The sequence below is a fragment of the Mya arenaria genome, chromosome 1, assembly GCF_026914265.1.
Source record: "Mya arenaria isolate MELC-2E11 chromosome 1, ASM2691426v1".
Lineage (NCBI taxonomy): Eukaryota > Metazoa > Mollusca > Bivalvia > Myida > Myidae > Mya > Mya arenaria.
Genome location: NC_069122.1, coordinates 807,053 through 923,387, shown reverse-complemented (window position 1 = coordinate 923,387; position 116,335 = coordinate 807,053). Strand labels below are relative to the sequence as shown.

Genomic DNA, 116,335 nt, shown 5'->3' with positions numbered 1-116,335 from the left:
TGAAATCAAATCATTCAATAGAATGTGCAATCTTTTATTTTTGTGTTTTTCGAAAAAGCAAAAGTTTGTGGGTTCTTAAATTTGTGTCTCTGAAGGATCGATATGCCCATGTTGATTATTGCTTGATCAGTAAATTTAAAGGTCATAAATAATATCAAGGATATAAAATAGTAAAGCCATTGAATGTCATTTAAGTGTTTTTTCAAACTATCAACAACTTAGGGTGTGTAATTAAATAACGTATTTAACATATTATCAAAGAAACAAAAACAAGTGGCGTTGCTTTAACGCTTGAGGTTAATAATCACCTTGTTTTACATGTGTACCTAAAACAGAGATTGTCTGCTTATACTGAAACTATTTTAATGGTGTACACTATATTCTTCTATCAGGTGGAAATGCGGACAAGGTCTCTATGGGATGAGGAAGATCTGTCTAACACACAGCCGATGTACATATCCAGGAGTCTCTCCATAGGAATTCCTGTCTGAAAAGATAAAGATACAGAACATGTCCTCAATGGCTATACTACAGGTAAATGGTCTTTTTTATGAAGACCTGTTCAATGTCACCATCTTTGGAGTCAGTGTTAATATATATATCATTCTAAGAATGAAATGAAAAGGGCATTTCCAAGAAATATAATTTTTAATAGACATGCATTTATGTTATCTCTTCTGTGCTCTTGAAGCATTAAGAGGTCACACTGTTCACATTTGTTATTTCTTTCTTTAAATCTGTAAGGAACATAATTTTGATATTTTATTTAGCGTTATTCAGAAAAATTTAACAAAAAATATACTTGAAAGTTGTTGATGTCATAATAAAATGCTGACGCTTGGTACACAAGTTTACATGACAATATCTTATTATTGATCATTTCCTATATCTCTTTTACAGTTACAGTGCTTACGAAAGTGTATGAACAACCAACATCCTCCTTACCTACCTGATAAGCCTCATTGTTATCCCTACAGAGGCTGTACCCATCTTCTACATGTACTGCTGAACCTGCTGCTGCATCACCAAGCACAAAATGGAAGAAAAGAAATGGACCCGAAACTTTCTGCGAAATACTGGTGGGATTAAAGCTTGTGTTATGAATATTTGAATGCACTTGCATGTTTTACTGCGCTGTTGAGGATACATTTCAGGTGTTATATCCAGGTGGATAAAATTACAAGCAGATATTTAAGGGCCAAGTTGGTGTATAAGTTATATTCTTTAAACCAGTAAAACATACTTGTTAGTGTTAAAGCATAAGGATTTTTTGGTGGTGTTAACTTAGAATTTAATATGACATATTTTTGACTTTTAACTTCATTAACTATTATTATTTAGGATTGGAATCAAATAATACAACTTGAATAACTTGAGCTGTACAGATGTTTTATATGTAATCATATTCTTTTAAAATGGTACCAATCATGTCTCTTAAAGGCCTAGTTTAAGCCTTCTATAAGTGACCCCCCCAAAAAAACACACAAAAAAACAAGCTTATATTTGTACACAACTTCTGTTGTTAATTGATCTTAATCTTATTGCCTAATCGGCTTATCAGATCTCCAATCTGAGTATCCTGTGGTGCAGTTTTTGATGTTTTATTATTAAAATGGACCCTAAATGGCCCTAAGCCAATAAACAAATACACAGGAAATTGGCCCCTACTTTGACACCAGTGCAATTAGCAGGAGATGCACAGCAGGGGATTATCATGTCAAACATTCCTTAAACTAGGCCTTTAAAAGGACGATTATTTTTGTTTTTCTGTCTTAAGTATACTTTGATAAATTTTAACCTACTAAACATTATTTTGATATGGCTATTTTGACCTAAAAGTTTTGATTTTTTTTATCCATTTTTTGGTTTATTCTGACACCCAGACGTATTTGACCATTATGTTGAAAGATAACACTAGGTCTTTAATGCTTAAATTGGCCGTAATTTCTCAAGCTACTTAAGTCCCTTATTAAAGGATTTAGCTAAGCTCACTTAATTGGTTTGGTATACCTTGTGAAATAATCCTTAAAGATTTCACAATAAGCCTAAAGCATGTATTTTTGGCTATTTGAAATATCCTTGTTAAGCCTGTTTACCATAATAAGTTTCCCTGGTGTGGACTAAGGACAAGTCCCCGCCCATAAATAATTTTTTTTTTACAACAATGGTCAGAATATTCTCTAGTATCATTGTAATACTATAAATAGCATTTTACTAAATTATGGCAAACAACTGTTATGCTTTTCATTATACTTGCATGGTTACTAATTATTCAAATGAAAAATGAGAAATAATGTGTATTGTAAGGTTCAAGGTTTTCTTCAAAATTCAATATTTTATTGCAACCTGTGAAGTGAATGATCATCCTAGATAAATGTCAAAAAACAAAAACAATCCACTTTCTTCCATCTTTTCTCATTGAGTATAAGGATTATATACTTACTAAGTTTTTTTTGCAAATTGTAGTTTGCCAAAATCAGACAATGGCCAAAGAAATAAGAACATTTATTTGTTTGCAAATAATTCTAAATATATTTTAAAGAGATACAACAATGTTATACACTATACCACAATATTCAAATTGTATACATTGTTTATAAATAATGAAGAAATAAATGGCCTAAAGAAATAAATCGCCTACGCCGCCTAGACAATTGTTAATAAATACATAATTTCAAAATAAAGTGACAAGTTCATGCTTATAAATCAAAGGGACAAACAAAAATACAAGGAATTAAGCAATGAACCATAAAATATAGAAGATGCACACAAATTCAAGGAATCTACATTAAAGGGACTCCACGCGTACTATGACCAGCCCAATTCCGTTCATATTCCCGATAATTACATCAAACCCGAAATTCATATATATATATATATATTTACACCAATAGTTCATTATTTCATTCAAGTATTGTTAAATTGTTCTTCTTTTTATTTAAGAAACCTTTTAGTAAGCCTTTCTTACACATTCTGTAAATGTAACGACCTTACTGTAACCATGAAACATCTTTATGCCGTCACAATAACGTGGGAAAAGATCAACCACATGGAATTACTTTTTAACGTAAAATTGAAACACTATGACAACAATACATTCAACATATCATAAATTAACACTTTCTATAGTGTTGATTTATTTAACATGACTTGCTGTGACAATTCAAACCATAACAAGACTAGGTTGGCGCCAGGAAAAAAAGAAGGAGTAGCCAAATTGAAATAGCTGAAGTCATTAATGGGGTGGGTGCGGGAGGGGTTGCCCCTCCCGTAGGAAGAAAAATTCAGTATATGTTGTGTAAATAGTGCAATTTCCTGTATTTTCAGCAATTTTAAGCATGGATTTCAAATAGAAAATTCTTTGTTTTAAGATATAAAATGGCAAAAAAACAACAGAAAATAATATAAATTTATTCTGCAAAGACAACAAATCAGCATGAATCAAAAGCAAGTACATAAATATCATAATACATATATACTAGAACACTATCACTATCACAATCAACACATCAGTTTTATTCTTCACATTCTTACTTAAAGAATGTGTTGATCTTCCTCTGTTTGGTGGATGCCCATGGGTCGAAGGCCTTGCAGAAGTTGAAGTCCTTCATGTGGTCAAGATCTGGTGTGTCAACTGTTATTGTCATTAGAGTATTTACACTGTCTGGGGTGAGTCTATTTCGGGGTTTGGTTTTAATTAAGTTATACTTGCTGAAACCTCTTTCACAGTCAGCAGTGGAGAGTGGCAGAGTGATGGCAATCTTCATGATCTTGCAGAGGTTAGGGTAAGATGCCACCAGTGTTTTGCTTGTGAGCACAGTCTCTGCCATGTTGGAGAATGTCATAGTCCGGTAGTTCTTGTCCATGTGGTGTTTGAATAAGGACCACTCACACTTGAGATGTTTCTCACTCACTGTCATTGGTGATTGTTGGTTGCTTGGGCCATAGTGCTTTCCCAGCTGGTGGATCTGTTGGTCTCCATAGGTGGCTAAGTCTGTGGAATTTTGTGGCAGATTCTCTGGGTTCAGCACTGCAAAGTTTGTGAGTACGCCATTGTCGGTGAACCTTACCTCTAGGTTTTCGATGACGTGATTGATATACGTGCTGCCGATGTTTTTACGGGCGTCTTTTTCCCAATTGGAACATTTGATGAAGTTCTTGTGGCCATCATCTCCAAAGTCAAACCCATTCTGGTACCCGTCAGGTAGGCTGGCCAGGAAATCCTTTAGGTATGGGCCAGGGGTTGTTGTCATCTCCTGAAGGGACCGCAGAGTGGCTTCCAGAGTGAAGGTCTGTTGGGTCAGGTTGACATCTGTCATCTGGAAGACCAAACTCAATGTACATAACTTCGACAGCACATCTCGAAGCATGTACGACGTTGCCAAGAACTTGTAGTTGCTGACAAAATTCAGCAAACCAACAGCCACTGGGTCACTGTCCTCAGCTACCTCCATCTCAAGGCACGTAAGGAGAGCGTCGTAGTTGATGATGACAGCATCAACAGCTCCTTCGAATGAGAGCCAGCGTGTATGGAATGTCTGCTTAAATTTTCTTTCGGCCATGTCATACACTTCCTGAATTTTTCTTAGCCTAGACTGATGTTTTGGTGAATAGTTGTAATATTTAAAAATGGTATTAATCATGGCCTGATATTTCACTAAATATTGCACTTTGTCTGCTGCTTGTCCGCTAGCCAGGGCCAGTCTATGTGCTATGCAATGGATGCTCAGAAGATGGGGATTTCTTCTTTTCAGGAGTGATGTTAAGCCTCCACGTACACCTGTCATCACGCTCGCACCGTCAGTAGTGATGCAGCACATGTTTTCAATGTTGACACCCCTTGACTCTAAAACTCTGCTTATCGTCTCACATAGTCCGACGGCATTACATTCATCCCCATTTATTTCCGATACTTCAAAGAATTTTGTTTCAGCCCTGCCACGTTTTGCATAACGCACATATACAACAAGAGTCTTTTCATTAGACACATCGGTAGACTCATCGTACGTCATGGCATACATGTCGCTGTCTCTTATATCGTCGATCAGCTGTTGTCGTACTACGTCCCTCATGGCTTCCTGCATCTCCTTCACGCTCTCGTGGTGCTCATATGGTAGGGTGTTGTCAGATTTCACCGCTGGCTGGAATTTGGAGACGTTGTGGTGGATGATTAACTTATTTAAATCGCTGATAGCGCTCGATGCATCGTTCCGTTTAGCCAGGTAGTAGAGATTCTGCATTATTCCCTCAACAAGATCACGCTCCTTCTCGGCGGCTCGAACTGCAGCAACATCCATGCTTCCACTGGCTTCCTGCGCGGCAACGGCAAACTTGTGGTCTGAAGTCAAGGCATGTTTACGAATGGCGTCGGCTTTCATCTTGTCGCATCCCGTGGTCCATACGTTCGCCCGACCGGCTCTTTCGCATGCTTTGCAGAACAGGAGTTGTAATGTTGAATCAAACCGGACAAACGGATATGTCTGCAACCAAGTTGACTTGAAGTTTCTGGCGTTGTTTCGTGTTGGTTTGTTCGGCGCTGCCAGTGATGGTGAGCTTTGGTTTGTTGGTAGAGGCGTAGTTGTGCTCGGCGCTGATACCACGGAGTCATCAACGGCAGAAGGGGTGCATAGTGTGGCGTCCTGAAAATACATGTGCATCATTTTGAATACTTATTTATTTAAAAAAACTTGACCTACATTACTATTGCCGAACGACAACACATCTTATTCTAAACAAATTTACTTTATAAAAACGCCATTGTAAAACGCGTCATACAATGAGTATTATTAGTGTACAAATTAAAGATGCACTCTTACTCCCAAACTAGATTTCCCACAATTAATAATAATAATGTGTAAATATTCCAAAGAATAAATGTCGAAAACAATGGTTCTTATAAAGGGTACCGAGTTTAATTTATGAAAGAAATGAGCATGAAACACGGTATTTCTACCTGATGAGACTATAGTAGACAACAGTATATCTTTTAGTATTCACCAAGCATTTAATATTTTTGCGCTTTCTGTTATTAAAAAAACAGTTACAAACGTGTTGTCAGTAATCAATGTACATGTGTATGTATTGCCTTTGAATAAGAGTGTCACTTTAATTAATCGTCGAACGAAAAAAAAACATGTACCTTTTGCGCATCAGCTTCCTTCTGTTTCTTTAGAGGAGTACAGAATGCAAACAGTGTTTGTTGACGACCAGAATCGCATTCTGCTTTTCTTTTCTTAAGATTTTTGTACATGTTGATCTCGTATTTTATCTTTGAATGTCAAAGACGAGGTATTTTTCATAACTATATACTGCGCACAGTATTGGCTTAATTGGCACTTACCTTTGAAAAAAAGCTATGATAACTCACTTAATTAGATACATACTATAAAATGAAAAACAACACCAATGTATTTAAAATAACACTTTATTGATGACATTATATATCAAAGACAACCCGCATATTCATTGAAAGTCGCGAAATTCCTATCAGAACAGGTTGATGAAAGTTGTTATGTGTCGACGTCAATCACGCACGTGGATTATTTTTACACCCAGGATATTCGTACAGCGATTGGCGATTGCATTCAAGCGACAGTGAAAGCTCCTCCTACCTACTATTTTTAGCAAGGGAATGCTCGCCACGTGATTTCAGTGGCGCGTGTTATTATTCTTTTCTGCAATTCACATGATGACCATGTGTTTATCGGATTAATAAATGGAAAGCATGCTGCAGTCATTGCACGCATGGCTAATTATGGCCTCGGGTTAAGATAATTATCAATGGAGGCCTGCTGGTTTACGTTGAAACCTGTGACATTGGGTCATAAAAGTGATGGAAATCATGAAAAAGCACGGTTTTGAACTAGATTTTAAGGAATCGCCAAAACTTGCGAACAATTGATTTTAATCGCCTTCTCGAATTTGTAATCGCCAATGGCGATTTTGGCGATCGATAACGCTAACATAGACAAGATAAACAATTTTCATGTATATTGTTATGCGATAAATTGCGATCCGACCATATCCGAAGATGTTGGGATCATCGGATGATATCTGAAATTGCCGAAAGGCAGTTCATTTAAGGAATGGAAGTTAAAGGTGTAAATAGTCTTTATAATCGGTCTCTGATGCTGAAATTAGCATTGAAGACCGTACAATTGTCATTCACCATTGTGTACTAGGAATTTACAGTTTTCTCGTTGTGACAAAGTTGCTTCGCCGGGTCTGCAGCAGTCGCCATTTTCAGCCAAAGTGATTGACCGTATTCAGCCGATTTGTTCAAAAGTATATTTGTTGTATATATACGTCTTAAGTTATTAATTGATTCCTGGCTGATCTTTGCAGTATTTAGTTCAAGAACACTTGTGCGTTGGTTTGGAGGGTACCTGGTTCATCGAGAGCTAAATCAGTTGGTATTTCAGGTCTGATAACCTATATTTCTTGTTCATTCAAGTTATCTACACATTCCTTGACATTTACAGGCACGTCTTCTTTATGAATATGAGCTTTATCAAAAGGCAAATTCATATGTCTACCAAACACTTGATATGGCGTTTCTGATTCTTAGCATAATTGCTGTTATGAGTTCAGCCAAATTGTTTTGGTTATACATACACTTCTAAGAGATGCTTTGAGGATGAAATAAAGATGTATGGTGCCTATTAATTTGAAATCTTTCACATACAGCAGATACTAATTTTGAAAGGAAGTTTGACCCTAGGTCTGCGACAATTATCCTAGGAGCTCCAAATCTACAAATGATCTCTTCAAACAAAATCTTTGCAACCTCAACAGATCCTGAGTCATCATTGGAAAACTTTCACACCAATTTGAAAATGAGTCTACTACTACTAGTTCATACTTGTACTTGTTTTTACTTGATGGAGGTAGTGGTCTTACTATATCAAGATGAATCCTGTATAAAATATTGATCGGGCATAATGATGTCCTTCCTTCTTTCAACAAGACTTTCAGGTAGTTCATTTCTCCCCATAGGCAAGTATTGGTTTTGAATCAGGACATTTCCACTGATCCGTTGACAAACAGATTTGCTCTTTGAACATGTTTGAGATATCTAAAAACTTAAAATCATCGTTGTCCATTGCAGCTTTTAAAGAATTTTCATCATAAAACAGCTCGGCTTGCAAATTTTTTGAATCTAGACAATTCACCTGTACTAAGTGATGGTCATTTTGTTTATTTTCAGGCACTAGTCTCTGCTTTATTGCTTCTACCAATGCTAAACATTCTTTTTCGTAAATTGGCCAATTGTGCTCATTTTTATGTTAAGTTCTACCTCCATATGAAATGAGTCTTTCTTTTTTTTTGCTGTCATCCTGACCTAATACATTACCTATAGCTGAACTCGAGGCATCAGTTGAAACAATGAATGGTTTGGCCAAATTAGCATGGGAGCTGAAGTAAGTGACACTTACTATTCCAGTGAAAAGATTTTTCAATTCATACATATGCTGAGCGATTTCTGCAAAGTTGAGAATGAGGTAGTAATTACATAATCCCATGAATTGTTAGACCTGCTTTTGGTTTTAAGGAACTGGAAATGTGTTTACAGAGTCAATTATTGATTGATGTTGCAACTATAAATTTGCTTCACGCAATCGGTCATATACAACCTGTTTATGTTCTAGATATTCTTGTACATTGGTAGAATGCATCAATCATCAACATAAACTAATGTAAAATTGAAGTTGATATCTCTAAGAATTGTGCACATAAGCTCTTGAAAAGCAACTGGCGCAGTACAAAGCGCATAAGGAAGTCTTAAATCCTAAATCAACATCATCAAATGTAGACAAAAGATAATTTTGTGGAACTGTTAGTGCGTTAAGTTTCCTGTAGTCAATTGCAAAACGGTATGCTCCTCTTTTGCAAAGAATGACAGGCGCAGCCCAGAATGAATCTGAAGGTTCTATGATATTATGTTTGAGCATATCATTGAATAGATTCTCAATTATTTTTTGTACAGTCCCTACTCTGCAAGGATACTGTCTGTGAGAATGTGCGTCTTCCGTATCTTATGAAGTATGTACTTAGTGCACCATAATTCTGATGTGTCCAATACAAACATATCTCTATTCCGGAAAATGAAATTCTTAAATTTTAATTTTTCCTCTTTAGTTACACAGAGGCCTTTTATAGAGTCAAGTGTATTTAGTTCAATGTCACCGGGCGTGGTTCTCGTCCCCAAACTATTACTCATTGATACGTAACTCCAAATACATTTTCCATATTTTATTCATATATATATTATAATACACTCCCTTAGTAGTGAGAGGTCTCTTAACCTTGTCTTTCTACTCCCTAACAAGAACTGATTAAAACTAACAATACAACATACAACTTCTCATTAGGCCACGCCCATATAATTATAAACCAACCATACAAAAGTACTTACCAAACTTTTCATACCAGCCCCTTGCTTTGATCTAAGTAGGACAACTGCTTACCAAGTTTCATTCAATTAATTATGGAAGATACAGTATGTCCAGTTATTAAGAACAAGACTAGCAGATGTCTGTAACTAATATTTCAAAGACTATGAATTACTTCTAGACCATAACATTATATAGTTATTAGTAAATATGTTTTCCACATGTGGACTTGTAGAGAAATCCTCATTCAATCAATTTGATAAATATATATAAATCAATTTTGAAATTTAAAATGATTAACTGTTTTATAACTCTATTATCTATAGATTAAATTTAACTATGCAAAAATTTATATACATTATACAGAAATATTGAGCTTGACAAGAGAAATATTTATAATCAATTTTGATAAACAGTTATAAACTGTTTTACAACTCTGTCAATGCTTTTCAAAATACAAACAAAGTGATGGAGAGGAATTACTGGTTTCACATGTTTGTATCAATTATGAACTAATAAACATGTATGCATACGACATTCAATAGCAAGTTACATATTGTACAGCATGAAATACAAATAATACACAAATGTACATATGATAATATATTTATAAGAAAGTTTTATGTATTTCATTGAAAATATATATGTATGTAACATTTCATCAGTGTCATTTCTGTAAATTCAAATGAGTCCAATTCATCTGTGACAATTCATCTGTTCTGCGCAACTTTAATATTTGCAACAGTATTTCATTCTGTAACTAGAATGTATTCACATATTTCATCACACAACATATAACATAAATATGTAAGTACAACCACAGTTTTGGTTGTAAGCTTAAAAGTGCCAACACAAATAATTTCAGAAGATCAATTTAAAATGATTGTGTTTTTACATATATACAAACACCAATGTCTTTTCATCTAGCAAGAACACACACTCTTTTAGACTGTCTTTGAACTTCAAACCATCTACTTCATTATAAGTCCTTTTTTATATTTACAAAAAATATACTCAATTATAATTAACCCAGTACCAGAGTCTGCAAGTTCAGAGAATCAATATACTTATAATAGTCAATTCATTAATGGACTTAACAATATAAGTTCTCATTACTTTTACTAATATCCATATAGCACATTTTTGCAATTATTTTCTTACACTTTCAATACCAAACATTTCCATGGTATTTATCTTAACAGACGTAAATAGTTTAAAGGGTCCCGCATGATGCATATAACACAGACAACAATTGTTGAACATACAATAAGGTTTTAATAAAAAATTGTAAATGCATATACTTTCCCATTCCCCCAAATAAGTTCATATGGTGACTTCTTATAGAATTTTAAATTTTCTGTATAATTGCACCTCAATAAGTAAAACCAAAGTTAAATATAACCAAAGTTAAATATTTAAAACAATGTCTCAGGTTAGCACTGTGGTAATTAAAGTACTATATTCATTTTTAGCTCGACTATTCGAAGAATAAGGAGAGCTATACTACTCACCCAAGCGTCACCCCTTGGTTAAGGTTTTGCCTGCAAGCACACATAGGTTAATATCTCAGCAACTGCTTGAGGTATTGCATTGAGACTTGATACAATGGTATTCAACCACCCAACCTAATTGAATAATCACTTAAAAATTCTGGTTAAAATTTTGCATATAACCACATTTATGTTAATATCTCCGCACATCATGTATTGCATTGAAATCTAATCTAACAGTGATCCATGCATGTTTCGCCAAAACTTTTCAATCCTTACACTGAAAAGCGGCGGAATAGTCGAGCGCGCTGTCTTTGTGACAGCTCTTGTTCTGTTTCAAACGAATTCATTCTGACTTAATATCTGTTGATAGATATGTTAATGGCATACACACTCCTATGCAGCCTTTTATCAATCAATATAAACTAATCTGGAAGACATATGTATATCAATACACTGGATACACATTTTACATTTGTGGGCGTTTTCGCACCTTTCCTGAGAATGTGTACTTAATATGAAAAGTCTTTAAGTTCATCCCCATATTGCCATTTTGTCCTGGTCTTACCATCATCTCTATATCTAACTTTATACACAAGACGGCCTTTGTGCTGTGCCGCTTTCAAAAACATTTCAAAATCCCAAACCAGTAATTCCTCTTCATCACTTTGAGCAACGTTGCTCTTTTGTTCTTGATTAACTTTCCTTGCATTTGATCGACTTGATCAATTCCTAAATGCTCTACATCCCTTCCCTCTAATTGTACTGGGACATTAGTGAGTCTTATATTGGGACTGTAGTAGGGTTTTAACCTATATGCATGTACTACATTCTTAATGGCCGAATGAGTTTCTAAATCTCTGAGCCTGTAGTTCACTTTCCCTATTTTTTCAGCAATATGAAATGGACCACTCTACGCTTTGCCAGCTTTGGTGATAGACCCGGCTGTGTTCTTGGATTGAAAAGCCAGACATTGTCATGTAATTGATATTCGGTCATTTTAGCATGCTTGTCAAAGTTTTTCTTGTATTTTGCTTGTGCCTTGGCAACATTTTCTTTTACAAGTTTTCTACATACTGTTTGTTTTTCAATAATTCGCCTTAAATGCACTTAACATGGGTAAAAGTTGAGAATTTTGAAAATCATGAAAAAAGCTGGGGGCCCCGGTCAGGTCCAGGGCGAAGCCTTTGCCAGGGGGCCGGAGGCCCCCGGAAGCTCCTTGAATATAGCCTTTTTAGTGGGTATGAAATGCCTTTTCCAGGCTTTAATTTTAAATAATGAGGAGTATTGGAATAAGGTTTTTCAGACAATATGACTATGAAAAAGTATACTGATATACATGTGACACTACATACTGAAGAATATCCTGCTTAAGCAAGCCAGTAATCATGATTTACTATGTATGTAATTTTTCACATTTTGGATATTTTCTTGTAAAAATGTTTGAAAAAAAATAATTTCAATAACAATTGTGATTCTAGATTTTTTTAACATGAAATTTAAAACAAAATCATATTTTGAACAACACAGTGCCATATTATCACAATTTTAACAGTTCTATACACTAAAATATATGCAGTCAATGGGAGTGACTCATTAGAAGTGACCTAAGTGCACTTTATTCTTTTCCATCTTTTGGAATAGCTGTAGTCCTGCTCATGCTTTCTTTTTCTGAGCCCAACGTTCTGCTTCTTCAGTACGCTGTTCTTCAGCCTAAGAAGTTTTTGTACTCCTTTGGCTTTCTTAGCCTTCAGTTGAAGCACAGACGCACTTAATTTTTCCTGCATTTGCTGTTTCAGCTCCTTTTTCTTCTGAAGATGAACTCTGTATGTGCTCTAAGTATGATGCAGGATCTCTTCCATCATAACACTAACTTTCAACGCTTTGTTATAGCTGTTGTTTGTAGCCTCGTCTAGGTTAATGAAACATACTTTGCCTTCATCTTGCCCTTCACTTTTTCTTTGAAGGTTCTGGCAACACCATGGGTGGTAATGTAAGTGACACTAGTTGCAGATAGTGTTGCCTTCTCCAAAACCTGCTTGTCTTGGGCAAGTATCCGAGCCAGGCTGAGAAGGTCTTCAGCTATTGTGAAGGACAAACAATGTTCACTCATGAAAGTGATGGTCAGAGCTCTGACGACTGCAACACGATCCTGCAATGATCCTGTTGCCTCAGTTGCCTTCGACGACTGGGGAGTATCTATGACAATAAAGACATACTTGTTCAATTTGTATATTTCTAAATAGAAAGTAGTCATATACATACATGTGAACTCTACCGGCGGTAGGTACAAATATACCGCTTTTGAAAGCCTTCTAACGCTCTACCGCTTTCCCGCCGAAATCTACCGTTATTAAAAGCTCTTCTAAAAAATCCCAAAATTAATATATCAAATTGGCCTTAAATTTTATTTTAAAAAACTCAAAATTAACCATGCTAAAATACCATATTAATCTGTCACTTTAAAGAACATGGTGCAATAAGCAACTTGTCAAATCCCTTCATACTTAGGCCGAGATCGTTGCTAAGTTACCGGTACGGTACAACATACCATTAATCATTCTTTGTTAATTGGCATCCTACTAATCAGCATTTTTGTAAATATCAAAGACATTATAAAACTGTCAAAACATCAAAGAAAAGAACATTACCATGGTGTTATTAATTATCTACAGTGTATAAAATATTACGACATTTTGGCGGGGAAATTTGACATATAGAGTTCTGCAGTCGTCTGCACTTACACTCCGACCTGTTTTGGCAGTCTGATTTGATTTTTTAGCAGCACTTCTGATAATAAACTTGTTTTTACAAGTCAGAGGTAATATTTCTTCTGTTTCTCAATCAAAAACACTGACACTTGACAAGTCTCAACCATTACGTATTTTCCGAAAATAAAAAAAATAGTAACAAATATCAAGTTTTTGTTTACAATGTTTCCATCATTGTTTTTGTCTGAAAATTTAAGAAATTGAAAAAATCTACCGCTTTTGAACACAAACTTACGCTATTGGGACCTAAATCCACCTCTCTGTCATTGCCAAAGTATACTCAGCAAGTTCGCGGCTATTTTTGTAAGGACCGCGTCTGCCATATATGGAAACTTGATTCCCCGCAATGACGTTAATCTTCCGATCGATTCGATTGGTCGAGCAGCAAGTCGTGTTTTCCCGCCTATTTCCGTGAAATATACGGCACAGCGTCGTTTTAAAATACCGCAGTGTTCGGATAAGACAATAATAACATAAGTTATCGCGGATCTATACGAACGTCGAAGCATCGAATAAGCGATGGCAAATATATTTCAAGGTCCCAGCTAAGCATAATGCTAGGTAGCAGTTCAGCCCAATTTGTTTGCTTTTGGTTGCAGAAGATTCTAAGTTTCTGCAGAATAACACTGTTCATACATTCAGCTGTAGAATTTGTAGGAGGATGATAACTACTGGTATTTATTTTGCTGATGTTGAAAATACTGCACAATTCTTTCATTAAATTTGAAACAAAATTGTCAACTCTGTCAGTCAAAATAGATGCTGGGCATCCATATCTACATATGATTTCATCATATAGCTTCCATGAAACCTTCATAGCTTCCATTGTCTTTAAAGGAAAAGCCTCACTCCATTTTGAGAATGAATCTACCACTAACAACAAATATTTATACCCCTCTTCCGTTTGTGGTAGAGGACCTAATATGTCAACATGGATTCTAGTCAAAATATCACCTATTGGCAATGGCTGTTTGGTGTCTCGAACCAACACTGGCTACGTTCACACCTAGTGCGGTATTTTCCTTGCCACTAGACCACATGAGTATTGTTACTGCACTCGCTTAGTAGTGAGAGGTCTCTTAACCTTGTCTATCTACTCCCTAACAAGAACTGATTAAAACTTACAATACAACATACAACTTCTCATTAGGCCACGCCCATATAATTATAAACCAACCATACAAAAATACTTACCAACTTTTCATACCAGCCCTTATGTAACTTTCTATTGTCCTGACCTTCAGACCAGAACTCATAAGACTCTTATTCACACCTTCATGTTATATGCTTTGATCTAAGTAGGACAACTGCTTACCAAGTTTCATTCAATTAATTATGGAAGATACAGTATGTCCAGTAATTAAGAACAAGACTAGCAGATGTCTGTAACTAATATTTCAAAGACTATGAATTACTTTTAGACCATAACACTATATAGTTATTAGTAAATATGTTTTCCACATGTGGACTTGTAGAGAAATCCTCATTCAATCAATTTGATAAAAATATAAATAATCAATTTTGATATTTAAAATGATTAACTGTTTTATAACTATGTGACATCAAGACATCAAGACCACCTGTGCTTTGGTTTGGAGGGTACCTGGTTCATAGACAGCCAAATCAGTCGATATTTCAAGTCTTTATTTTATAAATATTACTAGTGAATATATATGAAAACAATAATGAATGAATTGGCAGTTTCCGGTAAATGAACATTGATAATTTGTACTTATAGAATAGTTTATGATTAAAATCTACAAAATCTATATTAAAAAATTAAGTTAAAAATCTTTTATGATAAAACTCGCTTAGCATAGTTTGGAGGTAACAATAAGGGAATTTGTTCAAACATAAATGTGTTCATTAGCCAGAGTAACATGCCAGTATTGTGTTTAAATGATATGGTTTTCATCACCTGGTGTGTGTGGTACAAGCTCTTAGATCCCATCCATGTCTTGCATCAGTTTAAATATTGTTGTTTCTCTAAGGATGTGACAGAAGCTCTGCTTCAACAGCAGTATTACATCATTTTCTGCCTCCTGGTCAAACACATGCCAATATGTAGAACTTGAGCTGTAACTATTCACTTAAAGCTCAATATTAAGTTGTATATCGAAAGGGTGTGTACTCTTGCAGGTATGAAGTCCTCAGGCTCAGACTTCCTGTTTTCATATTTTAAATAATAATAACCAATGGGCAATAATAAGCAATGGGATTGGATATGAAGTTTGATCCGTCAGGTGTTAGGTGTGTTTTTTTTTTAAATCTGTCAGTTATATTTTCCTGATGGATGTTGTTAAGACTTGATTTTGTATTTTACAGTATATGTTGAAACTGACGCTTCAAATATATCGATGGAGTGTTAGCTTTTGAAATTCTGCATGAGATCAGTCATGATGCCAGACTTTTGATAAAACTAACGTCAGCAAAAAAAATATACGTTGCAGTTTGAAGCAATCCCTGCTGACTCGTAATCAAATTGTCTGTTATGGCCTCGGGACGAAATCATGTGCTTGTTCCTCATTGAAATTCTTGGGTTGGGGGGGGGGGGGGGTCGTATGTGTAATGTATTCTGCACAGTGTATAATAGTCACTGGGTCTCTTTTTGTCCCTTTTTATCACCTTACACCAAACACATTTTCCATTTTATAATCCTATAATTGTGAGAGGTATATGGTTTTGCCATGTTTCATTTAATTCGTAATGTGTAATTCAATTAATTATAGGAGATACGGTATGTCTGGTAATTATGCCCAAGCCCAGCAGATGTCTAACTAATATTTCAAAGACTATGGCATATCAATATATATAGTATCTATGATTTACAAATATGTCCTTGCAAACAAATGCTTAAGCTTTATATATCCTAATTCAAACTATTTGAGACAATCATTTTTGATATATTATGATCGGTTATATAACTCGGTGACACAATAAAATTGTTCTCCTTTTGCATAAACTAGCCACCAGATACCTGTTTCTCACAAAAGGAGCTTTCTTGTTCAAACAATTGTGCAGGAAAGTGTATGAGAGTCCCTTTACCCTGTAGTATGGAAACATCACAATTGCCAGCTGGTTCACAAATACCATGTTGAAGAATATACCTTCAAAGAGTGAATGTGTTATCTTTTAAACCTCCTCAGCTTTTTGGAACCTCGTTTTTAACTTACTTAGTGGCAGGTTCCTTCTTTTTTTAAGTGGCACTCCGGTGTCGTTCTCGATAATTGGGATCAGTGGCCACTTAAGGGAAGGCTACGCCGAGGCCTTGCTGTGGAGCATAACTGCAAATACATGGTACCGCTAAAAACTTGTCCTTGTCAGATGGCACGTCTCCACAATGCGAGCGTCGTTTCTTTATCTGGGTACCAGCATGCAGTTGTGGTTCGTATAAGCTGTCGGAATTTTTTGTTTTCATCTTAATAATCCAGTCCCTGATGCTAAAATCAGCCTTGAAGACCGTCAAACTGTCGCTCCATTGCCTCGATGTCTCGGTTCTTTAGGTTTGACAGTACTGAAGGCTTTGGTGCATTGTAAAACGTCAACATGGTCATCAAAACGCACGTGAAGTCGCACAGGAACAGGGACACGTTTTGTAGAAACTCCAGAGGGACGCGATCGAAGTACTCCGCCTCCTTAAATCTAAGGTAAATTTCAGGTGCCGTCATCTCTTGCAGATCGTCAAACCGTGTTTTCTTACCTGTATGTCCTTCTGGTTCGTCCCCTTACAGCCTACCATGTACTGTTTGATCTCGGTGTACCTCCGCATCGACATGTGCCTCCCACCAAAGGCATACTTCCAAAAGTTTTGAATGGAGAATGCGGCTCACCGTCCCCGCTTCGACATTCTTCCGTTAGTCGTCCATATTTACTTACTTCTACTAACCCACCTTTCTTGATGTCACCTGACGCAAGGAAACGGTTGACGTATAACTGTTCTTTTATGATTATAGAGTTGAGCTCGTTGTTTGTCATTCACATTGGTGTAGATGGATTTTGCAATTGTCTCGTTGTCACAAAGCTACTTCGCCAGGTTAGCAGCAATGGTCATTTTGGTCATTATTTTAATGTTACGGTTGTTCTTCTCTTTGATCTGGCATTTCCCCATACATTGCTAATTGCCAAAATATACGCCATCTTTGTTCATATGCTGCAACTTGGCTGTGTGAAATATGTCATTTGGCACCCAAATCTGAAGCAAATCTTATACATCATACAGGTTATTCACAAATCTGAGAGTAAATCTCGGGTATCGTTCAAACGAGCTGGTCTTTAACTACAGCATCCGAATCAGGCGCCACAATGCGGAGGGCGGCGTATGCGTTAGTGCCAGTAATCTTTTATTTTCGCTGTCCGTTATATTCAGATCAAAGTCGTAAACAGTGGTTTCATATTATAAACAATTAATGCATAAAACACATTTTACAACTAATGCCACTTTTTCTTCTTGTTTTTTTTTTTAATGATTAATGAGTTCCACATCATTCAAGACCATAAAAGTCAGGCTTTTTTCTTGCCCTTGAACCACGTCTTCACTGCTAATCTGGATCCAATTTTTATATATAGGTCTATAGATTGGTTTACCGAAAACTATGTTTTTTCTGTGTAGATTAAGCATTGGAAACAAAACAACAATAATGAAAGATTATGTCATCTTTAAATGAACAATCTAAACAATGTTGTCAAAGTTCACATCTTCATTTTGCACAAATTAAGATCACTGTTATGTCAAAATTTATATTCAAGTGCTGGTAGGTGGCGGCGGCTTCACATTGGGGTCATTTTTTAAGTCATTAGTCACTCTTAATTGGTCCTTATTTGCACGGCATGCTCTGGAAATACCACGTGCATTGCTCGTTTTGCAGTACCTGCTTTTGTGATCACACATTTGTTGAATTCACTGGATGACAACCCACATTCGGAACTGGCAAAAGCTGAATAAGACAAAAATAAGTTTTCTAACAAAATCACTTGATATGAATTTCAATACTGTAAGATAGTTATTTCTGGTCTATCGGGATCATTGAATATAGCTCAAATTTTGCCCAAAAGATAGCATTCTGCTTTAGCCGGTGCTCGAGGGATATTTTCATACTTTATTGTAGTTTGTGCTTATGAAGGATCTATCCTTTCAAATAGTTTCATAAACCATACCTTCCCTAAACTGAAACAATTATTTAGGTAACCATGGTCATATGGAGACACTATCAAACTGAAAGCTGAACATAATACCCAATACATCTTTAGTTGTTACTTACACTCTAAAGCCAAACAGATTTCCTTTTTATCGCCTTGTAGCTAAAATATCGTTTCATCTTACAGGTTGGTGTAGATTTTTTATCTTTGCCTTCAACTGGCCAATCCAACTTGAGGAAACTACCACTTTGGAGGTACTTCCACCAAATCTTTCAAACCCTGGTTTCTCATTGTCTAGGGGTATTCGTGTTCGTGTATAAGCCTGATCATTCTCTTGATCGCCTCCAGTTCTTGCGCAATCTTGCACACCTTAAAAATGAACGCAATGCAACACCCATTTAGCAATAAATACATTATTTATGCCTACTGACATATCATATGTCATTTTACGTTTCTTTTCAAGACATTTTCATATTTTATAGTGTATAAGCGGAAATATAATTTATTATAATTAATAATAAAAAAAGAAGGCTATCAATTGCATTCCAAGAAATCAATATGGACACTTTTAAACCAGTATATAAAGTGCACAAGATACCTATGCCTTTCACTCAATTTAAGTGTCTGTACTGCAATAACGCTAAAATTATTGAAATAGATACTCAGTACAACAAGATGGTGACTGAGTTACCAAATAAAGATCCTTGCATTAAGCAGGAGTCTTTAAGGGGCTAATTTCTGACCTGAACTTTCATTGCTTTGTTCTGTAGAGTCAAAAACAATTGGAAGATCAATTGAAAAAATAACGAGTAATATTAACCTTACATGGCTTCTTCATATTTTTTCGTTAGGTGACTGAGGTCAGACTTAAGAATGTTATTTTCTGCCATGCGGGCTTTATTTCTTTCATTCACAAGGATGCAATTATTGCAGTTATCCATGTTAGTGAACTGATATTTTGGGCATTCTTTAGATAGGGACATTTCTGGTTCAGACTGAGTCAATTTATCAATGCAGTGCATGTTAGAACTTGAGGACACATAAATATGATCCTTATGGGTGAATATGTGTTGGGCAAGTTGCGAGCTATAGAAGGAGCCCATGGGTTAGCAACATATTGTGGGTGTGGTAGTACATTCATTGTAAATTGGTCATTGGTGGAAGTTGAATCATTGGAGTCCATCATTTAAAGGTATCTTTGGTTAGGATGAGAGATGTTATTCATGGGGAACACATTAAACATTTGGGGCGCCAGTTTATTGATTAGTAATAAACCGATCAGAAGGTTGGGTGTTCATGCTCGACATGGAAGACGTAGTTTCACCTGGCAACACATTTACAGGAACTGGTAAAGGAGAGTTAAACTGGCCAGAGGAGTGGGTGTTCATGCTTATCATGCTAGTTCCACCTGACAACATGTTGACAGGAACTGGTACAGGAGAGTTAAACTGGCCAGAGGTTTGGGTGTTCATGCTCATCATGCTAGTTCCACCTGACAACATGTTGACAGGAACTGGTACAGGAGAGTTAAACTGGCCAGAGGTTTGGGTGTTCATGCTCATCATGCTAGTTCCACTTGACAACATATTGACAGGAACAGGTTCAGTAGAGTTAATCGCAGAGGTTTGGGTGTTCATGGGTGACATGCTAGTTTCACCTAACAACACATTGACAGGAAATGATACAGGAGAGTTAAACTGGTCACAGGGTTGGGTGTTCATGCGTGACATGCTTGTTCATGCGTGACAACACATTGACAGGTTATATACATGCATATTTTTGTTCATATCAAAAAAATTGAAAATGGTTCGAAACGTATTTTAGCGGAACAGTGATATAACACAATACTCTAGCTAATCATATCAACACAAAATTGTATTTGTCCAGGTATTATTCGATGTAGTTAATAAAATGGTATTTTGCCTTTACTACAGTCAAAATTTAGTGACAAGCAAATACTTCTTCATTACAAAATGACAAATACTACTGCTGAACATTACTATAATGAAATCAGCAGTCCATTGAACGAAAGTGTTAATGCAGTAGTTCAGACAGAACACGTTAAATCCATGAACGAAGATGTTTAATCCAGTAAGTCACACAGAACACGTTTAATCCATTTATCGAAGATGTTAAATCCAGTTAGTAAGCACGTATTATACGATTATTGAAGTGTTCTTTTAATCTTGTTTATGATCACTTTAAATCTAGTGAATGTTTTTAAATTCTTTAACTCCACAAAAAGAAGTAAATTAATACACAGTATAGTGATAATAATACTACTAAACTTGACGACTTACAGTTATCGCTGCGTCTTTCATCTTTGTCATTCGTTGTGATATCTGTCAAGACTGTCGGTGCCATAGCCTTAGTCATGGGGGCTAAGGATATTCGCAGCATCATTTTATTCCCCTTAGTTTGAAAATTCTTCTTTGACCTTATTGGCAATCTTGACTAATGACATTTTCATGTTTTAGTGTAAGATTTGTTGAAACCCCACCAACTGTTTCTGATACTTCTTTGCATCTTTGTGTTGGCTCAACATAACTGACTTTAATTCAGTAAACGATTCTGATATCTTTTATTGAATTTTGATATGTAATTAAATCCATTTGATTTTTCAATTTCGTCAGTTGTTTTTCAATGTTTGTTTATCCATTGGGTTCCAAAGAATTTCGCTTCTCATCGTCTGTGATAAGTTTTGTTGCAGTGAAACATGGCAAATTTAATGTTGGTGGGCTTGGTAAGAGAGAATACATCTCAGTTACAGACGTTGAATAATCCACTGGACATGGAGCATGTGGCGAAAAGGGCTCCAAAAAGTTTTCCATTTTTTTAAATAGTAGGATCAATTTCACTTGAAAGTGTGTACTTTTTATTTATTAATAAGCTCTTAACTTCTTCACATTGACAAGAAATTGACTTTCTTTCATGAAATAAAGTTTGCGTTCCAACTTTATATTAGTTAATGTTTGTTTCGAAACCAACGTCTTTTTATGTTTGTCTTTTAGAAGATGTTTGATTATTTCTAACTCTGTCCCATGTTTTGTTTCGCATTTGGCACAAAATTGTCCGAAATAAAACGGAAGATGAACTAGATAGTGTCTTTGTAATTTTGATTAGTTCTGAAGGCCTTTTTGCACTGTGAGCATTGAAACATGGATTGATTTATAAAAGTTTTCACATAGATCTATTTTATGTTTAAATGTCATGTAAGTCCTCCAAAATAATATATCCAAATTAATGAATACTAATGACTTAGAGATATGTAACTCGTTAAAACAAGTGTGATATATGCCACCATGAGTACTTAACTGCTGCATAGATGTCACACAAACTTTCGACATTTTGGGACACTTACAGTATTAGTGTCAATATTCAAGAACATCTCCTTGATCAAAAAGTGTACAATCGTGTTTGCCTTCTAGATCTGGAACCACGCTGTACTTGTTTTTCTTGTTCCAGTTTATTCTTTGAAAGATTCTTTTTGTTTGTATCGAAAAGGAAGGTTTTCTGAGGAGATTTTGTTTGCCTTTTCTTGAAAAGAATACACCCACGCAGGAACAATGTTAGACTGGTACTTTTTAAGGTTATCATGATGAACAATTTTTGGTTTTAATGATTTTGTTTTGATTTCAAAAATTGAGTCATTTATTTTCCTTTAAATTACAAAAGGTACTTTCCATAATATTGGTTCTAGTTTCTTAGATCTTCCGACAAGCTTTGTTTTATCTAATGTTCATGTTGCGGAAAACAACCATATTCCAGTTGTATTGGTAGCACCACTTTTCTACCAAACAATAGCTTATTAGGGGTAAATCCTGTTGAACTGTGTTCACAAGCTCTGTATGCAGAGGTGATTAACTGTAAATCCTCATCCCAATGTGTTTGATTTTTATCAATGTAAGTAGTTATCATGTTGTACAATCTCTTATTAAAACGTTCCACCATACCATTTGCAGAAGGATGAAAGCTAGATGTTCTTGTTTGGTTTATCTCCAATACACGACACATTCCTCTAAACAGATGTGATTGATAATTAGTCCCTTGATCACTATGAATATCTAAGCACATGCCATATCTGCTTAAAAGATCACAATTTTCTTTGCCCCTGTTACTGATTTTTGATCGGGGTGGCACAGCACTCCACAAACTTAGTGAATTGATCCATAACAACTAAAATATCTCTTGAATTTTGATTTGAAACAGATAATGGACCCACCAGATCCGTACAAATGCAAATCATTGGATATGAAACTGGATATTCCTCCAAGGGTGAACGTCCTTGATGCAGCGCTATTTTCCTTGCTGCGCACATTGTACCATTTCTGACATATTTATTGACGTTTTAAGAGGAATGACTCACATAAATACTTTAAACAATATTAGAAACAATAATTAAGTACTTTGTAGCCTAATCATATCGCTGGTATTTCAAATAAAATACCACCAAGTAGAAACCCATGAAACTCATTGATAAATCTGTCTCTGGATACTCTTGCCCAAGAAAGATTTCAACCAATGTCTAGGTCCCTTCCAATATTATCTTACTACCTTGCAGCATACTCTCATAACTGATTTCAAAGAGCGAAGGTTTGAACGATAGGCTGCTGACAGCAATGTCATGGCCACTCCAAGAAAGTGACTTACAAGCCTGCTCATTTCTCCTTCTTTCACCCCTTCCGAGGATACTCATTGCCAATTACCATAGGGTTCCATTCTACCTTGATGAATCCTCATCAGCTGTATGCCCTGCATTCAGCCACGCGCTATATACCCAGTATACAGCTTTCCAGTCCTCACATGACTTAGTTCTAGAAAAAATCGCAGTGAATTAGTAAAAGCATAAGAACTTTTATATCCTGCATCTTGATAGAGCTTTCCATGTCATTAGAAAACAGTGGCTCTGCAGTATCAAATTAACCTAGGCAAATTTTGACAACTCTGTATGTCATACTGGCATAATAAAAACTGTCTCATCAACTGTATGTGACGTAAACTATCAAAACTACTTGGCGTCCTATGTTTTATATTGAAATCAAACTTTGATAACAATCCTAGTCAAACCTTAAGCCAAATCTGTCCTTCACATAATTTTGTCAAAATTACCAATCTTCTGCATCTCACTCAAAATATATGTGTTTCACCAGTCAAATCTGTCCATTATATTTTCTTGAATCGCTAATCAATTTTCAACGTCCATGAATCAGTCCAATTGTCAATTTGCTTGTTGTTTCAAGTAGAATACTACTTTCAGTTCACATTGTTAAGCAACATTCCTGTAAACAGTCCGATGTTAAAATGTTTAATGTTATTCCACAATTGGGCATTATAACAAAGAGTAATACGCACAAGTTTGTCTTTGACATTTTGTTGTTCATCTTGCAACACCTTCAATGAGTCTCTTCGGAACTGTGTTAAAGTCTGATCTCACCGCTGGACACCAGTGTCGCCGAATTTACTTTCTTGGGATTGTGTTTCTTTTTATTATTTACTTTATTAATCGCTGCCACCATCCAAGATAAAACATGGAACAATAATGAAGAATATAAACGTTTCTAATACTTTATTTTCACAAACACACACACAGCGTTTAATTTAGAGCGTCTTAGAATTTTAGATATTTCAGTGACCAAAGCTACTTCGCCTGCTCCTTTATATAATACCAGTTGCATAATAGACCTAAAGTCAGCTGATCGAAAAGTTCTGGTCTCTCTTGAGTTTCTTGAGGTAGCTTACATAATAGTTGGGGTCATGCAAAATTAATTATGAACAGCTAAGAAAGTAATGTGTAATTGGATGCAAGCTTTACAAATGAATTGAATTGACAGACAGACATTAATTGTAATACTTAATTTGTATAGGTACTCAATTCATTACCACTATGAACAAATAAAGACATGTTTACAAACGACACCAAAGGGCAATTTGAAAAATTGAAAACACTATAATTCACAACGATAATCATTATATATTAAACATGCTGCTTACTTTTGGGAGTCAGTTTGTTTTGATAAAGGGGATACTGTTTGTAAGTAATGAGTAGAGGCATCATTAATACTGAAGTTGTAAGTAATGTGACCTTAATGCAAAACATTCTAATAATGTAAAGAAGTTGTGCAAAGTTCCTGAGTTAGTTTTAAACAAGTTTTGTGAAATGATAATACTCATGTTTTATTTTTTAGAACTTGTTTATAAAATTTATTTTATAAACAAGTTCATAACTCAATACTTACTTGAACAAGAATATATATATGACAAACTATAGAAACAAGCTCAGTAGCCATAAGTTTAAACATAAACCCCGTTTAATGGCACAGGGAAAACGACATAAACAACAAGAACAAAAAATCACAAACAAGAAACTCGGAACAACAGCACAAAACTCCACAACATATATACTATATACTGAGCTTATTTATGTAGTTTTTTCAAATAAATATTAAATCTGAAGTGTAACGATTTTACAGATTTAATTCCACATGTTGGTTGATGCATACAGTTGAATTGCTGATATTAATTAATTAGTATGGTAATCTCATAGGACATGAACCACTAGGGACACAAGGAAATGAATTGTTAACACAATACCTGTTTATGAAATGTCTCATGTCATATTATGAAAATTCTTCTGTATCATTTGATTAATCTCTTTTGTATAAAGATTTTTATTGTATCTTATAGACAAATTACACGCTTTTATTTGTAATAATTTGACCACATTTGCCTGGTTAGTTAATTGCGCTGTCTGTTTATTAAAAAACAACATGTTTTGCTATTAATGTTTATTCGAAGAATAAGGAGAGCTATACTACTCACCCAAGCGTCGACGTTGGCGTCACACCTTGGTTAAGGTTTTGCATGTAAGCACTTTTAGGTCATTATCTCAGCAAGTGCATCATGTATTGTATTGGAACTTTCGATATGTATTCCCAACTATCCAACCTACTTAATTAATCAAGTTAGATAACACTTATTTGAATGTAATGCAAATTATGGGTCTTTATTTTTTGTCTTAGAAAATTCTGGTCATGGTTATGCATGTAAGCACACATAGGTTAATATCTCAGGAACTACTTGATGCATTGCATTGAGACTTAATACAATGGTACTCAACCATCCAACCTATTTAAATAACCAATTTAGATAACTTTATTATGTCTCCCCCTCTCTGGGGGAAACATATTGTTTTTGCCCTGTCCGTCAGTCCGGTAGTCCGTCAGTCCGTCAGTCCGTCCGTACGTCCGTACGTCACACTTCGTTTCCGATCGATAACTGGAAAACCGCATGACCTAGGATCACCAAACTTGGTAGGGAGGTTGGTCATGAGGGGTAGAAGATCCCTATTGTTTTTGGGGTCACTAGGTCAAAGGTCAAGGTCGCGGCGACCCCCAATGTAAAAAACATTTCCGCTCAATATCTTGACAATGGTTTGACCTAGGTTCACCAAACTTGGTAGGGAGGTTGGTCATGAGGTGTAGAAGATCCCTATTGTTTTTGGGGTCACTAGGTCAAAGGTCAAGGTCGCGGCGACCCCCAATGTAAAAAACATTTCCGCTCAATATCTTGAGAATGGTTTGACCTAGGTTCACCAAACTTGGTAGGGAGGTTGGTCATGAGGTGTAGAGGATCCCTATTGTTTTTGGGGTCACTAGGTCAAAGGTCAAGGTCGCGGCGATCCCCAATGTAAAAAACATTTCCGCTCAATATCTTGAGAATGGTTTGACCTAGGTTCACCAAACTTGGTAGGGAGGTTGGTCGTGAGGTGTAGAGGATCCCTATTGTTTTTGGGTCACTAGGTCAAAGGTCAAGGTCGCGGCGACCCCCAATATAAAAAACATTTCTGCTCAAAATCTTGAGAACGGTTTGACCTAGGTTCACCAAACTTGGTAGGGAGGTTGGTCATGAGGTGTAGAAGATCCCTATTGTTTTTGGGGTCACTAGGTCAAAGGTCAAGGTCGCGGCGACCCCCAATGTAAAAAACATTTCCGCTCAATATCTTGAGAATGGTTTGACCTAGGTTCACCAAACTTGGTAAGGAGGTTGATCATGAGGTTTAGAAAACTCCTATATTTTGGGGGGTCACAAGGTCAAAGGTCAACGTCGCTGTGACCTCTAATGTAAAAAAATATTTCCGTGCAATATCAGGAGAATGCTTTGATCTAGGTTCACCAAACTTTGAAGTGAGGTTGGTCATGATGTCTAGTTGATTTTGCAATCAGTTGGTCAAAGGTCAAGGTCACTGACCTTGAGGTGAAGAACCGGTTTCTGCTCAATAACTCAAGAACGTTTACACCCAGGAACTTCATACTTGGTATGCCATTTAGTCATGACTAGTTGATGGCCCCTATTGATTTTGGGATCCATCATTGATTATTTCTCACCTACGACCACACAATGGGGGAGACATGCGCTTTTTCAAAAAAGCAATCTCTAGTTTTTTCTGAAATGCAATTTATGGCCCTTTATTATTCGACTTTAATTCGAATTCAGTTAAGGTTTTGCATGTAACCACATTTAATATTTATGCGAAAAGCTACAGAAACAAGCTCAGTACCAAAACGTTTAAACATAAACCCGGTTTAATGGCACTGGGTAAACGCCAAAGACATAGAACATAACATATTTAAGTCAATATCTCAGCAAATACGACATGTATTGCATTGAAACTTAAGACATGTGTTCCTAACTATCCAACATACTTGATTAAATAAGTTAGATAACTCTATTATGCATAAAATACAAAAAATGCCTTTGCATGTAAGCACACATAAGTAAATTTATCAGCAACTGCTTGATGTATTGCACTGAGACTTTATACAATGGTTTTCAACCATCCAACCTTCCTGAAAAACGAAGTTAGATTACTGTGTTTTGCAAATGATGGACCTTACTTGTTCGACTTAGAAATGCTGGTGAAGGTTTTGCACGTAACCATACGCAAGTCAATCTCTCAGCAAATGCATCATGTATTGCATTGGAACTTTATACATGTCCCAACCATTCAACCTTCTCAATTTAAACAAGTAAGATAACCCTTTCTTGCGTATGATAGAAATTTTGCCCCTTTATTATTCAACTAAGCAATTACGGTTCAGGTTTTGCATGAAAGCACATGTAAGTCAATAACTCAGCAACTACGTGATGTATTGCATTGAAACCTTAAACAGTCAAGTATGATAACTTTATCTTGCATATAATATAAAGTTTGCTCCTATATTATTTGACTTACAAATTCTGGATAAGGTTTTGCATTTAATCTTTTTTACAGTGATCAATGCATGTTTTACTAAAAAATTTCAATTCTTATCTTAAAAAAAGCGGCGGAATAGTCTAGCGCGATGTCTCTGTGACAGCTCTTGTTTAAAAAAAACACGTCATATTATTTGTGTGTAGTGTGTTATGTGTATATTTCATGCTTTTACCTACCATTTTAGCTGGCATAGAAATATGCAATGATATCAATATGTTTAGCCTGTGCACCTATCTTGTTTTTTTGTTTTTTTCTGCCTGTAAGTTAAAATCATTTTAATAGAAAACATTCTCAAATTATATTCTATTATAGTGATTTATTTTGTTTGAGAGAATAACAACATTTATTTCATGTATTCAAAACATTGTCGAATGAGTTTTGATGAGTTTTTATTATTTTGTTTTAGAGATAACTAGCATTTATTTCATGTTTTCTAAACATTATCGAATGATTTTTGTGTTATTTTTTTTTTAAAGATAAGTAATCAGAAAGTACCTGTTTCATTTTAGAAATGGAATCACAAACGCTAACCATGCCAGAATATTTTATTATCAGTTCCGTATTCTATATTTATAGCACGTATGTCTGTTTATTAAAAGTCATGTGTGTTTCTTTTTTGTCTATTTTCAATTGCTTAGAGTTTATGTATTTGTTCTATGTATGAAATTATTTAAATGTTGATGTGATTGGCATTATTTCGGGTAATTACCGTAGTTGTTCTTGTAGACCATTGTTCTATAATTTAAACCCATTTGTCCAAAAAGGTCAGCAAAAATGTTTGTGTTTTAAAGAGTTTTACGTTATGGAGATGTTAACAAATGTCTACTAAAGCAGAGAAGTAACCGTTATATCACGATAAGCATGATCAAGACCTTACATTAAAGATGCACATGTTTTAGGGTAAATGTGGTCAGTCTTATTCTGAGAACAAATGTATTATTCATTTGAATACTACCAATGCACTTTCAGAATTTAAGTAGATGTTTGTTTCCAGGTTGCCACGATTGTGTTCGTTTGTTCTTGTTTGTTATGAAATACGTTATATGTTTTTAAACTTACAACCTGATTACCAAGCTACCTGTATATCATGTGATATGTATTGTAGTTTATTGAATATATTGTTGTTGTTGTTTTTCCAAAATTTTCAATAAAATGTAAGGAATATTAATTGTCTTTTACTTCTTGGATGTTTAACAAAGTATCGCACTTTCCCTGCTTCGTATGATTAAACAGAGTATGAATAGATAGAATGCACATGATCAATAATTATAATTGAACTATACACTGCGGGGTCCACTTCTTAATTTCACCGTCCGTTAGTTCGGCTAAACCTCTCATGTCCGGGCTGTAACTTTATCTTATGAGCGGCAGTAGGCAGACCTTTAAACACCCACAAAAGTTTAATGAATAAGCCTGGTTATTACAGATTGCATATCTGCAATTTCATTGGCTGCAAATCTAGGTTGTATTCAAAATGGAGACTGATTTTTATCCCCCGCCGAATCGAATGTTTCGGGAGGGGGATATTGTTTTGGCGTTGTCCTTCCGTCCGTCCGTCCGGAATCATATCTTGGTAGGCATTGATCAGAAAATGTTCAAACTTGGTCAGAATGTTCCCCTTGATCAAATTTCGACCACTTGTAAAAGTGTGTCACATGGGGTAAAACACTAGGTCACAAGGTCAAATCTTAGAAAAACATTTTGAACAAACTAGAGGCATTATACATGGTCAGATATCCATGATGAACTCTTGGTCGTATATAAAACTGGGTCATATATGATCGAAAATTAAGTCACTAGGTCAAATCTTAGAAAAATATTGTCAGGAACCATAGCATGGTAATAATTGGTCAGATTATGTTTAAACTTTGTCAGGATGTACCCCTTGATGAAATATGGACCGCTTGTAAAAGTGGGTCATATTGGGTCAAAAACTAGGTCACTAGCTCAAATCTTAGAAAAATCTATGGAATACATTAGTGGCATTATGTATGGTCTAATATTCATGAAACGTGATCAGAATGTTTTCCTTGATGAACTCTTTGACATGTTTAAAACTTGGTAACTTGTGATAAAAAATAAGTAAACTGTATCACATGTGATAAAAAATTAGGTCACTAGGTCAAATCTTACAAAAATCTTGTCCGAAACCATTTCATGGTAGTGATTGGTCGGGTAATGTTAATACATGTATGACTGAACACATGAAAATAAATATATGTGTTTTAATGATGGTTTACCTCCATCAACTTCCATTATAATCGATTATAATGAATAATCACCAACATGAATCTCCCATGAGCTTGAAAATAACACACAGTGAACATGATCAACAGGTACCTTAAAATGTCATTTTCCACTATTCACTTCAGACATATCTGAACTTTCACTTTGAAATCATACAAATTCATAGAAACTCTTACAAATGTTACTCTACATACAAAACTTTTATTTCAAATAATTCCAAACAAACTCGAACTTATATCCAACGTTCATAACGGTCCATTTCTCTGCAGCCATATTACATGTTGATATAGAAATATTCCACCTTCTTTTCATGTCCAATCCACGAACAGCCTCGTTCTGGGATTGACCTCTATTTAAAAAAGCTATGGAAACACCAAACCAACTCGGAAACTAGTTTATTCTTTACATTGACACTCTTATTCAAAACCAATACATACATATGCATAACAAACATCAATTTTGACTGATAAACGTTTAACTACTTACTAAATAATGCATTTACAATACACAAGCCAAGCATAACTCAGCTATCAAAAATGCTGAAGAAGTTGTGACTTCTTTGTAAGAGAGTGGACAGAGTCTGCTCAACTTGATAATGACTTATTGCGAATGGTCTGGTTAAACTGACCGCTGTTGAGGAAAATTTGGAGTTACTGAACAGGAAAAGTATTGAAAACCACATCAGAATATTTGGGCTGGATTTAAATATAGCCTCAACAATTGATGAAAAGAAATCGTGTATAGTTGATAAAGTATTAAAAGTGGAATGTCCTACAGTGGATTGGTCTTATGATGACATTGCATTTGTTAAGATTATTTCTGGTGAACAAAGCCAGTCTTCACCTCTTGTAATTGCCCATTTACGTTACGGACGATAAATTCCGAATTTACCATGGCAGAGATAAACTTCGTGATTGTGGTATTAAGGTGAGTGATGACTTAACCTACACTCAAAGACACACCTTGAAATCACTAAAAAACCAAGGCCAAGCAGGATACTACTACAAAGGCAAATTACAAATCCGCAACACAGAGGCTAGTTCAACAGCATTAAATGAAAACAATGTTATTCAATCTAGGACATTTGTTAGAGCCACTCGCCGAGCTGACACAGCCCGCAATACGTCGCTAGCTACAGATCCGCGGTCCGAGGAGGCTACTACAGTCGAGCTACAAAATGAAGTGGTGGTCAACAATCTTGGAGATCAAGAGGAACCAATCATTGTAGACTCACCCCAATAGGGGTGTGGCCAAGGTCAACCTGACACAACTTTTTCTGTTTTATCTTGGAACATTGAGGGTCTTTGTAACAAGCTTGATGATCCTAGTGTAAATAGTTATTTAAAACTACATGATGTCATAGGCTTACTAGAAACTTGGAATAGTAAGGAACTGCCTTTCTTAGATGGTTATACTGGGTATAACGTGTCAGCTTTTAAATATGCAAATACTGGTAGAGCTATGTGTGGTATATCGGTTTTTGTAAAAACTATGTTAGCAAAACATTTTTCAAGGTTACATTCCCCCTGTAAATTTTGTCTTTTTTAAGGGTTAAGAAGGTACTATTCAATACCCCTAAAGATATTCTTTTTTTTTAATATATCTTCCACCGACTGCATCGCCAGCTTATCGTGAGGAACCAGAAGTAGGAATAGACTTGTTCGAATTCTATCTAAATTTGCTTGACATTCAGATCGAAGATGTTGACATAGCAATATTTGGTGATCTAAATGCTCGTACAAGCTCGGAGTCTGATTTAATTGAAATGGTTAACAATGTACCTGAGTTAGAAGAATATAATGAGATATTTGATTCAGGTATCCCAGCAAGAAGGTCATGTGATTTGACAATAAATGCACAAGGTCAGAAATTACTGAACTTTTGCAAAGGAAATTCTCTATATATTATTAATGACAGAACAGGGGATGATAAAAGCACTGGTCACTTCACATATGCAAATTCACATGGATGTAGTGTTATCGATTATCACATTGTAGCAAGAGATCTCTTTCGGAACGTGATAGACTTTAAAGTGTGTGATAGAACAGAATCAAGCCATTTCCCAGTTTGTTTGAAATTGAGAGTTGATAAAGTTGATCAAGTTATTAGGGGATCAGACAAAAATGCTATTAGCCATAAGTATATTCTTAAAGGCAGAAATGAGGACTTATTACAGGAGTCACTTCACAACTGTATTGATGAGAGTGTAATGAACGACTTGTTACTTGATGTATCTAACCGTGAAACTGATATAAATGATGTTGTGAGAAAGATCACAGTTACTTTTAAATCTTGTTTAGAACCATGCATTAAAACATGTGCATCACAAAGACAGAAGAGTAAATGGTTTGACAACCAGTGTTATGTGCTTAAAGTATGTTGAGGTGCTTAAGAAGATTCAGAAAATGGAGATCTGATGAAAGCCTGAGTGATTATGTTAAGTCAAAAAAAATGTTTAAATCAAAATGCGAGTCTTCTAAAAGCAGATATTATCAGGATCAGTTGGATGAACTTACCTCAAAACATAATGACCCAAAGTCTTTTTGGAGAAAACTTAGATTTATGTCAGGAAGGACTGCAGTGGGAAATGATATTAGTTTGAGTGCATGGAAAACACACTTTGAAGATCTTTTTGAAACAGCTATTAATGTTAATCTTGATTATGTAGACATGGTTGAAGAACAAGAAGTAAGTGACATTGAGGATTGCATTTTTAATTCCCATATAACAGAAGAAGAGGTATTACTAAGTGTGAAATCCCTGAAGGATGGAAAAGCAGCTGGTGAAGATTATTTACCACCTGAGTTCTTTAAGATTTCTATAAACCACATACTCCCACTGATGGTAAAACTGTTTAACAGAATCTTTAGTGATGGATATTTTCCGGAGGCGTGGAGCAAATCTATTATCGTACCTATATTTAAAAAAGGTGACCCCAATATCACAAAGAATTATCGAGGTATAAGCCTATTGGATATAATGGGGAAAATATACACAAATATAATAAACAGAAGATTAACATTTTATGCAAATGTGTTTAGTAAAATAGAAGAATCCCAGTCAGGTTTTCGTGAAAACTACTCGACCATAGACAGTGCTTACATACTGAAATCCTTGATTGAAAGGTATAAGTGTATGAAGAGCCGGAAACTATATGTCTGTTTTGTAGACTTTAAAACTGCGTTTGATTCGGTCAAAAGACATAAATTATGGGAAGTCTTACAAAAAGCAGATATTAAAGGCAGATTACTGCAAACAATAAAATCAATGTATGCGCATGTAAGATCATGTGTCCGCTCAAATGGTATATGTAGTGATTGGTTTGAGGTGAAAGTTGGGCTGAAACAGGGGTGCCTATTTTCTCCAAAACTTTTCACATTCTTTATAAATGACTTAGCAGTTATGATGCAAAATGGTGCCACTAGTGGTATACAACTAGGACCAAATGAACTAGAAATTTTCCTACTCATATTTGCGGATGACATTGCATTGTTAGCTGATAGCGTTGTCGATTTACAAAGAAAACTAGAAATATTGTCTAATTTTTGTATTGAGTATAGTATGTGTGTTAACACAGAGAAGACAAAAGTCATGGTTTTTAAAAATGGCGGGCATCTCTCAAGGGCAGAAAGCTGGACTTACCATGGAACTGTCATTGAGGTTGTGAATAAATTTACATATGTGGGTGCAGAATTCACACCTAAACTTTCACTTGACTGTATGGCTTCAGAGCAGGCGATAAAGGGGAAACGTGCCCTCAATTCTATCCTTTCTAGTTTGTATAAGTATGGTCAGCTTTCCAGTAGTACATTTTTTAATATATTTGATGTAAAAAATTTCCCCAATTATGTTGTATGGCTTGGAATTGTGGGGATTTTGTGAACGACGTGCTATTGAAAATGTTTTGCTTTTTGCCTGTAAAAAAATTCTTTGTACTAACATAAAGTCATGTAATGCAGCTGTGTTAGGGGATTGTGGTAGGTTTCCAATGTGGATTGAGAGTATGAAAAGGACTGTTAAATACTGGCTCCGATTACTTCGAATGCCAAATGAGAGATATCCAAAGAAATGCTATTATATGTTATTACAATTAGATAACTTTTTTTCTCATTAATTTTCACATAGAGTAGTAATAACACATTGTCTTCATCTTTATATAATATAACCTTCTATGCAGGTAAAGCTCACACACACACACGCACGCACGCACGCACGCACGCACGCACGCACGCACGCACACACACACACACACACAGACGACAGTGATGTCCCCTACACTTAGATATGCATACAAGTAAAGTAAACAAATACATACATTACGAAAATAAAACAAATAAAAAAAGAATCGTTATGGCTATTTGTGTCTTTTACTGATTATGTTAGTTTCAGTATTTCCCACTTTTTATTGTGGGCTTCGTACTTATCGTTTTTTAAAGCAATTTGCCCTTCTATTTTAATCCTTAATTTAAGATACATCATGTATGCATTAAAGGATAGATGTCTATTATTACACTTGGTTGAGTTTATAAAAAAAATCATTAAAACAATAAGGAAGTTGCAAACATAACTATATTTGTTTTTACATACTAATCCCAATTAAGCCTCACGTTTATTGATTACGATGTTAATTGTTGTTGAGGCAATAAACGTATTTAATTTGTTCCACAACTGTTGTGTTTCATAGCACTCCCAATATAGATGTTCTTTGGATTCGACACCTGAATGGCAAAATGAGCATAATGTACAATCGAAAAGTTTGTACTTAAAAAGTAATGTATTTGTTGGTATTATTCTCAAAAGGAACTTGTAATAAAAACTGCGTAAGGTGGTGTCTATTGTTGATTTGTATATATTAATATAGATATGTTTCCATTCCATATGTTCATTTTCGCTTGCTAAAGTTTCTGTCCATTTTAGTTCTGAAGTTGGTGTTAATGTTGTTTGAAGTAGTATTAAGTAAAGAAAATTGTTTGATTGCTTTGATTGTACAACTTTTTCTTTGAATGATGTGTTGTTAGTGTGGCTAATTCCATCTTTAGTAAGCTGTATTCTCGTTTCCATCGGGATTGATTTAATGAGGGTTTGGTATCTTATGAAATCGGAACTTTGTATGCCGTATAAATATTCAATTTGATTAAAATTTATTCGTTCTATAATCAAAAATGTACAATTAGATAACTTAGGATATGTAAATTGGGTAAGCTGTGTGCGGCAGCTTTTGCAAAATAATGGTTTTAACTTTATATGGATAAACCATGATGTTGTAAATGAAAAGTTGTTCCTGCATCAGTTCACCGAACGATTAAAAGACACCCATCTTCAGAGATGGTTCAGTAATCTAGAAATGTCACCAAAGCTTATATTGTATAAAAACATCAAATGCAATTATGAAAGAGTCATATTGTGATATACTTTTGCTAAGAAAATACAGACATGCTTATGCTCAATTTCGTAGTGGTGTCCATATGTTGGAAATCGAAAGAGGACGTTACTCCGGCACCCCTCGAAACCAGAGACTATGTAAATTATGTAATAAACAGGAGGTAGAAGATGAGTACCACTTTATCTTCTCGTGTCCGGTGTATGATGATTTACGAGTGTCACTTATACCGAGTAAATACAGGGCTAACACAAATATCCATAAGATGCATATTTTACTAGCATCTAGAAATGAGAGTATTATTCAAAATATTGCTCTTTATTTATATCTTGCATTTAAGAGACGACAGTATATACTTGATGTCCTGTCTTAGTGAAAAACCTTAAAGGTGTGTCATGCACGTTCATGTACATTCATGTATATATATATATGTTTGTGTAAATGTTCACTTAAAACACTGTACTGTGTTTATATTTGTAATATTGTGCATAACTGTGTCAGGGGCTGGAGGCCTTAATCACAAAATAAATGTCTTGTCTTGTCTGTTGTCTGCATTTATGGAAAATATTAATTACTGATAACAAGATTGTAACCGTGTATTTAATAGCAAAAATATTAAATGATTGGTGAATGCTAAAATATTTACTGTGGTCAACTATAGTCTTTTAAGGTAAAATACCGTGTTTTGTGCTCATTTCTTTCAAATTAAACTTTGTATCCTTCATAAGAACCACAGTTTTCGACATTTATTCATCCTTTCTGGAAAATTAAAACAATGTTATGAATTGTGGTAAATAGAATCTGGGAGTAAGAGTGCATCTTAAATTGGTACAGTAATTTAAATTTACCGACACTTATTGGATTTTTGTGTCTCTTGTAATTGAACAACATTTTAGCAGTAATGCTACTTGTCATTCAGAAAAGTATTAATCTTTGGTCTTGCCATTTTGATAACGAAATTCATTGGAGCATAACTTGGTAAATGGTGAAATATTTTGATGTTGTGTAAATGTAAGAAAACGGGAAGAGAAGTTTGATCTTCGACGGAGTTTGTTTTCCCGGCTTGATAACACGAGCTAAATGTGCACTGCATCTTTGATTATCGCTGTTAACAAAATGAATTGTTTGCATGTGCAAGCATTGTGTAGACGAGATTTGTTTCTCACTCTCCTTTAAGCGGTGGTGTAAGATGCAAGTCCGTGTTTTGTCAACTTATCAAGTTGAGCTTGATTGAAGATTGAAATCAATATTGTAAAATAAAGCACTTTTTTTAAAAAAAGCTAGTCAAAAGTGTAAGAATGGGTAGTGAAATGCCAGTGATCTGTATGTATAAAGACATAAAATTTGGCAAGGTAACCGAAATCTTCCAAGTGTAAAACTTCATTCACCACAAACAGTTCTCTTGAATAACCGAACATTGATATGGGGCAATGTTTTCGTTGAGCATTATGATTGGGAAAAACTAATTGAAGGGCTAGCATGAGCATGGAGGTGTAGTGAGACCACCTGGGTATTGGTGTAAGGAGGTGTATAAAAGGAAATATACGTCTTCGGGCTCAATTTTAAAAAGAACATTTTGTGAAATTGGTTTAGCCCAGTCACACTAGGGAGAGGGTTACAGATAATAACGAACTATTCGTAGTTCTCACTCTAATGTGGCTGGGCTGAACAAATTCCAACAATAAGGTCATCTTTAGATATTAATTTATCTAATATATATGGATTAACTCCTTTGAAATCTTTAAATGACAGGATATATGTCGCTTTACGAAGCACAAAATGTTAGTTTCACAATTGAACCCAAATTCGTCATAATGACTTATCTCGTCGGTCCGTTGAACGTTCCTATTGGGTCGCAAATACGGAGGATGTTGGCCACATTTTGTGACCGTATGCACAATCCACCCGCCAATCATTGTTGTCGCATGATTCTTTAACCATGATTATGCCCAGAATGCTCGATCGACAACAAAGTCAACAACATATAGCGCGTCATTGTACACTCGTTGTCTTAACGTCGATGAGCTCAGTAATTGTGCAAATGATGTTAACTTATTTGAATTCCATGACTATCCCTTAAAACGGTGGCAATATTATTATAACAAAGGCCTTCCTGAAAGAATTATTTTTCCTGTTGCTCGCATACAAATCTGTCCATTAAGAAGATGCCGTGTAAATTTTAGTTTATTAGGACAGTAGACCAGGTGATGTTTATCTACCGTCCAGCACTCTACACAATAGGTGAAACACATTTTGGTGTTCGCACATGTTTGTGAGTCAACAAAAATTAGGGATATACCCTATTTAATGTAGCACCATACCATTCAAAGTTAATGTACCTCCATATTATGCACAGTAGATTTGACGGTGAATACAAACATTTTTTCTATACCTTATCCGTACATCCTTTCGTAAACTCTTATTTTCAATACGTGGCGGCCCATTATATTTCCGTATCGGGACGTAAGCGCGTCCAAAAGGCAAGGCTAGTAAGCTTATTTGGTTCTGCATTGTATTGAGGTATGCGGGTGTGTACGCGTCCACTTATTCTTAAATATTTTGTACGCTTTGAAACATATGAAAAAAAACATTGCAGTTACTGAACTGACAGCTGTGACAAAACTATATACTGACATCGTTGGGTTTAAACGACTGCAATACGATAAATATATATATCCGTCTCATCGCCGGAGTACACTCACAACCGATTTTGAATTAGGTTTTTATAACTCAGATGCTTAAAAATTAAGCTTAGTTCCACTTTATTTAGAATGCAGTATTTAAACACAATAAGTGTTGTTGTCTTCATTTTCTTCACATATTTTAGTTAATGATACACCGATTACTTTTCCAGACACTTTTGAATGTTATATAGTTTAAGTAAAAAAAATTATATTTGAGTGCAAAACTACACAAATTATTGGTTCAGTTTGTCTAAATTGTTCAAATATGTATAATTATGAAGGGAAGCAAATTTTCAAAGTATTAAAATTATTATTTAAATTGTTCAAGAAAGATGCTGGTCGGGAATGGTTTTATATTCTGACAAAGTTAAGGGTTCACAGGGAGGGGGTTGGAGGGGGATAGTGTACAGAGGCTAGATATAGTTGTGCGCTTGGGTTGAAGTTGATTATGCCTCAGAACAAACATATATTAGTATCAATTACTCAGTAATTCACTTTTACATTTTACTACTGTTATCAACCATCATCAGATACAAAAACTAGTAATTAAATGGAATAATCTGTAGACTTTTGAGCTTGTGGAAATACTTAAAGATGGATTTAAAATGAATGCGAAGAGGGAGACCGCTTAACATGAATTATTTTCTAAATATAATGTGTGATTTAAGAACATAAACAAATATAAATAAAAGTCATCCTTACTTTTTAAGAAACATAAATACAGATATTTTTTTTTAAATATTACGCCTCAACTTACGAAAATCTTCTTCAAAAAGTTCAATTGCAATAGTGTGTAAAAATCTCTCTCATATTGTATAGAACGAATAGAAACTATTATGAGTGATAGAATTATTGGCATAGAAGTTAAGTGTACTAATTCGACCCCATTGTATATATTTTGTGCGTATTTACCAGCATGTAACGATTTAGATCTTTATCAGTTTGAACTGAGTAAATTAGAGTCATTATTATCGCATTATACCAAGGTGGGGAACGTTATTGCCGCAGGTGACTTTAACGGACAGTATCTAACGAATGGATATAAAGGGAACGGTAAATCACGGCTTCTTACAAATTTCATTGCCAAGAACAATCTTTTATCTGTTCAACTATCATGTAGCAAAGGAGATGCTTACACATTTGTGCCCAACCAGTCTACATTGGACTATATTTTCATTGAGGGAACATTCTTAGAAAATGTCAAATCATTCTAAATAACGAATAGTGCTGAGATAATGACGTCCGACCACTTACCGATGATAATGAAATTTGCCATTAAGCCGCGACTGCAGGAGATAAGGCTTAACAGGTCGGGCATAGCATGGAACAAATGTACAAATGAAAATATTGAACGCTATAATTGTGCAATTCAAGATGGCCTTAAGTGTATCTTAGACACAGAAATCGACAATTGTAAACCGGACTTCTTAAACGCACTTATCACTGACACGTTGCATACGGCATCGTTTTGTCTACCAGTCAGCAAATTTAATAAGCGTGCGAAACCGTATTGGGATCATGAAGTAAAAGCCTCTCACACCGCTGCGCGAGGATTACGAAGAATCTGGATGGCAGCAGGGCGACCAAGAGGTAACGAGTACGATACCTATCGTGAATATAAGCAGGCTTAAGCAAAGTTCAGGAACATTCAGAGACAAAAACAAAGAGAAAGTGAAAACAAATACTTAGATGAACTGAATCGCACCGCAGAGCTTGACTATAGACTGTTCTGGAAAACATTAAAGAGTAAGAGTGGGAAAAATACTGAAATTTGTAACGAACTGATATCTGATGATGTGAAATATTCTGATGAAAATGTCGTTAAAGGCTTCCAAAAATATTTTGAAAATGTGTTCGATCACAACTATCATCTTTCGCGTGAAGATGAAGCAATAAATATGCGTGTACAAGACTTTGCTAGCAATGACAGTCGCATAATGCTGTTGTGTGAAATACTACTAGTTGAGGTCGAATCAGTTGTAAAAACGCTTAAGAAGCAAAAATCACCAGGAATCGACAATAGACTAAATGAACATGTCATACACTGAGGGAAAATGTTACAAACCGCCCTCTTGAAGCTGTTTAACTCAGCCCTGCGTAACGAAACAATACCTGAGACGTGGAAGACAAGTATTATAATACCTCTTTATAAGGGAAAAGGAAAAGCAAAGAATGACCCCAACAGCTTCCGGCCAGTGTCGCTATTGCCTTGTTTTTGTAAAATATTTGAACGAATCTTATTGAACAGAATAAATAACCACATCAAAATGCATCGCCTACAATTTCCGTCGCCACAGCAACAGGGTTTTCAGACAGGACTCAGCTGTCGCACAACCGCCTTCAACTTCCAGGAAACAGTCTACACGCAGATAGAAACCGGGAGTAACGTGTACACGGCGTGTTTAGACCAGAAAGCCGCATTTGATTCTGTATGGCACACCGGTTTGTTTTATAAACTCGGTCAGTTAGGACATACTGGAAAATTTCTACGGATCATTATGAGCACGTATGAGAAACTGAAATGTGTGGTACGCACAAACGGACTGAACTCAGATATCATTAACGTTCGCAGATCAGTACGCCAAGGAGGAGTACTTTCGACATTTCTCTATCTTGTTTACGTCGATCAGTTGTTATTGGACTTAGAGAATAGCAATAGCGTTTGCACGGTGATGGCCGTAAAGGCGGGAAACCCATCATTCGCAGACGACATTGCGCTAGTCGCTGTAGCCCCCCTCTTTCTTCAGATTATGATCGACATTGTTTACAAGTATTGTAAAACTTGGAAGATGGACATTAGTGTTGCCAAATCGAATATCATCGTATTTTCAAAGCGCAGGTCCATACCTGTCGCAGGGATCATATACGGAGACAAATTATTACAACAAATAAATAACGTGAATCACTTGGGTGTAAGGCATGACTCGAATTTAAACTATACCATGCGGATACAAGATAGGATACAAAAGGCCAGAAACGCCTAGTCTCATTGACTATTTTAATTTTCATTGCAATTACCTTCACTAATTGGACAAGATGTAGCATTCAAATACTGAAAATATTTCAGCGGGCATTTTAAATATCAATAAAAAATCAAATTAAATAACAGGAATAAAATCTGTTTATGATTGTTTCAAATTTATATATCATTAAAATATGTCAAACACAAACAACTACGATTGGTCTTTTTTTTGGTAAAGTGTTACGATTTGGCATTTTCAATTAATATTCTAGTGCATCGGTAGGTGCTGGTATCTTCAGGAGGTTTGGTTGGTTAACTGTAGGTAGGGATTGACCAAATCAGACGAGCAACAATGCCTTTATACGCTATGTTTTCATATAATTTCAGCAAAATCTGGTATTATTTAAATAACATGATAAATCAGGTACCTCCTCTCAGCAATACTTTCCTATTTTTTCTAACATGCTGAATTAATTAACATTCTAACCACTACACATCACTGAACCATGCTGTTATTCAAATGCACATAATGCTACTTAAACGTTTGCTGAACCAAATGTATACAATAATCCTTAGATTATACTCATGAACAATTTTACAGTGGTATGTCAACTATAGGAACCGTGCGCCTGTTGATTGACGGTACAGCCGAGAAATCTAGTTGAGTTATCACAGTAAACAGTGCTTTGATTCATCTTATTTTTTTTGTAATTCTATGCATGTTTGTTTTAATACTCAATATTGTACCTATTTAAAACTATATGCATTTATTTCCAGGTCACCAGCCCTTAGCTTTTGATATGTTACGTATGTTTTCGAAAATTGCTCATAGAGCTTCTGTTTCTTGTTAAGGTATTCGCAACTTTAAATAAAGATTATTGTATATTATATCTAGTATCTTGTCGGTTATGTTCTAGATTGGTTGCAGTAAAATGAATGACAATAAATGTAAATGCGTTTTTGCATGCTTAAAACTATTGTTGTCCAAATGCAGTAAATGTTTTGTTTTTTTATTGTATATTTTCTGCTTATACAGATATTTCATTTGTGTAAGATTAATGTTGTTTATTATATAGAGGTAAAAACAAGAAGCATGATAAGTAAATTTACTGAAACACCTCGCGAAATGATATCGACAAGTGGCATTGCATTGGCGATTGGTCATTCGCAAAACCTCTGGACATGTTTGTAACTATTTATATTTTGATAGAAGCAAAAAGTCAAAGAATATCAATGGGTTCTTAAATGAGTTGTGCATGCTTGAAATTAATTGATGTTGTCTGAGTGCAGTAAATAATATTTTTTATGATTTCTGCATTAGGCTGAATTTTGTCTGTTAAGGTAAGATAAAACATCGTTGCATTACGAAATAACCCTTTAAATAAATGTTATCGTAAATTAACCGAAACCCTTTTAAGTGTAATCCGGAAGACTTATTCTTACAATGTGTTTTTCAAACTTGTTTTTTCTGAATTAATTAGTTGCCAAACTGCCAACAATACCTGGTCTGAGGATTGGCCACGATTTTAGACAAACATAAAGTTCTATAAATGCGAAAGATTAATTCAAAATTTAATGCAAATAACGCAAAGATGTGACCATTTATCAAAATCAATTGAAAAGACGAGAGCCAGTTTCGTTAAAGCGAGACATTCTAAAGCAATCCTGATTTAGCTGAAGGTATTCTAATCTCAGCTCCCTTACAAAAATCACATTTAAAGCTGTTTTGCCTATTGCGTATTATGTTTAATAAATGTCCAAATACTCAAATCACCCCATATCACGTGCTCACGTTTGAAGCATATAAATAAAGCGCCTGAAGTGTTGAAACCCCAAAGTGTTCTTGAAAAAGTAGAAACATATTTTTCAAACTGTTTTCGCAGACTCGTGAAATTCGTGAATTTGTTAGAGTGACGTCAGGCTTTCGCTGGTCGAAGCAAGCCTCACTATGGCACCGCGTGCCAATATTCTGCGGACAGCGTTCATCGCGCTAATATGTACCGCCGCACTCGTGCAATCAAGGTATTCTTTTTATTCTTATTTTAATTACCATTGCGCTTGGGTACTTTCCCGACAGTGCAGTATTTTCAGGAATAAGAACTACTTCCAATATCTTGTATTATTTTAATTACTTAACAAATAGTATGAAGAGAAACATTTAAAGCCTACAAAAAGAATAAGTATGGTATTAATTATAAAACATTACCTTACTTATTTACTTTTTAGGGAAGTTAAAGCATTTATATTACATTTTAACCGTACAATCAAACTGAAAACACAAAAACGACGACTTCTAAGCTCCTTTGTGTTTCGATGATGAGTAATCCAGATATCGGAAAATCTTAGAGTGTTTGTCGTATTCGCTAAGGTCTGCGTCGTGCAAAAACATAATTAAAATTAAACTTATAATTTAATTAAATACGTTGCCAGAGACAATACACATATGTAAAGCACACACTTCTGGTAATAATAATTGTAGAGTGATGAATGTTGGTCGATGGAAAAAATGACCTCAGAGGAGCGTCAGCGCTTGCTCCTCGGCGCTTTTGTTTAAGTCGTTACTAGCCCAAAACAAGCATTTATGTTATTGTTTTTTTTTGCACTTCGAAAGCTATGCATTTAATTTCTTTATTTGTCATTTATAAGAACAGATTTCTGTAATCAGAAAAGAACTGTTTTCTGTTAAGTATATTTATGATTCACGCAACAGTTGCTAAATTAATTAAATTGGTACGAAATATCTGTAAATAATAAATAAATAACAACATTTTAGTGAATGGAAAATTTATATATCAATTTTATCTTTTTATTTTACTTCTAATTAATGGCAACTTGTTTACTTCCAGAACCGCTCGTAAAAGAAGACAAGTCGGTAAGGAATGTTTTCTGTATTACTCGAAATTGATTAAAGATCTAAAAAGTATAACTTTCAGTGAATTAGATAATTTTCTGAAGACAAGTTATTTTCGTTCTAGAACTTAAATAGAACCCTTTCATGAATTCCTACATTCAAGGACCTTGATGGTTTGACATGCTTGTGGATTCGTAAAATTAAAGCAAGAAACGGAAAGTAGATGTATTAATTTGTCGAAATAATTTGAATATGAAAATATGTTGATCATACTTTTAAAATCCTTGGCTCGAATTCGCCGGGATCGTTAAGAAAATGTCGAGGGAAGGATCATTCGAGCCAGGCAAAATCTCATTTCATGCTCTAGAATGTCCGGCCTGTGACCATTCAGTCAGGTTTTTCTTTTTTGAAAATATTAAACATTTTCGCTATTAACTTTTTTATCTTACATTTTGGTGATAATTGGTCTTCATTTTTAAAGTAGTTCTGTCCACATCAATATTTTGATTAAAGTAGTAGTAATCAATGTTTGACATTTTCGCTATTAACTATTTACATTTACATTACCGTGATCATTTGTCTTCTTTGATTAAATGATAATGTGTCTTCATTATTTAAAGTAGTTCTGTCCACATCAACGAGAGCACTGGATGTTTACATTAGCATGATAATGTATCTTCATTATTTAAAGTAGTTCTGTCCACATTAACGAGAGCACTGAATGTTTACATTAGCGTGATAATGTGTCTTCATTATTTAAAGTAGTTCTGACCACGTCAATGAGAGCACTGAATGTTTACATTAGCGTGATAATGTATCTTCATTATTTAAAGTAGTTCTGTCCACATTAACGAGAGCACTGAATGTTTACATTAGCGTGATAATGTGTCTTCATTATTTAAAGTAGTTCTGACCACATCAGCGAGAGCACTGAATGTTTACATTAGCGTGATAATGTGTCTTCATTATTTAAAGTAGTTCTGACCACATCAGCGAGAGCACTGAATGTTTACATTAGCGTGATAATGTGTCTTCATTATTTAAAGTAGTTCTGACCACATCAATAAGAGCACTGAATGTTTACATTAGCGTGATAATGTGTCTTCATTATTTAAAGTAGTTCTGTCCACATCAATGAGAGCACTGAATGTTTACATTAGCGTGATAATGTATCTTCATTATTTAAAGTAGTTCTGACCACATCAATGTGAGCACTGAATGTTTACATTAGCGTGATAATGTGTCTTCGTTATTTAAAGTAGTTCTGACCACATCAACGAGAGCACTGATAGTTTACATTAGCTTGATAATGTGTCTTCATTATTTAAAGTAGTTCTGTCCACATCAACGAGAGCACTGGATGTTTACATTAGCGTGATAATGTATCTTCATTATTTAAAGTAGTTCTGATCACAGCACTGGATGTTTGATAAGGACCGCCAGATATCATGAATTTAAATTTGCTCTTAAGTAACACATTCCTGTAGTTAAAAGGTCCAGAGATGTCCCATAAAGTTGCTGAGCAGGCGATTTTTATTCTTGTTTTAGGGCGAAAATAAAGTCGTTTTGATGTAAATGATTCACATTTTAATTTCGTTTTAGCGTTGTTTCTGCAAAACTACTTAAACAAACCCATTTTATTCAACGTTTTTGTTTGATTTTTAAAGCATGTTTTTCAACTTTTTTTTAAACCATTGTTTCGGATCAAACCTAGTCAACAATCCCGGCGACACTTATTATTTTAATTTTCTAGAATTGTTTTAAAACTCTTTGATATTTAAAAATATATTATGTAGAAACATTTCTAAGACTTGTCCCTTTGAGTTCCGATGACTAATAAGGCAATCCTATACAAAAAATTGCAATAAGCCGCTAAAAGGTTTTATAGCAAGGTATTTGGGCACCATGTCAAGTATTTTAACATTCAAAAGAAACTAAAAATTATCTTTAAATTACCCATGACTTCAAAATATGTTACTCGGTGGACATTTATTTTATTTTATCCCTTGTCGGGAAAAACTATGACGACAACTTCTAAACTTCATATTGACCCCAGCGTTTTAGCGCTTATATCTGTTCGTTACTCTTAGGGTAATTATCTCCCCCACCTCCCCAATAAAAATAAGACAGAAAGACAAATCGAAATTGAACATCACGTAAAAAATATTAAAAACATTTATGTCCGACCAAAAATTGTTTTGCATTTCAAGGGAAGAACCTGTGTGAACCCTTGGACGCACCCGCACATGGAACAATTGCCTGTGGGGCTGGGTTCCCGTTCTAGTGAGTACACGCCTGTTTTCATGTGTCCGTTTGGTTTAATGCATAATGAAATACAATTGGCAGGTAGTCAGGTGACTTAGGTTTACTGTAACGTATGTTTATATGTACAATGCAACTTCAAGCATATTTAATCAAATAAACTCAAATAGAATAATTAAAATTATCATATATATATAAGTTTACCGTGGTTTTCTTCTCAATTTTGTTTTAACTGCACGGAAAAAGAGAAGTCTTTTGATAATTTTAGCACAGTCAGAAAGTCCGACTATATAGACAACAAAACATGGCCGTTCACATAGGATAAGGTCTGTTGTACTCAATTCGAGTTACATAAGTGAAATAACAACAATTAAAAATATCAATTTCATCGATTTCTTCACTGCAAACTTATCATTGAGAATATCAACTTTATAAAGTACTTTTAAAATCAATGTAAGTTACTTCCCTTAGATCAAAACTAAAATCATCACTTTTGAACCAGTAAATGTTGCCAAAAATGATATCAAAAAGGTAACATATGTTTAAATAAAGATTGTTTTGCCAAAATAACTTACCGTTTATTAGAAACAAGGTGGGGTTTTTTCCAAACGTTTTCTTGAACCTGAAGCTACATATTTGAACCTTTTCTTTCGTACAAAACAAAGTATAAACGAAAACAACTGCTCGAACATAAATTTGATGTTGTATGTACTATAAATTATCTTTTTGAACTCTATTACTTTGCGGTACGAACGTCCCTGAAAAAAATCCACACAACAATTACGTGATTTGATTTACCCCACCCTCCTATAATTTTTTGTCAACAACCAAGCGGGTAATCACTGTTCGTCTTGAAAATGACCCCTTTTTAAACAAATCAAACATAATTATGACAATGAGTGGCGATTTGATATCCATGTATCAAAATAAAATTTAAAAAAAAAATATATTGTAAAACTTATTCATTACCACCTGTGTTATTTTGGTCATTTATTCACACCCTGTTCATTTAAAAGTTCGTCCGTGCATTTACTGTTATTATTTGGAACGTAAGTACACTAAAATATCGTATTGATGAAAGGTCATAAAATGTTCGTGCTCAAATCACCAATATATGGTAAACAAAAACCACGAGCCCAAAATTCAAATTAAAGCTACGTCATCAGCTGACAAACGTTTGCGTGAGGAACGTTCCACGGGGTAGCTGCGTATAAACGCTCTTTTCAATATGCTGGGAAATAATAAAAAATAAATTTAATACCAATAAAGGTCGGAAATCAGCATAAAAGAAAAATGTTGATTCCAGTATAAGATCGTATTTCATTTTACTCCTGATTATAGACAAACTATATTTTCTATGACACTCGTGAATCAAATACGATTTTACACTGAAATCAACAAATTTCCTCTATAAATATTTCCTTTAATGCATCCAACTTCTATATATATATGAAACGTATATGAAAAGATACCTATGCGACGGTATACAATGTATATACATAAAGTATAAAGTATGCAAAATTTGAATTGTATTCTACCAGGGGCTAAGATCGAAGCGATGTATCTTTAGACGTCTTTGATATTAGTGTATACAGGTTAAATGATATATAATTCATTGATGTCGTTTCAGTTTGCATTTATATCTTAACCTTACCACTTTACAGTAGGATTCATAAAGAGTAGCGTTATTTTGTATTTTATTTTATTTACACGCTGCTGCCTTTAACTGACCTGGGATTTTTCCAAATTCGAACATGGCTTTTTTCTCCCATCAGTTCGTGCACAGCCTCATGCGACCCTGGATACGAGTTCTCTAACAAGATGACGACGGACAAACGCGAGTGTGACCAAATGTTCGGGGATTGGTTTGACCCACCCGGAATGGACATCCCTGACTGCCATCGTAAGGAAACAGCTTAAGTATCCGTCAAAATTAAGCATTAACGTAAAACTTTTGTTGTCCGGTATTCGAACTAGCTGCCGACAAAGGCATTCCGAGTTCGATGTCCGTTCTATGTGAATAAAAGTCACCAAACCGGACTAGTTGGCTTTCTCCGGATGCTCCAGTTTCTCTCACAACACAATACTTCAAACCTATGTTGTAATAATTTGCCGCAATCGTTGGCCCTTGACTTAAATATGGTGTAAACCCGGCCGTGCTTTTTAAGGGCTTATTTCAGAACTTTATTATATAAAAACGTTACATCTTATACGTCTTAGTATGTCGACAGGTTAAATCCATGTCGTAAATCCCTTTTATCTTGAACTCAGTTTATTTAAGAGCAATTAGTTAATTTCGACTTGTTCAAGTTAAACATTGATCTCAAATCTTGGACAGTCAGGTGATTCCAACCATTTTATTTTCCAGCGTCGTGCAGCCCCGCCTGTCAGAACGGGGGCTCGTGCCTGCTACCCAACACGTGCGGATGTTCCAGCGGCTTTATGGGCGCCCAGTGCCAATTCCGTGAGAATACACTTGCCATGTCATCACAAAAAGCCAGAATTTACCATTCACTCGAAGAGCAAACAAACTGAATATACTATGAGATACAAGATACAAGAATCTGTATTTAAAGTCGGATATATGTTAGCAAGAAACATTAGCTTAATGAGCTATTTTCCTACATTCATAACACACATCCATTACAAATCAAAACATAACAATGAGTTTGTGACCTTGAAATAAAAAGTTAAAAACATATAGTTTAAAATAGGTACAAATATTGGGACAAATATTTACAAAAATTGTTTACAATAATTTTCATGCATTTAATTACAAAAAGTAAGATGTATTAAAGCATTGAACACAGTGAACACATCGACAAGTTATGGAAAGCAGCTACAAAACGTTTTACACATAATCACACTTTTACAATTACATGATCAGATTAACCTTAAATGGTTTGTGTAAAAAAACACCTGCTATCTGGACAGTCCAAACGCGCAAGACTTCTTTCTGCAGATTAAATGTTTTAAGACAGAGGTGCAACCAAAACACATTAAAAGAAGGATAAGTTGTATACCTTGTCAGAAGAGATCTATTTGCGTTAGCACTAGCAAGCAACAACATCGGTGATACAAATTGACACAAAACAAACAAAAACATACCATATCTCAGAGAAAACAAACTGGATAAACTATTATAACTATGAAAGAGAAACGTATAAAATAACTTTGTCACGCATCCGCACGGGTGATACAACTGTCCAACAAACCATGGACTCATCATAATAAACCACTTGGAACTCATCTCAGTTCTACATCTTGTCGACCAACACAAACAGTCGTTATACGTCATCCAATATCTCCTCATCCCGATCCATTCGCTATATAAAATATTTGCTTTCATGTATTGTTTTCTTTCCAAACAGCGGCAAGTAACTGCGCATCCCCACCGACTCCTCAAAACGGCCAGGTCACGTGCCAGCAGGACACTTCCGGTGCTCGGTGCACAGTTGCATGTAACCAGGGATACAAACCCCTATGGGCCATTGCCCCGAGTTACACGTGCTCCCCGGACGGTATCTGGTCGCCCGATCTGGCTGAGATCCCGGGTTGTGTGGATGGTAGGGCATTTATAGATAATTGTGAACACTCCTAATGTGTATCTTAACCCAGGTTAATAGGTTTGATAATGACAGTGTTTTAACTAAATTGACCTTTAGCAACCCTTTTTATCAAATCATTAACGCCGCAATTACCTGACTAGTGAACACCATGCATTTGTATTGAAATAAAAACCTCTTGTTTACAGAGTCGACACCCATTAACGAGACCCACGTACCGAGCCCTACCCACCCACACACCGGAAGTGCGCGGTGCGTGGTCTGGGGCCAGGACCACTACCGTACGTTCGACAACAAAATCTACCACTACAAGGGAGCGTGCAATTACGTGCTTGTCAAGGATGCGGTCGCCAACAGCTTCCAAATACACGTGGCCAATGATAAGAACTGCCAGCCGGGACACAGGTACGTTAATTGTGGTATAGGTGTCCATCTTCTACCCTAGCAGTTGTGAATTCAAGACCCACCAGGGTGCGAATGGGTTTGAGGTAAATGTGTCCGTCTTCCATCAAACATGTTTTGTTTCGATCCCCATAATGGGTACTTTCTCGTGACCTCTTAAATTCGTCACTAAATAGCCATTGCATTAAAAAATGAGGAATACATTTTCAACGGTGTCGTCAACTCAGAAACCCTCCTTGTAGAATCTGGAATAAACTGATGTTGGTTACTTCCTAGTAGCGCGATTGTATTTAAGCTATCAGCTTTTGCCTCAATCGAGCTTAAGGTTACACTCTACTAATCAATTTGCCTTTATATTTCCATGAAACAGGCAACACTTCAAATTGGACAAAAACGCTATTTCTAGCGTTTCTCGTATGTGACATCTATACATATATATCCGTAATATTCAGTTCAAACCCAATTGCTTGATACAAAATAGGTATGTCACATTTCTCCTTAGAAAGTTCACTCAGTTTGATGCTTCGCACCGTTTATTTTTCAAGGAATCCATTGAATGTTACATAAGGCCGGAAGACAGCAGGTATCATTATGTTTCATAATTATGTTTCAGCAAACAATTTTAAATCTCTTATATATAAGATATTTATGAACTTTCCTCTCTGAGTGCAGATATTGGACTGAATTAAAGTATAACAGCTATCAATCATGTCACTCAGTCATAAAAAATATCAATCGGAAGAAGCATTCTTAATCTTAGATATAGAGAGGTGATCCTGGACCACATTCCGGTACTAAGCATTTAGTTATAACGTACCTTCAACGTAATACATCGTTCATTTCCTATTGTTCTACCTTTGATAATTGATTAAAATGAAATTGACTCCTAGATTTTCTATATTTGTTTCAGGTGTAAACGTGAGCTAGACATTTACATGGGTAACGACCGGATCTCTCTGAAGCGTGACGCTAGCGGCCCCGTCGTCACGTACAACGGCGCGGTGGTACCCGTCCCCTCCAGCAAGGGTGGGGTCATCTTCGAGAAGATCAGCTCATACATCGTGGTGAGGAGTAGCATCGGCTTTCAGATTCGTTGGGACACGTATGAGATGGTGTTTGTAACCATTACGGATTTCCTGCTTGGAAAGACAAAGGTAGGACGGAATAGAGTTTTCATCTCTATGTTACCATAACGCGGATCCGCCGGCCTGATTTTTGCCTTTTCTTAAAAAATATCAATAGGATTATTAGACAAAAAAATCGTCAAAAATCCTTTATTTCCTTTATGCTCGACTCGACAACGCTGAGTTTCAGTCTGATATTGATTTTTTCATTCGATACTCCATAGCGGCACACCTCATTTGGGTATAATAACAATTAATGGAAATTTACATTCAATTAAAAAAATAACGATGAATGAACTTTCAATGTGCGTGCTGGTTCCAGGGTCTATGCGGCACATATGACGGAGACCAGACCAACGATTTCACCACGGACTCAGGAAATGTTGTTACCGAGGCACCGGCCTTTGTCACCACGTGGAAACGCTCATTTGCCGGGGGTAAGTGCGTCTTAGATGTATCACAGATAAGCTTGATCCAGTAGAAAATTTAGATATAATAAAGATCAAAATCGAAATAAGTCGTATAGTGCAGCCTAGGCATCATATCAATTGATCACCTAATTCTTGTCAAATTGAATTATATTTATTAATTGAACATACGGATATATACCAAAAACTGTTTAATAGGAAAGGTAAACACACTTAAACATAATTTGACCAGTAAAAACCAAAGCATTTACTAGTACTTATATACAAAAATAATTTCCTTATTTAGAAACATGCGCTGACCTGCCCCAGACCGGATGCAACGCCGCAACTCCCCAAGCTGTCGACACTGCCACTTCCACATGCGAGGCGCTAATGGAAACCGAATTTGAGATATGTCACCATGTAAGAAACTGTACTTATTAGTGCTGCGATTGGGAACTTGTATGTCGCTTATAAGAAACAATTACACTTGTGTGTAGTTGTTTCTTTATTTTCTTAATTCTGACGTACGTGAACATGTAAGGTATATTTAACCGAATGTTAACATTTAATAAATGGAATACAGAAGCAATTACCATGGTTGTTCTTTTTTCTCTAAAGGCCGTTCCACCAGCGGCGTACATCTCCGCCTGTAAGGAGGACTGCTGTGCCTCTTCCGGTCAAGACTGCCTATGCAGCTCACTCGAAGCATACTCCCGCGCATGTCTGGAGCACAACATAAGGCTGGACTGGCGCTCGGATAACAGATGTCGTAAGTATCCCTATCGCAAGCCACTGCCAGTCACAATATCTAAATAGTTTAGCAGCAATAATTTACATTTTCCCAGTCTTTTAGCACTACTTTCAATTGATTTTATATTTACAAAGTCCGTTCAGATGAAACAATGATGCCACTGGTATTCGTACAACACATATTGTCGAAATAATCAATCAGTGGTTCGCTTGACAGAAAAAAATCTCCCCCATATGCGTACATCCAATGCCCCTATCTTAGAGCACATTCAGTGCTTTGATTGTTCAATTTGGTATAATTGATAAGAAATGTTTGGCAAGTATCAAAATAGTAACACACATCGGTGATCTATGGCAATAAATTGAAAAGCAATTTCATTTAAAACACCGTTCTCGATCCCTTCGTACAGGGGTACAGGCCCTGGAAATTCTCGCGAGACATTCCAATCTTTTATCACATTTGGTGCTTTGATTCCGTTAAAAACACTTACCCTCCAGCCGCCCAGTGCCCGGGTAATCAGATCCACAAGGAATGCGGTAGCATGTGCCTGAAGACGTGCCAGTCCCCGAGCTCGGCGTGCGAAGATCACTCGTGCATCGACGGCTGTTTCTGTCCGGACGGCATGGTGCTTCTCAATGATCAGTGCGTTCAGAAGTCCGAGTGTCCGTGCATGCTGAACGGAGTGGAATACCGGAACGGCGAAAAGGTGCCCAAGGAGTGTAACAAATGGTGAATTTTCTTTTGACTATTTAACACAAGGCTGTTTGCCCAATTTACCAAAATTAAAAATGATTATACCCTTTGGTTTTGTGCCACTAGCTATTGATTGGAGTATGAACCTACATGTTTGATTAGAAACGGCTGAGCAGCCGGCACACAGTGTACCTTTTCTGATTATAATCGGATGAGCAGCCGGCACACAGTGTACCTTTTCTAGGCATTAAATACACCTTAAATACAGTAGTTTGATCAAAGTTTGATGGCCTAATTTAAGTAAATTATATGTATTATCTCCCCTAATTATGTTAACTGGCCTCTTTTATTAATATAATATGTTATTTGTTTGTCGTCACTGCTTACCTTAAGACGTTACATACGCCAGACAAACGTTTCTTTATTCCAAATCATATTGCTCGTATCGGAGTGCTCATGTTTTCCTTATTTTTTTTTCTGGCAAAACTTTTTCATAAATAATGTCAAATATCTCTGTCAGCACGTGCATGGAAGGCGCGTGGCAGTGTACGAACAAACGTTGCGATAAGACGTGTTCCGCTATCGGCGACCCTCACTACATGACGTTTGACGGGAAGCGGTACGACTTTATGGGAGTGTGCTCCTATTACATGGTTCACGACCCGGGGACTTTCGACATCATCGTAGACAACATCAAGTGTGGACACGGTTAGGGATGCATTCATGTCTTATTCTCTTATTCTCTTATACATTATTCTCTGAATTGTCGACTTCAATACATTTTGTAGAAATAAAGGTAGGTAATGTTAAGCCTACTTGTGTATTTAGGATTTCTTTCAACGATGATAAATCGTCATCAAAAGTTAAATAAGCGTTTTATTGTTATCAGTTATCTAAACACATATGTCAGCGAATTCTTTATTTTGCAGAAAAGCGTAAGTAACGAAATTGAAAATTGAATTACTTAAGACATTGATTAAAAAGATCTGTTTAAATGATTATCTGCATGTTTCTTGATGTTTGTTCATAACAGTAAGCAAAATAACTCAATTCGAACAAATTGAACAAAAAGGTTTCCAATTTGAATTCTGTGATGAAAGGTCGCTAAATTGTTAAACGTTCGTGTGTTCAACTCTTCCAACAGACATATTGAATTTACCCGATAAACTTGCAGGGGGCGAGTACTCCTGCACCAAGAGTCTCAGTATCGACATCAGTGGGCACCATATCAAGATGGACCACAACCACCAGCTGTTCGTGGACGGCGAGGAAATTACCAAGACTCCGCACGAAAATGACGGCATCAAGATCTTTATGGTCTCCTCGCTCTTCATGAAGGCCGAGCTGTCCAATGGAATCACCATACTGTGGGACGGACGGACCCGCGCTTACATCACCGCCCCACCCTCCTTCATCAACAAAACACAGGGTAAGAATACGATTTTGTTTGGGTAGCTTTAATTACTAGGTATGTAAAGCACGTTGTCATATCTTTTACAATTTCAGCGTCATATTGGCTGCTGTTTCGTATTGATTTAGGATGGACTTGTTTATTTATCAAGTAGTAAACGTAGTCAAATTTAAATAATACAAACAACTCAATTTGGCTGATCCTTGACTGCAGTTTTTTTATACTAAATGTTTATATAAGCGACCCTTATTTGGGAAAGGGGGAATGTTTTCCACCGAGTCCGCCAACTTATTATCGTAGTAATTATAAATATATTATTTTGTATAAACATCTATAACGGCAGGTTTGTGCGGAACGTACGACTCCAACCAGAAGAACGACTTCAAAACCAAGGAAGGCGACATCGAGACTATGCCTAGCGCCTTCGGAAACCGCTGGAAGACGGTTCCGACGTGCAAGGATGCCGGACCGGTCGTCAACCCGTGCGAAACAAATGTGAACCGGAAGAACCAGTCAGCCCAGTATTGTGCATACCTCCGAAGTGATGTCTTTCAAGGTGTTTTGGATTCAATTGTATTCATCTTTTTTCATCGAGTTTGGTGAGGTCCTCTTTATATACATTTTATACGTATGACACGAACGTTAATCAGAACAACCAGTCTACTTGAAATATTGCGCTTGCCTAAGGATTAAAGACTTCCAAGGTATGTCGTGGTGTGTCTCCTTTTCTTCGGGTTTGATAGGATTGTCCTTATATACGTTTTATACGTGTTTTTGCCTGCATCAGGGGTGAAGTCTTTCAATGTAAAATTCACGCCAAATGTGCACGAAAAAAACCTTTAGCGCAAGTTAAAGTGTCTTCGCAGGAAGCCATCTCGAACACATGATGGTTACAAGAGAAATAGAGAGCTTGGAAACAATACCATTCTGTACAACATACAATTATAATACTGATAGTTGTCCATGACTTTTATTGTGGTATATTTGTTGTCATATTTGTATTCACATTCAACGTGCGCTAACTCACGACTGCAGGTTTTGACGTCACAACACATTAACATTTCTGTGGTTTGGGGTCATTTTCAGCATGTGCCAATACTGTAGACGTGGATTCGTTTTACCACGACTGCATGTTTGACGTGTGCTCGTGTACAGAGAACGTGAAGAACTGCCTGTGTCCGATCCTTGGAGAGTACGCTGCACAGTGCTCGGCCGCCGGTGTCGAGATCCACTGGAGAACATCCATACCAGAGTGCCGTATGTATAAAATACTACGCAGTCCATTAACGGAATGTGTGTGGCCATATTTTAAAATTTTCATAAAATGAACAGAAACCGATAGGTTATACATTTTGATTTAAAATAAACTCTGATTCACAAACGCTGGTTTTGATTTAACATAGTGAAAGGAGAAACGATAAAACTATTTCAACATGATATGACATTGTCTGGTCTTTAATTTCCAATACAGTACTGCCTTGCGATGGCGGCCAAGAGTATCAGGTCTGCCCGAACGAGTGCACGCGCACGTGTTCCAACATCGCCAACGACCAGAGCTGTGTTCAATCATCTGTGTGCGCCGAAGGGTGCGCCTGTCCCGCCGACCAGACTCTTGACGACTATGGCAACTGTTTATCAATCTCCAAATGTCCCTGTTTGTTTGCGGGCAATGAATTCCTACCCGGCATCACCGTGGGACGTGGCGATCAGATCTGGTAAATGTCATTTGTTTTTGTTCAAGCAACGTTTGTGAAACTTCGCAAAAAAGTCGTGAACTAAATTAACAACCAGTGAAAGAGAATAAAAAGTATGAAATCTAAGAGGATTTATCTACATGTTCATGATTGTATACGTTTTTGTAACCGTATCTTAATATGTGATGGGGAGGGCTCAGCTGTAGACACGATTAAGCTTTTACATCTTTACATCAACTTCAGCACATGCGTGGACGCTCGTTGGGCATGCGCAGCTAAGACGATTCCAATACCAACGACAAACATCTGTAAGCCCAAACAAGAGTACTCCAGCTGTATTTCCTCGTGCCCGATGACGTGTGAGAACATGCATGATTCCATATCGTGCAACACGACCATGTGCGTTGAAGGGTGCATCTGTAAGCCCGGATATGTGAAAGAAGGTATGCGCCCACATAGCTTAAGCGAAAGCTAACATGTTGACCTCGTTTTTCGTACATAGTTATATAGAATATGCATAAAACTCGACTTTAGGACTGCTGGGTATTTCGCATTAAACCGGAACTTCATTGCAGCTATTCACACATGTACTTTCACTGTGTAAACGTTTCAGGTAACGACTGTGTACTGAAGGCCGACTGTCCGTGCTACCACGGTAGCAAGGCTTACAAAGAGGGAGAAAAGTTCACCATGGATTGCAACGAATGGTTGGTTTGCATACTTGTTTCTAATGCGATTTTGATTTACCGTTTTAAGTTACCATATTACCATGATATCCTGGAAAGCCTACTTTTCTCGTTACAAATTCAATACCATGATAAAATTTCTAAGAACCCGCGCTATGTATACACCGCAGTGTTGTGGTCTCGCATCGTGCTTACATGTCTGATTTATAAAGACATCTGATTACGTTTGATAATAATTAGAGAGTTAAAATATTCGTTTTAACCAAATTAAAGCAAAAATCACTAAGTCACCTAGAAGCTTTATGAAAACGACCCCAGTCATAATATTAAACATAAACTCGAGATTCAGACAGTATAGAATACACGTTTGAAATAGTTTTACGACGAATCCCGGCATCAGTTGTTATATAGACAATCTATCATTGTCCTTGCCCGCATTTCACCTAAAGCACGTGTCGTAGCCGGATGTGGGTTTGTGAACAGAAGGATTGCCCGGCCGTGTGCAGCGCTTATGGCGACTCCCATTACACCACGTTCGACGGACGCTCGTACGAGTTTCAGGGTAGCTGTGACTATATGTTCGCGAAATCATCAGAGACTTCTCCCGTTAAGTTCGAGATCACCACAGAGAACATTCCTTGTGGAACCACGGGAGTCACGTGCACCAAGTCTATCTCGTTTAGCATTGGAGAGCAGGGTACGTCTCATAACAATATTAAATATTTGTCGACAGAATTTATATACGACCCTATTCTGCAAACAGTTGGTATATTCTTACTGAACATTCTCGTTTCTCTATGCTTTACCTAAGTTAAGGTGCCGGTCTACGAACAATCCTTATAATATGTTAAACGCCTAAAATCTTAATATACGATTAGGTAGTAATAAAAACGACCCATTTAGCTCGATGTACATCATTGCTTCGTTAGTTATTTAAGATTTATTTCGTCAAACAAGGCCGGGGTCTCCGAAACAACCACGGAGTTTAATGTCATTTGCGTTTTGTATAAACGATATGAATGAATTCTTTATATCCCATAATTGACTTTACCAGGAACTGCAAACTTCTTCCGGATCCAGTTAGTGAAGGGAAAACAAGTAATTGCCGACGCCGACTCCCCTTTCACCGTGAGGGAGGTTGGGAACTTCATCATCATAACCACGCCCCAGGGTATAACACTGGAGTGGGACAAAGGCACCAGGCTCTACCTCAAACTGAGCACACAACATAAAGGACAGGTGAAACATACTTCGACATTCACGTTATCTTTTAAAAAAATGTACAATATTTAGTTTTGCTCGCTGCTGGATGGTTCTCCACCTGAGTCCGCTTATTATTTTTTCTCATTTAAATAATATTTGCTTTCCATAGCATTCATCTGACTTTATCCCCCGCCCCCCCCCCCCCCCCCACCTCACACAAACACCCAAAAATTACTTACTGCTTTAAATTAATCATTTTTCGCACAAGCCAAGGAAATTTGGCCGTTTCAATCAAACACAAATACGACTGACCAACACATTGTTTTATATATCAATATTATCAATTCAAAAATGTGTTTTCAGGTTGTTGGGTTATGCGGTAATTTTAACGGGAACCAGAAGGATGACTTCTCCACGCCCCAGGGCGGCCCTTCCGCTTCCAAGGCAACCTCGTTTGCTGACAGCTGGAAGGTATGTCACATGCTCCATTGCGTTTTAAGTTGCTGATGAGACTGAATTGTATATCTTCAAATCATTATAAGGTATTAGATATGTTTTCCTATATTTAGTCGTGCATATCTTACCTTATATAATAATTACTGCAGGTCCGTTTCTTGTCAAAATTGTATCAGTTTATTGTTTAAATGGTTCTACAAAAAGGAGTCGCCATGTTTGATATTTTACAATATGAAATACAAAAAAAAAAATGTTCATCTCACCCTTGCACGGTACAAGGTTTCATATTCCCTGACATATAAATCATAACTCCAAATGCATGACTATTGCAAAGGCATGTAATTTGAACCTCAAATCACCAGTTGTTAATTGGTGAATAAGAGTTATGAAACACCAATTATGATAACCGGTTGGTAATAATAACATAGTTTTTCTCTTCCATCAGTTGTAATTAAATGGACATCCAACAACTTTCATTGGTTAGGATATTTGTACCATCATGGAAATTATTACCCAGTTCATGTAAGAGCCAAACATTCAAAAGTAATTCTGCAAACAAGAATTTGATTACAACCTTCAATACACATCTTTCATGTCATAAGATTTGGCAGTTGGCTCCAATCATATTTTGTAATTGTTTATGCATTTTTAGTTCAGATATATTCGACAGAGTATATAAAGTATGATAGTGTTAATCTTCGCATATATTTATAGTTGCACGGGTACTGTGCCGACTCAAAGGAAATCGAAGATACTTGCGCGGCGAACACGGAACGCGGCCCCTGGGCTCAGAAGCAGTGTAGCGTCCTGTCCAGTAAATTGTTCGAGGCATGCCATCATGTTTGTTGCTTACCAGGAGTTCATTGACAGGTACGAAAATAAATTAATCAATACATCTGCCTACAATCGACTACTCATAATAAATAACCAATATGTCGATTTCAAATTCTTGCTCAGCTTGACATCAAACTAGCAATTTGCCAACCAGCCAAGCAAACATGCAAGCAATATGTGTACAAACTAATCATACCACACTTTACCGTTTTCCTAATATGACAATCAACAAACAATTACAAATTGAATAACTTTCTCTCTATATCTCTTCTGTAGATGCGTGTTTGACGCATGTGCGTGTGACACGGGCGGAGACTGTGATTGTTTATGCACGGCTGTAGCAGCGTACGCCCACCAGTGTTCTATGAGCGGCGTCACCATCAAGTAGAGGGCAGAGGAGTTCTGCCGTAAGTCATTAACATGACATAAGTGTTATAAACAAGTTGCTGTAATGCAATTATGAGGGTGACATCAAGACAACTCCTTATTACTCTTATAATATATATAACGTGATCTGACATTTTTACCCGTTTATGCTCAGCGATAAATACCAGTTTTATAGCATTATTAATACATTCTTGTCTTTGTGGCTATGCGTATGTGTGCTATTTCTCTATAATCAACCTCGATAATTATTCGTATGTATGATAACATGGGCTTTCTTCGTAAAGCTTGAATATTCATAAGCGTTTTCCGACCAATAAAATAGCCGGTAACAAAAAAGAAAATACCTCCTCTCGAAGGGCTATCAGCAATTTTGACAAAATATTCGATATCCTGCTTAAAACGTTTTGAACCCGCAATCTCATTGGACCATTTAGAATCGAGATGGCATTCGTAACTTCCGAGCCATGTTCGTACCCTATGAGGTGTGTCGCATGCGACCAATCAAGCGGCTTGATTTCACCTCATTATTTTTCATGAGTACCAGATTTTTTACAGTCAAAGTGCCAAGTATATTTCATATGCTATGAAACTGCTGGGGTGTCGTGGATGCTTATTCCAGGCACTTGAATATTTGCAGCGATCATGTGTGAGAACTGCAAGACGTATAACCCCTGCATCTCGATTTGTCCAGTGAAGACGTGCGACAACCGCCTGGTGTACGACACGCTCATACAGGACTGTGGCCAGGAGACGTGTGTGGAGGGATGCGACATTGAGCCCTGCCAACCAGGTAGACTGTTAACATGTTTTATTGTGTAGTCATGTCCAGTTAACACGTCGTGTTAAAAACTCCTAATCAAAATTGTAGTTAGGATACGTGTCGAGGAATGTGACAGAACAACATGTGGATGAACACGGGGATGTTAGAGTCATTGATCCATGGGTATCCTCGTATGACTGAGTAGCTCAATATGACGTTTATAAGAAGTTTTCCGTTCTTTATCATCCATCTTTTTGTGACAATTATGCTACATTGTGTTACCGACATCTCTATCCATATTTATACAAATAGTAGACCTGAACTCCCAGATGCACAAAGTGTTTCTACTTTATCTTGTATGTATAAGTTTATTTAAATGAATGCAACAGTTATGTGATTTGCCAATTCTAAACGTAATGGTACCCAATGAATGGTGAGCTATACACCATAAATGTTTTAGGTCAAATGTGCGAGAGCAATAACGAGCCATTCAAAAGTATACGAAACTAAAGTGTTTTGTTTACTCAATTTGCCTTAAATATGTGCTTTTAGCAAATTCGTGGAAATATTTCCCTATTATTTAACGTTGCCCGCCTTTAAATTCCATTTAAGTCTTTAAATTCCATTGAAGTGTACCCATGAGGCGTTGTGTAACAGCTATACAACCTGCCTTAGGTATTAATATTAAATAATATCGCCATCTTGTTTATTTTACTACAACTAACTGATGGTACCCGCTTTTTAGGTCAAGTGTATGAGAGCAACAAGGAACCATTCAAGTGTATTCCTGAGGCGTTCTGTAATACAACCTGCCTTACATTAAACGGGAAGGAGTATAAGGAAGGGGAGAGAATCCTGGATCCGACCATCTGTAGAATGGACTGCGAAGTCTGGTGAGAGGAATTGGTTGTTGGATTGTAGGGATTTTGTTTATTTTAAAATTATATAGAATCCCGTCACTTGTTATTTAAGGCTGAAATTCGTTAGTCGCAACACACAAACGTCGTTGATATTTAACCGTCAGAATTCCTTTTCACTTGATTTTGTCAAGAACGACATGCATTTTGACCATTTTGAGCCGTAACTGAGCACATAGGTGACTTGTCATAGAAATGCTACAAGTAAATTATCCTACTGCAATAACAATGCGCATTTAATATCATTCATAAATAATCTTGGTTTCCGTTACAAGCTACTGTGACCAGCACCAGGTGAAGCGTACCGGCGTCTGCACAGGCACCCCGCCACCGGTAAGTAGCACCGTCACCTCCGCGGCAACCGTCTCCCCACCAATCTTCACTGCCTCCCCGACCGTCCCCACCATGACGGCCCAGTGTGTCCAGAATGGTCCAACAGCCTGGATGAGCGTATCCGTCCCGACCCCCTACAACCAGGGTGACGTTGATTCCATCCGGAACTTACGAAGTCAATACACATTCTGTGACGCCGGTCAGATGAGAGCTATCGAATGCCGTGTTGTTGGAACAACGACGGCATCTGCCGCTGCTGGGCAACGCGTGTTTTGTGACCTGAGGCACGGGCTGAAGTGTTACCATAGCGACCAGAATCCGGGAGAACAGTGCCATAATTACGAAGTCAGGGTCACTTGTGACTGCAGTAAGTAATTGTGATGGACTGCTTCGAAATTGTGGCTTGTTGTTTTAAATGAATATTGATGGAACTAGGGTTTCACAATGAACGTAGTCTATGTTTCATTTTGATAAAAATGTATGGTAAATGAAAACAATTAAGGCAGTAATTATGTTTGTATTTATACCATTTACTATTTATTTTTTTCAATCAAATTTATCGGTCATTTTAGTATTGTTTAAATCAATGTTTTCAATCAGGAATTTTATGTAGAGTGCAAAAAAACAAAATTGCTTTTTCTTTTAATATTTCTTCAATAACCTAAAAAGATTCATTAACAATTATATTAAAATAAGTATTTGATTAGAAGCTTCATGTAAATGATCGATACTTTAGTTTCATTAGTACTAACGTTATTGTAACTTAAAATAAAAAAATGATGCTAGCTGACTTTTGACATTTGTTTTCCTCTTTACTATATTCAATTTGCATTTTACTACATTTTAAATACATATTCAAGCAACCATTTGTTTTTCTTATCACGACCTGTCCTCGGGCAGACCTTCTAATGTTCAATTTGTTTACTTTACGCACCTGCTATTGCTTAATGGATACTTAATGAATGTCTTCTTTGATAATTTGCTTTAAGTAGTCTCAGTCGGAGGTTTTACAGCTTAATAGTGGTTCTGGACACATACATTGTTGAATATCTAAAGCAGCATTATCCTGGATTATGGGTTATTTCACATACTGTATTATAATGACTGTATTACAGTGATAAAATAGACAGAAATGAGAGAATTGCAGATGTCGCTCAGTCCGACCAGTAACTTCACAAACAAGACTATGGAAGCAAATGAAGCAAATAAACCATACAAAGTACTCAATAGAACTCGTAACACATCTTAAACTGTAAGAAACACACATCATACTTTACATTGGGCTGTATTTTCAGGTCTGCCAATCACCACCACTATTGCTCCAAACACGCTTCCCACGGGCTCCCCAACCCCTCGGCGATTGGACTTGGGCACATCCACCACCACACCTCATCCAAACCAAACCTTTGTCACGCCTCCTAACCTTCCCCCCACTTTAACCGAGTGTAAAGAACCCAGATGGACGAACTGGATGAACAGCGTGAAACCTGTGGACGGGAATGACATAGAATACCTACCCGCTCTTGTCAAGAGCTTTGGATTCTGTCGGGAAGACCAGATCGCCTACACTCAATGCCGACGAGTGTCAGACAAACTGAGTTTCGATGTCACCGGAGACCTTCAGACCGTGTGTAGCACTAAGGCTGGTTTCGCCTGTTATGGTTCAAACCAACCCGACGGGCGATGTGACGACTATGAATTCAGAGTTTACTGCCAATGTGAAAATAGCGGTAGGTGTCCTCAATATATATCTTATAGTTGAATATTAAACATATTAATACATGTCAAATTGAACACTGAAAAAACTTCGGACATTTGATTGGTTTGGCTGAAAACCAGATACAGTTTGACAACTAACGTACATCGTTTAAACGATTAACATATTTTGTTTAACCGATTTACGTTTCTCGTGTTACGACATAATTGGCCAATCAGAGTCGCCGATATCGCAAACTATAACAACGTTCATGCGTTGTAGTCAGATTTGTTAAAACATCATTATATGCAATACTTCTTGGAAATAATTTTGTATTAAGATCATCTCTTGCCTCGGCCATATTTACAATTTCACGAACTCGGGTGATAATATTACGCGATTTTAACTGGCTAATTTGTCCTTTACCGAGATACGTAAGTCGTTTCGGAGATGCGCTAGTCGTTTAAAAGAGTTACCAAGTCGTTAAACGAGATAGGTTATTCACTTTAGCGAGATAAAATATGGCACGAATGACAGTTTTATGCCACTGTAAATAATTAAAAAAACGTAAAAAAACTTGTCCATTAAACATGCGTGCGCAGGGATCGAACGCACAAGGAAGAATAAATACAATTGTTATTTGTGATTAGATACAACCTCTAGCAACCAGTTGATGCTTTTTGTTTTACACCGTGTTCTATCGGAATAAGAAATATATATTAAGAAAGTAACTGTTATAGTAATTTTAGATGTGATATTATACTAACAGAGTTATGGATCTGCTCCGCTTTTTAGTTAAGGCTAACGATCGCTCACGTAAGCAAAGTGATCAGTATTTTATCCCGGTTAAATCGGAATGCATCTACTGCAAGCGGGCAACCAAGTAGTAAAATCGTGCTTTCGTGCAAGCCTTTACTGAAATTGGGATCAATCTGGTTGAGCAATGCTTTGCATTTGGCATCCCTCATTGCATAAATTATATACTGTTATGTTTAAGCAACATTTCTATGAAAGTAAAGTTGTATGTGAATCAATACAAACATCAATATTTTTTTGTCAATAAAATACTGGACAAAAATAAATGACCTTAAAACGTGCGTTAAAATAAAGGTTTGAAGTACGCAATAAGACTATTTTATTCCGAGACCGACCGTCGGATTCCTGGATTGTTAAACTGTATTACTAGCAATCTAACAGCCACCAACGATGAATATATAACTATTATTAAATTATTATACACTAAATAAGATTTTTGCAACTTCTACCACCCAGATTAATACTTGCGGGTGTTTTTACCATATTTAAACGATCTTACAGTATACAAGGAAACAGATATATATCTTATATAGCTATACATTTGATAACATTCAATTTTATTTATGGGCTGTAGAAAAAAAGTTTAACTAAAAGCCTTCGACACGGACTTATGGTTCATGGTTTTAAAACCACCTTATAATACTTACGGCGTTTCCATGTCTCAGTGTGTGACAAGCAGCTCATCAGTGATGTTCGGTCAGTGGGTGACACACAGTTTACGGCATCGACTTCTGGTAGCGGCTCAACTGCCGCCATGGCGCGCCTTGACAGCGTGAGCGGATGGCGTGCGGCTTCCGGCGACAGAACACCCTGGGTGCAGGTCAACTTTCAGGAGCCCGTCACCGTTGCCGGCGTCATTACACAGGCTGTTAAGGTAAATGTCATGTTTACGAGGGGTGTTCAAAAAATGGTAAAGTGTTTTCCGAGATTTCTTTGTTTAAAGTAATCATTACATAAGAATTAAAAACAACAGTCTGAAAGGAATACACGAATATAGTATGCTACACTTCGTAATCTTGATCATGACCTTATTTAGGAGATTCAATAAGAATCACACCCACATATTAAAGGTAAAATATAGATATAAGCTCTACTTTAGTTAAAGACATTGTATTCATAAAAACATATAATGATGCTACGATTATCAAAATATAAATCGACAGGATGATTAAGAGACATCATTATGTATTCCGACTAAAGATAAATCAACGCACTTTTTGATATAAAAAAGAAACGTATTTTTTGCCCTAGGCTGTAGTATAAATGTGAATTTCTTATTGTGTCCATATTGTTCAACGTTCTTGGTTTTATTATTTTCAATTGATCAAGCTGAAAGACTCAAGAACAAGTTAACACTTACTGTTGCTTGTTCTTAATTGAATCACTTTAGCTTGTTAATGTATATCATACCTGAGGTAATCTTCGGATACCCCCGATACACTACTACGATTTGCTTTGTTGTGAACCGTGGGAGATTTGGCTAGGAAGATATCGTTATCAAATGAGGCAGTTTCATTTGTCATGCAAGGAACCAATGTGCTACTATGCGCTGACACTCAAACTAATGTTTTCTACAAGAAAGAGAAATCTGAAACTAGATTTGAAATCGGTCCACCAGATTACTACAAATTTTAAAAAGTCACTATAATCAGTAAAGGAGGGTTTGTCAGTCTAATGTTTGAAGTGTAACGGAAGAATGTACCGTATTTGCCGACGATGACCTTAAATACCTCGCCTACTTTAAAGTAGCTTCTCTTTAGTTTCCATAGCATTATTCAAGATACTCGCTTATTTAACCCTTTTGCAGGACGGATCGGCGTACACCTCTAAGTATACACTATCCTATAGTAGTTTCAACTGCTCCAACTTCCAGACTTACACCGCCACCGACGGGATACCAATGGTATGTACATAAGTGAATGAGTATGTTCACGGACACCGATTGCAAAAAGACTAACCGTGTCCGCATTGTTCGAAATGCGAGTTCACTGTTTTTTAATCAGGAGCTGAGCTACAGCGAAATTACGCAGGGTATAAATCGGAAGTAGACATATACCAGTCCTTTCAAGTTGCATCTCTTTACTAGTCATACGGAATCAAAGAATTTAAAAAGGATTTATAATTGTTTGAAATGCCTAAGTTTTTATTTTCAAAAAGTGTTAGGCAACGATGGTTGAATTCAATAAAGTTCTGAACAATCGGAGCATGTATTATGTTGCCAAATATAATAAAGAATGCTTCTAAATTACATTCACAATTATTTTATTATCAATGAGTGAAGCAACCTGGCTGGCTGCTTTACTTTATTAAACCCGGTTGCCATGGTATTATTAGTATACGACTTCATAGCATTTCTACTAAATCACATCAACACGTGTATGCTTTCAATGTAATGTATATCATTGAAAAATTGAAGTCAATTATAAAAACAATGTAATGTAGAGGTTCAACTGAATAGAGAAAATAAATATGATGTTAACATATCATCATATTAAGGTACAGAATTTATGACAAATATATAATCTATATCCGAGTTATTTAATAGTGTTATACCATCGTTAGTTTAATTACTGTTTTCTTTTCTTTTTAATACCATAAGCTATTGAAATATAAACATATATTGGATATAAAAGATCTGAGCAACTGGTCACATTTTCTTTATTTTTTCTCGTTTTTCACACCTCAATATGTCTACAATGTACCCATTTGCAGGTTTTCGAGGGTAACACAGGAGGCTCCGGCGATGTTAGACATATATTGCCTGGAAAGATGATTGCTGTATGTGTGAGGTTAAGTCCAACTGAATTTACCAGCGCTCCAGCCCTCAGATTTGATATCCTTGGATGCCGCGAACACAGTTAGGTTCTTTTAATTGTACACTTTCATATTGTTTTACAATATATGTTCAATATATCGATTAAATTATATTATAAAAGTTTGAAACCATTAATCACACCACACCATGTCCAAATTAAGAAAGCCATACCAATATGCCATTACTTCCAATAAAGTATCCTTTTTTTAAGTTCCGAATGGCGGTTTTTTTACCTCAACCCCCCACATGCCTTCACCAAATGGACATGTCACCGGGATCTCAACAGTGAGCACCAACATGACCAAGCCCATGCCCTACATCTGCGTTCCTGGATGGACACCGTTCATGAGCGTCGACACGCCCGGAGCTTTTAACACCTGGGAGAAGAGCGGACCAGGTGACACTGAACCGATTACCGAACTCCGGAATCTGTACGGCTTCTGCGCCAAACCAACCGGCATCCAGTGTAGGACTAAGGTCGATAAACTTCCGTACACGATGTCTATGAATTTTGATACTGTTTGCAATCTTGAGAAAGGATTTGAATGTCTGAATTCTGCACAGGGTGGCATGGAATGTGGAGACTATGAAGTCAGCTTTCAGTGCGACTGTGGAACAAGTAAGACCTAAAATAGAATATTAATTGTTTCCCCTTCCGCGACTAGCGCGGAAAATTCGGCCCGCCACAAATAATTTTATAACTAGTATGTGATTATTTATATATTTTGAACAACCACTGCGGAAAATGGTTTAATATACGGGAATGCACTGAAACCCGTACATCCAACGTGTACGGTAAGTGTACGGGATGTTGAATATACGAGTGTGTTAGGACCCATATATTCATTAAACTCGTACATCTTAAGTATACGGGATTCGATGTTCGAGCGTGTACGAAGCCGTACACCAATGTTATAATAAAAACATGAATTGTTTAATCAAGTTTGGTCTTTTGGTGTTTAATTGGATAGCATATATGATATGAACAACATTGATACCATTGACTTAAAAAAACACTGTTACGTAGAAAAACAGGAAGGTATTTGTAAAAATCATCTTTGTAGAAAATTTAATGCTTAAATGGGTTTTGAAAGCTTTTGATGAACTTAAAAAGAGGTCTTAATGATAACAATTACAGTCAAAACTCGTTGGCTCGATATCGCATAGGTTGATATCCTCGTTGGCTCTAACAAGATTAAAAGGACCGATTTTTTTACTCTTTGTATAAGTTCGACAATGCTGAGTGGATTGACTAACGACAAGTACTCATACTATATTGATGGATGTACGGCACCGTACATGTAGAAAATACGTGAATTTATACACTTCCGTACACTTTGAGAATACAAGATTATACCATTCCCGTATATTATGGATGTACGGAAATAGACCTGTTCCCCGTACACTTAGCGTGTACGAGGAAGTAACAATTCCAGTACACAATGAATATACGGAAATGTACTTTTTCCCATACATCCATGTTAAAACATAGCTTTGAATTGCTATGTTAACAGCCTTTGGTGAAATTAAAGCGACATCTTTATGATAAAAAATAATAAGACTGACATTTCGAACAATGCGGTGTTTTATTTGACAGCATATATGATATGATCAAACTTTTTATTACATATACCAATGACTTATTCGTTTTCCGAGTTTCGCAGAGTAACAGGAGTCGCGTTTTATGAACGTCTTTATGTGTTTTAACAGCCTTTGAAGAAATTAAAATGACATCTATATGATACAAAATAATTGAATTCGACAGTGCTGTGTGGATTAATTCACGGCTAGGGCTCTGGAATGTTTAGTTTCCCGTACATGATAAATATACTGGCGTGTACAGATCCCGTATATTATGGCTGTACGGAAATATACAATTAACATTACCCGTACAAAATGGAACCAGGACATGTTATGTTTCCTGTTCACACTTAGTGTTCGGGAATGTTTAGTTTCCCCGTATATGATAAATATACCCATGGGGCATATTCGTTATGAGGGGAGGAGTTCACTCCTAAATGTTAGGACTTTATACACACATATAAGACTATATCACTTTAAGTAACTAATACATTTTTCAGATAAGTCCACAGACGCCTGTTTCAATTTATTGGTGACCGAAAAAATGGGGTGCATAACTAAAATATATTGTTTCTTTATATTAAAAGGCGGCGCCTCATATATTTATAGACTCTTAAGAAGTGTCAGCATTGTATTTTTCTCGGGTACTGTTATGGCCTTTCCAATTAGTGCTTGTCGCGCGGGGATCATTTGTTATCATAAACTATATGGCCAGTGGGTCATAAAACTACGAAACACGACTAAACTACACAAATTCTAAAAAATATTAATTAATTTAAATAAATAAATGGTTGGATGGATGGATGGATGTGGATAGATAGATAGATAGATAGATAGATAGATAGATAGATGGATGGATGGATGGATGGATGGATGGATGGATGGATGGATGGAAAGATAAGGCGTCATCTGTGTTGAAATAGAGATGACCTTTAAAGATGCATTCTCAAAGATTGTCATTTAAAAATAAATTGTCTCATCAGTTGAATTTGGCATCAATGCCTTCATTTCAGTCATAAAATGTAACTCACAATATAACAGATCTCAACTGTTTGGAGAACTGCCGAAATATTTCGTTTTCTTAAAGCGTTAGTATTATGGTTACACTTTTAGCCATAAAACATCAATTTTCAAATGTTGATATGAAGACCTGTGATCTGATCATTTTTCAGCAGTCTTAAATCCAGAGATGATAACAGAGCCAAGTTGCCAATCCTGAAAATGTCTGCGTGGGGTTCAGGGGGCCGCTCAAGGCCCCCGATGGGACCAGGACAAAGCCCTGGTGGGGGGAAAAGGGGGGCGAAGCCTCCCGAAGCTTTCCGTATTTCAGGGATTCTAATACTCTTTTTGCCTCAAGGAGTACACCTTTCGTTTTTCGGTTTGGTAGATAAAATTATGTTCAACACGAGACATCCACAATCAGAACAATTATCAGGAATCTTAGCAGTGAAGTTTAACACCGTTGTCTTTAAACAAAGTTAAATTTACTTGTTTTACCTGAAGTCACAGGCATTAGACATGTACCTGACATTTTGGTTCAGTTGTCCACTTCCCATAAAACTCAACTGGCTATGATCAAATGCCTGTGTATGAACAGTCTACACTGTGGGATGTTTGATTTATAATAATGAACAACATATCAATTATCATGCTTGCAAATGTTTATTGTAAAAGTGTTATTTATTCAATTTTTATGTATCATAAGAGTATTTATTCCATTTTCTGCACATTTGATTTAATTAATATATATATTATTACATGTAATATTCAAACGGGACTTAAATGCTTTGGCAGCGAAGCCGTTGTGGACATGGTGGACTTTGACGTATTAGGGTCCCCAAGCCAGATTTTTTCCCCTCATGGTGTTACAGGAGTCCAGTAGCAAACAAACTAGAATGTCCTATGGCAATTCAAGTCTCTCAAACAGGCTTTCAAATTCTATGAAAATTGATTCAGAATCAGCCCTTGTGATTTTTAAGGAGGCCAAATGTCTCAACACTATTTCTTTCTCTATGCCAGAAAAATAGCTGCAACAATTTTCTCATTGTTTGTTGACTTGTCTTAGTTGAAACAAAACCGAGATCCATTAACTCCTCCACATGTTCATCATTGAAATGGCTAGCCACTTCGTATAAGTCATCTTGTATGATGCTGTACACCTTTGAATTTTAATTCGCTGAGAGCTTTTGTATCTTTGGCAAGAGTCTTAAGTAAGACACACTACTGTGGTGCCAGGGAGCATGTTCAGCCATAAATCAAAGTATCATGGCCTCTGGATTGAATTGTCAGTCATTGACAGGAACAACTGGATGCACCTGACTTTTGTAACCATATAGGTAAACATACCTGGAAATACAAATTACAACAATAGAATTTAAATCTCAAATAGAATATAAAATGACTGCCTCTACGTAATATATATTACTACTACAAAATATTTTATTTTTTTACTTTGAACCAAACCAATTTTCATTTGAACCTCCCATTATGGTCAACAATGCTTCAAACATTATTAGAATAATAAAGAAACGGTTTACAGTGTAAACTTCAATCGGCCAAATAAAATTTGTAAAATAAAAATCGATTATTATTACACAATCCGAATCGGGATGTCCGAAATAATGCTACATGCGCAAAATTCATTCTCAGTTTGATCACTTTCTATTAACTTAAAAAAAAAAAAACGTTTCGGGAATTTCTCTTAAAAATAAATGGCAAATATACCCTTAAAATCGTCGAATCGATTTTCTTAGAAGTTGGTGGTGGTCGTTTTTTTACCAATTTTCCAATACCCGTTTATTCATCTTCGTCGTCTGTTATATCCGGATACAACCATCCGGATACTGTCTTCTAGTCCCATCGGTAATTTCCGTAATCACCTGATGCTATCTTAACCCATCATATAGCTCGATTGCCAAGACGTAATAAGTTTCGTTAATTTCCGGCTTTACACTTCGGGAAAACTCACCTTTCGTACCCATATTGTTCGAACTGAGCTCGAATCGCTCCCTGGAAAAAAACTCAACGGATTTACATTAATCTCAAAATCGATCCATGAGGCCTTAAATCCGGAATTCCGGAATTCCGGAATTTTATCATCCCTGTAAATCACTGAATTCCAAACATTTACGCAAAATTGGCTCATTCCAGACAAAAACAGCTGTCAAAACGGTCAATCTGCCAGAGTGCAGCTTAAATACTCAGTAATTGATATGTATTGATATATAAAAGAAATGCAGAGGAAGTCAATGTACCTGTGTAAATGCCAGTATTTTGGCTTTCCTTATTTGTCTAATCGTTCTCTCAATTATGGAGAACACATTTGTAATAAATATATAGAAATAAATCGTATTACACTACCGAAGTGCAGATTGTCGGAGGTCATGGCAGATAGCAACGCGCAACTGATAAGCCACGGCTTATTTGGACGCTGATTGGTCAGTCGGGTATTGGCCGGCTAGTTTGACTGACAGCCCGCGTCATGCCAATAAGTGACATGATCATTTGATATCAAGAACCACATGGCCAGTGGGTCATAAAACTATACGAAATACAACTAAAACACACACATTCTAAAACTTATTAATTAATTCGACAGACTGCGGGACATTTTATGACCGAATTTTATATAAATTGTAATAATGAAAGATAAATACATATATAAATATCCAGCCGTTTTTTCTCACTTATTATTGTATTTAAAGAGTCATGACATCTGTTCTGAAAAATGCTGATAAAATCCGCTCTGAGATCATATCTAAAATAATTGGCTTCTGTTTTTAAAGAAAAGAGACTAATTATTTATTAAAATCAAGAACAATATTAATAAATTTCAAATTTTTTAATTGCATGTTATCGAAAGTGAATTGAAACCTATTATTCATTTTCGTGGTAAAAAAAAAACAGTATTAAAATTGTCAAAATCTAATAAGCAGCAAACCAGATTTTTTTTCAATTCCTAAATTTATTTGGAACGGCTCTACTTGTTAGCTTACTTTTTCATTTACTAAGATTGTATCAATTGCATTTTATTCGTACTTTTAGGGAAACATATAATCAAAACTATTTATTGACCAACCGATCCTAATTAAATCTACTATGGACATAGATGGGAAAACAAAGACAATTTTAAGTATTGCCAAAGCATTTATAAAATGTATAAATTGTGATTTTTTATATTACACACACCAAGTGCCTTCAGTAAGCTTATGCAGCCTTCCTAAAGGCCAGTCATTTTAATTGAGTTCAACTAAACATTAAATAGAAATATGTTCTAGTAAAGCCGTCGGCAATGTTACTCGTGTGTACATCGCAGAAAGTGAGTTTCAATCCCTCCAAAACACATCAATGTTATATATGTTTCAGCCCCGCAATTCCAAACGACAATTCCAAGTGTAACCGGTACACCATCGGCTCCCAAACCCGCTTGCGGATGGACTAATTTCATCAACAGCTACCTAAGAACACCAACAAGCACTGGCGACTACGAAACGATTCATAACGTCAGGATGAAGTATGAGTTCTGCGAGTTTCCCGTGCGAATCGAATGCAGGGATACGGAAACGAAACAAGACTTCACGACTATCAGTCAGGCAGGTGTATCTTGTGATGTCAACCGAGGTCTTGTCTGCGAAGACAAGGGTCAATCTGGAGGAAAATGCAAGGATTATGAAATTAGACTGTATTGTGTTGATGCATGCAGTTCAACAAAATTGATACCGCCAGGCCAACCAACAGGTTATTCAACCTTGCCTTTGTCAGGCCAAGCCACGGGTACACCAACAATGACGCCACCAGGCCAAGAGACCGGTATGCCAACCCTGACCCCACCAGGCCTAGCCACCGGTACAACAACCCTTACACCACAAGGCCAAGCAACCAATGCACCAACCCTGATACCACCAGGCCAACACACTGGTACGCCAACCCTTACACCACCTGGCAAGGTAATAGCTTTACCAACCCTGGCACCACCAGGCCAAGCAACAGGTAAACCAACTCTCACACCACCAGACCATGCCACCGGTATGCCCACACTAACACCAGCAGGTCAAGGCACCGTTACGCCAACATTGACACCACATGGCAAAGCAACCAACACACGTACCCTGACGCCAGATGTACCAGGAGCCTGGGGTACACCTTCTCTCACGCCACCAGGGCAAGGCATTGGAACATCAACTCTCACACCACCAGACCATGCCACCGGTATGCCCACACTAACACCAGCAGGTCAAGGCACCGTTACGCCAACATTGACACCACATGGCAAAGCAACCAACACACGTACCCTGACGCCAGGAGCACCAGGTACCTTGGGTACACCTTCTTTCACGCCACCAGGGCAAGGCATTGGAATATCAACTCTCACACCACCAGATCATGCCACCGGTACGCCCACACTAACACCAGCAGGTCAAGGCACCGTTACGCCAACATTGACACCAAATGGCAAAGCAACCAACACACGTACCCTGACGCCTGATGTACCAGGAGCCTGGGGTACACCTTCTCTCACGTCACCAGGGCAAGGCATTGGAACATCAACTCTCACACCACCAGACCATGCCACCGGTACGCCCACACTAACACCAGCAGGTCAAGGCACCGTTACGCCAACATTGACACCACATGGCAAAGTAACCAACACACGTACCCGGACGCCAGGAGCACCAGGAGCCTGGGGTACACCTTCTCTCACGCCACCAGGGCAAGGCATTGGAACATCAACTCTCACACCACCAGACCATGCCACCGGTACGCCCACACTAACACCAGCAGGTCAAGGCACCGTTACGCCAACATTGACACCACATGGCAAAGCAACCAACACACGTACCCTGACGCCAGGAGCACCAGGTACCTGGGGTACACCTTCTCTCACGCCACCAGGGCAAGGCATTGGAACATCAACTCTCACACCACCAGACCATGCCACCGGTACGCCCTCACTAACACCAGCAGGTCAAGGCACCGTTACGCCAACATTGGCACCGCATGGCAAAGCAACCAACACACGTACCCTGACGCCAGATGTACCAGGAGCCTGGGGTACACCTTCTCTCACGCCACCAGGGCAAGGCATTGGAACATCAACTCTCACACCACCAGACCATGCCACCGGTACGCCCACACTAACACCAGCAGGTCAAGGCACCGTTACGCCAACATTGACACCACATGGCAAAGCAACCAACACACGTACCCGGACGCCAGGAGCACCAGGAGCCTGGGGTACACCTTCTTTCACGCCACCAGGGCAAGACATTGGAACATCAACTCTCCTTCCGCCGGGCCAAGCCACCGGTACGCCAACCCTGACACCACCAGGCCAAGCCACTGGAACACCAACTCTCACTCCGCAAGGCAAAGCTATCGGTACGCCAACCCTCAAACCACCAGGTCAAGCCACAGGAACACCGACTTTGATACCAACTGGCCAAGCCACCGGTTCACCAACCCTGTTACCACCAGGCCAAGCCACTGGAACACGAACTCTAACACCGCCAAGCAAAGGTACCGGTAAACAAACCCTGATACCACCAGGCCAAGCCACTGGAACACCAACTCTCACTCCATTAGGTAAAGGTTCCGGTAAGCCAACCTTGACACCACCAGGCCAAGCCACTGAAACACCAACTCTCACTCCGTCAGGCAAAGGTACCGGTACACCAACACTGACACAACCAGGCCAAGCTACTGAAACATCAACTTACACTTCGCCAGGACAAGCCACTCCATCAACCTTGACACCACCAGGCCAAGCCAGCGGTTCACCAACCCCGACACCACCAGGCCAAGCCAGCGGTTCACCAACCCCGACACCACCAGGCCAAGCCAGCGGTTCACCAACCCCGACACCACCAGGCCAAGCCAGCGGTTCACCAACCCCGACACCACCAGGCCAAGCCAGCGGTTCACCAACCCCGACACCACCAGGCCAAGCCAGCGGTTCACCAACCCCGACACCACCAGGCCAAGCCAGCGGTTCACCAACCCTGACACCACCAGGTCAAGTGACCGCTTCACCAACCTTTGCGCAAAGTTCAACACGTTCAACTCTGGAACCGTCCATGATTTGCAAGGAAGGTTGGACGGACTGGATTAATTTTGGAATTCCCGCAAAATCTGAAGGAGACTTCGAAACTTACACGAGCATACGAGGTATGATTTCTTTTTTCTTGCTCAATTTAAACAAAGAAGTCATAATTAACATGACGCAGCGTGCCAATCAACTCTTGTCAGAACATTTAAAATTTAATTTAATTTAGATATAAATCCATTGCAAAACACGATTTGGTTATTATATAAATAATAATAATTCATTAAATTGGATAAAACTAGTCATTCTTCATTGTGAAAAGAAAAACAACAGCGAAACCTATTTAGTATTGACATTTTTCTGTATTATCCTTCTTGATTTTGTTGAATTTCGAAAGGAAAAATAATACACGTTTCGTTCACCTAAATAGAGACTGTCTTACTATTGTAACAACGTTTACACTGCCAAGATCAACTGCTGTATATTTTTATAGTCTGCTTCTTCGTACTTGTCGGAGGGCCCTTACTAAGATGTCACGTGACATGGTAGGCATAGCCTTATCGGTATCGGCGTGGTTGAATTAATTCCATGATACGTAGTACAAAGTCAAATACTGATGGTGTTACAATACAGATACATAGTCCAACTTAAACCGGCAGTTTCGTCCTTTTGTCGAACAGTAATCACCACCACCACGCTAGTCAAAAAATGATAGAAAATATAAAATCCAGCTATTTTCGAAATTGGTAGCAGATATTACATCTGCTTGTTAAAGGATGTTTTTTGTATAATATCTACCTTTTAGCTCACCTAGGTGAGCTTTTGTGATCACAATTTGTCCGGCGTCCGTCCGTCCGTCCGTAAACTTTTACTTTAAACGACATCTCCTCATAAACCGCTCAGCCAATTTCATCCAAACTTCACAGGAATGTTCATTGGGTGGTCCCCTTTGAAAATTGTTCAAAGAATTGAATTCCATGCAGAACTCTGGCTGCCATGGCAACGGAAAGGAAAAACTTTAAAAATCTTCTTCTCCAAAACCACAAGGCCTAGAGCCTTAATATTTGGTAAATAGCATCATCTAGTGGTCCTCTACCAAAATTGTTAAAACTATCCCCCTGGGGTCAAAAATGGCCCCGCCCCGCGGGTCACTTATTTTACATAGACTTATATAGGGAAAAATTTAAAAATCTTCTTCTCAAAAACCACAAGGCCTAGAACCTTAAAAATTGGTATGTGTCATCATGTAGTGGTCCTCTACAAAATTTGTTCAAATTATTCTCCTGGGGTCAAAAATGGCCCCGCCCCAGGGGTCACTAGTTTTATTACATAGTGTTATATAGTAAATCTTTAAAAATCTTCTCCGAAACTGTAAGGCCCAGGGCTTAGATATTTGGTATACAGCATCTAGTCGACATCTACCAGATTTGTTCATATTATTGCCACAGGGTCAAAATTGGCCCCGCCCTGAAAGTTATTTGTTTTTATGTAGTCTTATATAATAAAACTTTAAAAATCCTCTTCTCCAAAATATAAGACCTAGAGCTTTCATATTTGGTATATAGTGTTACCTAGTGGACCTACACCAAAGGTATTCAAATTATTGTCCCGGGGTCAAATTGGCCTTGCTCAGGGGTCATTTGTTTTTACATTTGTCTTGTCACTTAAACATCTTTTCCTCTGAAAGTAAAGGTCAGAATGACTCCATAATTGATATGTAGCATCCTTACATGGTCCTCTCTCAACTTTGTTCAAATGGTTTTGTTTGGCCCCTTTTAGGGGTCACCAGAGCAAAAAATAGAAAAACCTTTAAACAACTTGATCTTATTAACTGCTTGATGGATCTTCAAGTCTGAAGCATCCTAGCATGGGCCTCTGTCAAGTCTTTTCAAATAATTTTGTTTGGCCCCTTTTAAGGGCCACCAGAGCTAAAATTAGTAAAAAAAAACCTTAACATTTTCTTCGCATGAACCCCTTGATAGATCTTCAGCAAATTTGGTTTGAAGTGTCCTTGCATGGACATCTCTTAAATTTGTTCACATAATTTTGTTTGGCCCGGTTGCCATGGCAACCTAAAGAAAAATGTCAACAATTGGTTATAATCATCTTCTTCTCCTAAACCGCTTTGACAATTTTGATGAAACTTCATAGGAATGATCCTTGGTTGGTGCTTTTTCAAAATTGTTATTATTTTAATTCCATGTAGAACTCTGGTTGGCATGGCAACCTAAAGGAAAAGTGTCAACAATTGGTTACAATCATCTTCTTCTCCTAAACCCCTTTGACAATTTTGATGAAACTTTATAGGAATGATCCTTGGTTGGTGCTTTTTCACAATTGTTCAAAAAAATAATTCCATGCAGAACTCTGGTTGCCATGGCAACCTGAAGGAAAATATAGGCTGTCGTGTCCGCGCTGTGACTTTCTCTTATATGGACAGATTTTAAAATGACTTGCCATATGTTTTCGACATACCAAGACAACGTGTCGTGTGCAAGTCCCATGTCCCTACCTTTAAGGTGAAAGATACACTAAGTGTTTATTCACAATGGAATGCTGAATATGAGGACATAAAGAGTGTTGGCTGTCATTTAGTATGATTGTTTTTTTTCTATGCTCAGAGGCAATTTAATATAACTTGCAATATGTATTTGACACATAAAGGCAAGATCAACTTTTTATGTACTTGTTCATAGATCAATGTCACATTGGGGGGCATTTGTCACATACTTTGACAGCTCTTGTTCAATATTCTTTGAGAAACAAGCTATGTTAAACTCTTTTACTCAGGTGAGCGATTTAGGGCCATCATGGCCCTCTTGTTATACTTTCTACAGAATATGCAGTAAAAATAATTGGGCATGCATACTACCGACAAAAACGTAAAATCTTTCATCATTTTTTTAAGGTTATCCGAATACCTGTGAGGAAGTCGTGGCCGCAGAGTGTCAGATCGCATCTACCGGTCAAAACTATATGTACTCAGGCCAGGATGTCTCGTGTAGTCCAGAAGGCTTAATGTGTGAGGACGGGCCATCACAGAAGTGTGTCGACTACAAGATTAAGTTTTTCTGCTCGTGTAAGTATTTAATTACTCATGTACGATAAACCTGACGTTATAATTGCAATCTTTAAGATTTAAAAGCAATCCGTTATGGTTACCCGCCTTCCCGTAAAAATATTTACCTACTAACATACTGTCTAGACCGTTTGCTTTATGAGTGTTTTTATGATCAACAAGTACTTAAATGCTAATTGTTTTTGATAAGATTATTTATCCGATAATTAGTGCACATGTTTATTACCTTATTGCTTTTCTTTAACGCACTGTCGCTGTACTTTTATAACTTTAAATCAAAGTGAAATCAACAAAGTAAATTATAGTAATCCTGTGTATACTGCAGTTTGTTATATGTAACTTGCACGTCAACATATTCCATTTAAATACAGTTCCACCGCTGTAACAATGATTCATTTGTAAGAACGGTTATTTTTTATTCATATATGTTTTTATAACTTTATCAATAATGTGGCATGGTAAGGTTAGAATGAAAAAAAAACTTAACATTGTTTGCAGGCCAAACTGAGCTGACCACACCTTCAGTCACTACCATCGTGAAGCCTCCGCCAGGCATGGACAGTGGTACACCCACAATGACTCCGCCATCACAGAACACTGGTAGTTATATGGTATAATCACTTTCAAGAGAAATTACTTTCACAACTTTATTGTTGTTTCTTTGGTGTTCCTGTTTCCCCAAACAACACAAGGCCACGCTGCCGCGTGATATCGTTCAACGCAGAGTAATTGTTATGATTTTGTAATGATTAGTTACAGAATCGTTCTAATATAAACAATAATACATCTTACACCTTTCTGGTTTAATTCACAACTTGCTCTTCATTGATTTGAAATAAACTATAACACAAATGGATTCTATTTTTTATATGAAACAGTCTGAGGCAGATAATGGCGCATTGTGTCGGGCAAAATATTATACTGACATAATGAATTTAACAGAAAATGAAAGAAAATGAAAGACATTACGTTAAATTCATCCGCCAAATAAGTAGTGTGTACGTGTTTGAAGTCATTTTAGAAGTTTGATTCAAAATTGAAGAAATTATGTCTTAAGCATTTAGTTATATTAAGGCAAGAGGGTGCAAATACTGGTCTCCATGACGGCAGAATAATTATATGGAAAAAGGACAGGATGCAGAACTCCTCTATAACGTTAGTAAAAACCCTCACTTAAGAAGCTTATATGTATCTATCCCCGGCAGATGTACCAACAATGACTCCTCCAAGCGTGACCGATGTGCCAGGGACGACGGGAAAATACAACTGCACACAAGGTTGGACTTCCGCCATGAGCGTCACCACTTCTGCTATTACCGGGGACGAATTAGAGACGATCACGGACTTGAGGAGGAAATACAAGTTTTGTGACGACGAGATGATTGTGTCCATTAGGTAATTATGCATTCCTTTATTGCCAAAGTCTTAGCTTGTCTGACACTTCAAGATTTAAACATTAAGAAACTATTAAAATTTGATGCAGGCAAAAGTTTAAATCGTAAAATACATATTCGTAGTAGTTTCATAAGATAAAAGAAGCATCGTGATTAAACAGATAAAATGAATTTTTGTCTATGGTCAGAGTTTATACTTACCTGCCATCAACTTCTCCAGGTGTGCCGATCTGATTTCTGACAAGACCGCCGAAGAGTTGGGTCAAAAGGTCACGTGTGACATGACCGAAGGCCTCATCTGTAAGGGTGCAGACCAGGCCGGTGGCAAGTGTGCGGACTACACGGTGCAGTTCTACTGCGATTGTGAAGGTATATATCGGGTATTTTAACATAGGGTATTAAAAATTGATATAGGAAGTAAAGCTTTTTTCAAATTAAAGCGCATATTGGGAACGAAATGCGAAATAATTATTTCCAATAGATGAACGACCAATTTTTGATTCCGCAAATGAATATTTCTTTCGTAAGGCGGTCTATTCTTTTGTACTCTGATATGTAAATTTATCATCTAAATTTTTCACATGTATGTTTTCACAGCCTCCATGATGACCACAACCTTAGCTCCCCCAATTATACCAGGAGGTACCCCAGCGCTTCGGCCACCATACCACGAGCAAGTCACACCAACACTCAAGTCCACCTCGCACCCAGGAGAGACCACAGTCACGCCCCGGAGGTCATGTGATATACCCCTTGGAGTAACAGACAGGCAGATTGTGTCAGATAGTCAACTTTCAGCTTCAACCTCCTTCAATTTTACCTTCGAAACAACTAATGGCCGTCTGATGCAGCAACCTTCAGGGACAAACGGAGGAGCGTGGATGCCAAGGTAGTTTTAATTCATTTTTATGAATAAGTTTGTGAAAGGAATCACAAATCAGTTGTTAGTATCTAAAGTATAATGCCATTGTTCTGTGCTCAACGCATGTGCTACTTTATCTTCAGATTCTTCGATACCCAACAATTCATTCAAGTGGACTTTGGTCAACCCGAGAAAATATCCGGGGTGGTAACACAAGGACGACAGGACACTGACCAATGGGTTGAATCATTCCTGATTGAGACCAGTCTTGACGGTATTCACTGGTACAAGTACGCGGACCGAGATTCCAAGAAAGCCTACACCATATTCCCTGCAAATTTTGACCGCAACACGCCCGTCAAGTCTTTCTTCGACCGTGAAGTTGACGCCCAATACGTGCGCATCGTACCAATGACATGGAATGACAAGATTGTCCTTCGGTTCGACGTGCTGTCCTGTTATGGACGGTCAAAGACGCCGTCTCCGGGTCATTTCACGACCGACAGGCCTACAGTCACCACGCCAACCTCAGTTGAACCAACACCCCCTCCTTGTAAGCGTTGTATTCGACTTATATTGACATTGATCTTAATATGTATACGTTTAATAATCTTACTAAAGCCTCGTGTATATATTTCAGCTATGATTTAGCATTATTTAATTTAGTATTACTATAATAATTATAATTGAAACCGATATTGTGGCTTTTTTGTACGTGGTATTTCGGTCAAAGACCATCAAATGCACTGATAATTAAAGCAGTAACATGCATCTTGAAACAAACAGATTAGTGTTAAAAAGTACTTTCCCCACCAATTGCAGTGTGCTTGGAGCCCATGGGTATCGACAACCCAATGCTCGTAAAAGACGGTCAGCTTACCTCTAGCTCTAACCTTGACTCGATGCACGGTGCGGCTGCTGGCAGGTTATATAACGAGTTCACTGGATGGGCCCCCGTGTACGTACATTGAAGGGTTGCACTCTGCATTAAATCTGGAATATAATGTTGAAAATATGCACATTAGTTTAAATTTCAACAAAACATACCTGGTATGTGTTTGTGTTTATACAGGTCGATTTTGAGATTTTGATCGAAACCCGTCAGGCAAATGTTTTATATGATTGTTTATTATCGAACGGTTTTTACCAATTTTTGATTATATATATTATATTATAAGTATGTATTATTAATGCCGCTTACCCTGCACTCTGTTATAGTTCGACTTCCGGTAAGCAGTGGCTACAAGTAGATCTATTGGAGCCCCGCTATGTTTCCGGTATCCTCACACAGGGCATCCCAGACAAGGACATGTGGAGTGTACAATACGTTGTCTCCTTCTCTAATGTAAGTAGATGGTTGGTCTATTCTAAGTTCAATCTTACTTAAATATAACAAACATTGCTAAATTATGACAATATGAGCTATTGTCCATGGAAAAACGCAACAAAACACAAAACATCTGTTTTGGTTATACATTTATACAGAGCTTTGCGTATTATTGAAAACAAGTGTTATAAATTGACAGTGGACCAGGGTAACGTTTATTTGTTCAATAGGTAATAGGCGTATAAACATAACCGTTATCATGTTTACAGGATGGCTATACCTTCACCGCATACTCGGAGAAAAATGGTGGGCTTCCTATGTTATTCAATGCCAACAACGATCGTAACTCCATCGTCAAGATGATGTTTAACCGAAACATTGTGGGACGATATGTCAGAGTCACGCCTATTGAAGGAGGCTGGGCGGGTATCGGTCTGAGGTTCAACCTGATTGGCTGTTTTAAGTAAGTCTATTGCTGATTGGCGTCTTTAACAATGTCTTATAGCTGATTGGCTGCTTTAAGTTAGTTGTTAAGCTGATTGGCGTCTTAAACTATGTTTTATAGCTGATTGGCTTCTGCAAGTAAGTCTTTAAGCTGATCATATGGTAGCAAGAAGTCTTTAAACCGGTTGGATGGTACGAATACGTCTTAAAGCTTGTTGGATTGTAAAAAAATGGTATTCTACGAATCAGATCCGTGATCTAGTGTAAGCATACTTAACTGTCAACCCAATTGGAAAAGGTTGGGTCCCTGGCCGAAACGGGAGTCCTGTGAGACACTGCTATACACTGTTGTATGTCAAAGAACTAGATAAGCTCTTATCAGGACTACATGTGTGTGCACAATAACATACAGCCTAACAAGAATTATACCCTCAGTAGGTCCGACGCTTTTGTATGAATGTGCCGTTGTTCTGGTTTAATTAACGTACACCCACCCGTTCGATGTGTGACTTCTATCGTGGTAGTTGAACAATATAATTGCTAGGTATTAGCAAAACCTCGAGTAATTGAAAAAAAAACACCTGATCAAAACCACTATTAGTACACTTGTAAGAATAAATATGTCGTCGATAGTACAATAAAACGTTGATAAAAAACGAAATTTATATTTAAATACTATTTTTTGTTGTTATGGAATTGTTTATTGTCTCCGTCAAACGCCCATCAACAATCGTCCACTCATTATAACCTACTTCACAGAATGTCACGTATAGAATACTCAATAGCATAAGTATTATATGTATTATTTTATTTCCGTTCAGCATATCGACTACGGCACCGCCGATGACAACCCAGACAGTGGTACCACCTACTCTGTCATTCGCCCTCCCCAACATTACAACACCTATTATCGTACCTCCAACACAGATTCTCCCAGGTAACGTATTTATTTCAAATCCATCGTGACATCAACATAGACTCTCCCAGGTAACGTCTTTACTACAAATCCATGGTACCACCAACACAGGTTCCCTGAGGTAACAATTTGATATTAACCATAAGTTGTCGACACGACGTCCTGAAATTACTAAGATATGTCATCCAATTTGTATATCACACTACATATGAAACAAATGCATGATATTAGACACCATTAATGTATTTGCAAACAATATCTAATGCTCGTATAGCCAGTTCTTATAGTAATGTTCATAACCATGTAGGTAAATCTCATACAAGAAGTTTCATTTTTAATAATAAAGCTGTGACATAACGATACATTTTATGTGGTTATAAAATTGACTTGTATTTACCTTAGTGTGTACAATCCCCATGGGTATTGGTAACCGGTACATTATCAGAGCCAATCAGATCTCAGCTTCCTCCAGCCTCGATATCGAGCCGATATCTTTTGGGTCTTCAGGAATCAAGTTGCCCTGGACACCTGTGTATGCGCTATATATTCCATTATGATATAAACCCAATATATATAACAATACGTCAATAGTATCGCTTGTTATACAGAATATGGTTTTAATGATTACGGAATCTTATTTATATATTGGTATCCACATAACGATTCGGGCATTTTTTAACGACACATCCACCATCTATGCCTTTCATTATTTACAATATATTAAACTAATTGACTTCATTGAATATGAACTGATTTTGCAGGCCAACGGACCTCCACCCGTACGTCCAAGTAGACTTCTTGGAGCCAAAAACCCTATCGGGCGTGCTCATTCAAGGCAGCCCGTACAAGTCCGAATGGGTAACATCCTACCAAGTTTACACCAGCTTAGATGGCAATACTTGGACACCATACTCCGACATCGTGAATGCTAAAATACCTACGACTTTCAAAGGCAACAAGGATAACACTGGAGAGGTTACCAATTTGTTTAACAGGAACATCTATGGTAGATTTATCCGGATCTACCCAATCAGTTTCCACACAGCTGCTACCCTGATGTTTGAGATCCTAGGATGTAACCCATCAGAGGCTGTTAACATGACAACAACAGTGTCTCCAAGCGGTGTCAGCACATTTACACCGACTGTGTCCCCACCAGCGGGCTCAAAGAACACCCCGACCATTACTCCACCTTCACAGACTGGTACCCCAACCACACTAGGATTTGGACAAACTGTGCCAATTACAACTCCGACCTACGTGGCTCCCCCAACAGGTAGGATCACAGTGGTCATTGCTGTTTTGACATTTGAATTATTTTTCTTCGATATATAAAAACAATAATAAATCAGCATTTAACAAGGAAATGGTACAAGCGAATGGTACATCGAACTGAAATAAATCACAATGCTTTGCACTCAAACATCGCCGTTGTTTTTTAAACAAGAGTGCCTCTTTAATTCTAAACAATAGATCCTTATATCCTGCAAATGGATAATTGAATCTACTTTTTATAAGCTCTTTTTAAAGTGTCGGATACATTTTCAGTAAATATTTAGTGTTTCTGACTCGTTTTGTTTTGCTTTCCAAAGCGAGAGTTCGTCCGTCACACCCTTTTTCAGAAGTTTGTATATTGGGAGTTCAATTCAATTTGAAACATAGACGTGCTCCAAATAATTTAAGTATAATTTTAGGGTGTCTTACATACTATATTGCTCATTTCAGTTTGTCTGACGCCAATGGGTCTTGAGTACACCCGAACCGTGTTTGATCGTCAAATCACATCGTCTTCAAAAATGAATGAGCTCACTGGGGCCACACAAGGCAGAATACACAGTAACTCAAGCTGGATTCCTAGGTAGGATAATCTGCTTATACAAACACACGTATTGATAATGACATTAATCAATCAAATGATATTCAAAATTTATAAATAAAACAGGTATGAACTATTGTGACACTAGACAGAAGTGTGTATTTGCCGGTAAGGCTGTCTTTCTTAACTTAATGTGTAACAACATTTTACAGACCAGAAAAGTCGCAATTATAAAAGCGAAATAAATCCGATTCATACTATGTTCATGGTATATTAACATGAATTTGCTACCTTATTTCAGTCTAAACGACTCATCTCCATGGATCCAAGTCAACTTTGAAAAGCCAAAACTGTTGAGCGGTATATTGACACAGGGAGAAAACGGCGGGCAAAGATGGGTCACCAAATACACGGTAGATTTCAGCATGGATGGCAAAACCTTCTATCCATACACCCTCCTTCTTGGCGACCCCAAACCCGTTGTGTTTAGTGGTAACAACGACAGCAACTCACTGGTCAGACAGCTTTTCAACAGAAACGTCACAGCGCAGTACATACGTATTCACCCTAAAGAATGGCACGGAAATGCAGCAGCTATTCGGTTCAACATCATCGGTTGCAACCCAGACAGTCCACAGACACCGACTGTAACGACTCCAAGTCCCTCTGTCACCCCACCGATTACTGTAACAGGCGTCCGAATTACAAACGTGTACGAGCACATCAGCACCATCTCGGGAATGTTCCCACCTTCACGTATGTACAAAGTCAAAGTTATCCTCAACGTTTATTGTTCGGTCAATCCGTGTCCACTATCAACTACTTACAAAGCAAGTCCTTTAAATTAGTCAGCTAGCCAAAAGAAGCCTGTGGACAACTTATTAAAGTTTTATACAATTGTGCATCTGCCTTCTAAACCTATTACTATAAAGGCTTATATCATACATATGATAGTGATACCTGATTTGTTCAATTATTACAGTATGTACGGTACCAATGGGGGTTGCAAACACTCTGATTGTCAAGGATCAGCAGTTGAGTGCCTCATCATCCAATGATATGTTCAGTGGCGCCGAGAGATCGCGATTTGATGCTCAGAAAGATGGTAGTTTCTATGGCGGCTGGGTAGCAGGGTAAGTCAGATAAAATAACCGAATGTTTAAATAAAATTCACACTTACTTGATGTTTTGTTACAGGTGTAGACTTCGTCTTCTCCATGACAACTATGCTTTGCCAATGTTGCATACATTGCATTGCGAGAACGCAGACGTGTTTTAAGGAATGCATTGAGTTGTTATAAAGCTAATGTTTATCACATCAATAATGTTTATTTCAGAGAAAATAACATTAAGCAGTACATCCAAGTGGATTTTCTGGCACCATACTACGTTGGCGGAATTAAGACTGAAGGACGCTCGGACAAAGACCAATGGGTTACGAAGTACGAGATCTATTACAGCACGGATGGGAAACACTATAGCGCCCTGCCCAAGTCCTACATGGATAGCTCGCCAATGGTGTTCACCGGAAATAAAGACTCCGGCACGCCTGTTGCAAACTTGTTCAACCTGGTGGCCGCTCGTTGGATCAGGTAAGCCTTGGCTACAGCTTATCTATTTTCTGCTAGTGTATAAAAAGCGCCGTTCTTTTATGAATATGACTTAATTTAAATCACATAGATATATTATTACATAATGAAAGCACTTTCATGACGCACTACTTCGTTTATTGAAGCCATTCAATATCTTGAAATGATACTTTTTTATACCGCGACGACATCAGAGTTGAACTCGGCCGTATTGCATATTTTACAGTATGTAATGTTGCAGATGCATGATAAATTGATGATGGATAAGGAATATTATTGTTAGTCAAATGATGTGTGGGGGTTGTATATGTTCGAGTTCCATGCTTATTGTCCATAATGCATGAGATCGAAGGTTGAGTGCGATGTATCTTTACGCAAGCAACAATGAGTTATACAATCCCACAGACCAACCGAGTCGAGAAGAATTTCTTTTTTTTTACCTTTAAAGTATTTTAAAATACCATAGCGAACGTTTAATTGACGAAGTGATTTGCGCATGCGCACTAGACTACTGTAGATGCGGAATCAGAAACTACAATGTTTAATACGGTTTGTTTTTCCCGTTTCCATTTTTTACGTTACAATTATACAATACTTTCCACGGACATTTTACAATTATAAAATATTTAAGAATTTGTACTAAAAACAATACAATCACTATGTATCTTAAATGTTGAAAACAGTTGAATTCAAATATAATTTAATCTGTAAGGGGTTGGAAAAGAGTTGCAAAACCCACAAACAACTTAAAAATATGTATCTGGAAGGCTTTTTCACCCCGAGGAATGCATTATGAAACTGAAAACTGTCAACCTTCCTTTTAAATACACAGAATCCACCCAGTCGAATGGCACAATGCCATTTCAGTAAGATTCGAGGTACTTGGCTGCATGTCTCCGTCGCGGTCACTGCTTACGACCACCACAGTCCCTACCACACCGACTACACCCATGTCTGGTACGCACTTAATACGGATTTTATGTTTGTTTTAAAGGGACTGTACACCAGATTGGCACCAAAAACGTTTTTTTTTCTGTAATGAATCTCAGGACAATTCTTTAATAGAATGTGTTACGCTTTGATATCATAATTGTAAAAAAAGTACCAAAATGTAAAAAAAAATCTGTCGGAGACCGGGTTCGAACCTTGTCGCCAACATTGCATTCGAGCGCTGTATCCACTGAGCTACGTAGGATTACTTTGAACGAGTGGTATATTTAAGCTATATACATAACTTGGTAATATCACGTGATAACATCGACTAGCCAATCACGCATAAGGAATGAATTTTACTAGGTAGACATACCCAGTAAACTTTTTTAATGGAAAAATACGAAATAACTGCTAAACTTAAAAAAATGTAAACTATGTGATACTTCAGTTAGAAAGTTTCAATGCATTGTACACATAAATACCAAGTTTATGTCAGTTTTAGACAATTGTCATTTTTTTCTTGCCAATTGGTCATCTGGTGCACAGTTGCTTTAAGTTAAAGAAAGTATTTGAAATAAAGGAAGAACATTATTAAAGCAACGAAGATTACTGAAAAGGTTAAAAATCTAGTTCACTCACTTACAATCACTTTTGGATTTGATATCAAAATAATTATAACTATTTATGAATGGCTTACAACGTGTTTTTGTAAATAGCGATTTTTACGATAATTTATGCATTCTCTATCTTCGGCTGACACTGTGAGAATCAATTCATACAAACCAACGCCCACCTTAATGTCGTGTCTAGTAAGACATGGTGCTATACTGGCTTTTGTAAGAACATTAAACCTTTTCAGTAACCGGTACACGCACACCTGGTACCGGAACCGCCACCGGCACAAGGCCAGCCTCCATTGTTAGCCCAACCGCCTGTGCATACTGGACACCTTGGGTGAGCGCCAGCAAGCCAGACAAGGAGGGGGAATACGAGTCAGCCTGGCAGTTGAAACAGCTTATTACTTTCTGCGACTACCAGTACGTCCAACAGACCGAGTGTAGGACCACAGGTTAGGCTTTACTGATATATTGTATCAAGATAAGTGAGATCGTTCGTATAATAACAGTGCTTAACGTTTCAATGGAAAACCCTCTTATGTGTTCGACCTTTATCTTTTGCCTCTTAACATGGACTCATTAAATGTTTGGCAACATGCCTTGTCCTCCAAATTGTATTGTTTCCATTGCATTTAAAGGCATGCCTTTAATGCGTCAGTATTGATATATGGTTGTGTTCGAGGCATTTTTTACCCATAAACCACGCTTACCCTATTGCCAGCACAAATCAAAAATAAATAATAGTTCATGAGTTTGTTTATGGGCAATTTATCTTCTTGTCTGTTCGTATATATATTCCCGAAACATTATTCCACGTAACGCCAAATTAACCATCAATTCAATTGTTTTAAACGTTAACCTAATACTCGTTTTATATTAGAGATATGTTGTCCCAGTCCACATATTGCATTCAAAAATGATGTTGCGATATGTTTTAGGTACGCACATCCCGTACTATCAGACTGGCGAGAATGGTGTGATTTGCAACAATGACTTGAAGGGCCTTCTTTGCTACGCCAAGAACCAATCCGACGGCAGTTGTCTCGATTATGAAATCCGAGTCTTCTGTGACGAATGTGCATCTACACCAGCTGTTACAACACCGGCTCCTAAGACGTGCAACCCACGCTGGCTACCTTGGATTAACAGCATGACACCAACAAACGAAATGAGCTACGTCGAGCACGAGTTCATGAGCCTTCAGAAACAACAAGAACTTTGCTTCGATGGCAAAATCACTCGAATTGAATGTCAAACAATATATGGAGTTAGCTTCCACAGAGCTGGGACCTTGGGCTCTACCTGTGAGATTCTTAGCGGTCTTACCTGCAAGAATAGCGACAACTATCCTGTTCCATGTGATGACTTCCAGGTCCGATACTACTGCGACTGTGCGCGTACGTACCCATCGCCTTTAATAGCATATGTCTTGGGTTTCAAGTACGGAAAAACCCATCCGCATCGTGCCCGAGGGTTGGATTTTTTCTTTCAGGACGGGAAATACATGATTGCTTTTACTTGCATACCCTAGATTATACATTTTTGAAAACATTTTTTTTTTGTAAAAGACGCATGTTTGTACCTTTCTTGGGAAAGCGCGTGCAACGTTGTTTATTTCAAAGTCTTGTACGGGTAATAAACTTAATTGGGCTTTATTTCAATGACATAATGTATTTAGCATAATGAACTAAAGAGTAAAAGAAAAAAGAGCAACGCGATGTTACAAGTCACTCATCTGGCATGGGTGTGCCAGATGGAACTTTGTAGCTTAGCTAAACTCACACAAAGTGCATGTCCCGTTTGCAACTTCACATTGTCCTGTATTGCCTATATAAGATAATAACACTTTTTTGAACGAAGGTTATAGTATTTGTTTTATAGGATCAAATATATTTGATTTAATATAAATTTTAAAGCTCCGACAATAACTCCAACGGGCTACACAGGAAATGGCACTCCGACAATAACTTCTCCTGGCTACACCCGAACTGGCACTCCGACTTTAACTCCTCCAGGCTACACCGGAACTGGCACTCCGACAATAGCCCCCACAGGCTACACTGGAACTGGCACTCCGACAATAACTCCTCCAGGCTACACAGGAACTGGTACTCGTACAATTACTCCAACGGGCGACACCGGAACTGGCACTCCTACAGTAAGACCACCTGGTTATACAGGCACTCCGACACAGAAACCTGGCGGTAACGACAACGGCACTCCAACCTTAACACCACCAGGTAATACGGATACAGGTTCACCGACAATCACTCCTCCTGGCTACATCGAAACTGGCTCTCCGACAATCACCCCAACCGGCTACAACGGAACTGGTACTCCGACAATAACTCCAACGGGATCTACTGGATTTATCACTCAGACAATAACTCCTACAGGCTACACAAGAACTGGCACGTCGATATTAACTCCAACAGACTACACCGACTCTGGCACGCGGACAGTAAGACCACCTGGTTATACAGGCACTGGCACTCCGACACTGAAACCTGGCAGTAAGAACAACGGCACTCCAACCTTAACACCATCAGGTTATACAGGTACAGGCCCTCCGACAATCACTATTCCTGACTACACCGGAATTGGCTCTCCGACAATCATTCCCCCTGGCTACACCGGAACTGGCTCTCCAACTCTCTCTCCGACAGGCTATTCTGGTACAGGAATTCCAACTGTTTCTCCAACAGGACATTCAGGAGGGACTCCAACACTCATACCAACTACTTGTGCTATTGTCACTAAATGGTCATCTTGGGTCAACCGCCATACACCGGATGCGACTAAAGATGAAATCGAGAGCATGACAGCTGCTGAAAAAATAACATTCTGTGGCTTAGGAAAGATTATTGCTGTTGAGTGTAAAACTATCAATAACATACCAAGCTACAGTGCGGGAGATTTTGGTTTTAAGTGTGACATAACCAATGGTGCCACGTGCGTAGCCAAGGATAACTTCCCTATTGGTTGTCAAGACTACATGATCAGATATCAATGTCAAGAGCAGATTTGTGGTGGTAAGTACTGAACTCATCACACACGGTTAAATAAACAAGAATAAATGTAGATTTTGTTAGTAGTTCAAGTTAAAATATATAATAAATATTTGCAACGTGTTGATAAATTTAAATCCTTTATTCAACGTACAGCAGATCGAAATAAAGAATACGTTATGTAAACAATAACTTTTTATAGTTTATCAAATTTGTGGAAGTGACGAATTCGATCAACATTTCAGAACCAACTACAACAAGCCAAACCACCGATGGTACCGGAACCCGAACTTTCAGTCCAAAGGTACCCGGTCAGAACACACCGACGTTGACACCACCCGGTGGAAGCACGGCCACACCCACTGCGGTCCCCACCACCGTCTGTGCCACAACAACACGCTGGAGCAGTTGGTTGAATCGGGATAAACCGATCACAGGAGAAGGGGATAAGGAGGTTAGGTTTACACATGATTGTTATATTAATATTGTTATGTTTGTCGTTATTTGAATGATTGTTTTAAATGATTTTGAAGCCATCAATTACAATTTAGATATACAAAAAGCTCAACTAATTATATTGGAATATTGTGTGATTGGTTACTCCTTGTGTCTGAAAATGAAATAAATATGCTCAATGTGCTGTTTTATTAATCATCAATTAGTCAAATTGCTTCTATTTCTTTTTAATAGGCTATGACTGGTGAAGAAAAACAGAAGTTCTGTCCAGGTGGCACGATTGCGACAGTGGAATGTGCTTCAATCGATAGTGTACCGTATTACCTGAGTTTGGACATAGTGGACTGTAACCCCATTACTGGACTCTTTTGTGACAACAATATGAATATGGAAATGTGTGCAGACTACATGATTCGGTACCAGTGTGAAGAGACAACATGTACAGGTACACGTTTACTCACAGACTTACAGTGCATGTGAACGAAATGTCGCTTAAATGATATCAATAAGATGTGCACACATGTTTGCCATACGATACTATATAATAATAACTGATTAGTTTAAAATTAAATTATTAGAACTCAAATGATAATGTAATTCAACTTCTGTAGAATGTTTATCACATAACGCCCTATTTAATGTATTACATGTACAAATAAAGGACCTACCCTGCCACCAACTACACAGAGCCAGTCCACACTCACTCCTCCACGGTTCTCTCGCACAACCACATCTCCAGGACAAGGCGGGAAACTGACAACGTATACACATAAAGGGACAACGCATACAGGAACGGTATCCACTTTCGAAACGCCAAAGTTTGCCTCGTCTACAGCCCACCCAAACACGTCTGGAAACCAAACACCAACACAGTCACCGTCGTTGATATGTGAAACAAAAAAGCGTTGGTCTATGTGGATTGACAGAAGAACACCTGGAATCAATGCGACTGGTGATCACGAATACATGACAACCACGGAGCTCCAACGATTTTGCGCTAGAGGAGCAATCAGTGGTGTTGAATGCCAAACCTTTGACGGTCACAATTTCGATAAAACTCCAGACTTTGTGACTTGTACTATGGAAAACGGTCTTGTATGTGACGGGGTAGAGAACTTTCCGATAGCATGCATGGACTATAGAATGCGATATGAATGCACAGAACAAATATGTCAAACGCCAACTGCAAGTGCTGCTAGTACACCTACAGTCCATCCGCCGAGTGCCACCGACGGTGTCCCAACTGTAAGTCCATCGGGATCCTATACAGGAACCCCGACATCGCAACCACCAGGTGTAACAGGTAAGCCAACGGCCCGTCCACCAAATGCCACAGGCGGAGTACCCACTGAAACCCCTAAGCGTTTTTACACTGATACCCCAACAATGCACCCAACGGGAGTTTCCGGTGAGCCAACGGCCCTTCCACCGAATTTATCAGGCGGAGTACCCACTATTACCCCTAAGGAATCTTGCACTGGTACTCCAACAATGCACCCAACGGGAGTTTCCGGTGAGCCAACGGCCCTGCCACCGAGTGCATCAGGCGGAGTACCCACTGTAACCAGGAAGGGATCTTACGCTGGTACTTCAACAATACCTGGCGTTTCTGGCCATCCATCCATTGGCCGTACTGTTATACCAACCGTTAATCGCTGTACACAGAGTCATTGGAGCTCATGGATTAACAGAGATAACCCTAACATTGGCGGTGGCGACTACGAAAGTTTGACTGACAAAGAGAAGGCTGATTTCTGTATTGGCGGCACTATCAAGAGTATTGAGTGCGTCACAACCGACGGCATTGCTTCCTACAGCTCTGGAGAAATTATCTCATGCACGCTTCTTAACGGATTTTCTTGCAACAGTCAAGACAATGCTCCGATTCCTTGCAGTGACTACAAAATCCGATACTTTTGCCAGTGTGAAGGTATGTTTACGTTAGTTTGATCGGTGACGATAAGAAGTCATATTATGTGAAATGCTGCTTACCCTTCATTGGTATTTTATATTTTAAGGTTAATTTACACCGCTCAGTTTGTAGCAATAAAACATTATCGTTATTATAAAACATGGTGAAGAGAAAGATGTGAATATTGTAAGAGAACATATTTTACAGTATTGCGTTATTAATGTTACAAAATGCATAGTATTAAAGATATAAATAATCGTTTGAATAATCTCTATTTCAGAAACCTCTTCTACCACAAGTGTTAAACCCACACCTACCATTTCGTTTAATGGTACGCTGAACCAACCGACCCTGCATCTTACATGCGGCTGGTCTCCGTGGCTAAATGTTGATAGACCAAACTTTGAATCCGCAGATTCAGGCGACCTCGAAACAGTTGCTTCTCTGAAAACCAAGTTTGGCCTCTGCAAGAATATCGTTGACATTTCATGCCGGGTTGCTGGTACGGACACAATGGCTGATGCTGCAGGACAGACGGAGGTGCTTTGCGATTCGGTGAATGGACTGCGTTGCTACAACAGGTACTTGCACGAATGAATAATATTTGTTGAAGGCAGAGTATGTATTTGATTAAGCGTGAGATTGTATACTACTGTTTTATTCTCAATGCATTGACAGATTCAAGGACGATACCAGCAGAAATTCAAAACAACTGGCCCCATTTACTGGAAAGTTCTAAAGCGTAACAAGCTTGAGCTTCTTATTCTGTTAAAACAAAATTCTAATTAATCTTAATTTTACAAGATTAAAAATAACTCATCGTTATTATCGTAAAATGGTTTCTTTTTTCAACGACTGTTAATATTGTGAATTTTATACAACTTATACCGAAACAAAACAGCCAGCTCAGCTTAATGCTATTATAAGTGACTTAAGATGTTTCGAGACCTTGAGCATGGTCATTTGAAGCTTTTAGGACAACCTCAGTAACCGGATACCTTCCCTTCAATAATGTGACACTGCCAAATGTATGTAAACACTATGACCTTGTTGTTATTCTCCTTCTTAAAGAGACCAGCAGGGAGGAATGTGCTACGACTACGAGGTCAGTGTCCTCTGCTGGGCTCCTGAATGTTCCTTACAGGTCACTCCAATAGTGCCGGGAGCCAATCGAACCACTGGTAAGTTACATAAATTCAATTTGGCCAATTATTCGACAGTTTTACAATAACTTTTTATTAAGACAATGATGCAAGTGCTGCTATAGGGACATACAGATGAAAAATAGTAGGTCAATAGACAAATACACAAACAACCGAACAGACAAGACAAAACCATGAATATATTGATTTCTCTGAGAACGGTTTGTTATCTTTTTTATTATATATAAATAATTAATATTTTATATTATATCTGGCATTCATTATGTGCGTAACTACTAGTATCTCAATTTGCAGCCGCATGCCCACCGGGCGAGGTCTGGGAATCATGTGCACAGAACTGCAGCGATCTCTGTGAAGGTTACGCCCAGTCGACCGGCATGTGCAACTCGGAAAATCCGTGCGTACCCATGTGCAGGAACCCTATCGTCAAGCATAAGTGCGCCCTCGGTCAACTGCTAAAGGACAAGGATACTTGTGTGGCCAAGCAGATGTGTCCGTGCATCAAACCGGACGGTTCCGTTGCCCAGGTAGGTGAAACTTGATATTAGAATACACATTGCTAAACTGTCATTGATTTTATAATACACAGTTTAATGCAAACATGTAAAAACAACGTTCAGAGTCTTTATCAATATGCTTTTAAATATGTATCAAAATACAAAGGAAACTTTTCCACATCTGTACACAATCAGAGAGTATACCTTGTTGAATGTTTACGATTTAAATTTGCAGGCATACGAGACATGGCCTAGCCCTACCGACAACTGCTCCCTGTGTCAGTGTTCGAACAATGAGATCAAATGCAAAAAATATGACAACTGTTATGCCATTCCCCAGGCAACGACAACCACACTTATACCACCCATATTGAACGGCAGCATCCCTACTCTTCGTATGTTGTTTGACCTCAATTTGACTTATACCAGGAACATTAGTGCCAAGTTTAATAGTTATCGTGTTATCTTAAAATAATACAGTAGATGCTACTACTACTACTACTACTACTACTACTACTACCACCACTACTACTTATACTATAACTACTACTACTACTCTATCTCTATTAATATGCATGCGTCTGTTTAAAAAATTCCAGTATTCTACTTGCAGGTTACTAGCAATAAAGATATATTGTTATGTTCTTTCATAAAAAAAATTGGTGTTTAATTATAAATGCGTCAATATTTCAGGGCCAATTGTCACACATCCCGATTGCGGCTGGACTGCCTGGATCAACAGCGACAGACCATCGTATGGAAACGGCGATTTTGAGACCATCTCCAATATCCGCCGTATACATAATTTCTGTGTCAGTCCTCTTCTTATTGAGTGCAGGGATACTCGTACCCACACCGCCGTGAAAGACGGCTCTCAGAAGGTCACCTGTGATGTTACAACTGGATTGAAGTGCTTAAACGGGGACAATGCGGGAGGATGTAACGACTATGAAGTCAGATTCTTTTGTCCATGCGTTTGTAAGTTTCGTTGCTTCGTTTAAAACATCGGGAAAATCTCAATGAATGTTTTAATTGTTGAATTGAATGGGAATCGTTTTTAGAGCTATGTATGCTTTGTGAAAATATCCTGTTAAACTACGCAAACTAAACATTCGTACATTTTATAACTTATGTGGGTGAAATGTGTTAAAAAAGCCAAAATCATTGTTAATACTTTACTTAACATTCTTACATTTCAGCGACAACAGTTTCACCCAACCCAGCTTCAGATAGAACCCCAACACCGCATCCAATAGGCGCTTCAACCGGCTTACCTACTGAGAAACCGAAAGGAAATCCCAACAAAACACCAACAACACAGCCCATATGTGTATCCGATGGAACTCCAACACTGCAACCACCGATGAATAATACCACCGTTCAGCTAACAAAACAACCAGTACATAGCGGTGTTACACCGACAATGTCACCAATTGCACCAGGCGGTGGTGTTCCGACTGCTGGACCAGTCCTTTGCGGTTGGACGACTTGGATGGACGGGCATAAGCCTGATGCTTTCACAGGTGAATCTGAAACGTTTTCAGAACTGAGAACAATGTACCATTTCTGCAAAGACATTGATATCCAAGGCATTGAATGTAGAGTAAAGGATACACATGCAATGATCAATCAAACGGACCAAGTTAATGTCATGTGTACCATTGCATCTGGTGGTTTAATGTGCTTCGGCTTCGAACAGCCAACTGGCCAATGCTTGGACTATGAAATCCGAATTTTCTGTGAACCAGCGGGACAGGTTTGTTCTGGTACATCAACTGGCAAACCAGGTGAGACACCAACACTAGCTCAAACCGGAGCTGTAACTGGTACGCCAACTGAAAGTCTATCAGCCGGCCGTTCTAGACTAACACCAACCTTGCCACCACCTGGGCACACAGGCGGCTCCCCAACAAACAAACCACCTGGAATGTCAACCAAACTGCCCACCGCTCCCCCACTAGGAATTTCAACTAAATTGCCCACAGCTCACCCACCAAGAAAATGCGTAGAAAAGTGGTCGCCTTGGATAAACAGAGACAAACAGCCAGACGGAAGGGAGCATGAACACATGAATGCGATAGAAAAGGCGACGTTCTGTTACGACGGCAGGGTTTCTGGAATCGAGTGTATGACCATCGATAACATTACTAGCTACAGTTCTGGCGAGGTATGAATGCAACTCGTCGGTTACTGTTTCATTTCTTGAATGATAAACTAGCGCTTAAACTTATGACGGGGACACATGTAAGTAATTGCAATTGAATTAAAAAAGTGTCAAACAGGTGAATGTTTAAGAAATAAATATATCAATGCTTACTGTTTTACATATTTTCAAGTATGCTTTCATATATATCATTATTAACAGACGAAATAATAAACGATTTCAACTCGTGTAAAATGCAACGAAATATGAGATTTTCATTTCTACCATAGATCCTTGAATGCTCGCTCCATGGAGAATGGACTTATCTGTGAGGACGCTGTGAACGCACCAATTCCATGCAGTGATTACAAAGTCAGATACCACTGTGAATGTCCAGGTAATTAACTGCATACTATTTTTGGATGTACACATAGGGATTCTTATGAAAGATAAGTCAATTGTTACATTCTAGTTCCTGTCTTAGATAATACGCTTCAATTAAATCCAACAGAAATAAAGAATTATGTGTGATTAACAAACATTCGTGTTTTTGAATATGTGTAAATGATTGATGATTTGATGTAATACTGTTAAATCCATGTACATTGTATAATTCTATGTATTGTCATAGAAATACCCACATTGTAAACAATGCACTAATGTGCCTAAATGTGTTATCTGCATGAAACAAACTTATTATAAACATCATTATTGTATTCTTATATGTGTTCCCTTACAGGCCTCAGCGTGTTATCTGCATGAAACAAAGCTATTCTAAACATCATTATTGTATTCTTATTTGTGTTCCCTTACAGGTCTCAACGTGTTATCTGCATGAAACAAAGCTATTATAAACATCATTACTGTATTCTTATTTGTGTTCTCTTACAGCTCCTTCGACTATGCTGCCAACAACAGTCACCCTCCCCTACAGTAAGAACTATTCTCTTTAAAATCCTTTTGCGCTTCCTTTTATGAACACATGATCTTTCATTCTTGCATTGATATTCCGAATAAAGCAATATCCTCGAAAAAAAATCTGATCTTACTGAAACAACGTTTGTGATTCGTCAAATCGAAAATATACTACGTTCAATATCCTTGGAAGCATATTTTCCAGTGTTATAGTTAGATAATGAGTGTAAATATAAATATTTATACATTTGTAATTGCGGTTCATCTGGGTATCAAATCATTCGGTCAGTGCATAGATAATCGTTATATCCTACGAACTTCATCACCCGTGCACTTACCAAATATTTTCATACATCAACGAACCACAATACTAAACACCCAATCCTAAAAAAAAACCAATATTACTTTCCTAATATATCCAGTAACCTTAGGATACGACTTGTAAGTGAAATTAAGTTTCAAAACGCGAGAAAATGTATCTATTTATTTCTCGTCATTGCCTTTGTTATCATAAGCTGCATGTAAACAAAAAAATAGCAGCGTAAATGTTAAGAATGGGTTCCATATGTTGAATGCTGTAGTCATACGTTTGGAATGCTGTTTGCTCACTGACCGTTAGTCGCCTATCCCTTAAGGATGTTCATAAGGAACGATAAGTTATTGTTTCCTCTTTTTAAAGAAAGACTTCTGTTTCCTTTCATTCCCATCGCGTTTCGCTCAAAAATCCGGAAGACTGAGGCGAGAAGATTGCGAACGGGAAGTTTTTATTTTGGTGTCTTGTCTTAACGGTGTGCGTGTAATGCCATACCAGTAAGAATAACTTGTTTGAAGTCGTTTGTAGTCAAATGATCGGGAATGTGTTCTTGATAATGTGCGTGTAATGTCATATCAATAATAATAGCTTGTTTCCAGTCGTGTGTAGTCATATGATCGAGCACGCGTTATAATGTTTTGTTGTTGTTTTTTTGTCGTAAAATAATTCAGTTTTGAATAGCATTCCAAATGTTTTGGGGTAAATATAGCATATTCCGTGTCATTTTTAAAGAGTTGGTTTCATACCAAACCTATAATTCGAATACTTGATAATGTTTTCTCATTGAAACAAGCCATTGTTTTATATTTGACAAGCAATTATTCGTTTCGATGTCATAAACGAATCGTTTATGCTTAACATTATGCTTTTATATTGTATAATGTAAAGAGTTTCATATTAAGTTCCCCCAGTCGTTTGTCGTGAGAAAATGGGAATGGAAAACGGGCATATTGTGACCAACATGATCACTGTCTCCTCCTCCCGAGACGGCAACCTTAATCCAGCCTCTGCCCGACTTAACAGCCACGGCGCCTGGACACCAAACCATAACGATCAGAAACAGTATATCCAGGTAGGCCCTTATTCGTATGGTCTTCCACCAGTTTTATCGATGTCAGTTATTATGTACGGTCAACGCCAGGTTTAAATACGAAGTGTCTGCTCGCATCAACAGCTTAAGCCGTAGGGACGTCTAACCATAAGAAAAGCACCAAGTGGCAAGACCATTTACAAAACAATGTGTTTCACAATGGAACAATTACCATTGTCTTCATCAAATTGCTTGCAATGACACACACAAAATAAGAGTACAATTTTTGAAACCCCTAATACATATAGAATAGCCACATATGGACCTGAGTTAATATAACCATATACCAGTGGTTACATAACATATTTGTTATGTACAATATAGTAAAAAAACTATTATATTTATATATTCTGTGCTTCTGAATAACCACGATGCTAGCGATTCGGTCGTGCCATATGTTCATGTGATTAAATAAGATACATACATATATATATATATATATATATATATATATATATATATATATATATATATTGACTACCGATCTAATTACAGGTAAACTTCCTAAAGCCCATTCTGCTAACAGGAATAATCACCCAGGGAAGCGAGAACAGCGGTTCTTATGTGACATCATACAAGGTTCTCTTCTCTAATGACGGCGACATTTGGTCACCATACCAGGATTTTGGACAAGACAAGGTAACTGCAATCTTTTCTTCCAAATGTTAAAATTCTATATCTTTATTTGTTTAGAACTTCCAACAAGCTAACATATCTCCGGATCACAGAGTTCAGCAAAATGAATGACGATTTTGGGTAATCGATTCAATACTATCACAAGTTTAAACACACAAATAAAATCAAACGCAACAGAATTCTTGCTTTTGACGGGTGATGGTACCGTCAAATCATGTTATAAATAAAAAAAATACAAACAACTATTATAACAATGTTTTAAAATGATGTGATCAATAAGCAAGCTAAATTATGTTGTTTACGACACTTACGATATGACGTACACTATTTTTGTTTCAAGAATTTTACCGGCAACAACAACTCCGAATCAATGGCTACCAACTGGTTTGACCATCCAATCAGAGCGCAGTACATCCGAGTTGTGCCGCTCACCTGGCAGGGAGTTATTGCCATGAGGACGGAATTTCTTGGCTGTTACGAGGGTTACCCAAGTAGGCATATTAACTTTTACTTTTACTTCTATACCATTGATAAAGACTGCAAACGCCTATTACGATGCAAATCAGGAAGCATCAATATTTGATATTACAAACGAAGAAGCTCTGTTTAAAGGGTCTGGTGATTACAAGCGGCTTTGTTTCACTTTGATGTTTTCTTTCTCTTTAACTAAATAGAAACATAAAATGGTAACCTTTCAGTCCTTCATTATATAAAACTTATTTTTAGGTGTCACGACCGTACCTCAACCAACTTTCACTCAATCAGTTGTTACACCAAATACACCACCAACTGTTTGTGAGTATCATACTTTATTTTTATAACGGAGAAATAAAATGTGAATGAATTCAACAGTCGTAGCAACAAAGAGAAATTCAAACATGTCATTTATACCATGGTGGGTGCATGTTTTACAGCAGATCATACCTATTATGTGTTTAATACACATTCAATTTTGCATTTAATAAACCTTCTAATTTGCATTTAATTTGACCGAGAAGTGTACGTCTAACAATAAATAAAAAAAAACATATTACTTATCTTTAGTAGAGACATTTTCGAAAATGATACTTCGGAACCGCAAAATGCATACTGATTATTAAAACAACTGTAGCCTTTAACTGACCATTTTAATAAAAACGATAAAAAGTTAAACAAAATGATGATATGTTCAGTGACTTTTTTTAATTGTTTCATACTTAAAGCGAACAGCTGTATCTTCTGGGATATCTGGGTCAATGAAGGTCATCTGACTTTGACCTCGGGCGGAGACTCCGAGCCAATATCCGCACTCCAATCCTTGTCTGAACGGTGCACAACTCCAATCATGATTGATTGCGTCCGGGCCAGCGACGAGCTTCCGTATGACCAGGCGGGCCAGAAGGTCAAGTGCGACCTCTGGAATGGACTACAGTGCTTTAATGCGGACAATTCTCCACTGTGCTACGACTACAAGGCTAGATTAGGTTGCCTGAAGAACACAACAGAATGTTGTGAGTAATAACGCTCTTATTTAATTAATAACATTTTACCTCATGTCAGAAACAGTACAAGAAAATTGTTTTATCCTTTATTGAATTGGCAATATATTGATATCGATACTAATATTACGATATTATTGATGTTGAAAAATCAATAAATATCGGATTGTAAGTGAGCGATTCAACATTTCACTCCTTTGGCTATATTCAGTCTCTGTAAGACAATTCTGGAAAAAACGAAAAATATCCCATTTATTTTTTCCACTTTTTCTTTCACACACAAGTGAACTCAGTCGGTCCCACACACCCCGCCACGACGAGCACTGTCAACAAACGGGTTCTCCGGTGCTTCGAAGGTCTGGATATCTCCGCCTGTCCCAAGGATGGCTGTTCTGATGGACTCTACTGTGATGGTCGCCAGTGTGTCACCAAGGACAAGTGCCCATGTTTGGTGGATGGACAGATTCTCATGGTAATGGTTGATAAAAGTAGTTTTTGACACATGAATAATTCAAATAGAACAAATAACTGAGCGGATTCTCATTGATTTCTGTTTTGAATTGTATTTTGTTCACGACCGTCATAAATAACACAGGTACTTTTTCTATGATGACGAGGGAAATGAATATTTATCTTTATCTGAAATCAACATTTTCCAATCATCTTATACTTAATTTAGGAGTTTTATTGCTGTTTTTTATTTATATTTTAATACTCCCTTTTTTTTTAAAGAAAGTTTCCTACGCTACCTTTGGAATTCCCCCCACTCGAAGTTCTTTCGGTGATGACGTAATATTTTACTGTCTATTTCCGGTTCGTAAAAGATAAATTTCCATTTGTTATGCAGTTTTATATTTACACGCTTTTAAGTGCAAACCTTCTATGAACATTCATCAACAAACTTATATTAATGCATCTATGTTTCAAATAATAGTAGTTTATGCACGCGATCACTTTTAAAGAGACTGTACTCCGTCTGATAAAACAGAGAAAAATAAGAAAATTTTCGAAAACTGACATACACTTGGTATTGATGTGTACATTGCATTGGAACTTACTAACTGAAGTATTTTTCGCAGTCTTTTCGTCTTTTTCCATTAAAATATATTACTAGGTATGTCTACCTAGTAGAATTAATTCTTTATGCGTGATTGCCTAGTCGATGTTATCACACGATATGACCATATTAGGTTTATAGCTTAAATATTTCAACTGTTTAGAGTAAGCTTTCGTAGCCCAATGGATACAGCACTGGACTGCAATTTTGGCGACACCGTTTCGAACCCGGTCTCCGTCTCGATTTATTTTTACATTTTGGTATGTTTTTTTACAATTATGATATCAAAGAGTAAAACATTTTATTAAATAATTGTCCTGAGAGTCGTTACAGAAAAAAACTTTTTTGGTGCCAATCTGGTGTACAGTCCCTTTAAGTTGAATAGGGTACGAATGACTAAATAACTACACTGGTCACCATGTTTTGATTTTCAATTTGAAAAATCGAACTTGTTAGCAAAACAATGGCGGATAACAGGGATTACAAACACTAGTGTTAGTTAAATGATACATTGGTATTCAAGAAACCCCCACTGTCAGAGACCAGTCTGATTTGCTTGAAGACGAGTCGTTTTTCAGACAAAGTTATCCTGAAAATCACGCTAGGTTGTTGAAAATAAAATTGAGGCGTGGGTTGGGTCAAAACATCACCAGTTAACCTGTTAATTGTTTTGTTGATTTTCTTGAAAGTTCGCATTACAAAGTTAAACTGAATAAAAAAAGATTTGATAAATGATTAATCATCGAATTTCAGTTTTAGTAGTTGTTTTGTCTGTATTTTGTTTCGAATGAAAGCAAATGTTCATGCAACATTCATCTTTAAATTTCAAAAACCTGTTTGTGAAATAAGGTTACTATTCGTCAAATGAAACGTTTTTTTCTCCTAATATATCTTTATAATAACTTTTGCAACCTTTTTAAATATCAAACTATTATTTTGGCAATAATTTCTTGTTTAAATGTCTCGTGTTTTGTTTTGATCAAGGGAAATATACGACAATGGATTTTAAATGTAGTTAAAATTAATCCCTCCTTCTTTTTTGCAGTGAAAATATCAAAATAATAATTTTACTGCTGTAACTTCACTGTTTAAACTCATATTTTCATTAAAAAGCATGAAAGAAACGTTTTAATAAAATAATGCTTTGATGACAAATGTTCAGGGTTTTATTAAAGCATCAGCAAGGTTCGTCTTCAAGTAGAGGTTACCATTGATCTGTTACAGTCTGGAGGATTCAAGGAGAGGTCCAACTGTGAAACTTGCCAATGTATCGCTGGCGAAATAAATTGCGAACCAAAGAAATGTACGCCTTGTCTCCAGGGATTCTCGTTGGTCAGTAAAACGGTGTTTACTCAGTCTCGTTTTGATATACTTTACGCTAAAACATGGCGCATACAGTATCCAAACCATAAAGAAGCAACCCTGGTAAGGGCTAATGGGTAAAACACACTGATCGGAGATACATACAACGTTCAAACACGACTAACACACCAAACATCAGAATAGCTTCTAAAATAAAACGAGTCAGCATCCAATCATCTTGCATGCTTGTGGTTTCATCCACCAACCACCTGATATTGGATAATGATTGTTTATGGTTTGTTATTGGGTACTTGAAACAAAAAAATGCGTTATCTATAAAATCAAAGCTGGAGTAACTGGTAACCCCAACTGTTACTTATGACGATATTGTAATAATTGTGTGGCCCTTTGTCTCTTTTTTACGTATTTACCACATATTATAATAACCAATGTTCCATTGATTCATGTAATTATATTTAAAATGACAGTGCATTGCCGTCGGGAGTTTGTTATGTATAATGCTATTACAAGTTTGATAATGGCTGAATTTAGAATATATATATTGCTGTCACTCGGTCTTTTCTGTACCATTAAAATCCGCAATCCAGAACACATGTAATTTCTGTTGTTTTATTATTTTATTTTTGCAAACAATAAGTACCAAAATAGCATACGTATCTCCTCCAAGGTGATTAACAAGACAACCTGTGAATGCTCATGTCGGTCTTGCCCTCCGGGCGAGTTCCGGTGCGGAAATGGAGAGTGTATCCCGCAGGAGAGACGATGTGATGGAATCATCGACTGCATTGATGATGAAGTTGGTTGTGGTAAGTGTCATATTTTCTTGGAATGCTTTAAGTATGAATGAGTGTACTTTTATTTCTGTATGATACTTAATATGAACCCCATACCATAATAACTATACAAGTACTTTTTCACAGAGGCAGTTCTATCAACCGAATGCCACTGTAGCTTTTTATTTAGGTACTTGATTAAAAAGCTCAATCCCATACAACTTATAGGAACACATACATGGTGTTCCTTTCATGAATTTGGCTCTCTATACAGCAGTCGTTCCTGGACCATAAAGCAAGATCATAGTGCATGTAAGTTTTCGTATGTTTGGTTTCTCGATGTATTATACGATGTGGTATTATACTGAGTGTTCTTTAAACGTATTACCTGTAGTGTAAACAAACGATCCCTTTCAGTGTCCACTCCGATGTTTACACCACCAGTATACGCGACTGCTACACCAACCCTCCCACCCAAATCAATAGGCACTGGTCAACCTACCGCTATACCACCTGGTGGATCGACTGGAAACCCACTCCTTGGTATGGACTTTTTTGAAAATACATATTCAGAGAAAAACAAGTACGTTTTGATTGCATTAATTTTGCTTTTAACTTTAGTTCGTTTTGTAAGGATCACATCCTCGAAATGCAAGGACCATGCCCTCGCTTGCATAATCCTGTGGTGTGTGTAGAATAATGTACCGTTACTAGGTTTTGTATGAACACATTTGAATAATGCATAATTAATCTAATGATACCGTCATAAGCGCAAGGTTATTTGACACCTGTTAATTTAGAATGAACACAATAGGAGTAAATTTCTGCAATAATTAAATTCATTGATTCGCGTTTGCTAGTGCATACCAGGTTATTAGACCTAGCAGTATTGATATGAACTTGTAAGGCTCAGCTGTAGACATTCATGGTTCTCGTGGCAATATATGCTTCCTACTTATTGAATAGAAAATTATTTTTGTGAACACATGCATCAATATATCCGTTTACCTTACTTCTTAGTCAACGGCACATCAACCACAGCTATGCTTGTCCCAGTTCAGTGCAATAGTCAATGGACATCTTGGATCAACACGGATACTCCGGACACAGGCGATGGAGATAGAGAGGTACTGCTTTTTGGTTGTAAAACGCAACTCATTGTGACAAGAGTGAATATGTCAGTATGCCTCAATAGGCCTAAACATATATCTAAGATCGGATATGGAATGTTTTTTAAGAGTTGTCGTTTTAATGAACAACTTCAATAAATAATTATGGTCGTCTTCATTCAGATAAAGACGTCCTAGGTTATTCATGATTGATTAACGCATATCGAAGGTCATAAACTTTTTGGATACCTTTGAGTCCTGGACAGCTGCCCAAAAAGCTGCCTTTTGTCAAAACGGAAAGGTTTCCCGTATCGAGTGCATGACGTCTGACGGTACTGCATCCTACAGCTCCGGTGAAATCATGCAGTGTACTATTGAAGGCGGAGCTGTTTGCCTGACCACTGACAATGCACCTATGCCATGCAGTGACTTTAAGATCAGATACTTCTGTGATTGCAATGGTATGAAGGTTTTGATACAAAAAAATAAAATATTAACAACATTAAATTATTAATCTCTTTTCTAGTTATTTCTTAAATGGCGCCTTGGTTCATTACTCTCAAAATAATAGGATATATATATAGGTAACTGATATATTATTCATATACTTGACATTGTATAGCGATCCCGACGTTGCATCCGCCTAAAGTTTCTGGAGGCGTACCGACAGTAACTCAACCTAGCGGAAGGACACAAACTACAAACATTGGTATGACTTTCGTTAGCTGTATGCATTAATGATTTGTTCAGATTATGATTTTGTTATAGATAACATTTAAAAGATACGACATATATTCATTACAAAACGACAATAACTGAAAAAATAACTATAGCCAGATATTCAGAATGATGTTCAAGAGATATGATTAACTATGCTTAAGGTATGCATATCAATACATCAATAATTTACAGCTTCAGGTTCGACCGCATCCATGCAAGAAAAAATATCTACTGCAGGCCCTGGTCAGTGTAAAAGAAGTTGGTCATCTTGGATTAACACGGATAACCCTGATAGTGTTGATGGAGACAGAGAGGTCAAACATTTATTTACTTTGAAGAATTATGGTATTGGCCCATATTCATATGAGTCAAAGGTTCAGATATGAGAAATTTTGAACCCTCTAAACCACAAAAGTTCTTACAGCTTAGTAAAACTTGTTATTTATAACGCTTATTACATTTTTAACAAACAATGAACACGTTGTAGAAAATATTACAATCAAATTAAGAAAAGTACTTTTGGGTCTTCAGTCTTAAACAAACTCTCAGAATGTACGTGAAGATGTGTCCTGGTCATGTCAAGTTGCAAGAGTAACAACTTACGGGTTTGACATAAAATGCGATTTTATTCTGAATGGTTATGTTTAGACACGACATTACTGTCAAACTTATTGTCTTACATTATTGGCTCCATCATTGAATTCATCCGTTATTTATAGCACGCAATCCGATTGGCTACATCGCTCTTATATTAAAGTAAGACCAATATTAAACGCCACCAATTCATCAAAGCTATTCTGTTTATATTTGTTTCTTGTAGTTTAAACAAGATCTCAATATTACTTTGCAGTCCTGGACAGCAGCCCAGAAAGCTGCCTTCTGCCCACATGGCAAAGTATCCCGCATCGAATGCAGGACTATCGACGAGATCGCATCATACAGTTCGGGAGAAATTATGCAGTGTACCATTGAGGGAGGAGCTGTCTGTTTAAACAATGACAACTTCCCTGTTCCGTGTAGCGACTACAAGATCAAATACTTCTGTCAATGCACTGGTGAGCCATTTCGGATATTTGAATTCATTTGTATTACCTGGCCACATAAAAAATCGATTCAAAGAGTTACCAGAGTGTGTGTAAATGAGTTTTTTTTTATTTCATTGTTAATTACAATAAAATCTGACATTACAATTCAGACTCTGGTGCAAATACTTCCACCATTCAAGGACAAGTGCCCACTGGTGCGCCTGTCCAGTGTACTAGCCATTGGTCATCATGGATCAACACAGATACCCCTAACAGTGACGATGGAGACAGGGAGGTCCGTATTTAGTAAATAGAAAAAAATATAGTGGAGTTTAATTATGTTTATAAACCCTCATTCGCCAATTAACTCAGTGATCTTAACGAGCAGAGATAATTCCTGCTTAATGTACATAAATAGTTGGATTTTACATATAAATGTGTTCGTTTGAGTGTATTTTTGAATTGCGTTACGTGATGTTGATTATCATTACGTGATATGGGCGGTGGCAGAAATCACTGTATGAGAAATGATAGTTACCGCTGTGTTTAGTTTGATATTGATATCGCACTAGTATTTAAATTCTTTTGGTTTTATAATACCATTAGTATTCAAATAATTTCTTTTCCACTCAGAATTGGACGGCCGCCCTAAAAGCTGCTTTCTGTCCGCATGGCAAGATTTCCCGTATCGAGTGCAGGACAACGGACGATATCGCATCTTATAGTTCGGGAGAAATCATGCAGTGTAGCATTGAGGGCGGAGCTGTCTGTTTGAATGATGACAACTTCCCTTTTCTGTGCAGTGACTACAAGATCAAATACTTCTGCGAATGTACAGGTGGGTGATATTTTCACTATATTTGCCATTTGAACTGACATAGTTCCAGCTTTTATTGTTTGAAGTACATAACAAACTTTCTAAAATTTTCTTTAGCCAAACCAATATTACCACCACCAACACTGACAGAACAATCGCCAAGGACAACCACAATAGGACGTTAGTGTACAAAAATCATGAATAATGATATTTATGTATTAGCTTTCCAAGATGCCAATTTCAATACAATACACATAGAGAATTCAATTTAAAGAGTAAAGTTAATTTTATTATTTCTATATTTTTTTCTATTTCATTAAAAGTTCAATTAAGCTGTCTGACAAATATGTTTTATTTAATTGATTTTCATACGATCATCCTTTCAATAATAGTTGGTTCATCAGATGAGACATACTTGAGCCAACAGCTTCTACTCCCCTCTCGATAGAACACCAAATATGCTTCTAATAACAAAGCGTAGCACCATTTATTTAACTATGTTTCAGGGACCAATGCCAAATAAAAGCTGAAATAGGACACAACATACACTAGACAACAATCTTTTAAGTATGTTAGCTATTTTAGTGCGACCAACTGTCCACACCACGCAAACCCACGGTGGGCCATCGATCGCTCCTTGCCTTACGCGGTGGTCAAGATGGATAAACCGGGACCAGCCAGACAGTGGAGGGGTTGATATTGAGAAGATGAACGCGCATGAACTAAATAAGTTCTGTCCCGAAGGACGTATCAAGGGTATCGAATGTGTCACAGTCGACGGTATAGCGTCTTACAACAGTGGGGAGATGTTGTCTTGCTCAATCAACAACGGACTTGAATGTTTGAATGACAACAACTTTCCAATTGCGTGCAGTGACTACAAGATTCGATACTACTGTGACTGCGAAGGTATATTTGTAAAGGCAATATACAAGCGTAATGATTCACTGTCATGTATTGGTATATAATTCTACGTATAGTGCATGTTGGTATCCTAACTTAGCAAGTGTCAACCATAATAATATGTTTATGTGCACAATGTCATTATAATTTCTTGTTTTTGTATGTTAGCGCCTTAAAGTCGATTCATTTATGATGAATGATAACAATTCTTTCTACTAACAATTTATGATTAACTTCAGTTTCTCCGTTCCCACCACACTTATCAATCCACGTCACGCCTGTTCCAGGTATGGTGCCTGCAATTGTAGTAATATAATACGGTGATGTGTGTAGTGTAAAAATATGCTAAAGTGTATAATTAATTATGTTGTAAAAAGGTTTGTGTTAGCGGTTAGCCCTTTTTGTGTTTTAGTCGGAATGACCGTTAATATAGATTAATATGTCCTGCGCATCTAAATAAGATAATGATAGGTTGTAAGTGAAAAACATAATGGTATTTATGCAATTTTTAAAAACCTGCCATTTCATGTATTATGTTAGACCATAATGTTTCAATTATCAAGTCTATGATATAACCCTCTCATTTCTCTTATTTTCCAGTAACCCAAGGCCCTTGCATACCGGAGCAGTGTCTACCAATGGTAAAGCCAGTTTTGAAAGAAGGGGAGGAGCTTCAGACAGTGATAGACGCGACCGGGTGCTGCTTCCAGTACATCGTCGTATGTAAATCCAACCTCTGTGTCCCGCCCATTCTCAACTGCCACGCTCCAATGTCATTGGAACCAGCCATTGGAGAGTCTGATTGCTGTCTTACGTACAGATGCAGTGAGTTGTGTTCATTTATAATCAGTATTTGTATTTATTATAAGTTCAAAAACATACATTTATTAATTGGCCAGAAAGTGAGGCTTTATCAGATGTGTTAGGCGTGGGTCTTTCCAAAAGTATATAATGTTATATAAATGACTTTAAATATCATGATTGATAAACAATATTCGTCATTCCTCGTTTGCACAATTTTCTTTTCAGTGTGCCCTACCATATGTCCAACAACGACGAAACCTGTTTGCAAACCGGTACATTTTTCCACTTAAATTACCTAAATCATCTATAATTGTGTAAACAGGAGTTCATCAAATGACTTCAAACTGATACATAACGTACAAGTTATGATATCAGTTGTGAATATTGAAATATTTTCCTGATAACCCTTTGTCTTTTTGTTTCGTAACAAAAACTTTATTTACATCAATATCAGGATTAGCTCTAGTTTCTGTACGCATCACAATGGATGTCTTTAAGGTTTAATTGGGATTCAAGAAATTGGTAGACGGTATGCGAAAACTGGGCATTACTCTTTACGCAGACTCTCAAAATAGTTTCATTTATTTTCATAGCCGCATTTGGGTAGAAATTGAAGATGTGTTCAGTTTGCAAGAAGGGAGGAGTAACATCCTTAATTATCGACTTTTAAAATCTTAATAGCGTCAAGAGATCATTATGGTCTTATTAATAACAGTTGCATGAACTGTACTTACCTTCCGGTTTTTAATTTTTTTTTTTTTTAAAAAGGGCCAAGACGCTGTTGAGATACAAACAAGATGTAACTGCACGTCGTTTGCATGTATGACGAAAACTCTCGTGTTTCCGATACCGGGCCAGAACACGTGTCAATATAAACTAGCGGACAACACGACACAAACATATCAGGTACACGTGTTAACAGTACGTACGAAGCGTCAATGTGGTTGCATCATATTTTCTATTCGTGAAATTACCGTTTTTACCTCGAGTGTATGTTAGAACCATATTTGTCAGGCTATTTTTTCTATATTATCAAAGTGCTTTGTAAATAAAAATTAATACGTCACTGAAGTGGTCTAGCAAATGGGCTTAAATAACATAGTACAATCTAACCGATTTCTATATTTCAGACTGGACAGTCTTGGTCTGATGGTGTCTGTACCCACTGTGCATGCCTCGACAAAGGAGGCGTGGCCGACATTGTGTGTCAGAAGATAACATGTCCTTCCTGTCCACAGGTGATACTTCTTTAAAGCAATGTGTACTTACGATAAAAAAGAAACTGTACAGTATACGATATCTGCCTAAATGAATGCCTGGTTGTTCGATGATGACATGCATATTATATTTACGTCATTTTGTTATAAATACACGTAACCGTGACACAGAGAGGTAATTTGAAAGTTTTTAGAACATAGTTGTCTTAAACAAATAGTAATATCTGTGGTTATTCAACAACCGGTATATTTATGCATGCAGTTTCTATACTTGTATATGTTCCGTTCTTTCCCTTATATAGCAGACACTCGTTCTTGACAATTGTAAGCTTATGTTTTGTATTCGTCTTTGACATTCGGTTTGTCCCAGGTAACCTCATTTCAACAATTGACTATAGCAGTAACATAATGAAATGGAAAATCGGTAACCGCATATTTTTCTTAATTATAGGCCTTTCAATTTCCAGTAAAAATACAGCACGCCGTATTAAAAAATCCGTGTGAACATACTGTCGTTTTCCAATTCCGTATCATGGGAGTACCGTGTGTAGTCTAAGAACTACTTTCGCGTTGTTAAAAATAATGTTTCTATATATTGACATTTGACAGATGGCAGTAAATTTAAATCAAACTAAAACCGAAAAATACAAAGGAATAATTAGATAGACAGGTATATAATAAATGGAATATTACGACAAAACGCTTTTCTGGTGACCTGCATCACGTCTCGACGGAAACGTGTTTACTCACCGAACTCGACGTGATACATGTCACCAGAAAAGCGTCCTATCACAATATGCCCCATGTATCTGTATAACACAGATTAATTAAGCAGTTTTATACGATAACTATGTTAAATATTAAGCATTGACACAGATTAATAGTGTTTTTGAAGAGACGGTCAAAATAGGCCCATTTATATTTCCTAGGGTTACAAGACTATTGCCCGACCTGACTTTTGCTGCCTAGACTGCCAGCCAAATGGATGCATTGTCAACGGAACTATTTACAAGGTAATCATACCGTTTCGGAATTTTCATTATAACGAAAACATATTAAAAGCAATTCGATTAACCCAACCTTGGGTTAAATGGTCATTTTATCTGAATGAATAACGACATATCTAATCACAGTGACATATTGTTCATGATTTTAAAGTCACTATTGATCTATGTTACCTGAAACGACTTGGTAAACAATATTTTCCCTTTAAAAACAGGACGGTGCTACAATGGAGTCATCAAAGAAATGCTACGACAAACTGTGCATATTCGACGCGAAACTCGCCATGTTCATCGTATCAGAGACCCGGGTGCAATGTTCTGCCTACGAACAGTTGACCGACTGCAAGGCGGTGAGTAAGCAATTTCCCGTAAAATGATGGGACAAAAGTTGCTTGCAATTGTTAGATGGCCTTTAAAAATAAGATTAGTTTCCGGAATGGTTTTAATTGAAATACATGTGTTTGATAAAACAATAAATATGGAATGCTTCGGCCTCTGCAAACATGCACGCCCATAAAATCGTGTAAGATTATTTAATCGCTACCTCAACTGCCACTGCAAAAAGGCCACGTACTATTTTGGCTAAACCAGGTCAACCAGTGAGCATGTGATTTTCCAGGGTAGTTTCGTTTCTGTAGTTTTTTTATATAAATATTGAATAATCGCTCAATTGTAGTTGTATTGTCAATGTTATAGGGACCTGTCAATTATTTTGGATACATGAAAACATTTACCTAGATTTTATGAATAATTTCAGAACGAGGAAGCATACGACGCCACAGGCTGTTGCATGAAATGTTTACCTGAACGTAAGTATATGACATTGGCATACTGGCTCAAGAGTAAAGCCTTTTATATATACCAACAACAATGTTTGACAGCGCCCTTCTACATCAAAACCTACTGAGCTACAAGAGCCTTTCATATTCCAACAAATGCATCGATAATTATAATTTCAGGTAACGTCACAAGCAGTAGCCTTATATGCCAGACATGCGCTCCACGGCTCGTTGCTGGAAACTCCAACCATACGATTGGCTACTTCACGATTATGGACAACATGGAAGTTTGCAAAAACATTGAACCAATTCCCGACCTGCTTGAATGTTCCGGTTTCTGCAATTCGCGCTCTTCCTATAGTCACGTGATGCAGGGATTTACCAATCGCTGCAATTGTTGTCAAGCAACCGGAAGTGAGACAAGGAACGTGGAGCTTACGTGCACAAATGGCAGGACAATCACCAAGTCATATTCTGTACCGAAATCGTGTGGCTGCAGTGCATGTTCTGGCGCGAAATAAGCTCGGGCAAAAGACACTACCTTTACTTGACAATGCGTTAACACGGAACGGACTTCCAAAATGGACTTGATCGACTTAACAAATATATATTTTATTTATAAATGTCCATATTATAATGAAATAGTTGTAAGCGTATTTAAACGTTTGTTATACATCTTGAGAGTTATTTCTTGTTGTAGTTAATATTAACTTACAAAGTCATATTCTTATTGATAATTCTTTCGGAATGTTAAAGTGCATAGGTACACTTTAGGGTTGACCTGTTCAATTTTGTAGTGATTTGGAAATAAAGCATATTCAAACATCGATAAATTTTATATCACAAACACGTTGATAATACAGCGGAATATGGCAGGAAAAGGCAGGCTTATACAACAACCGACAAGAGACATGGTTTAATATGCATCTTAGATTGATCGTAGTCTAAGAATCAAAGACGGTATGTATTTATTGGACAATTAGTATGATAGTCCAATCAAAACAACTATATTTTACTTTTCTTTTAAAAACGGAAATGTTTAAGGAATACAGCCTCCTGTCACAAACAATAAGAATTACATATGTTCTGCATACATTACAAGCTCTATGTTAATAACAATGAATATATAGTTTTTATATACCTATATTCGAAACTGAAAGATATAACAATTTATTTCTATTATGAGAAGTAAGCAGACGCCGATGGTTCTCCATTTGTCCGAGTTGATCATCGATCGTTTCCATTATATAAAAAAATAAAAAAAGGTCTTATCCGTACTTTTTAATGATAATTTGTGATAATTAGGTTCTTGCACGAGGGAGACAATATATTTTAGTCAGATCAATGCAGCTTTCAAATCGTATGCGAATTGTCCTAAATTTCATGTTAATATCCTTTACGTGTTTTGAATCATCGCCAACGATCGAACTTTATGACAACACAAAGATTTTCACAGTACATGCCTCTACTTGTTGAACTCGATTTCTTATATAATATTTATGCATGTACCTAAGCTAATATTAGTATGACGTAAAATAAGCATTTAGTGAAAATATCTTGACCCTATCTTAAACAAATGTTCACGAAAAACAATTTCCTCTCCAATACATTAGAGAAACTATTTTGTTTATCAATCAATTTAGTTGTGTACTCTTTAAAAGTAACATGTACATGTGAATCCACAACAAGACAGTCATCGTAAGAGAAAGTGGTTGATGATAAAGATATTGATTGCTAAGGAAAACATTTGTTGTTATGGCGGTTGCTGGTTGATAAAGAGGAAAGTTGTTGCTAAAGAAGTCATACCTTGCTAAGGAAGTCACTGGTTTCTAGGAGGTGACATAACATATACTAGTAGCTACACATGAGGCTACATAACAAACATCAAAGGTAGAAGCCGTGTGGTCTCAGTCAAGAAGATTTTCAAAGACTAAATTATTACACTAGTATAACAAAGCTAGAACTCATAGGGTCCGGATAGACCAATCTTGGTAAATAGCAACTATATATATATAACTTTGATGGCTACATGTATATACAAATAATTAAAATTCTTCGCCTTATGAATTGGGAAAAGAACATTTTTTAGAGCTTTAGTTTTTAATTATATAGAAAAAAAACTGCATGGGGCTGGAACAAGTTTCAACCCAATCTTCATAATTTAAACAAACTTCGTACAGGGCATATCAATGATATCATACAGCATTGTAT

The 116,335-nt window shown here is 37.2% G+C and overlaps 1 protein-coding gene across 1 annotated transcript; it reads left to right on the top strand.

The window, feature by feature from the left end:
- Positions 1 to 40,620: 40,620 nt before the first annotated feature.
- LOC128234842 (mucin-5AC-like) lies at positions 40,621 to 114,710 on the top strand. Its single transcript, XM_052949386.1, is given in 87 exon segments — positions 40,621 to 40,795; positions 46,377 to 46,449; positions 48,204 to 48,331; positions 48,797 to 48,892; positions 49,800 to 49,994; positions 50,183 to 50,399; positions 51,307 to 51,550; positions 51,843 to 51,957; positions 52,235 to 52,350; positions 52,549 to 52,699; positions 53,179 to 53,410; positions 53,895 to 54,082; positions 54,549 to 54,803; positions 55,129 to 55,341; positions 55,872 to 56,042; positions 56,257 to 56,500; positions 56,723 to 56,922; positions 57,093 to 57,186; positions 57,615 to 57,862; positions 58,220 to 58,404; positions 58,732 to 58,839; positions 59,539 to 59,667; positions 59,669 to 59,694; positions 59,935 to 60,065; positions 60,683 to 60,835; positions 61,551 to 61,698; positions 61,998 to 62,422; positions 63,351 to 63,785; positions 65,233 to 65,441; positions 66,375 to 66,470; positions 67,280 to 67,424; positions 67,579 to 68,001; positions 73,329 to 73,661; positions 74,562 to 76,127; positions 78,914 to 79,084; positions 79,583 to 79,684; positions 80,290 to 80,479; positions 80,699 to 80,847; positions 81,076 to 81,367; positions 81,484 to 81,893; positions 82,163 to 82,298; positions 82,559 to 82,685; positions 82,937 to 83,130; positions 83,933 to 84,048; positions 84,430 to 84,559; positions 84,789 to 85,303; positions 85,753 to 85,885; positions 86,145 to 86,599; positions 86,826 to 86,976; positions 87,181 to 87,435; positions 88,265 to 88,389; positions 89,225 to 89,434; positions 89,921 to 90,379; positions 90,899 to 92,018; positions 92,252 to 92,444; positions 92,681 to 92,891; positions 93,108 to 94,376; positions 94,639 to 94,939; positions 95,430 to 95,539; positions 95,801 to 96,048; positions 96,254 to 96,413; positions 96,712 to 96,996; positions 97,218 to 98,144; positions 99,053 to 99,094; positions 100,292 to 100,461; positions 100,975 to 101,118; positions 101,456 to 101,606; positions 101,842 to 101,910; positions 102,318 to 102,605; positions 102,878 to 103,065; positions 104,875 to 104,982; positions 105,641 to 105,779; positions 106,164 to 106,289; positions 106,767 to 106,873; positions 107,085 to 107,316; positions 107,478 to 107,564; positions 107,768 to 107,889; positions 108,426 to 108,644; positions 108,764 to 108,895; positions 109,234 to 109,438; positions 110,003 to 110,326; positions 110,921 to 111,039; positions 112,255 to 112,362; positions 113,271 to 113,354; positions 113,561 to 113,695; positions 114,103 to 114,154; positions 114,305 to 114,710. Coding segments are annotated over 87 exon segments (20,703 nt in total). The 3' UTR covers positions 114,646 to 114,710.
- Positions 114,711 to 116,335: the final 1,625 nt, after the last annotated feature.